Source organism: Macaca mulatta, chromosome 14 (genome assembly GCF_049350105.2).
Source record: "Macaca mulatta isolate MMU2019108-1 chromosome 14, T2T-MMU8v2.0, whole genome shotgun sequence".
Taxonomy (NCBI): Eukaryota; Metazoa; Chordata; class Mammalia; order Primates; family Cercopithecidae; genus Macaca; species Macaca mulatta.
In genome coordinates this window covers 56,070,371-56,173,969 of record NC_133419.1, presented here as the reverse complement: position 1 = coordinate 56,173,969, position 103,599 = coordinate 56,070,371, and the positions used below count along the sequence as shown (strand labels likewise).

General features: G+C 42.3%; 1 protein-coding gene and 1 non-coding gene across 4 annotated transcripts; both read left to right on the top strand.

The window, feature by feature from the left end:
• The first annotated feature begins 37,328 nt into the window (after positions 1–37,328).
• On the top strand, positions 37,329–103,274 carry IPO7 (importin 7). 3 transcript variants are annotated; one of them, XM_028833697.2, is made up of 25 exons: positions 37,329–37,524; positions 56,927–57,008; positions 62,965–63,118; positions 64,409–64,567; positions 68,402–68,558; positions 70,856–70,945; positions 75,152–75,246; positions 75,355–75,439; positions 77,673–77,807; positions 78,436–78,535; positions 79,870–79,946; positions 80,106–80,222; positions 83,461–83,550; positions 83,952–84,117; positions 85,008–85,168; positions 86,212–86,340; positions 89,256–89,322; positions 89,407–89,532; positions 90,612–90,709; positions 91,951–92,046; positions 93,178–93,398; positions 93,502–93,707; positions 96,253–96,459; positions 97,873–97,989; positions 101,117–103,274. In XM_028833697.2, exons 1-25 carry the CDS (start codon positions 37,441–37,443, stop codon positions 101,212–101,214), a joined length of 3,117 nt encoding a protein of 1,038 aa, XP_028689530.1. In that variant the 5' UTR covers positions 37,329–37,440; the 3' UTR covers positions 101,215–103,274. The 3 variants fall into 3 exon arrangements, with proteins under 3 accessions (XP_028689530.1, XP_077819589.1, XP_028689532.1); XM_077963463.1 differs by having other exon boundaries at positions 79,870–79,961; XM_028833699.2 differs by lacking the exon at positions 56,927–57,008.
• On the top strand, positions 83,694–83,875 carry LOC114672523 (small nucleolar RNA SNORA23). Its single transcript, XR_003722929.2, has one exon. It is a non-coding gene; the product is annotated as a small nucleolar RNA SNORA23 (small nucleolar RNA).
• Positions 103,275–103,599: the final 325 nt, after the last annotated feature.

The window sequence follows — 103,599 nt, the reverse complement described above, 5'->3', positions numbered from 1 at the left end:
TTGCTTGACCCGGGAGGTGGAGGTAGTAGTGAGCTGAGATTGCACCACTGCACTCCAGCGTGGGAGGCAGAGCTAGACTCTGTCTCAAAAATAAAATAAAATAATAAAATAAATAAAAAATAAAAGGCCAGAGTGGTGGCTCACACCTCTAATCCCAGCACTTTGGGAGGCTGAAGCAGGCTCCTCACCTGAGGTCGGGAGTTCAAGACTAGCCTGACTAACATGGAAAAACCCTATCTCTACTGAAAATACAAAAATTAGCCATGTGTGGTGGCACATGTCTGTAATCCCAGCTACTCGGGAGGCTGAAGCAGGAGAATCACTTGAACCTGGGAGGCAGAGGTTGTGGTGAGCTGAGATCAGGCCATTGCACTCCAGCCTGGGCAACAAGAGCAAAACTCTACCTCAAAAAAAGAGAAAAAAAGTTTGCTCGGCCTGGCGCGGTAGCTCACACCTGTAATCCCAGCACTTTTGGAGGCCGAGGTGGGCGGATCACCCAAGGACAGGAGTTTGAGACCAGCCTGTCCAACATGGTGAAACTCCATCTCTATTGAAAATACAAAAATTAGCAGGGCGTGGTGGCACGTGCCTGTAATCCCAGCTACACAGGAGGCTGAGGCAGGAGAATCACTTGAACCCAGGAGGTGGAGGTTGCAGTGAGCCAAGACTGCGCCACTGCACTCCAGCCTGGGCGACAGAGTGAGACTTCATCTCAAAAAAAGAAAAAAAAAATGTGCTCAAGGCCGTGTGCAGTGATTCATGTAATCCCAGCACTTTGGGAGGCTGAGGTGGGCGGATCACCTGAGGTGAGGAGATGGAGACCAGCCTGACCAACATCAGGAAACCCCATCTCTACTAAAACTACAAAATTAGCTGGACGTGGTGACAGGCACCTGTAATCCCAGCTACTCTGGAGGCTGAGGCAGGAGAATCACTTGAACCTAGGAGGCAGAGGTTGCAGTGAGCCAAGATCTCACCATGGCACTCCAGCCTGGGCAACAAGAGCAAAACTATCTCAAAAAAAAAAAAAAAAAAGTGCTGAAAAATGAAAAAAAAATTTATCCATTCAACCATCACTTAAGAATTGCAACACAGGGCCAGGCGTGGTGGCTCGTGCCTGTAATCCCAGGACTTTGGGAGGCTGAGGCAGGCGGATCATGAAGTCAAGAGTTTCAGACCAGCCTGGCCAACATGGTCAAACCCCATCTCTACTAAGAACACAAAAATTAGGCCAGGCAAGTGGCTCATGCCTCTAATCCCAGCACTTTGGGAGGCCGAGGCAGGCGGATCATGAGGTCAGGAGATGGAGACCATCCTGGCTAACATGGTGAAACCCCATCTCTACTGAAAATACAAAAAATTAGCTAGACATGGTGGCATGCGCCTGTAGTCCCAGCTACTCGGGAGGCTGAGGCAGAAGAATCGCTTGAACCCGAGAGGCGGAGGTTGCAGTGTGCCAAGATTGTGCCACTGTATTCCAGCCTGGTAACAGAGCGAGACTCCGTCTCAAAAAAAAAAAAAAAAAAAAAAATTAGCTGGGCGCATGCCTGTAATCCCAGTTACTCGGGAGGCTGAGGCAGGAGAATTGCTTAAACCTTGAACCCAGAAGGTGGAGGTTGCAGTGAGCCGAGATCACACCACTACACTCTAGCCTAGGCTACAAAGCAAGACTCCATCTCGGAAAAAAAAAAAAAAAGAGCAACACAGTGCAGTGAAAGCAACACAAGATTTGGAGCCTACCAGAGCACTACTCAAATCTTAAGTCCCCTATTTTCTGGCTATGTACACTGAATATGTTAATTAATATTTAGAGCCTCTGTTTCCTTTTTTTTACAACGAGGATAACTATCTATCTCTTAGGGGTATTAGGAGTAGATATAATATACATGGTGTCTGTAACTAAAAGGCTTTCAATAAATGGTAGTTAGCCTTGGCAACATGGCAAAAACCCCTCTCTACAAAAAATACAGAAATTATCTGGGCGTGCTGGCTTACGCCTGTAGTCCCCACTACTTGGGAGGCTGAGGTGTGAGGGTCATTTGAGCCCAGAGAGGTTGAGGCTACAGTGAGCCATCACACCACTGCACTCCAGCCTGGGTGAGAGAGCAAGACCCGCCTCAAAAACAAAACAAAACAAAACCAAAGTCAATGAATGGTAATTATTTTAATTATCAAACACTTTGATCTGCAAGGACTTTGGGCTAGTGTATTCAAGAGGGATTAAAAAACACAACAAAAACTTGAGTCCTATCTCTGGCAGTTAAAATACTAGATTAAAAGAGAAGACACAGATGTTAAATTGGGAGAGAAAAGCAGTGCAAGCAGTGATGTGACTGGCACAGGCCTTGGCAGCTGAGAATAAGAAAATAATTCCCTTTTAGCTATTCATAAAAGGTTTCACGGAATAAGTGAAATCTGGGCCCTAAAAGATGAACAGATTTTCTGTTTGTTTGAGATAGAGTCTAGCTCTGTTACCTAGGCTCTGGAGTGCAGTGGTGCGATCACAGCTCACTGCAAGTTTGACCTCCCAGGCTTAAGCCCACCTTAGCCTCCTGAGTAGATGGGACTACAGGTGTCTACCACCATGCCTGGCAATTTTTTTTTTTTTTTTTTTGAAGATATGGGGTTTCTCTATGTTGCCCAGGCTGGTCTCAAACTCTTGGTGTCAAGTAATCATCTCAGAATTTTTTTTTTTTTTTTTTTTTTGAGACAGTCTCACTCTGTCACCCAGGCAGGAGTGCAGTGACGTGATTTCAGCTCACTGCAACCTCCACTTCCTGAGTTCAAGTGATTCTCATGCCTCAGCCTCCTGAGTAGCTGGGATTATACACACACTCCACCACACCTGGCAAGGCCCAGGATTTTTGATAAGCAGAAAGTGGGAGAAAGAGCATCCCAGAAAAACAAGTGTTTTTAAAAAACAAAATGCACAGCTGTGTCTACAGGCATTACTGGGTATATCATTGTGGCCAGAGTAGAAAGAAAGGGAGAAAGAGGGAGGGAGGGAGGGAGGGAGGGAGGGAAGGAAGGAAGGAAGGAAGGAAGGAAGGAAGGAAGGAAGGAAGGAAGGAAGGAAGGAAGGAAGGAAGGAAGGAGAAAAAAAGGGAAGGGAAGGAGAAGGGAAAGAAAGAAAGAAAATCACTTGGGTCTTCTTTCAAACTGCACACTTTCATCAACTGCCCCTAAAATCCTGCCTCAGTGAGCCACTGTAACTGATGAGAGTGTGTTAGAACCCTCAGCTGTGTGTTCGAACACGAAAAATGGTTGGGAAACATCAGCCCAGAGGCAGGAAGACTGTTTTAGAGACTATTGTGTATGGTCAAAAGGACACCTGGGGCTGCGGGCAGTGGCTTATGCCTGTAATCCCAGCACTTTGGGAGGCTGAGGTGGGCGGATCACCTGAGGTCGGGAGTTCGAGACCAGCCTGACCAACATGGAGAAACCCTGTCTCCACTAAAAATACAAAATTATCTGGGCATGGTGGTACATGCCTATAATCCCAGCTACTCGGGAGGCTGAGGCAGGAGAATCACTTGAATCTGGGAGGCGGAGGTTGTGGTGAGCCAAGATCGTGCCATTGCACTCCAACCTGGGCATCAAGAGGGAAACTCTGTCTCAAAAACAAAAACGAAAACAAAAACAAAAAGGACACCTGGATCAGTAAAGCTATTTTTTAAAAAGGAGGGAGGGGGCACTTGTATTCATCCCTCACTTGGTCCCCTATAATCATTTCTTCCTAGCTGCATTCCCTGTCTCCAGTCCCTCTTTCAAATAACTTTATTTTATTTTTATTTTATTTTTTTTGAGACAGAGTCCTGCTCCATCGCCCAGGCTGGAGTGCAATGGTGCGATCTCGACTCACCACAACCTCTGCTTCCCGGGTTCAATCAATTCTCTTGCCTCAGCCTCCTGAGTAGCTGGGATTACTGGCATGAGCCACCACACCCGGCTAATTTTTATATTTTTAGTAGAGACGGGGTTTCACCATGGTGACCAGGCTGGTCTCGAAATCCTGACCTCAGGGGATCCACCTGCTTCAGCCTCCTAAAAGTGCTGGGATTACAGGCGTGAGCCACCGCTCCCGGCCATCATTTTCTATTTCATGTCTAGATTAATCTTCCTGTTCTGATCCTATTATCCCAACCCCAAAACCCTTAATGACAAACCACAATCTACAGAACAGACTAGAATTCTTTGGCTTTCCATAGAAGGCTCCTTTTGGATGAGGTAGCAATCACCTTTCAGATCTCATTTCTTACTATTTGTCATCAGGTATCTTCAGGTCCAGCCAAGCTGAACTACTCAAGAGTCCCTTGCTTTTCTGTCCATGGATCTTTCATGTTGCTCATTCTGCCTAGAATACCACTTCACAGTACTCTCCTCAGCTGTCTTAATCTTCTGGGTCCCTGAAGGCTCAATTCAGACACCTTTCCTTATTCCACCTTTCTCTCCCACCACTGCCTTTGATAATGTCTCTCCATTCTGAACTCCTATAGAACTTTACCTGTACCTTTTGTAAAAAGTAGAGGTTCCTCTTCAAAAACTTTCCTACCCATCTAATTAGGAATAGTTACTTCTCGTAGAAGCAAAATTTATTCAAAGACCTGTGCTAACACTCTTAAATATCTGCTAGCCATAATAAAGAAATCAATGTATTTTATGTTCTTAGCTCCCACAATTTAGCCTAAATATTTGCCCTGATATGCTTATACTGGTCCAAGCAAGCATTAAGTCATAGCCTTCCTTATTTAAAGGTGTTTTTACCTTTCTCAGCTTTCCACAAGTTACTTCCTCCTTCCTTTGTTCTCCTCTGCCTTTGTCTCTTTTAAAAAGTTCTAAGTCACTAGCCAATCAGGACAAATACAAAATGTGAGGTCCCGTTCCAGCCAATGGAAACTGGACACAGTAGTAAGGTGGATGTGTCAGGTTATAAATGACCCTGTCTCCTTTGTTTGGTGTACTCTCATGGCAAAATTGCTGGCAAGTGTACCCTTTCTGCAGAAAGTAAAAATGGCCTTGCTGAGGAAGTTAAATTTATGTTCAATTGCTATTCATTTATGACACCAAGGAACAAACATTTCAATTTCTTCATGCGTGGATCATTGGCTTTTTTTTTTTTTTAACTCTGTCATTGTTTATTTTGTTTAAATCAAAATTTAAAACAATGTAATGAATAAAATACCAACCACCCAGAATCACCAACTTTTAACACTGTTTCATATTTACTTCCATATATATGTGTGTGTGTGTGTATATATGTGTGTGTGTATATATATCTCTATAGTTTTTTTTTTTTTCTTCAGACGGAGTTTCACTCTTGTTGCCCAGGCTGGAGTGCAATGGCACGATCTCAGCTCTCTGCAACTTCCGCCTTCTGGGTTCAAGCGATTCTCCTGCCTCAGCCTCCCAAGTAGCTGTGATTAAAGGTGCCCGTCACCACGTCCAGCTAATTTTTGTATTTTTATTATTTTAGTTTTCATTTTTTGAGATGGAGTCTCACTCAGTCACCCAGGCTGGAGTACAGTGGCATGCTCTCGGCTCACTGCAACCTCCGGCTCCCAGGTTCAAGCAATTCTCCTGCCTCAGCCTCCTGAGTAGCTGGAATTACAGTTGCCTGCCACCACGCCTGGCTAACTTTTGTAGTTTTAGTGGAGACAGGGTTACTCCATGTTGGTCAGACTGGTCTCGAACTCTGACCTCAAGTATTTTCACTACTTTTAAAATTAGCATTTCAACAAGGAAATTAAATAATGCTAAAAAATGTGATTTTAAAAATCATTATATAAATGTACCATAATTTAAAAAACTTATTACATTGTTGCCAATTTTTAATTTCTAACTAAACAATCTTTTTTTCTGAGAGGGAGTCTCACTCTGTCACCCAGGCTGGAGGGCAATGGCGCAATCTTTGCTCACTGTAACCTCTGTCTCCCAGGTTCAAGCAATTCTCCTGCCTCAGCCTCCTGAGTAGCTCAGAGTACAAGCACATGCCACCACACTCAGCTAATTTTTGTATTTTTAGTACAGACGGGGTTTCACCATGTTTGTCAGGCTGGTCTCGAACTCCTGACCTCGTAATCTGCCCACCTCGGCCTCCCAAAGTGCTGGGATTACAGCCACGAGCCACCGCGCCTGGCCTAATTAAACAATCTTATATAACCTACTATGCACCCACATAAATTGAAAATAAATGAATTAAAAATAGATAAAAATGGGATATCTAGAATTAAAAAAATACTGCAGTGACTGGCATACATAAATCTTTACCCACATCTGCTATTATTGCCTTAGGATACCTACATAGAAATAAAATTACTGAAACAACAGGTTTGTACGCTTTTACTTTTATCTGTATTTAAAAATGCATGAAGTTAAAAAATATTTTGATAGCACCAAGAAATGTGTAGTGGAAAAAAGTAGTCTTCTGCCTCATTCCTCTTCATAGCCCAAAGGCAACCATTTTCCACTTTTTTCACTGTTATTTTGGGTATTTACCTCCATGCATCAAAATAATGTGCTTATGCTATTTCTTGACGTATCTGTTTTAAACGCAATCTATTGCTTTCCTGTTATGGTAGATGAGGTTGTAGCACTCTTACAAATACACCACATACCCACCACCATTTCTCCTTCCCCAGCCTCCCAAAGTAGTTAAATCATAATTTTGGTTCACATCAATAGTAAGCATTTACATTATGATTAATATGTGTAATTTTCTTTCTTTTTTTTTTTTTTTTTGAGACGGAGTCTCGCTGTCGCCCAGGCTGGAGTGCAGTGGCTGGATCTCAGCTCACTGTAAGCTCCGCCTCCCGGGTTTAGGCAATTCTCCTGCCTCAGCCTCCCGAGTAGCTGGGACTACAGGCGCCTGCCATCTCGCCCGGCTAGTTTTTTTTGTATTTTTTAGTAGAGACGGAGTTTCACCGTGTTAGCCAGGATGGTCTCGATCTCCTGACCTCGTGATCCGCCCGTCTCGGCCTCCCAAAGTGCTGGATTACAGGCTTGAGCCACCGCACCTGGCCAATATGTGTAATTTTCACAGATGAGTCAGGAAGTGTGCTGTGATTCATTTCTTGTAAAACTCTATTGAATAGGAAGACCCATTTTACTTCATCTGCACCAACACTGGGTAATAAAAATTTTTTTCTGATATTAAAAACATGTTGCCAGACATGGTGGCTCACATCTGTAATCCCAGCACTTTGGGAGGCTGAGGCAGGTGGATCACCGGAGGTCAGGAGTTCGAGACCAGCCAGGCCAACGTGGTGAAACCTCGTCTCTATTAAAAATACAAAAATTAGCCAGGCATGGTGGCAGCGCACACCTGTAATCCCAGCTACTCGGGAGGCTGAGGCAGGAGAATTGCTTGAACCCAAAAGGTGGAGGTTGCAGTGAGCCAAGGTCAGACCATTGCACTCCAACCTGGGCAATAAGAATGAAACTCCATCCCTCCCCCACCCACCAAAAAAAAAAAAACCAACCATGTTCACCATGGACAAATTTAATTCAGAAAAATAAAAAGAAATTAAAATCTACTGTAATCGCAGACACTATATGAACTGCAGCTCTTACCACTTCTGTGATCCCTGTCCTCTCTGCCTGTAAGTACCTATATCAATGCTACTTGGGCCATCTGTTATGTCCCTGAGGTGTCCTTAATCCTGAGGCCCCCTTGGAGCCTCAGCTCTCCCTGCTACTGCCACCTAGAATCTGTCACTGACAACTTGCAGACCTTCACTGCCCATCTCTCTCTGGCCAGTAGGTAAATGCCTTTCTTACATTCAGCTCTTTTTAAAACTGAGGATCCCACAGAGTGTGTGCTGGGTTCTTAATAATTCAATTCTTTCAGCATGCCACGCAGAAGAGGACCTGGGCTCCCGGTGATTCAGTGGTTTGCATTTTAGTACACAGCCTTCTCCTTCCCAGGACTGATAAGCGTGCCCCAAAGGGTTGAGCTGGGGCAGGTTTGAACCTAGAATCCTCACAAACACTGTCTTCTCTAGCACTCAGGCCCTATGGTCAATTCTACTCCTTATAAGGGTATCCTTGGTACAGAATTTTTCCTGTAAGGAATCCATTATTTCTTTCTGCAAACTGTATTTCATCAGGTGGTAATCATTTTAAAACCCAAATTTTATTTCCCACAATACTTCTGGATCCAAGAAGATTAAAGTATGGGGCTTGATGGTTCAAACCTTCTGTAACAGCAACAGAGCAGAGCACAATGATGCCTTCGAAAACCTACAGCAACAAGGACACTCTACTATATACAATATCTATCACAGTGCTGGTAAACGCCTCACAACCATCAAGCCATCTCCCTACCCCATATATTTCTTCCTCTGTGAAGCTTTTCTTCTTCCCCATCTATTCACTGAGTTGCTCTCTGTCCTGTTCACACTTCGATCAGAACACTTATTACACAGTATAATAATGACATAATTATATATTTATCTCCCCTCACTAGAGCTTTGGAGGGCAAGAATCCGAGTACCCCAATACAGGGTGCAGAGCAGGCCTAAAATATTTATGGGAAGGATGGGAACCAGACTATGCTGGAGTGCTTTAAATACCAGTGAAAGGACTTTCCAGTCAAACCAAAAGACAACAGAGTATTACATTTTCTTGCACAGAGGAATGGCTTGCAGAATACAGTGTGCCATAAAAATGCACCTGGTCATTGTGTGAGGTTGGATGGGAATGTAGCAAAACCAGTTAGGAAGTTGCTGAGGTGACCCTGACCATGGAGAGCAAGAACTACATCGAAAAGACATTTCAAAGAAAATACAGGCTGGGTTCGGTGGCTCTCGCCTGTAATCCCAGAACTTTGGGAGGCCAAAGCTGGCAGATCACGAGGTCAAGAGATTGAGACCATCCTAGCCAACATGGTGAAATCTCGTCTCTACTAAAAATACAAAAATCAGCTGGGCGTGGTGTCCTTCGTCTGTAGTCTCAGCTACTCAGGAGGCTGAGGCAAGAGTATGAACCCGGGAGGCGGAGGTTGCAGTGAGCCGAGATTGTGCCATTGAACTCCAGCCTGGGCGACAGAGTGAGACTCCGTCTCAAAAGAAAAAGAAAGAAAGAAAGAAAGAAAATACAAACAAAAGCTCAGACTTGCTGAGCTCCTGCTATGTGCTAGGCAATGCCAACAACAAAGTGGCATCAACAAGGTGGCATGGAATCAATCATCCTCATTTCTGTTAAGTGGGTGGGGGTAGGAGTAAGGGAGTGTCACACATCCGCAAACGGTAACGCTGAACTTCCAAGGTAGGTCCATCGGGCTCTCAGGACCCGCGGCTGTCCGAGGCCTCAGTTGCCTCAATTAGTCTGAGGCTAACTTCCTCCTTGCACCGCAGGCTAAGGAATACTTTCCTGTGCGGAGGCCTCAGCTCCTCAATGTACAGAAAAGGGCCTTGCAGGGCCTAAGCACTGGAGCTCAGGGACCCTTTATCAAGCTGCCAAACCTTGTCAGGGGCTTGGAAGGACACCTAAGGGCGGAAGCGAGCGTGCTGTGGCCCCTCTGGGGCAGTGGGAAGGCGGCAGGGCTTCGCGGGCGGAGGCCAGAGCTCCGCTGACGCCGGAGCGGAAGCGGCTGAGTCATGGTGGGGGCAGGAACACCGCCCATTTGGAGAAGGCTCGGGACGCCGGCGGCTCCAGCATTACTGAGCTGTGACTTGGCGTCCGCACCTTCACTGCAGTCGGGAACCACCAGTGACGGCGGTGACCGGAAAAGCTGAGTCAGCGCAGACAACGCGAGCGACGGCGGGGAGGGGCTGACGCTCCCGGGGCCGCGCGCCTGGGCTCCAAGGCCCAGCGAACCGCCACGACCCTGACGTTGCAATTCCCGCCAGCTCGGCTGGGGCTGCATGGGGCTGGGTCTCCCGGATCCCGTGAGGGGATTGGAGTCTGAGGCTGAAATTTGAAATCTTGAAGTGGCCCCAAGCCACAAATACTACAGACAGGTTTCAGTGGGAATTAGGACCTTGGGAAAGGAGACAGCAGTGCCCCCAAAGACTGGGTAGATTTTGAAGATTAAAGCCACTTGCCTAGGAACAAAAATGATTTGCCTGACTCAGTTCCAAAATGCAGCAAATAATAATTAACGCGAAACACACACGCACTTTTTTTTGTTTTAATGCAAGAGCAAAACTTTTAAAATTCCGAAAGAAAATAAATCTTGGTTTCCGAGATGAATTGCGTCAAAGGAACATATCTTGGGGCCCCAAGATCACTCAGCTAAAAGGAAAAGTCGAACTGGGAACTGCTTAGGGAAAACCTGTCTCCCATTCTATTCAGTTACCCCTCTGCTCACTAAAATAAATGCGTATCTGATTGCCTCCATTGGAGAGGCTAATCAGAAACTCAAGAGGCTGGGTGCGGTGGCTCACACCTGTGATCCCAGCACTTTGGGAAGCAGAGGCGGGCGGATCACTTGAGGTTAGGAGTTCCAAACCAGCCTGGCCGAAATGACGAAACCCTGTCTCTACTAAAAACACAAAAATTAGCCGGGCATGGTGGCAGGCGCCTGTAATTCCAGTTACTCGAGGGGCTGAGGCAGGAGAATTGCTTCAACGCGGGAGGCGGAGGTTGCAGTGAGCCGAGATCAGCCATTGCGCTCCAGCCTGAGCAAGAGAACCAGACTCCCTCTCAAAAAATAAAAATAAAAATAAATAATAAATAATAAAAATAATAAATAAATAAATAAATAAAAACAGGCTGGGCACGGTGGCTCACACCTGTAATCCTAAAACTTTGGGAGGCCGAGGTGGGTGGATCACCTGAAGTCAGGAGTTCCAGACCAGCCTGGCGAACATGGAGAAACCCCGTCTCTACTAAAAACATAAAAATTAGCCGGACCTGGTGGCGGGCACCTGTAATTCCAGCCGCTTGGGAGGCTGAGGCAGGAGAATCACTTGAACCTGGGGGCGGAGGCTGCAGTGAGCCGAAATCGGGCCACTTCACTCCAGCCTGGGTGAAAGAGGGAAACTCCGTATGAAGGAAAGGAAAGGAAGGGAAGGGAAAAGGGTAGGGAAAAGGGAACAGAAGGAGGGGCGTGCCACGGGCGTGGTGGCTCACGCCTGTAATCCCAGCACTTTGGGAGGCCGAGGCCGGCAGATCACGAGGTCAGGAGATCGAGACCATCCTGGCTAAAACGGTGAAACCACGTCTCTACTAAAAACACAAAAAGTTGGTTGGGCGTGGTCACGGGCGCCTGTAGTCCCAGCTACTCGGGAGGCTGAGGCAGGAGAGTGGCGTGAACCCAGGAGGCAGAGCTTGCAGTGAACCGAGATCAGCCACTGCACTCCAGCCTGGGCGACAGAGCGAGACTCCGCCTCAAGAAAATAAATAAATAAAGAAAAATAAAGAAAAAAAGAAAGAGAGAGAGGGAGAGAAAGGGAGGGAGGAAGGAAGGAAAGAAAGCAAGCTCAAAAGAATGCAACCATTTGTCTCCTATCTACCCATGACCTGGAAAGCCCCCATTTCCAGACCAAACCCATGTTGATCTTATATATGTTAATTGATGTCTCATGTCTCCCTAAAACGTGGAAAACCAAACTGTGCTCTGACCACCTGGGGCACATGTCCTCAGGATGTCCTCAGGAGGTCCTCAGGGCGCGCATCCTCAACCTTGGCAAAATAAACTTTTTAAATTAACTGAGACCTACCTCTGATTTTTGGGATTCACAAGTTTTAACAGGATGAGAGTTTTGCAGAGGGAACTTTACATAGGTCCCTGAAACTTGCTCAGAGGTACCGGGACTCAGTAGTTTATCTCTTTCGCTAGTTTCTCCCCCACTTCCACACTACTGAGGCCAGAACTCATTTTTGTATAATAGTGCTTAATTAGGCTGGACACAGTGGCTCACGCCTGTAATCCGAGCTACTCGGGAGGCTGAGGCAGGAGAATCGCTTGAACCCCCCTCAGGAGGTGGAGGTTGCAGTGAGCCGAGATTGCGCCATTACACTCCAGCCTGGGCAACAAGAGGGAAACTCCATCTCAAAAATAATAATAATGCTTAATTGATTTTGTTCAGGTTTCTTTTTTAGATGAAAAACAACTATATTATAGAATTTTCTTGGGGGGGGGGGAACACACTTAATTGCAGTTGCTAAACCAGAAGTCACAATTACTTTTGCTTCTTTTCCTACATTTTGTTCACAAGAAGAGGTTTTTGTTTTTGTTTTGTTTTGTTTTATTTTGAGATAGTGTCTCACTCTGTCGCCCAGGCTGAAGTGCAGTGGCACGGTGTGGGCTCACTGCAAGCTCTGCCTCCTGGGTTCAAGTGATTCTGTCGCCTCAGCCTCCCGAAAAGCTGGGATTACAGGCGCCTGCCACCATGCCCAACTAATTTATATATTTTTAGTAGAGACAGGACTTTGCCGTGTTGGCCAGGCTGGTCTCGAACGCCTGACCTCAAGTGATCAGCCCGCCTCAGCCTACCAAAGTGTTGGGATTACAGGCGTGAGCCACTGTGCCTGGCCTCAAAGTGTGAGTCTTTCTCAATCATATCAGTGATGAAATGGAGAATACAAAACAAAATAATGGATAATGGTGGAAATGAATGTAATGTCACAGATTATTTTTTGTTTTTTATTTTTCATTTTGAAATGGAGTCTAGCTGTTGCCCAGGCTAGAGTGCAGTGGCACGATCTTGGCTCACTACAACCTCCGCCTCCCAGGTTCAAGCGATTCCCCTGCCTCAGCCTCCCAAGTAGCTGAGATTACAGGCATCTGCCACCACACCCAGCTAATTTTTGTATTTTTAGTAGAGGTGGGGTTTCACTGTGTTGGTTAGGCTGGTCTCCAACTGCTGACCTTATGATACACCTGCCTCGGCCTCCCAAAATGCTGGGATTACAAACGTGAGCCACCGTGCTTGGCCTGTCACAAATTTTTTGTCTTGGGCAATGGAACTGAGGATGAGAGGGAGAAGAAAACAGTCAAGAAGCTATTCCTTTTCATCTGAAAGTTCTTATGCACTTCTTTGTAACCATGTGCATATGTTACTTTTCTCTTTTTTCTTTTTTTTTTTTTGAGACGGAGTCTCGCTGTGTCTCCCAGGCTGGAGTGCAGTGGCGTGAACTCGGCTCACTGCAAGCTCTGCCTCCCGGGTTCACGCCATTCTCCCGCCTCAGCCTCCCAAGTAGCTGAGACTACAGGCGCCCGCCACCACGCCCGGCTAGGTTTTTTGTATTTTTAGTAGAGACGGGGTTTCACCATGTTAGCCAGGATAGTCTCGATCTCCTGACCTCGTGATCCACCCGCCTCGGCCTCCCAAAGTGCTGGGATTACAGGCTTGAGCCACCGCGCCCGGCCACTTTTTTCTTTTTTGTTGTTTTGTTTTGGATTTGTGGTCTGAGTGCTCGCTTTTGAGTCACTGGGCTTGACAGTTCTTCAAACTGAAAACTACTCTAAGAGTCGCAGATCTGGTTCTGGTATAACACACACTAGAATTTTGCTATTTTATTGTTTTCTCTTAAGCACCATTTTCAACTGCTGCTATTCATTCATCCATTCAGCACATATTTGTTAAGGGGCTTTTATGTGCCAGGCACTATGCTAAGGTCCTAAAGATGTCCTTCAAACAGCCAGCCAAAAATTGGAACATGTTTTATGCCAGCTACATAGAGTGTGTTTTTGTTAAAGACTTCTATTATTGTGGGCCTTTGTTCTTGTTACTAGTCAATCTTGTGATGATGTAATAGAATGTAGCTTTCTTTGCAACAGAGCTGGACCCAGAACATTCCATTCTGGACTGCAGAGTCCTGCACATGTGAAATAGAGATAGGACTGACTTTGGACACTGTGATAAGTAATTCTCTTCCATTAATACTGCTTTTCTGGAGCTATGCCCTAAGATAATGTTATACCAAAGGGTCCCGTGGACACTTTGCTGCAGAAATTATTTGATTCAAATCAATTCAATATAAAATCATGTATTGAGTGCCTACTACTTATAAGCATGGGGTAGGAATGGGAGATAAGCCAAAGATGAAAATAACCCAGACCCTGAAGCTCATCATTTTTTGAGAGTCTTAAATCTTCCTAAAGACTGATCCAGATACTGCTCTTTTTAAAATCTTTAATGGGTCTCGTTGGCTTTCAGATTTTTTTCATTTCAAAAAAAAAAAAAAAACAAAACAAAACCCCACTGCGTTTTAACTGAGTACCAGACACTGTGCTAGGGGTTGGTTATACCATTTCAGAAAATTACATTATTGATGGCAATGGTGTTGATAGTATTTGAGTCACCTGCACAACATGCATGTGTCAATCAGAATTTGCAGCTGTAACATGCATGATTTTGCTATGTATAGTTGCTAGCAAATGACTACTGCTTTATTTATTTATTTATTTATTTACTTACTTACTTACTTACTTACTTACTTACTTACTTATTGAGACAGAGTCTTGCTCTGTAGCCCAGGCTGGAGTGCAGTGGCACAATCTCGGCTTACTGCAACCTCTGCCTCCTGGGCTGAAGCCATCCTCCCATATCAGCTTCCTGAGTTGCTGGGACTACAGGTGCATGCTACCACACCTGGAGAATTTTTGTATTTTTTGCAGAGATGGTGTTTCTCCATGTTCCCCAGGCTGGTTTTGAACTCTTGAGCTCGAGTGATCTGCTTGCCTTGACCTTCCAAAGTGCTGGGATTATAGGCATGAGCCACCGTGCAATTATGTATTGAAATATGTTATTATAAATAATCTTTTTATGTCTTCTTTGTATTACAGTTAGCGCACAACATTGATTTTCTTAAATATATATGTGTAGTTAGTTTGACTGTATTATCTATGGATCTCATTTAATAATAGTACAGAGGAGATTACAAAAAGAACTACTAGTCTACTCAAATACATTTGAATGACTGATCCTGGCAATTATTGCCATCAGTGTCAAACCCCAGGCTTATTCTTATTTGGTACACCTAAGATCAGGCCAAGTTGCTTTACTTTGTATTCCCAGTATTGGAGCAAGCATCTTCCACTCCCACAGCCCCATCTCAGGTCATCTTGTTCTATAACTATAGGACTCTGTCACCTTTGACACATCTAATTGACCTAAGGGAGTCTGTTCATTTTCTGTCCAATTGCCCACAAGAGTTGTTACAGACTGGCCCAGTGGGTCACACTTGTAATCCCAGCACTTTGGGAGGCTGAGGCAGGCGGATCAACTGAGGTCAGAAGTTCAAGACCAGCCTGGCCAACCTGATGAAACCCTGTCTCTACTAAAAATACAAAAAATTTAGCCGGGCGTGGTGGTGGGTGCCTGTAATCCCAGCCACTCAGGAGGCTAAAGCAAGGAGGAGAATCACTTGAACCCGGGAAGCAGAGGCTGCAGTGAGCCAAGATAGTGCCATTGCACTCCAGCCTGGGCAACAGAGCGAGACTCCATCTCTAAATAAATAAATAAATAAATAAGAAAAAAAAAAAGAAGTCCAAAGAGACCAAGATGGAAGTTATAGCTTTAAATTCAAGCTTTCTGTTTCCCAAGTGAGTACAGCAAATCCTACTTTTACCATTTGTTCCCAGACTCATGTATTCTAACCATTTTGAGTACATATCAGCATTAGTTCAGCATATAAATATATCATGGAGGACAGTACCTGAAACCCACAGGGGATGATCTCCAACCCGATGGCTATGGTGAACTTTTAATAGGCCACTCCAATTCTGTTAGCAATAGCTTTAGAACTATTGTGGACTGTGAAAAGACCAGTGGATTTTATGGCCATGCTCTCCGTTGTACTTTCTTTGCCATAAAAAGAGTCCCTGTTCTGAGCAACGTTGTATGGCATCTTATGATTTTTTTTTTTTTTTTTTAGACAAACTCTTTCTGTCACCTAGGCTACAGTGCAGTGGTAAAAACAGGGCTCACTGCAGCTTCAACCTCCTGGGCTCAAGCAATCCTCCTGAGTAGCTAGGACCACATGCTCATGCCACCACACTCAGCTAATTTTATTTTATTTATTTATTTATTTTGAAATGAAGTTTTGCACTTGTCGCCCAGGCTGTAGAGCAGTGGTACGATCTTGGCTCACTGCAATCTCTGCCTCCTGGGCTCAAGAGATTCTCCAGCCTCAGCCTCCGGAGTAGCTGGGATTACAGGCACTTACCACCATGCCCAGCTAATTTTTGTATTTTTAGTAGAGGCGGAGTTTTGCCATGTTGGCCAGGCTAATCTCAAACTTCTGACCTCAGGTGATCCACCCACCTTGGCCTCCCAAAGTCCTGGGACTACAGGCATGAGCCACCATGCCCGGCCAACTCAGCTAATTATTATTATTATTATATTTGAGACACAGTCTTGCTCTGTCACCCAAGCTGGAGTACAGTGGCACGATCTCGGCTCACTGCAACTTCTGCCTCCTGGATTCAAGAGATTCTCCTGCCTCAGCCTCCCGAGTACTTGGGATTACAAGTGCTTGCCACCATGCCCGGCTGATTGTTTTTGTATTTTTAGTAGAGATGGGGTTCCACCATGTTGACCAGGCTGGTCTCGATCTCCTGACCTCAAGTGATCCTCCCACCTTGGCCTCCCAAAGTGCTGGGATTACAGGCGTGAGCCACTGCACCTGGCCTAACTTCGCTAATTTTTAACATTTTTGTAGAGATGGGGTCTCACTACTTTGCTCAGGCTGGTAGATAAGAATTCTGTAAGCGCTAAGGTAGTTGTGCTGGCAGAGGCACTGTGGGTAGAAATAACTCTGTTTCTAGAACAGTTGTTAGTACTAGTTAGAATGAATTGCTGCCATCCTGGCTAACATGGTGAAACCCCATCTCTACTAAATATACAAAAAATTAGCCGGGCGAGGTGGCGGGCACCTGTAGTTCCAGCTACTTGGGAGACTGAGGCAGGAGAATGGCGTGAACCCGGGAGGCGGAGCTTGCAGTGAACTGAGATTGTGCCACTGCACTCCAGCCTGGGCAAAAGAGTGAGACTCCGTCTCAAAAAAAAAAAAAAAAAGAATACATTGCTGCCTACTCCAGGAAGGAAGAGATCTGATATAATCAATCTTCCACCACTGGGTGGCTAGTTCCCTCCAGAGGTAGAGTAATACTGAGAACTCAGCATCAATATCTTCTGTTGGCAGTTTGGCCATTCATCAGTGGCAAAGCCATATCAGCCTTTGGTTAGAAGGAACCCATAATATTGGGCCCATGCTATCACGGCCTCTCCATTAACAGACCCATTGTATAAGCACTGAGATGGCCAAGGAGAGAGTCTGGCTGACATCCACAGGAGAAGTTAACCTGTTCACCTGGATTCTGAGTGCCTCTGGTTGACATTATTATGAGACACAAAGGTCTACACATTTTATGCCTATTTCATCAAAAAAAACTTTTTGGGATTTAATTTAATCTTTTTTTTTTTTTTTAAATGGAGTCTCGCTCTGTCATCCAGGCTGGAGTGCAATGGTATGATCTTGGCTCCACCTCCTGGGAATTAATTTAATCTTTTTTTTTTTAATTTTAACTTTTTTTAGAGACGGGGTTTTGCTATGCTGCCGAAGCTGGTCTTGAACTCCTGGCCTCAAGTGATTTTCCTGCCTTGGCCTCTCCAAATGCTGGGATAACAGGCATGAGCCACCACGCTCAACCTGTGCCTATTTCTTTTAATCTATCCATTTACTCCATTTCCTTCTTACCCAGACCTCTCGTCCCCATCTTCTAATCTTTTCTTTCAGGGTCCTGACTCTTTTTTTTTTTTGGAACGGAGCCTCGCTCTGTTGCCCAGCCTGGAGTGCAGTGGCGTGATCTTGGCTCACCACAACCTCCACCTCCCGGGTTCAAGTGATTCTCCTGCCTCAGCCTCCCAAGTAGCTGGGACTACAGGCGCCTGCCACCATGCCTGGCTAATTTTTGTATTTTTACTAGAGATGGGGTTTCACTATGTTGGCCAGGCTGGTCTCCATCTCCTGACTTCGTGATCTGCCCGCCTCGGACTCTCAAAGTGCTGGGATTACAGGTGTGAACCACTGTACCTGGGCAATTTTTTAAATTTGTTTTTGTTTTGAGACAGAGTCTCACTCTGTTACCCAGGCTGGAGTGCAGTGGGGCGATCTCGGCTCACTGCAACCTCTGCCTCCTGGGTTCAAGCGATTCTACTGCCACAGGCCTCCTGAGTAGCTGGGACTACAGGCGTGAGCCACCACGCCCGGCTAGTTTTTGTATTTTTTTAGTAGAGATGGGTTTCACCAAGTTGGCCAGGCTGGTTTCGCCCTCCTGACCTCAAGTGATCCACTGCACCCGGCCCCAGGGCCCTGATTAACCAGACAAAACACTCAACACTGGAAGTGAAATCTCAACCCATTTATCCCTCCATACAGAGTGAATGAACAAATAAATATACCATTCTCAACTCTACTCACTGGGAGAATTTCCCGTTATTGCTATCTTTTAGGGGCACCCCTGAGTAGAGCTGTGGTGCAGCAAGGTCCTTTTTAGTACCAATGTATTATCTGACCCTCTGTGAACCACGCCTAAGTTTCCTGCACCCATTATAGGCACCCGTCCTTGGTCCTTACTTTCTACAGAGCAGTAGCCACATACTAATTGCTAGAAGCTGTGTTGATATGTTTCTTGCGTTCAAGCTTTAAAAAAGCCATCCCCAGCAGGCTATTAGGACCAGCTCCAGGTATGTTCTTGCCAAAAGATTGAATCTGAGTCATGAGCAAATGCCAGTATGTCAGTAATTGTCATCTATTCAGCGTTATGTTCCACTCCCCTGCTCCAACAACCTGAAGATGCACTCCTTTGGTTTCAGTTTGGACATATTATTCCTAATTCTGTAATTCTTTTGGTGTGTAACCTATTTTCTCTTTGAGCAGGACAGCTACTTCCCTCTCTGGGCTATGCTGAGACCTTGCTCGGTTTATCAGTATGAGCCTGGAGGCAGTGAAGGATGGCAGAGATAGATCTTAAAGACGAGAGTCATTTGTGAGGCATCTGCCTCAGGTTAGGTCTTCTTGCAAGGTGTCCAAGCCAGCTGAAGTGTCTCTCTTCCAGCTAAAGAACAGATTGCTTCTGATAGCCTGGAGAATTAGGAGAATGAATCCAGAATTCAAAATTCTCATGTTTATCTACGCAAATATCTTTATCTTAGGTATTAGTGTCCCACTTTCTATTAGGGCCTGACTTTGACTTAAGAATTTTGCTGAGGTTTTGAAGCAATGCTGCCCTTACTCTTAGAACCTAGGCCTGATTTTTAGTGCAGTCTACCCTATTATTATAAGTATCGAGGGTCTTCTGAAATGCTGTCATAGAGGCTCTGTTGCTTTCACAGCTTAGCTTGTCAACTGGTTTACCATAGCTTATCCTTTTTTCTTTTTTTGGAACATTCCAATGCTTCCAATGTTAATATACAAATCCACCGAGCACTGGTGGAAGGAGGTCTACTGAGGCCCTTCTTCCTAAGGGTCTGCTTTTCTTTTCTTTTTTTTTTTTGAGACAGAGTCTTACTCTGTTGCCCAAGCTGGAGTGCAGTGGTACAATCTCTGCTCACTGCAACCTCCACCTTCCGGGTTCAAGCGATTCTCCTGCCTCAGCCTTGTGAGTAACTAGGATTACAGGCATGCATCGCCACACCTGGCTGATTTTTGTATTTTTAGTAGAGACAGGGTTTCATCATGTTGGCCAGGCTGGGCTCAAACACCTGACCTCAAACAATCCACCTGCCTTGGTCTCCCACAGTGCTGGGATAACAGGCATGAGCCACCGCACCTGGTCCTAAGGGTTTGCTTTCTTTTTTTTCCTTTTTTTTTTTTCCACTGTGTTGTCCAAGCTGGAGTGCAGTGGCACGATCTCGGCTCACTGCAACCTCCACCTCCCAGGTTCAAGCAATTCTCCTGCCTCAGCCTCCCAAGTAGCTGGGATTACAGGAGTGCGCCACAATGCCCCGCTAATTTTTGCAATTTTAGTAGAGACAGGGCTGTGCCACGTTGCCCAGGTTGGTCTTGAACTCCTGACCTCAGAGGATCTGCCTGCCTTGGCCTCCCAAAGTGCTGGGATTACAGGCGTGAGCCACCATGCCCTGCCAAGTTGATTATTTGTATCAAGTATTTGAACTGCCCACTAAGACAAGAATCAACATTTTTAAGAGGAAGATAACAAAATCCAGACTCCTACAATGTATTATTCGTAACGTCCAGTATTACAGTTATTTATTTATTTATTTATTTATTTATTTATTTATTTATTTGAGACGGAGTTTCACTCTTGTTGCCCAGGCTGGAGTGCAATGGCGTGATCTCGGCTCACTGCAACCTCTGCCTCCCAGGTTCAAGCGATTCTCCTGCCTCAGCGTCCCAAGTAGCTGGGATGACAGGCATGCACCACCACACCCAGCTAATTTTGTGTTTTTAGTAGAGACAGGGTTTCTCCATGTTGATCAGGCTGGTCTCGAACTCCCAACCTCAGGTGATCTGCACACCTCGGCCTCCCAAAGTGCTGGGATTATAGGCATGAGCCATTGCGTCCTGCCCAGTATTACATTTCAATTTCCTAGACATACAAAGAATGAGGAAAATAAAATTCATAGTCAAGGTGGGGGGAAAAGTAGTCTATACAAATTAAACCCAAGATGGCCTAGATGTTAAACTTATCAGAAAAATAATTTAGGCCAGGAGCAGTGGCTCACGCCTGTAATCCCAGCGCTTTGGGAGGCCAAGGTGGGCAGATCACCGAGGTCAGGAATTAGGAGAATTAGGAGTTCGAGACCAGCCTGGCCAACATTGTGAAACCCTGTCTCTACTAAAAATACAAAAATTAGCCAGGTCTGATGGCACACACCTGTAGTCCCAGCTACTCAGGAGGCTAAGGCAGGAGAATCGCTTGAACCCGGGAGGCAGAGGTTGCAGTGAGCTGAGATGGTGCCATTGCACTCCAGCCTGGGTGACAGAGTAAGACTCTATCTCACACACACACACAAAGTCAAGCACGGTGCCTCACACCTGTAATTCCAGCAATTTGGGAGGCCCAGGTGGGCGGATCATGAGGGCAGGAGTTCGAGACCAGCCTGACCAACATGGTGAAACCTTGTCTCTACTAAAGATACAAAAAAAAAAAATTAGCTGGGCATGGTGGTGCGTGCCTGTATTCCCAGCTACTCGGGAGGCTGAGGCAGGAGAATCACTTGAACCTGCGAGGCAGAGGTTGCACAGTGAGCCGAGATCATACCATTGCACTCCAGCCTGTGTAACACAACGAGACTTCATCTCAAAAAAAAAAAAAAAAAAAAGAAAGAGTTTAAAGGAGGTATCATAAATAAGTTCAAAAATTATATTTAGGGAAAGAAAGAAAAGTATAATCTTAATGAGTTAACAGAAATAGAAACCATAAAAAATAACCAAATGGAAGTTCTAGAACTGAAAATTATAATAGCTGAAATAAAAAATTCACTGGATGGGATTTACAGCAGATTATATATGGCTTAATAGGCCAATAGAAAGTTTTCATTCTGAAGAACAGAATGTTGAGAAACCATAGAAAAATGAACAGACACTCCTTAAATTTATATGAATTTAAAAACAAGAAAAATGGCCTCAGGGACTTTTAGAGCAATATCAAATGACCTAATATATATGTAATCGGAGTCCCGGAAAGAAAAGAGGGTGCAATTGGATCAGAAAAAAACTATTTGAAGAAATAATGTAGCCGAGTGTGGTGGCTTACACTTGTAACCCCAACACTTTGGGAGGCTGAGGCAGGTGGATCACCTGAGGTCAGGAGTTCGAGACCAGCCTGGACAAAATGGTGAAACCCCATCTCTACCAAAAATACAAAAATTAGCCATGTGTGGTGGCAGTTGCCTGTAATCCCAGCTATTCAGGAGACTGAGGCAGGAGAATCGCTTGAACCCCGGAGGCAGAAGTTGCAGTGAACCGAGATCATGCCATTGCACCACTCCAGCCTGGGCAACAGAGCAAGACTCCATCTCCAAAAAAAAAAAAAAGCCAAAAGTTCTCCATATTTGATAAGAACAGACAACATTACAAGGACATAGGAGCCAGCTTGCAAAGCCTCTGACAGGCCAAATCTGAGGAAATCAAGGCAACAAAATATATTCTGATAAAAGAATAGATGTAAGAAGTTCAGGCCGGGCGCGGTGGCTCAAGCCTGTAATCCCAGCACTTTGGGAGGCCGAGGCGGGTGGATCACGAGGTCAGGAGATCGAGACTATCCTGGCTAACACGGTGAAACCCCGTCTCTACTAAAAATACAAAAAACTAGCGGGGCGTGGTGGCGGGCGCCTGTAGTCTCAGCTACTCGGGAGGCTGAGGCGGGAGAATGGCATGAACCCGGGAGGCGGAGCTTGCAGTGAGCCGAGATCACGCCACTGCACTCCAGCCTGGGAGACACAGCCAGACTCCGTCTCAAAAAAAAAAAAAGAAGTTCAACAAATTTCATAAATGGTAAAAAAATTAAAAGGCAAAAATAAAGACAGCCATACCTAGCCACATGATAGTCCAACAGTTGAAAACCAAAGATAAAGAAAATAAATCTTGAAAGCTGGCTGGGTACAGTGGCTCACGCTTGTAATCCCAGCACTTTGGGAGGCCAAGGTGGGCGGACCACCTGAGGTCAGGAGTTCGAGACTAGCCTGACCAACATGGTGAAACTCCGTTTCTACTAAAAATACAAAAAATTAGCCAGGCATGGTGGCGTGTGCCTGTAGTTCCAGCTACTTGGCAGTCTGAGGCATGAGAATTGCTTAAACCTGGAGGCAGAAGTCGCAGTGAGCCGAGAGATCGTGCTACTGCACTCCAGCCTGGGTGACAGAGTGAAACTCTGTCTCCCCCTATAAATAAATACATAAACACGTTTAGCTTTGAATCTTTGTTTTTTGGATTTTTTTTTTTTTTTTTTAAAGACAGAGTCTCGCTTTGTAGAAACAAGGTTTCATTTTTTTGCCCAGGCTGGTCTTGAACTCCTGGCCTCCAGTGATCCTCCCACTTCAGCTTCCCAAAGTGCTGAGATTAAAGCCATGAGCCACTGTACCAGCCCTCCATGATGTGAATATACTACTTTTGTCTTTTCCATTGACCTAGTGATAGGTATCTGGGTTGCTGCCTACTTCTCCCTGCAACAACACCACCAAAAAGTGATGAAGAATATACTCTGAAATATAAACCTAGAACTGGGAACACAGCTGATACATTGAGATATTTGTCCCCTTCAAATCTCAGGTTGCAATGTAATCCCCAGTGTTGGAGGCTGGACTTGGTGGGAGGCGTTTTGCTTCATGGGGACTGATCCCTCATGAACGACTTTATGCCATTCTCACTGTAGTGATTGATGTCTCGCCACATTAGTTCACAGGAGATCTGCTCGTTTAAAAAAGCCTGTGACTTCCTCTCCTCTCTTTTGTTCCCTATCTCACCATGTGATATGCCAGCTCCCCCTTCGCCTTCCATCATGATTGTAAGCTTCCTGAGGCCTCACCAGGAGCAGATGCTGGTACTATGCTTCTTGTTCAGCCTGCAGAACTATGAACTATGGTCTTGCTAAGTTGCCCAGGCTGGGTTTGAATTCTCGGCCTCAAACAATCCTCCTTCCTTGGTCTTCCAAAATACCAAGTTTATAGTTGTGAGCCACTGTGCCTGGCCACCTTAAATATTTCTTTACATCCTATTCAGGAATTCAAGCTTCCTCTTCTATGAATTGCCTATTAATATTTTCCCACTTTTTTCAGTCTTATTTGTATTGGCTTGTAGGAATTCTACGTGTATACCTAATAATGATGCTCTGTGGCTTTTAGATGTGGTAAATATCTTTACAGAGTCTGCTATTTGTCTTTTAACTTCATCTACAGTATTTGTTGTTAGATAATCGTGTTAAATCTAGGAAACTGTAGAGTCCAGATTCAACCCAAAGAGCCAGGTGGGGAAAGGGGGTGGCTCTTACTCCCCATATTGCTGGGGGTGCCTCACCCCCCTGCGTTCTGTGTCCATTATTACCATTGTCTTTTTTTCTGGTATCAGTGACAATTTCACAGGGTGTGGGTACATAGCCTGTGATGTGAAAACTAATAGCATCCTCTGCACCTCCGTATATTAGGAACCATAGCACACCATGGGTGTCCACTTTTTGTGAGATTTGGGGTAATGTCATTCTTGGTTTCCCTGAATATTGGGGGAAATATCACAGGGCGGGTGTCCACCCACTACTCTGCTGGGAGGCACATCCTACATTAGCTATTGGAAATTAGGAGCTATATCACAGATGGGATGTAGAGCCACTGTCATATCTCAAGTACTATCATGCTCTCCCCCACGAGTTGTGAGGAACATTATCACAGGGAGGGTGTATACCTTCTGCAGTATTGGGCGTAATATCATCATCTCTTCCTTTAGATGATAGGAACAATATCACAGAGCGGGTGTACACCCGGTGTATTTTGGAAGCAATGTCATTCACTCTTCTTCTCGATTTCACAATTCATATCACACTTGGGGTGTACACCCCTTGCTATATTGGGAGTAATATCACCTCTCCCTATGTGGTTATTAAGGACAAAATCACAGGGTAGTGTACACTTCCTCCGTTATTGGGAGTAATATCATCCACTCACCCTCTGGATATCAGGAACCACATCACAGAAGAGTCGTACACCCCCTTCGATATCGTCAGCGATATCATCATCCTCTTCGCACCTGGATATTAGGAACAATACCACAGGGGATTGGGGATGTACACCCACTGTGAGATCCAGAGTAATATCAGCCTCTTTCCCACTGGATATTAGGAACTATATCACAGGTGTGTGTGCACCTTCTGCGATATTGGGAGTAATATCAGCCTCTACCCCGCTGCCTATTAGGAACAATATACGGGAGGCAGGGGGGTTACACTCCCTGCGATATTAAGCATAATATTGTTCTCTTTTCTCTGTACATTAGGAACTATATCACAGGGGTCTGTACACCTTCTGCAATATTGGGATCAATGTTATCCTCTCCCTCCCCGAATATCAAAAAGAATATCACAGCAGCGTGTACACCCCCTGCGATATGGCCAGTAATGTCATCGTCTCTACCTTTGGATACTAGGAACAACATCACAGAGGGTGTGTACACGCCCTGCGATATTGGGCATAATGTTATCCTCTCTTCCCCTGGATATGAGGAACAATATCCCTGGTAGGGGGAGATGGAGTACCTTAAGAACAGTATCACTGGGTGGGGGTACACCCGCTGCGATATTGGGTGTAGTATCATCCTCCCTTCCCTAGGATACTCAGAACAATATCACAGGAGGGCTGTACAGCCCCTGCGATATTGGGAGTAATATCATCCTCTCCCCCTCTTGACATAAGGAACAATATCCCAGGATGGGTGTACATCCCTTGCAATATTGGGCATAATGTCATCATCTCCCAATGTGGATATTGGGAATAATGGCACAGGGGGGTGTACACCTTCTTTGATATTGGGAGTAGTATCGTCCTCTACCCTCGGGATTGTAGGCAAAATATCGAAGGGGTTTTATAACTCGTGCGATATGGGCAGTAATATCATCCTCTCCCCACCTAGCTATTAGGAACTATATCACTGGCGGCTGTACACTTCTCGTGATTTTGGGAGTAATATCATTCTCTCCCATCATGGGTATTAAGAACAATATTACAAGGGAGGTCCCCCGTCCCCCGATATTGAGAGTAATATTATGCTCTCCCCTTCGAGATATTAGGAACAATGTCACAAGAGGTGTGTACAACCCCTGCGATATTGGGGGTAATATCCTCTCCCCCTAAATGCAAGAAACAATATCACAGGAGGATGTACACCGCCTGCGATATTGGGAGTAACATCGTTTTCTCCCCCTCTGGATATTCTGAACAATATCACAGTGGGTGTGTACACACCCTGTGATGTTGCCACTGGTATCTTCCTCTCTCCCGCTGGCTATTAGGAACAATGTCACAGAAGGGGTGTACACCCCCTGCTATATTGAGACTAATATCATCCTCTCGCCCCCTGGATATTAGGAACAATATCACAGGGGTGGTGTACACCCCCTGCGACATTGGAAGAAATAGCATCCTCTCCACCTTTGGATGTTAGGGACAATATCACGGGGGAGGTCTGCACCCCCTGAGACTTTGGGAGTCTTATCATCCTCTCCCACCCAGGATATGAGGAACAAGATGACCGAAGGGATCATCCTTCAGTCATCTCCTTCAGTCATCCAAGATGACCGAAGGGTGAAAATATACACCCACTGCGATATTTTCAATCATGTCATCCTCTACCCCCTGGCTATTAGGAATAACATCATAGAGGGGTGTACCCTTTCTGTGATATTGCAAGTAATATCATCCTCTCCCCCCGGATATCAGGAACAATTATATTAATTGTTAGTATTAATAAATATAAGCACAATTAATAGTAACCATCGATATTAATAATTACAATAGAGTATAAGTTGATACTGATTAAAATATTGACAATTAATAATAATTCAAAGTAATATCACTATTAATAATAGAATAATCATATCAGTAATTCATGTTACTTAATTAAATCAATAATAAGTGACGGTGGTAATAAAATAATAATTAATATTAAGATTAATAACTAATATTATTGATAAATGACATGAATAGTAATAATTCAACCATGCATAATCATATATTTATAATATTTATTAAAAATTAATAGCATTATACTATTAATTATATTAACATTGATAATTATTAATAAAACTGATGTTTGACAATTAATAATATTATTACTCCTAATACCGCAGGGCGTGTACACCTACCTGTGATATTGTTCCTAATATCCAGGGACGGAGAGCATGATATTAGCTTTAATATAGCAGTAGGTGTACACTCACCCTATGACACTGATCCTAATATCCAGGGTCTAGAGTATGACATGACTCCCAACAGAGCAATGAATGTACAGCCACCCGGCGATATTGCTCCTAATATTCACGGAAAAAGCCTATGATATTACACCCAATATCGCAGGGAGTGTACACCTCTTCTGTGATATTGTTCCTAGTATCCGGAGGGGAAGGATGATAACAATTCCAGTATCGCAGGCTGTGTTCACCCACCCTGTGATACTGTTATTAATATCCTGGAAGGGAGAGGATAATATTAGTCCCCATAGAGCAGGAGGTGCACACCCACCCTGGGATATTGTTCCTAATATCCATGGAGGGGAGAGGCTGATATCACTCCCAATACACCAGGGGGTATACATCCACCCTGTGATATTGATCTTAATATTCAAAGGCCGAGAGGTTGATATTACTTGAAATACCGCAGAAAGTGTACACCCCTGTGTGATACTGTTCCTGATATCCAGAAGGGGAGAAGATTATATTACTCCCCATATCGCAGGAGGTGAACACCCACTCTGTGATAGCTTTCCTAATATGCAGGGGGAGAGAGGATAATATTATTCCCAATATTGCAGAAGGTGTACACCCCCCCACCCCCGTGATATTGTCCTTAATATTCCAAGCCGGAGAAGACGATATTACTCCCAATATCGCAGAAAGTGTACACACCCCAGTGACAGAATTCCCGTGATCCAGGAGGGAAGAAGATGATATTACTTTCAAGATCGCAGGGGGTGTACAAGACCCCAGTGATACTGTTCCTAATTTCCACGTGGGAAAGGATGATATTACTCCCAATATCGCAAGGGTCATAAACACTCCTTTGATATTTTTCCTAATATCCAGGGCTGGGGAGAGGGTGATATTCCTCCCTATATTGCAGAGGGTGTTCACCAGTCTTTGATACTGTTGGCAATCTCTATAGGGGGAGATGATATTATTCACAAAATCGTAAACACGCTGTGTGTCCACCGTGGATCCCAATATCCAGGGATGGATATTACTCCCCTTATCGCGGGGGGTGTTCACCCCGCATGTCATATAGTTTATTTTATCCAGGGAGGAGAGGATGATATTGCTACCAATATCGAAGAAGTGTACACGCCCCCTGTGATATGGTTCCTAATATCCACGTTGGGAGAGGATGATATTACTCTCAATATCACAGGAGCTGTACACACCGCCTGTGATGTTTTTCCTACAATCCAGAATAAGAGAGAACGATATTACTCCCAACAGTGCAGGGGTTGTACCCCTCCACCATGTGATATCGTTCTCAATAGCTAAAGGAAGAGAAGATAATATTATTCTTTGTAGTGCAGGGGGTGTACACCCACCTGTGATATTGTTCTGAATATCCAGGGAGGGAGAGCATGATATTACCCCCAGTCTCGCCGTGGATGTACACCCACTTTGTGATATTGCTCCTAATATCCAGGGGGTAGAGTATGACATTACTCCCAATTTAACAGTGGGTGTACATCCACCTGGGGATATTGTTCCTCATATTCAGGGAAGGCGAAAGTGATATTACTCCCCATACCGCAGAGAGTGTACAACCCTTCTATGATATTGTTCCTAATATCCGATGGGGGAGAGGATGTATTACGTTCAATATCGCAGGTTGTGTACACCCACCCTGTGATATTGTTCCTAGAATCCAGGAAGGGAGAGGACAGTATAACTTTCTGTATAGTAGAAGGTGTACACCCACGCTGGGATTTTGTTCCTAATATCAAGGAGGGGAGAGCGTAATATTACTCCCAATATGGCAGGGGATGTATATCCCCCCTGAGATATTGTTCTTGCCATTCAAAACAGGAGAGGATGACATTACTCCAGATATCGAAGAAAGTGTAAACCCCCGTGTGATATTGTTTCTAATATCCAGAAAGGGAGAAGAAGATATTAATCATCTATATAGCAGGAGGTGTACACTCACTCTGATATTTTTCCAAATATGCAGGGGGGAAAGAGGATAATAATATTCCCAATATTGCAAGGGTTGTACACCCCCGTGTGAGGTGGTCCTTAATAATATTGTAAGGCGGATGGGAGGATATTACTACATATATCGCAGAAGGTGTACACGTCCCAGGGATATTGTTGCCATGATCCTGGAGGGAAAAGGATGATATTACTCTAAATATCACAGAAGGTGTACACGCCCCCAGTGATACTGTTTCTAATTTCAACGTGGGAGAGGAGGACATGATACCCAATATCACAGGGAGTAGAAACACTCCTGTGATACTGTTCTTAATATTCAGGGAGGAAGAGGATGATATTACTGCCAATGCACACGGGTGTACACATTCTGTACACCTAGAGTGTACAACCATCTGTGAAATAGTTCATAATTTCCAGAGGGAGAGATATTATTACTCACAACATTGCAAACAGGCTGTGAGTCCACCGTAGATCGTAATAGCCAGCAGGGTAGAGGGGGTGGCTCATACTCCCCATATCGCGCGGGGTGCCTCACCTCCCTGCGATGTGGATCGTAATGGCCGGGGGGAGAGGGGGTGGCTCTTACTCCCCATACCGCGGGGGGTGCCTCGCATGTTGATTAATGGCAATCTCTTTCCTCCTGGATCCTAGATAAAATTTTGCAGTGTGTGTGTACACAGACTGCGAGATTGAAACTACTATCGTCGTCCCCACTTCCAGATATTAGGCACAGTATTACGAAATGGTGTACAGTCTTTGTGAGATTTCGGGTTATATCATACTGCGTTTCCCCGAATATTCGGAGAAATACCACAGGGCAGGTGCACCCGAACTACTATATTTGAAGGAACATCATACTCAACTTCTGGAAATTCGGAGCAATATCACAGAATGGGTGTAATGCCATTGTGATATTTGAAGTAATATCGTGCTCTCCCCCAGTAGTTGTTAGGAAGAGTATCACAGGGGGTTGTATACCTTCTGTGGTATTGGGAGTAATATCATCATCTCTTCCTTTAGATGATAGGAACAATATCACGGGGCGGGTGGTGTGCACCCAATGTAGTATTGGGAGTAATATCATTCTCTCTTCTTCTAGATTTTACGATTCATACCACAGGCGGGGTGTACAGCCCTTGTTATATTGGGAGTAATATCTTCTTTCAACCTGTAGATTAAGAATAATATCCCATGGGGGCTGTACATCTCTTCAATATTGGTAGTAATACTATCTTCTCCCTTCCTGGATATAAGAAACAATATCACAGGCGGGGTGTACACCCTTTGTAATATTCGGAGTAATATCACCTCTCCCCACATGGTTATCAGGGACAAAATCATAGGGTGGGTGTATAGTTCCTACGTTATTGGGAGTAATATCATCCACTCACCCCCTGGATATCACAGAAGATTGTCAGTAATATCATCCTCTTCCCCCGCTCCCCTGGATATTAGAAACAATACCAAGGGGTGGTGGGGTGTACACCCACTGTGACATTGAAAGTAATATCAGCCTCTTTCACACTGGATATCAGGAATTATATCACAGGTGTGTGTGCACCTTCTGAGATACTGGGAGTTAGATCATCCTCTCCCCCTGTCGGTACAAGGAACAATATCCCATGGTGGGTGTACATCTCCTGCGATATTGGGCGTAATATCATCGTCTTCCAATGTGGATATTGGGAATAATGTCACGGGGGGGGTGTGCACCTTCTTCAATAATAATGTCACAGCGGGGGTGTACGCCTTCTTCGATATCATCCTCTCCCCTCGGGATTGTAGGCAAAATATCGAAGGGGTTTTACAACTCGTGTGATATTGGGAGTAATATCATCCTCTCCCTCTGGATATCAGGAACAACAATATCAGTTATTAATATTAATAAATATAATAGTAATTAATAGTATCACCGATATTAACACTTATAATAATGATAGACAAAACTAATATTATTCATAAATATTAAAGATCACTATTAATAATTAATAGTAATATTATTATTAATAAAAATAATAATAGTAGGTAATGTTAATTAAATCAATAGTAAATAAATGATGATATTAAAATAATATTAAGATTAATAATTAATGTTATTGACAAATAACATCAATATTAATAATTTTAATCACACCTAATCATAGCATAGGGAAGGGATTCCCATAAACATCACTGTGGTCTCACTGGGTCAAGGAGAAAGAGTTTGAAGTTTAGGAGGCTGAGATGGATGTTTATAGCAGTATGATTTTTGAAAAGAGGAGTTACACAGAAAAAGAGCTCCAGAAATCCACATGGGGTCCCCCTCCACTTTTTCTGAATATTAAGATGGTTATATGCAGGGTGAAACCTCACAGCTTGGACAAATAATAACCAAGGAAGGGGTTAGCCAAAGAGTTCCTAGAGCTCTCACAGGACGAGGACACTAGATTAGAGAAAGCTTGTTGATTACTTGGGGGGCATCAGTAGAAATCCCAAAAAGGCCACACATTAGTTGTGCAGTAAAATAGCCCTATAGTAGATACTAACAGACTTGATCTTTTCTTTTATTTATTTATTTATGGTTGTATAGTTGTTTTTTTTTTTTTTTTTTTTTTTGAGACTGAGTTTCATTCTTGTTGCCCAGGCTAGAGTGATCTTGGTTCACTGCAACCTCTGCCTCCTGGGTTCAAGCAATTCTCCTGCCTCAACCTACCGAGTAGCTGGGATTACAGGAGTGTGTCATCATGCTCAGCTAATTTTGTATTTTTAGTAGAGTCAGTGTTTCTCCATGTTGGTCAGGCTGGTCTCGAACTTGTGACCTCAGGTGACCTGCCCTCCTCAGTCTCCCAAAGTGCTGGGATTACAGGCATGAGCCATCATGCCCGGCCCTCCTCTTTTTTTTTTTTGACTTTAAGTTCTAGGATACAGGTACAGAACGTGTTACATAGGTATACATGTGCCATGGTCGTTTGCTGCACCTATCAACTCATCATTAGGTTTTAAGCCCGCATTCGTTAGGTATTTGTCCTAATGCTCTTCCTCCCTTTGCCCCCCCAACCCCTGCAGACTTGATCTTAAAAACCTTTAACTGGCTGGGCACAGTGGCTCACGCCTGTAATCCCAGCACTTTGGGAGGCCGAGGCAGGTGGATCACGAGGTCAAGAGATGGAGACCATCCTGGCCAACATGGTGAAACCCCGTCTCTATAAAAATACAAAAAAATAGCTGGGTGTAGTGGCACACACCTGTAGTCCCAGCTACTCAGGAGGCTGAGGCAGGAGAATCACTTGAACCCAGGAGGCAGAGGTTGCAGTGAGTTGAGATCATGCCACTGCACTTCAGCCTGGTGACAGAACAGGATTCCGTCTCAAAAAAAAAAAAAAAAACTTTAAACAAGATTTGTAAGTATCAAACTGAACTCTATAATTTAATTGCTAACCAGGTCAAATCCCAACATTTGTTAAAGGAAAACAAGAAAACTCACTCACTCAACAACTTGAAATTCATATCAATATCCAGTAAAAAAGACACAACATGCAACACAAGTTACTAATATCAGGATGAAAATATCACTGCAGATAATGTAGACATCAGAATAGTGATAAATGAATATTATGAACCACTTTATGCCAATAAATCTGAAAATTCAGATGAAATGGACATATTCCTGGATAGACACAGACTGCCAAATTTGACTTCAGAAAAAGTGGGCCGGGAGTGGTGGTTCACACCTGTAATCCCAGCACTTTAGGAAGCCGAGGCGGGTGGATCACCTGAGGTCAGCGATTAGAGACCAGCCTGGTCAACACGTGGAATCCCCGTCTCTACTAAAAATACAAAAATTAGCCAGATGTGGTGGCGGGCGCCTGTAATCCCAGCTACTCCGGAGGCTAAGGCAGGAGAATCGCCTGAACCCAGGAGGCAGAGGTTGCAGAGAGCCGAGATTGTGTCATTGCGCTCCAGCTGGGCGACAAGAGTGAAACTCCATTTCCGCCCCCCCCCAAAAAAAAAAATTAGCAAATTGGCTAGGCACCGTGGCTCACATCTGTAATCCCAGAGTTTCGAAAGTCCAAGGTGGGAGGATTGCTTGATACCAAGAGTTTGGGACCAGCCTTGGCAACATGGTAAAATCCTGTCTTTACAAAAATTTTTTTAAAAAATTAGCTAGGCATGGTGTCATATACCTATAGTCCTAGCTACTTGGGAGGCTGAGGCAGAAGGAGCACTTGAGCCCAGGAGTTTGAGGCTGCAGTGGGCTATGATCATGCCATTGCACTCCAGCATGGGTGGCAGAGTGAGACTCTGTTAAAAAAAAAAATAGCAAATTGGGCCGGGCGCGGTGGCTCAAGCCTGTAATCCCAGCACTTTGGGAGGCCGAGACGGGCGGATCACGAGGTCAGGAGATCGAGACCATCGTGGCTAACACGGTGAAACCTCGTCTCTACTAAAAAATACAAAAAACTAGCCGGGCGAGGTGGCGGGCGCCTGTAGTCCCAGCTACTCGGGAGGCTGAGGCAGGAGAATGGCGTAAACCCGGGAGGCGGAGCTTGCAGTGAGCCGAGATCCGGCCACTGCACTCCAGCCTGGGTGACAGAGCGAGACTCCGTCTCAAAAAAAAAAAAAAAAAAAAAAAAAATAGCAAATTGAATTCTGTAATATGTAAAAATGACAATACACCATGACCAAATGAGGTTTATGCCAGGAAAGCAACATGTAAAAATCTATTACAGTTATGCAACATGTAATGATGGTTTAGTCGAGAATGGGAGAATGGATTGCATACAGGACAGTGAACATGAGATTATAATAGCATATTATATTACTGCACATTTTCTATGTTTAGATACATGAATACTACCATTGTGTTACAATTGCTCACAGTATTCAGTACAGTAATATGCTGTGGAGATTTGTAGCCTTGGCCATGCATGGTGGCTCACGCCTGTAATCCCAGCACTTGGGAGGCTGAGGCTGGCAGATCACTTGATGTCAGGGATTACGGGCACACACCACCACATCTGGCTAATTTTTGTATTTTTAGTAGAGACGGGGATTCAACATGTTGACCAGGTTGGTCTCTAACTGCCGACCACAGGCGCTCTTCTTTTTTTGAGCTGGATCTCACTCTGTTGCCAGGCTAGAGTGCAGTGGTGTGATCTCGGGTCACTGCAACCAACCTCCATCTCCCGGTTTCAAGCGATTCTCCTGCTTCAGCCTTCCAAGTAGCTGGGACTACAGGTGCACGCCACCATGTCTAGCTGAGTTTTGTATTTTTAGTAGAGATGGGGTTTCACCATGTTGGCCAGGGTGGTCTTGATCTCTCGACCTCGTGATCTGCCAGCCTCGGCCTCCCAAAGTGCTGAGATTACAGGCGTGAGGAGCCTCCGGGCCTGGCCGCATCTCTTCTTAATTTTTGTCTAATTTCATCCTACCTCAAAATCAACTCTGAGACTATGTTTTATGCTCTTCTGAATTCTCAGCCTTCACCTTCCTAAGGAGGCTTAGATACCTATGTTGACTGTAGTGCTGGGGATTGAGATTGTGGGACACCATAAGATTATGTAATTGTGTTTACAGTGGCTTAACAAATGACTTTTTTCACTAGTCTTATCATATTTATTTATTGAGCAGTCATTCATTTCGGTGTCTACCACAAAAAGATGGATGTGGTCCCTGACCTAGAGGAGTTCACATGGAAACTTCCAGTCACAGAAGTCACATTGTCTGTGTCACCAGCTTAACAAAATAAAACTAAAATCTACAAAGAGGTTGAGTGTGCTAATCACTCTACCAACTAGCTCCTGAATGGGCCCTGGGGCCAAGCTCCCTTTGTGGATACAGGAATGCTGGCTCCCCAGACAGGATCTTGTACCCAGTGTGCTCTGTTCTCTCTGAAGAATGAGACACAGGCCCCATGCCAGCTGTAGATCTGCAAGCCTCACTGGCTCCCTGTTCCCAGCACTATAGCTTAAAACCATATTTTTCACCACCACTTCTTTTCCCTTTCAGTTTTAGAGAGAGGAAATCAACATTTTTGGACTACCTTCTATGTGCCAGGTTCTTTCACACACATTGTGCTCTGCTAAAATCTTCACAATTCCATGATATACAAGTCAATTCTGGAATCTAGGCATATAATGGAATAGTTTTTGAATCACAAAGAATGAAGCTTCAATTCTGGCTCAGCCACCTAAAAGTCATTACTAGTATTAATTCCTTTCTTCATTTATTCACTAAAGAATTTTTAAAACTGCTCCTATACATTCTAACTCTGTGGTAGGAAGTGAGGATACAAAGGTGAATAGAACATAATCCTGTTTTCAAGGCCCTCACTTTGGGCAGTGGAGCAGGGAGAGGAAAATTCTTTTTATTTCTGAGATGGAGTTTCACTCTTGTTGCCCAGGCTGGAGTGCAATGGCACGATCTCAGCTCACTGTAACTTCTGCCTCCTGGGTTCAAACAATTCAGGGAGAGAAGAATTCTTAAACAGATTGTATTTGTAATACTATTATACTTTTTACAGGTTATTATTATGAAAACTTTCTGACTCTTCACAATTTAAGTAGCCTGAGCCTTGGGTTCTTCATTTGTAAATTTTTTTTTGAGACGGAGTCTTGCTCTGTTGCCCAGGCTGGAGTGCACTGGCGCAATCTCAGCTCACTGTAACGTCTGCCTCCCTGGTCCAAGTGATTCTCCTGCCTCAGCCTCCTGAGTATCTGGGATTACAGGTGAGCACCACCATGCCTGGCTAATTTTTGTATTTTTAGTAGAGATGGGGTTTTGCCATGTTAGCCAGGCTGGTCTCGAGCAAACTCTTGACCTCAGGTGATCCCACCCACCTCCCAAATTGCTGTGATTACCATTGTGAGCCACCACACCTGGCCTAAGTCAGGAATAATTCTGTCTTCTAGGCACAGTGGCTGGCATATAGAAGGTAGTAACATTGCAAAACCCACTGCTCCAGGGAAAGGCTTTCGTGTGCCTTTCCTTCTTTTTTTTTGTAAACTAAAAACAATAAGCGATCATTTAACGAATTGTATTTGAAGGCTTACAATTAATTTTAAGTATACCTGTTTATACAACTTTGTTACAATAATAACAGATATGAAAGGAAATTACTCCAAATCTCACCATCCTTTTAATAGAAAATAAATTATTTTCATTTGCCAACCTTGCTTTTCAGTCTTTGTCCATGTTACAAAGCCATATCCTTACACAAATACTTTTTTGTTATACTTTTTAATGGCTGTGAAATATTTAATTTACTGGATTCTTGCTATTTGCTTAACCAGTCCTATATTGTTCAACATTTCTCTTCAGAAGCAGAGTGATTTAGTGGAAACAATGGAAAGTTTGAAAACAAAGATCTTAGGTTTGAAATCTTAGTTGAACTTCTTACTACGTGACCTTGGGTAAGTTATTTAACCTTTCTGAAACAAACTTTTTCTTGGCTGTTATAAAAGAGGACTTTTTCTTTCTTTCTTTCTTTCTCCCCCCTCCCTCTTTTTTTTTAAAGAGATGGGGTCTCGCTAGGTAGCCCAGGCAGTAGTGTAGTGGCTATTTACAGGCACGATCTTAACAGGCTGCCACCTTGAACTCCTGGTCTCAAGCAATTCTCCTGCCTCAACAGGTGGATTACGCCCGGCTAGGAAGGTGAATTTTAATAGGGATTATACTTTTACTCTGCATTAAGAGGTGATTTATATAAAGTTCCAATTAAAATTTGGATGCTCAATAAAAAGCCACAATTTAAGTATTTGGTAATTACCAACATGTAATGTGATTAAAAACCTTTCAAATCTTCCGTGTTATTGCCTTAGGATAAAGTCTCGTAAGTGGAATTACTGGGTCAGAGTTTAAACATTTTTTGTTTTGTCTTGTTTTTTTGAGACGGAGTTTCGCTCTTGTTGCCCAAGCTGGAGTGCAATGGCACGATCTCGGCTCACTGCAATCTCCGCCTCCCGGATTCAAGCGATTCTCCTGCCTCAGCCTCTCGAGTAGCTGGGACTACAGGCGCGTGCCACCACGCCCAGCTAATTTTTTGTATTTTTAGTAGAAACGGGGTTTCACCGTGTGAGCCAGGATGCTCTCGATCTCCTGATCTCATGATCCGCCCGCCTCGGCCTCCCAAAGTGCTAGGATTACAGGCGTGAGCCACCGCGCCCGGCAGTTTAAACATTTTAATGGCAATCAGAAACACATCTCAAATTGCTTTTCAGAGTTTCCTTCATTTACGCAGCCATTAGCAATAGATTGCACCACACTATCTGATTCCATTTATGATCACTATGGATATAGTACGTGAAACCTTTTGTAACTGATTGTTTTACTTTTCTTTTTGTGGAATTTGAACATTTTTCGTTTTTGAATAGCAAGACTTGTCTGTAGGAACGACAGCTTAGGCAGTCACGTGGGCTGCGGACTGTGTTTGTGGACTACATCTCCCAAAGTGCTCCGCAGGCGCGCCCACAGGAAGTCGCCGGGGCATCTCCCGCCTCCACGCCGAGGCGAAGAGGTTCTATCCGGGGCCTTGGAGCTTCTCTTTCCTTTCGCGCCGGTTGCCGCTGCGGAGCGCGGCGGGTCCATGTGCGCAGTGAGTGGCGCTATCCCTGGCCCAGTAGCACCCGAACCCCGGGTTTGACCGAGTCCGCGCTGCGATGGACCCCAACACCATTATCGAGGCCCTGCGGGGCACCATGGACCCAGCCCTGCGTGAGGCCGCGGAGCGCCAGCTCAATGAAGTAAGGACGCCCGGCTAGCGGTGGCGGCGGGCAGGCGGGCAGACAGAGGTGGCAGGCCGAGTCCCCGGGGCCTGGCCGGAGGCGCGGACGACGTCGTTGAGGGCCCCAACAGGAGGGTGGGGCGGACATCTGACTGCGACTTCCACGCCGGGGCGCCTCGATGTGGTGTGGTGGTGGTGGCTGCAGCCAAGGCTGCCTTTGCTTCGGATCCTGAGCTGGGCCTCTGCCTGCGGTCTAGGCATGAGGAGCCGGCTGAGGCGAAGCGGGCGTGACGGGTTGGACACATGGCCGGCTAGGGTGGCCGGCCGCCCTCTAGCTCATTCCCAGCTCGTTCCTCACGCCCAGGAGGGGGCGAAACTTACTGGGAGGTTTTTCAGACGTTTCCGAGACCAGTCTCGCCGTCGCAGGGTTTGGAGGGTCTCCTGGGAATGCCGACCGGTCCTTTGGGGGCTGCGCCTGTCATCCTTGTCACTTGGCTGGGCTGATCAGTGGCCTGCCTCGGGCACAACTTCCTTCTCTCTGGCTGAGTTGCTAGGGAAGGCTTTCAAAGGCAAACCCGCGCCTCATTAGTAGGACAGGGGTAGTGCGGGACATTCAGTCTGATCCCTGCTCTTCCACTGTCATAATGCTTCAGTCGGAGGGCTGGCTTATGTAGTGGAAATAATCAGGTGAAGTGCACCCTTCTAGGTATAGCTGCACCATTGATTTCTTGAGTGACCTTGGGCCAGTCACTTAACCTCTTGATCCTGAGTTTTTCCCATTCATAAAATACGCCACAGAGTTGCTGTGACAGTCAGGTGCGATAATGTTAAGTCTGAGTGCCTTGGAATGTGCCGAGCTCCTTATCAGTTCAGATACTGCATTCTCTGAAGGTTTTTGTTTCCCCCATATTTTGGGGGGACTGCTCCTTGGAAAACAGCTTTATTGCATGAATATTTATTGTACTATCTCCAACGTCATTCTTTGTTTCTAAACTTTTGCAGTTTTATGTATTAATGATCAGTATTTTAGAGCCTCCTTAAAAGGGCTGCTGTAACTTTTTTGCCAGTTAGTAACTGTCTTTTAGCATACTGCTGAATCTGCCAACTTTGTTGAACTTTAGTGTACATTTTTTAACTGAAAAATCACACTTTAAAATAGAAATTCAACTATTTTATGCGTCTTTTAGCTGGTAAATAATTTAAAAACGTTGTTTATATTGACTTACCAGAAACAGCTGAAATGTTACTAATTGGACTTTTTCAGTGTAAAGGGCTGCACTAGAGATCCCTCCCTCATGGAACTTACAGTTCAAGCAGACTACCTACAGAGTTTACAGAAATTAAATGTAAAATTATTTCAGAATGTTAAATCTATTTTGTATGTAAGTGAGGTCATTATACCACACGAAGTGATGATTATGTGTTCAAATTTTTAGACTCGAAGTCACCTTGGGAGGAGCTTAATTTTTTTGGATATAAAATAGTGAGTTGAACCGTATTACTATTTTGAACCGTTATACAGCTATGGAAGGAGCAACGGATCACTTTTTGTTTTGATTTGCTTTGTGATCGACATGGGTTAAGGTGAACATTATTTTGCTTGTTAAATAATAATGCAGTTACAATTCTAGAAAAGCTGAAAGTTTAGTCACGGTCATTTCTATCATGACTTTGCTGTAATTGTGTATTATTTTGACTAATTATACTTGCGTGTAATTATTAATTTTAAAAGTGAGTACTTGAAAGAGTTGGTTTGCTTCTACAAAAATTGGGGAAATAATACTTCCTGAAAATCTGAAATTCATTTATTCCTCAGATAGACATTGCATGTCTAGTATATGCACTAACATCTTGTAATAGAGACCTAGGGTATTTGACAAGCTAGTTTTTGGAAAATAAACAAATGATCAAAATAGCATTCAAAGCCTTTTTTACTTAACCATTAAACTACTGTTCTGGAATACTGTCAAACAGTGAACACCGCTAATCTGTCAAAGAAAATTTATTACATGGCCTTTACTTTTGTAATCCTTAGCTATTTACATTTCATACATTTCTTTCAATTATAACACTTAGATTTTTAAATATTCTTCCTAAGGTAAATTTTCTATTAGTATATTTACTTTCATTCCATTTTAATACACTGCTTCTCCCTCTCCCTTCTTCCATTTAAATATTTTTTGCTTTGACTTTCTTGTGGCAGAACATTGATTTGGGAGACAGATCTCAGATAAGTCTTGAATATAGTAAGAATGAGGAAGTAACATTTCTGAAAGGCTCTTGCTTTGGAGAAGATAGAAGAAGGAATTATTCTATGATGTCTCTCATTCCACTGAAGCTGTGTTTTGGTTCATTTAGAACCAAAGAAAAAGATCATTGACATTTGAATGAATCTCTTCACTAAGTGAAATAATCACTGACTCAATGTAAAATTTGTAAATGTTATTAAAGTGTTTATAGTGTAGATAGTGTCAAAATAAAATAGGGCTTCTGCCTCAGAGTCTTTGCACTTAACTCCTTGGAACTCCTTTCATAGTTATCCCCCTAACTTGTTCTCTCATTTCCTTCCATCCCTGTTCAAATATTTCCTTATCACTGAGGAATTCCGTGACCATCATACTCCCTATCTCCTTTCACTTGTTTTCCTCTATAGCACTGATTTGTCATACACATTTGGCTTATTTTTAAAATTAATTTTATTTGGCCGGGCGTGGCGTTTCACGCCTGTAATCCCAGCCTTTTGGGAGGCCGAGGCGGACTGATCACTTGAGGTTGGGAGTTCGAGACCAGCCTGACCAACATGGAGAAACCCCGTCTCTACTGAAAATACAAAATTAGCCGGGTGCGATGGCACATGCTTGTAATCCTAGCTACTCGGGAGGCTGAGGCAGGAGAATTGCTTGAACCTGGGAGGCGGAGGTTGCGGTGAGCTGAGATTGCACCATTGCACTCCAGCCTGGGCAAGAGTGAGACTCCATCTCAAAAAAATTAATTAATTAATTAAATTTTAAAAATTGGCCAGGCACAGTGACTCATGCCTGTAATCCCAGCACTTTGGGAGACCGCGGCGGGCCGGGCGGATCACCTGAGGTCGGGAATTTGAGACCAGCCTGACCAACATGGAGAAACTCCGTCTCTACTAAAAATACAAAATTAGCTATGCGTGGTGGCACACACCGGTAATCCCAGCTACTAGGGAGGCTGAGGCAGGAGAATCGCTTGAACCTAGGAGGCAGAGGTTGCGGTGAGCCGAGATCATGCCATTGCACTCCAGCCTGGGCAACGAGAGCGAAACTCCATCTGAAAAAATAAAAATAAAAATAAATAAAATTTTTTTTTTATGAGACAGAGCCTTACTCTGTCACCCAGACTGGAGTGCAATGGCGCGATCTCAACTCACTGCAAGCTCTGCCTCCCGGGTTCATGCCATTCTCCTGCCTCAGCCTCCTGAATAGCCGGGACTACAGGTGCCTGCCACCACGTCTGGCTAATTGTTTGTATTTTTAATAAAGACGGGGTTTCACTGTGTTAGCCAGGATGGTCTTGATCTCCTGACCTTGTGATCCACCCGTCTCAGCCTCCCAAAGTGCTGGGATTACAGGCGTGAGCCACCGTGCTTGGCCTTTTTTTTTTTTTTTTTTTTTTGAGATGGAGTCTTGTTCTTGTTACCCAGGCTGGAGTGCAGTGGCGCAATCTCAGCCCAACGCGACTTCTGCCTCCTGGGTTCAAGCGATTCTCCTGCCTCAGGCTCCTGAGTAGCTGGGATTAGGTGCCTGCCGCCACACCTAGCTAATGTTATATTTTTTGTAGAGACGGGTTTCACCATGTTGGCTAGGCTGATCTCGAACTCTTGACCTCATGATCTGCCCGCCTTGGCCTCCCAAAGTGCTGGGATCACAGGCATGAGCCACCATGCCCAGCCTATTTATTTATATTTATTTTTTGAGACAGGATCTTGCTCTGTCACCCAGGCTGCAGTGCAGTAGCACCATCATGGCTCACGGCAGCCTCTCCCTCCCGGGCTCAAGCGACACTCCCACTTCAGCCTCTCAAGTAGCTGAGACTATAGGGATGTGCCACTATGCCCAACTATTTTTGTATTTTTTGTAGAGACAAGGTTTCACTGTGTTGCCCAAGCTTGTTTTTAATTTTTTCAGAGCCAAGGCCTTGCTATATTGCCCAGGCTGGAGTGCAGTGGGCTCTGCTGCACTACATAGTACACTACAGCTTAGAACTCTTCGCCTCAAGCAGCCTCCTCCTTTCTGAGCCTCCCATGTGGTGGGACTGCAGACACGTGCTACACACCTGGCCTAATTTTACTTTTGTTCTCTCCACTATAATTTTAAGTTTCATGAGGTCATGAATTATTATTTTTTGTTATTGTTATTCCTTAATTTACCAGTAATAGGCTTTATGACTTACTGTTATAATATTAGTAAATAGCAATATGGGCTTTAGCTCTTTTATTTATTTTTAAAAATTTACTATTATTTTTGTGGCAGGGTCTCACTCTGTTGCCTAGGCTAGAGTGCAGTGGCACGATCTTGGCTCACTGCAGCCTCCAATCCCAGGTTCAAGCGATTTTCAGGCCTCAGCCCCTTGAGTAGCTGAAACTTAAGGTGCGTACCACCATACCTGGCTAATTTTAGTAGAGACGGGGTTTCGCCACATTGTCCAGGCCAGTCTCAAACTCCTGACCTCAAGTGATCCATCCACCTTGACCTCCCAAAGTGCTGAGATTACAGGCATGAGCCACTGCACCAGCCGGCATTTTTAAATATAATGCCAGGAAGATACTTACGAAATACTCATTCCGAAGGATAATTCCCAGTCTGGTTCATGTAACAGCAAATGTCTGTGTGCTAGGCACTGAGCTAAGTAGTTGGATGCAGAGAAATTCATGATCACTTTCTTACTAGAGCTCCATAATCACTATGTCACTGGCCCTTACAATACATGTGGTCAGTACTATAATAAAACTATATGTAAATTTTGGATAAGGAAACTATTGGATCTGATTTTGGCTAAGGTGGATATGATCTTGGCATCAATAGTCTCTCCCCTGTTGTATTTGCAGCCAAGAAAAATGCTGTAAGTAGAATTAGAGGGTTTACCCAGAAGACATTTAAACTCTTAGTTCCTAAGCTCAATATTTTATATAATGGTTTTATATATATATATACACCTTTTTTTCTTTCAGTGGAGTTTTGCTCTTTTTGCCCAGGCTGGCGTGCATTGGCGCCATCCGGCTCACTGCAACCTCTGCTCCCGGGTTCAAGCAATTCTCCTGCCTCGGCCTCCTGAGTAGCTGGGATTAAAGGCATGTACCACCACACCCGGGCTAATTTTTGTGTTTTTAGCAGAGATGGGATTTCACCATGTTGGCCAGGCTGGTCTTGAACTCCTCACTGCAGGTGATTTACCCGCCTCGGCCTCCCAAAGTGCTGGAATTACAGGCGTGAGTCACTGTGCCTGGCCTAATTTTGTATTTTTAGTAAAGATGGGGTTTCACCATGTTGGCCCAGTTGGTCTCGAACTCCTGACCTCAGATGATCCGTCTGTCTTGGCCTCCCAAAGTGCTGGGATTACAGGCCTGAGCCACCGTGCTCAGCCTAATGGTTTTATGTATATAGGCAGCAGTGCTACTTTCTCACATGCTTTATATGAAAAAGTGAACTTGCTTTTGATAAGTTTCTTGATATTTTGGGTTTTTTTTTTTTTTTTTTTAAACTCACACTACCCTGGCTCACTTTTGGGATTGTCACAGACAGTTAACTATTACTGCTGTATGTGATATACCTTACTTATAAATGGTTCATTTGATTTCATTTTATTAAAAGTATTTAATTAATGAAAATCTTAGGTCTGGAAAAGTGTAAAATAATGGCGTATTTGTAGGATAATCTGGAATGTTTAGAAATAAAGCAATAAAAGAAGACCAGAGTAGCCTGTAGTTTAGATAACATTCCTTCACCAGGAATATTTTAAAGTTACTGTTCTGAATTTGGGAGAAGGAAAGTCCCTGGATACTTTGGCTCTTAGATAGCAAGTTATTCAGTGACGTAGCTTGTTAAAGATCTGAAAGAGGCTGGGCGCAGTGGCTCACGCCTGTAATCCCAACACTTTGGAAGGTAAAAGCAGGGAGAAGATCACTCGAGTTCAGGAGTTTAAGACCAGCCTGGGCAACATAGGGAGACCCTGTCACTACGAAAAAATTCTTGTAGTGACATGAGCCATGGCACCCGGCTGCTAAACAATTTCTAATAAAAAAGTTTTTTTTTTTTTCAAGTTCCTAGTTGGGGACCAGGTGCGGTGGCTCACGCCTGTAATCCAGCACTTTGGGAGGCCGAAGTAGGCGGATCATGAAGTCAGGAGTTCGAGACAAGCCTGGTCAACATAGTGAAACCCCGTCTCTAAAAATACGAAAAATTAGCCGGGCGTGGTGGTGGGTGCCTGTAATCCCAGCTACTTGGGAGACTAAGGCAGGAGAATCGCTTGAACCCGGGAGGCGGAGGTGCAGTGAGCCAAGATCCTGTCGTTGCATTCCAGCCCAGGCAATAGTGCGAGACTCTGTCTCAAAAAATGAAAAATAAAATTAAAGTTCCGGCTGGGTGTGTTGGCTCACACCTGTATCCCAGCACTTTGGGAGGCTGAGGCGGGTGGATCACGAGGTCAGGATCAAGACCATCGTGGCGAACATGGTGAAACCCCATTTCTACTAAAAATACCGAAAATTAGCTGGGCATGGTGGTGGGCGCCTGTAGTTCTGGCTACTCAGGAGGCTGAGGCAGGAGAATAGCATGAACCTGGGAGGCAGAGCTTGCAGTGAGCAGAGATCACACCACTGCACTCCAGCCTGGCAACACAGTGGGACTCCATCTTAAAGAAAAAAAAAATAACATAAAACTTCCTAGTTGGAAAGCATAAAAATGATATTGTAAAATAATATTATAATAATTATTATTATTATTATTTTTGTGACGGGATTTCACACTGTTACCCAGGCTGGAGTGCAGTAGTATGAACATGGCTCACAGCGGCCTTTACTCTCCTGGGATCAAGCTATCCTCCTGCCTCAGCCTCCCAGCTAGCTGGGACTACAGGTGCACACCACCATGCCTGGCTAAGTTTTTGATTTTTTGTAGAGATGAGGTCTCTCTTTGTTGCCCAGCCTTGTCTCCCAAAATGCTAGAATTACAGGTGTGAGCCACTGCACCTGACATATTACTGTTTTGTAACAAAGGCAGGGGGACACAGTGAAGAGCCTTAGCCCTGTCCTGAGTCTACGACTATAATGACTTAACCTCACTGTGCCTCATATTTCATGTAGCCAAAGTAGATGTCATATTTGCCTTTGTCAAATTCTTTTTTTTTTTTTTCTGGGACAGAGTTTCGCTCTTGTTGCCCAGGCTGGAGTGCAGTGGTGCAGTCTCAGCTCACCACAACCTCCGCCTCCCGGATTCAGGTGATTCTCCTGCCTCAGCCTCTTGAGTAGCTGGGATTACAGATATGCACCACCACGTCTGGCTAATTTTGTATTTTTAGCAGACGGGGTTTCTCCATGTTGGTAGGCTGGTCTCGAACTCCCAACCTCAGGTGATCTGCCCACCTTGGCCTCCCAAATTGCTGGGATTACAGGTGTGAGCCACTGTGCCCAGCTTGTCAAATGCTTTAGTAACAACAAAGGTTAGAAGTTCCTTGGTTCTTGAAATTACCTGGTTGTATTTTATGTAAAAATCTGATATCACAGCATTCTTCTACCTCCTATGTTCCTTAAAAATGGTCTGAAGTATAGTAGCTAATTGAAAGTCTCTTTGGTTATATTTCAGTGGAGAGAAATAATACAAAATTACAGTTTTGGCCCGGTGTGGTGGCTCAGGCCTGTAATCCCAGCACTTTGGGAGGCCAGGGTGGGTGGATCTCAGGATCACCTGAGATCGGGGGTTGCCTGGCCAACATGGCAAAACCCTGTCTACTAAAAATACAAAAATTAGCTGGGCGTGGTGTTGCATGCCTATAATCCCAGCTACTCAGGAGGCTGAGGCACGAGAACCGCTTGAACCTGGGAGGCAGTGGCTGAAGTGAGCCGAGATTGCTCTACTGCACTCCAGCCTGGGCGACAGAGCAAGACTCTTGTCTCCAAAAAAAAAAAAAAAAAGTTACAGGTTTGAAGAGTAAGTTTTAAAAGATACTGACATTAGTGATTACATTGGAAAATGTGGGTCCAGAGGGAAAACTGATTTTGAAGACATGCATTACATACAGGGTGTCTAGTTTGAGGAGCTGGTAAACATCAAGTAGAAAAAGTCTAGCAGGCCATTGGAATGTGGAGCTGAAGTTTAAGAGAGAAAGCAGCAATGGAAAAGTGATATTCTTCTGCAGGCAAGTAATTACAGTAGTATGATCCAAAGGTATGAGATGGACTAGAGGGCTAAACTTTCAACCATGCCTATTTTGAGTTCTTTGAGAAACATCTGAAAAAGCAAACTGGGATTTTGTCATAAAAGTAAGAGAGAAGCCAAGAAAGATAATTTTAAGAAGGTTATTGTGGTTAGTGGTTAGTTTCCTTTTTCTCTTTTTTTTTTCTTGAGATGGAGTCTCACTGTTTCCCAAACTGGAGTGCAGTGACACCGTGTCAGCTCACTGCAACCTCCATCTCCTGGGTTCAAGGAGTTCTTCTGCCTTGTCTCCAGAGTAGCTGGGATAACAGGCAACCAACACCGCGTCCGGCTAATTTTTTTATATTTTTGGTAGAGATGGGGTTTCATCACGTTGGCCAGGCTGGTCTCAAACTCCTGACCTCAGGTGATCTGCCCTCCTCGGCCTCCCAAAGTGCTGGGATTACAGGCGCGAGCCACCACAACAGGCCTCATTTCCTTTTTTTTACATAGATTGAATAAATTATCTACCAATGAGCATGAATTACTTTTGAAAATGAGTAAAAAAAAATTAGAAAAAAGAAAGGGATGTTGATACTCCTAAATGAGAGAGGTTAAACAAACTGAAGACTTTCTGAGAAAATGCCTTCAACTATCGGTAACCTTTGAAAAGCAATATCTAATTTTTTTCTTTTTTTTTTTCTTTTTTTTTTGAGACAATCTCTGTCTCCCAGCTGTAGTGCAGTGGCGCGATCTCGGCTCACTGCAACCTCTGCCTCCCAGGTTCAAGCGATTCTCCTGCCTCAGCCTCCCAAGTAACTGGGACTACAAGCATACGCCACCATGCCCAGCTAATTTTGTGTTTTTAGAGACGGGTTCCGCCATGTTGGCCAGGATGGTCTCCATCTCTTGACCTTGTGATCCGCCTGCCTTGGCCTCCCAAAGTGCTGGGATTACAGGCGTGAGCCACCACACCCGGCCCTGCCAATTCATTTTTATCTTTCACTGTTCAAAGTCTTTTCTCCGATTTCTGAGTTTACGTCCCTTAGGTTTTAACTTGAAATTTTACTTATTAGTCCAATTGGAATTAAACTCCCAACATAACTTCATACTGATCTTTTTTCTCCATAATGTCTGGCGCATTGTCAGTACTAGTAAGAAGAATGGAGTTGGGTTTGTTGAAGAATTTTGATGAGATGAATTAAAGGTGACTATTGAAATTATCTGAGTTGATGACAGATAATGAGAAGGTTCAAAGATGTGTAGGAAGGTGGTTTTGTGTTATGGTTAGGAGCTTTTAAAAGTAGAGTATTAGGAGGTTTAGCCCTAATTAATGATGTATAATGACTCATTTGGTGCTTTAGTTCTATGTTAGAATCCAGGAGCTTGAGAAGGGGACTACTGGGCATATAATTAGGGGCAGCATCCAGAAGTTACATTTATATTTTGACTCATATAAAAGATCTATTGTAGCATCTTCTGAGGCCTGTATTGATGTTTGCCAAATTGTTGACAATAATATCATAATTACCCAAATTTTAGAGGGTTTTTGTGATAAAGATTGATGCTAGTGATATTTTTAATTTAGCTTATTTTTATTTTTTGAGATGGAGTTTCACTCTTTCGCCCAGGCTAGGGTGCAGTGGTGCGATCTTGACTCACTGCAACCTTCGCCTCCCAGGTTCAAGCCATTCTCCAGCCTCAGCCTCCCGAGTAGCTGGGATTACAGGTGCCCCCCCACCACGCCCAGCTAATTATGTTTGGTGGAGATGGGGTTTCACCATGTTGGCCAGGCTGGTCTCGAACTCCTGACTTTGTTGTCTGTCCGCCTCGGCCTCCCAAAGTGCAGGGATTACAGGTATGAGCCACCACATCTGGCCCTCATTTGTTATCTTCTTTGGGAGAATACAAGTATTCCTGTCTTAGGAATTTCAGGTGGATAGAAATGTGTATGGGGCAGCTAGATAGATGTTCCTGGTTGAGATTGCTTGTGCCATATATCCCCGCTAGCAGAAATATCCTTTCTTTCTTATTCTTACTCTAGCTTACTTGTATGAAAGTTATAAAGTTACTTTTTTTTTTTTAAACAAAAATGTTTTTCCTTGTGTTTTGTACAAAAATGGGGGTGGGAGGTAGTGTGGTGGTGCTGGTGGTAACGGCATCCACGGGGCTAGAAGTGGGCGGTGATACGGTCTCTCTCCAGCAAGTCGTCCAGGATTATGTTGGGCGTGGTGCCAATCTTCTTCGCGAGCTCGCTGTGCTCAATGGTGCTCAGGTACAGGTAGCGGTTGAGCAGCTCTCCATCCAGCATGTTGCGCATGGCATTCTGGAGGGTGTTTTTTTGTTTGTTTGTTTGGTTGGTTTTTTTTTTTTTGAGACGGAGTCTCACTCTCTTCCCCAGGCTGAAGTGCAATGGCGCAATCTTGGTTCACTGCAACCTCTGCCTTCCAGGTTCTAGTGATTCTCCTGCCTCAGCCTCCCAAATAGCTAGGATTACAGGCAGCCACCACCACGTCTGGCTAATTTTTGTATTTTTTTTTTTAAATAAAGATGGGGTTTTACGATGTTGGTCAGGCTGGTCTTGAATTCCTGACCTCAGGTGATCCACCCGTCTCAGCCTCCCAAAGTACTGGGATTACAGGTGTGAGACCCCACGCCTGGCTGAAAGTTATGCTTTTTTTAATCAATTGCACTTTTAAAATTTATACTTAACATGTTTTCGAAGGTAATTAATAAGGTTAATAAAGTGATGAGTGTTGGGCCAGGTGTGGTGGCTCATCCCTATAATCCCAGAACTTTGGGAGGCTGAGCTGGGCGGACCACTTGAGGTCAGGAGTTGGAGACCAGCCTGGCCAACATGGCGAAAATCCATCTCTACTAAAAATACAAAAATTAGTTGGGCGTAGCAGCACATGTCCCTGTAATCCCAACTACTCAGGAAACTGAGGCAGGAGAGTCATTTCAACCTGGGAGGCGGAGGTTGCTGTGAGCCGAGATTGTGCCACTGCACTCCAGCCTGGGAGACAAAGCAAGACTCCATCTCAAAAAAAATAAAATGATAAGTGCTTATTTTCGTAGTTCAGTGTTGTCAATTTAATTATTCACACATTTAAAGTATGCAATACGGTGGCTTTTAGTATGTTCACAGTTGTACAGCCATCACCGAGTCTTTAAAACATTTCCATGACCCGACAAAGAAAATTCATTATCTTACCAGTCACTCCCCGTTCCATCTCTGACCCCCATCCTAGCCCTAGGCAACAATCCTATTTTCTGTCTATATAGATTTGTGTATTCCAGACATTTCATGTATTTGAATCATATAATATGTAGTCTTTTGTGACTGGCTTCTTTCATGTAGCATTATGTTTTCAAAGTTCATGCATTGTTGTAGCATGTATCAGTACTTCATTTTTTTAAATTGCCAAATAGCATTCTATTGTACGTATCAATAAGACATTTTACTTTCATTTGTTGATGGGCATACAGGTTGTTTCCACTTTTAGAGTATTATGAGTAATGCTGCTGTGAAAGTTGGGGTAAAAATAGTCTTGGTTTTGTTTTTTTAAATTAAATCTGGGTAACCAGCACCCAGACCAAGACACATACAACATTTTCATTGGCCTAGAAAGTTTCCTTGATACTCTTCCTATTCAATACTGTTCCTCCTCCAAGTTATTATTTTTCTGACTTCTATTACTATAGATTAGATTTGCCTGCCTTAATGCACATAATGTAGCTGTACATCTGTCCAGCCAACAAAAACAGTGGTGGTTTTTGTTGTTGTTTAGAGTTGAGGTCTTGCTTTGTTGCCCAGGGTGGAGTGGAGTGTTGTGATCATATCTTACTGTAGCCTCGAACTACAAATGCATGCTTCCACTCCCAGCTATTATAATTTTTAGGCTGGGCGTGGTGGATCATGAGGTCAGAAGTTCAAGACCAGCCTGGCCAAGATGGTGAAACCCTGTCTCTAAAAATACAAAAAAAAAATTAGCCGGGCATGGTGGCGGGTGCCTGTAATCCCAGCTACTCGGGAGGCTGATCCAGGAGAATCACTTGAACTCGGAGGGTAGAAGTTGCAGGGAGCCAAGATTGAGCCACTGCACTCCAACCTGGGCGACAGAGTGAGACTCCGTCTCAAAAAAAAAATTTTTTTTTTTTTTTGAAAATTTTCTATAGAGGTAGTGTCTTGCTGTGTTGCTCAGGCTGGTCTTGAACTCATGACGTTGGGTGATCCTCCTCCATCAGCCTCCCAAAGCACTGGGATTACAGGTGTGAGCCACTGTGCTGGGCAGTTTTTGTTGTTCCAACATAGCTCCCAAACATAAACCAACAGCTTAATCTGGGGTTCTAATCATATAAAGTAGCCTGTTTCAAATTAAGGAAAAACTTCAATGTTGGGAGCTAAAGAGAGGTTGTATACACAAAACCATATATGTGTGCTTTATGGACAATTTAAGGAACTAAAGGGTAACTTGGCTATATATTGACTTACACCTTCCTGATGTTAGAGCATACTCTGAGGAAGGTGAGATTCTACTGAATATGGACATATAAAGGATATATCCATATCAAGACATATTTGTTATGTCTTGATATTTGCTAAGATATTTTCTGTGTTGTGTTTGTTTGTTTTTTGAGACAGAGTCTTGCTCTGTCACCCAGGCTGGAGTGCAGTGGTGCGATCTCGCCTCACTGCAACCTCCACCTCCTGGGTTCAAGCAATTCTCCTGCCTCAGCCTCCCAAGTAGCTGGGACTACAAGTGTGTGCCACCACACCCGGCTAATTTTTATATTTTTAGTAGAGACGGAGCTTCACCATGTTGGTCGGGCTGGTCTTGAACTCCTGACCGCATGAGCCACCGTGCACCTGTGTTGTTTTATACACTTCTTATAGCCATCCTGTGAAGTAGATTTTATTATTCTTATTTTGTTATTGAGACTTAGATTTACTGCATCAACTTGTTGAAGGCTTAGCATTCTAGGAAGTGGCATCACCTCGATTTATAACCAAGACTATCTGATTGCAGCAGTTCATTCCAGGAATTCATGATTTGATGCAGGAGATAAGATATATACTGTAATGTAAATGGTCTGAAAAGTGCCCTAGTAGTGTGGATAGTAATGTCCTTCGGGCTCATCCGTCTGTCCCTTAAATGTAAAAACCTTTCTCACTCTATACTGCCCCTAGGCAATCACATCTTCCAAGGCATTTATTTCTTGGCTCTTCCAATTCATTCAGTGAATTTTTTGAATAGCTTAAATGCCAAGTGTCATATGAAGAACTGGGGATATAAACAGTATAGTCCTTACTTAGTGGGGCTTAGAGTCTAATAGGAGAAACAGGCATAAGAACCATCTACAAATATAGTACACAAACATGTAATAAGCGTTATGAAGGAAAATAATGGTTATGAGAGCAATAGGGATCCCTGCTTTAGCTTGAGTGATCAGGCAGAAAAGGCTTCTCTAAGGAAATAATGTTTAAGCAGTGACCCAAACAGTGTGAAACTGTGAACCAGTTAACTGGTGGAGCGTGCAAGAGAAGGATACACAGCATGCACAAAGACTCTGAAATGAAGTAATGTGTTTCTTTTTGCTTTTATTATTTTTTAATTGATACATGATAATTGTATAATAAATATCTATGGGGTACAGTGGTATTTCAGTACATGTATACAACAATGTAATGATCAAATCAGGGTAATTAGCATATTCATCTCAAATGTGTATCATTTCTTTGGGCTAGGAATATTGGAAATCTGCTCTTCTAGCTATTTGAAAATATACAATAAATTGTTGTCTGGTTACCCTACAGTGCTATAGAACACTAGAACCTACTAGTTCTATCTAGTTGTGATTTTGTATCTGTTAAATATGTTTCTTTCTTGGTGAAAGAACCGAAAGGCTGGTAGGTGGGGCAGTGAGGAGAGCATGTTGAGAAAGTTTTTAAAAATGAGGCTGAAGGCCAGGCACGGTGGCTCAAGCCTGTAATCCCAGCACTTTGGGAGGCCGAGACGGGCGGATCACGAGGTCAGGAGATCGAGACCATCCTGGCTAACACGGTGAAACCCCGTCTCTACTAAAAATACAAAAAAACTAGCCGGGCGAGGTGGCAGGCGCCTGTAGTCCCAGCTACTCGGGAGGCTGAGGCAGGAGAATGCTGTGAACCTGGGAGGCGGAGCTTGCAGTGAGCTGAGATCCGGCCACTGCACTCCAGCCTGGGCGACAGAGCGAGACTCCGTCTCAAAAAAAAAAAAAAAATGAGGCTGAAGAAAATGGCAGGGACAAGATGTCTTCATGTAGGACCTTGGAAGGTGCAGTAGAAAGCAAGCTTGTTAAAAGGTTTGTTTAAAGGGGATTGATTTATAATTTTAAAAGATCTTTGGCTGCTAAATGGAGAATGATTGGGGGCACAAATAGTTAAGAGGGATGATAGTCACTTGGACTAGGTTGGTGTTCATGGGAATGAAGAAAATGGATACATTTTAAAGAAGGATTTTGGATATAGAATTGACAGGACTTGATATATTAAATTGGGTTGATGAAGAGGAAAGTGGTGAGGATTACTGTGAGGATAGTGATGAGAGGTTGGAAGAAGTGGTACAGGGAAGTAGAGTAATAATTTTGAGGGGAAAATTATGCTTTGTAAAGGTAGTGATTGGATGAGATCATCTGGGAAGAAGAAAGATGGCCTATGACCAAGTCCTGGTGAATTCTAGCATTTATAGATTAAACAGAATGAGAAATCAGTAAAGGAGCCTGAGAAAGAGACCAAAAAAAATGGTACACTGAATGGCATAGGTGGAAGGGTGTTTAAGTAAAGTGATAGTGTTGGTAGTCTTCACATCTAGGGTAGTGAAAAGGGTCAATACCTCCCTTTCATCCACCTAACTCCTTCTGTTCAGGTCTTCTGCATTAGGCGATCCTCCTTTTGATTCTTCCATACTGCTACTTCTTCCATTACACACTTTTCCTTTGGTAACTATGAGGGATTGGTTCCAGGACCCCCACGGATACCAAAATTCATGGATGCTGAAGTCCCTTATATGGTGTAGTATTTGCTTATAACCTGTGCACATCCCCCTGAACACTTTAAATCATTTCTAGATTGCTTTTAATACCCAATGCAATGTAAATGCTATGTAAATAGTTGCTGTACTTGTATTATTAAGTTTGTATTATTTTTATTGTATTGTTATTTAAAAATTTTTCCCCCAAATATTTTTCATCTGGTTGAATGGTTGAATGGTTCATCTGGTTGAATGGTTGGTTGAATTCATGGATTTGGAACCCACAGGTATGGGGCCGCCGACTGTATTTTATTGCAATTATATCCGATTGTACTTTATTGCAATTATCTGTTTGATTATCTTGTATTTCTTGACAACACTGTAAGTTGCTATGAGGTCATAGAGCCTGGTTGTCATATTCAACCCTGTAGTCTCAGCTCCTGGCATAATGTCTTATACCACAAACACCTAAATAAGTAATTTTTGGAGTGATTGAAAGAATAAAGTCTAGATTCTAATGTGAAACCATTTTTTATATTCAAAGGAAATTTTTTTTTTTTTTTTTAAGACAGAGTCTCGCTCTTTTGACTAGGCTGGAGTGAAGTGGCGCTATCTCGGCTTACCGCAACCTCCGCCCCCTGGGTTCAAGCCATTCTTGTGCCTCAGCTTCCTGAGTAGCTGGGATTACAGGTGCCTGCCACCAAGCCTGGCTAATTTTTGTATTTTTAATAGAGATGCGGTTTTGCCATGTTGGTCAGGCTGGTCTCGAACTCCTGACCTCAGGTGATCTACCTGCCTTGGCCTCCCAAAGTGTTAGAATTACAGGCATGAGCCACCATGCCCGGCTTTTTTTTTTTTTTTTTTTTTCCGAGACACAGTCTCACTCTGTCGCCCAGGCTGGAGTACAATAGCGGGATCTCAGCTCACTGCAACCTCTGCATCCCGGGTTCAGGTGATTCTCCTGCCTCAGCCTCCTGAGTAGCTGGGATTACAGGCATGCGCCACCACACTCGGCTAATTTTTGTATTTTTATTAGAGACAGTGTTCCACCATGCTGGCCAGGCTAGGCTTGAACGCAAGTGATCCACCCACCGTGGCTTCCCAAAGTGCTGGGATTACAGGCATGATCCTCCGCACCCGGCCTGATTTTTGTATTTTTAGTAGAGATGGTGTTTCACCTTGTTGGCTAGGCTGGTCTTGAACTCCTGGCCTCAAGTGATCCAGCCACCTCAGCCTTCCAAAGTGCTGGGATTTCAGACGTGAGCCACTGCACCCAGTCTTTGTGTGGTTTTTTTGTTTGTTTTTTTTTTCCTTTTTTTCTTGAGACAGAGCCTCTGTCACCCAGGCTGGATAGAGTACAGTGGCCTTATCTTGGCTCGATGCAACCTCTGCCTCTGGGGTTCAAGCCATTCTCATACTTCAACCTCCCATGTAGCTGGGGTTACAGGCATGCACCTGGCTAATTTTTATATTTTTGGTAGAGATGGGGTTTCACCATTTTGGTCAGGCTGGTCTCGAACTTCTGGACTCAAGTGATCTGCCCACCTCAGCCTCCCAAAGTGCTGGGATTACAGGCATGAGCCACTGCACCCAGCTGGAAAATTCTCTATAAGAATGTGTTTGCAGAATGGGGTAAAGTCTGTAAGAAGATACTAAAATAGCTGGGAATGGGTGGCTCATTCATGCTTGTAATCCCAGCACTTTGGGAGGCCGAGGCGGGTGGATCACCTGCAGTCAGAAGTTTGAGACTAGCCTGGCCAACATGGCGAAACCCCGTCTCTACTAAAAAAAAAAATTAGCTGGGCGTGCTGTAATCCCAGCTACTCTGGAGGCTGAGGCAGGAGAATCGCTTGAACCTGGTAGGCGGAGGTTGCAGTGAGCCGAGATTGCACCATTGCACTCCAGCCTGGGTGATAAGAGTGAAATTCCGTCTCAAAAAACAAACATACAAAAGAATATACTAAAATACAGACCAGAATATTGTTCATGTGAACATTGAGCTAAAAGATGACATTGTAAATGGTGGTTATATTGGGACAAAGGAGAATGAAACTGAGAAAATATACAAGAAGAGATTTAACTTGAATGTTCATTTTAAAAAGATTGTTTTGCCCACCATTTCAAGATAAAATGTTCAGTTCTTTAAATGAGAAGCAGGCTAGGTGTGGTGGCTCACGCCTGTGATCCCAGCACTTTAGAAGACTAAGGCAGGAGCTCTTGAGCCTAGCCCAGCAGTTTAGGACCAGCCTGGGCAACATAGCGAGACCTGATCTCTAACAACAACAAAGCAAACAAAAAATTAAAAAAAAAAAAAAAGTCAGAAGCAAATATGACAAATTTAGGAATATGTAACCTTTTTGTACTGTTAATGAAAGTGATCCAGGTCTATAATGTAAAATGTGGAAAATTTAAAAAATTTAAAATGTGCGAAATTCTATTGCATATTCATATGAATGTATTTATTACATTATGATTATATAGTCTGTATTCTTTTATTGTATGTTCAAAGCTATTGATTTTTAACTTTATTTTGAAATGTAACATGTATACACAAAGGTGGTCATAAAGGTACAGTCAGTTTTCACAAACTGAGCACACTTGTATAAAACAGCAGTCATATCAAGAAATAACACTATCACCACCTTGGAAACTACCCCCAAACTATTCATGGCAATCCGCCCGCCTCGGCCTCCCAGAGCCACCATGCCTGGACCAAACTGTTCATTTTTATTGATTTCGTATGTGTCTGGCCATTTAATGAAATGTTTCTATGGAGAAATTACTTGAAAGAGGAAACAGGTATCACAGAGGATATTTTTATTGAGCTGCTGTCACCAGTGTAGGTTAAGAATGCTAGTTGGAGGGCCTGGCATGGTGGCTCATGCCTATAATCCCAACACTTTGGGAGGCCAAGGCGGCAGATCACACAGTCAGGAGTTCAAGACCAGCCTGGCCAATATGGTGAAACCCTGTCTCTATTAAAAATACAAAAATTAGCCAAGCATAGTGGTGCATACCTGTAGCCCCATCCACTTGGGAGGCTGAGGCAGAAGAATCGCTTGAACCCAGGAGGCGGAGGTTGCAGTAAGCTGAGATCATGCTACTGCACTCCAGCCATGGCAACAGAGCGAGACTCTGTCTCAAAAAAAAAAAAAAAAAAAAAAGAATGCTCGCTGGGGGTCAGACGCAGTGACTCACACCTGTAACCCCAGTACTTTCGGAGGTCGAGGAGGGCGGATCACGAGGTCAGGAGTTCGAGACCAGCCTGGCCAATATGGTGAAACTCCAACTCTACTAAAAATATAAAAAATTAGGGCCGGGCACAGTGGCTCACACCTGTAATCCCTGCACTTTGGGAGGCCAAGGCAGGCAGATCACAAGGTCAGGAGTTCGAGACCAGCCTGGCCAATACAGTGAAACCCCATCTCTACTAAAAAAATACAAAAAATTAGCTGGGTATGGTGGCACTAGTCCCAGCTACTCAGGAGGCTGAGGCAGGAGAATCGCTTGAACCCAGGAGGTGGAGGTTGCAGCGAGCTGAGATTGCGCCACTCCACTTGGGCCTTGGGGGTGGCAGAGTGAGACTCTGTCTCATAAAACAAAACAAAAAAAATTAGCCAGGTGTGGTCATGCACACCTGTAGTCTCAGCTACTCTGGAGGCTAAGACAGGAGAATTGCTTGAACCTGGGAGGCAAAGGTTGCAGTGAGCCGAGATTGCGTCACTGCACTCCAACCTGGGCGACAGAGTCAGACTCCGTCTCGAAAATTAAAGAAAAAAGAATGCTAGTTGGGATAAATGGGAAGTGCAGTGGTATACAGGCAAATGCAGACATCCAAAAAGTTTTAGGATTTAAGTCATTACATTCCTTAAAGTTCAGTATAAGGGAGTGATGAGAAATAAGGCTGGAACCGGTTATGAAGAGCCTTTTGTGTGAGCCAAGCAATGGAAAAGTATTGAAGCCTCTTTGATCTGTTATTTTAAAGTACACTTATTTGCAGAAATTTAAAATGGACTTTTTTTCTTTGTAGGCACACAAGTCTCTGAATTTTGTCTCAACACTGCTCCAGATTACTATGTCGGAACAGCTGGATTTACCTGTGAGACAGGCAGGCAAGTTTCCTAAATTATTTTGAGTGTATGTAATCTATTGTTTAAAAGGTTCATAATCAAACAGCAGAAGTATCTTGGGATGGCCCTTTGGCAATTTTTCCCCCCAGGTAATTTACCTTCAGTGTTTGCAGCTAACATCAGGTACCTTGATATTTGGTGGCAGAGTTTAAAGGAATAATTTTATATTTAGTTGAATTAAAAAAGAAGCTTCAAATAGAAATTGATGGGGTTTATTAAAAGGTTCTGTGTATTTTTAGAGTCCTTCCCTGATGAGTGATTCAAACAAGACTCAAACTTGTTTGTTTATATAGTCATCTCTTAACACCTTTTTGCATTTTAACAGTTTTAAAAAAAAGCATTATACTATTTTTAGTTTCTGTTCAACATATTGAGCCACTTCCCTTAGTATCAAATAGTCTGAAAATGTGGCATACTTTTCCGAATATTATGTTAATTTGTAAAAAATAATGGAGTTTACATTTTTAATTTTTTTTTTTTTTTTTTGAGATAGTCTCACTCTGTCGTCCAGGCTGGAGTCAGCAGTGCAAATTCGGCTCACTGCAACTTCTGCCTCCCAGGTTCAAGCCATTCTTCTGCCTTAGCCTCCGGAGTAGCTGGGATTACAGGCGTGAGCCACCACGCCCAGCCTTTTCATTTCTTCTTAATTTATTTGTAGATGTAATAATTTTGTTATGGGAAATATAAAGTACCAATAATTTCATCATTCTAGAAAAACATATTACATTTTTGTGTTATTTCTTGCTGTTCTTTTCCCCTGTACCTATTTTGTTAAAAATTTTGTTGGGGCCGGGTGCGGTGGCGCAGTCTGTAATCCCACCACTTTGGGAGGCCGAGGCAGGCGGATCACGAGGTCAGGAGATAGTGACCATCCTGGCTGACACGCTGAAACCCCGTCTCCACTAAAAATACAAAAAATTAGCGGGCACCTGTAGTCCCAGCTACTTGGGAGGCTGAGGGAGGAGAATGGCATGAACCCGGGAGGCGGAGCTTGCAGTGAGCCGAGATCGCGCCATTGCACTCCAGCTTGGGCTACAGAGTGAGACTCCGCCTCAAAAAAAAAAAAAGTTTTCCTTGTTTCACTTAATGTTGTATACTAAGCATTTCCCTTGTCTTTATGTGGTTCCGGTCTTCAGATTCTTTTTTTTTAGACGGAGTCTCGCTCTGTCGCCTAGGCTGGAGTGCAGTGGCGAGGTCTCCGCCCACTGCAAGCTCCGCCTCCCGGGTTCACACCATTCTCCTGCCTTAGCCTCCCAAGTAGCTGGGACTACAGGTGACCGCCACCACGCCCGGCTAATTTTTTGTATTTTTTAGTAGAGACGGGGTTTCACCGTGTTTGCCAGGATGGTCTTGATTTCCTGACCTCATGATCCGCCCGCCTCTGCCTCCCAAAGTGCTGGGATTACAGGTGTGAGCCACGGCTCCCGGCCTTCAGATTCATATTTTAATGGCTAAATAATTAGCCATAATATGCCATGTGCAGTAAACTGTTTCAATTTTTAGAAATAGAATTTAGTCTCAGGTCTGTTTTGTTAACAGTATATTTTCATTTTCAGTGCCTAAAATGTTGCCTAGTACAGTGTAGGTACTCAGGAAATAAATGAATTTAAATTTTTTATCACTGTAAATTAATTAATTAAATATCCTGGACTCTGCTAGGCAGATAGGATTTTTTTTTTTTTTTTTTTTTTTTAAGACAAACTGGCTATAATGCCCAGGCTAGAATTTAGTAGCTCCATCTTGACTCACTGCAATCTCTGCCTCTCAGGCTCAAGCCATCCTCCCACCTCAGCCTCCTGAGTAGCTGGGACTATAGGCAGCACCACCATGCCCCACTAACTGTATTTTTTGTAGAGATGGGGTCCTGCCCTATTGTCCAGGCTGGTCTCAAACTTGTGAGCTCAAGCAATCTGCCTGCCTGGGCCTTCCAAAGTGCTAGTTTTATGGGCATGAGCCACCATGCCTGGCCATGCTTTTTTAAAAGCAAACAATTTTATGTAAATGACTGAACTCCCGGGTCAGCAGTAAATCTTTTTGAAAATATTTCTAAATTTAATAGAAAAGGGTAATAATTTTTATTGTCTCCTTTCCTTCCTTCCTTCCTTCCTTCCTCCCTCCCTCCCTTCCCTTCCCTTCTTTTCCTCCTTCCCTTCCTCCTTCTTTTCCTCCTTCCCTTCCTCCTTCCCTTCCTCCTTCCCTTCCCTTCCTCCTTCCCTTCTCTTCCTCCTTCCCCTCCCTTCCTCCTTCCCTTCCCTTCTTTTCCTCCTTCCCTTCCTCCTTCCCTTCCTCCTTCCCTTCCTCCTTCCCTTCCTCCTTCCCTTCCTCCTTCCCTTCCTCCTTCCCTTCCCTTCCTCCTTCCCTTCTCTTCCTCCTTCCCCTCCCTTCCTCCTTCCCTTCCCTTCCCTTCCTCCTTCCCTTCCCTCCTTCCCTTCCTCCCTTTCCTTTCTTCCTCAGGGTCTTGATCCTTGCCCAGGCTGGGGTGCAGTGACTCAGTTATAGCTCACTGAATCTCCAAACTCCTGGGCTCAAGTAATCTTTCTGCTTTAGCCTCCCAAACATCTGGGGCTACAGGCATGTGTCACTACACCCATCTTAATTATTTTATTTTTTAGAGATGGAGTCTCAGTATGTTGCTGAGGCTGGTCTTTTTTTTTTTTTGGGGGGGGAGAGATGGGGTCTCACTGTCTTGCCCAGGCTGGTTTCGGCTTCCAAAGTATTGAGATTTACAGGCCTTAGTTGCCACGCCTAGCCTCTAGGCTGGTCTTGAATTCCTGGCCTCAAGTGATCCTCTTGCCTGAGCCTCCCAAAGTGCTGGGATCAAAGACATGAGCCACTGTGCCTGGTCTTGTTTCTTTTTTATATATATTCAAGTCTCATTTATCTTTTACTAGTAAAGTTTACATTTTCCCATTTTTAGATAAGAATCTGCCTTTAAATCCAAAATTTTACTATACAGTTAAGTGTTTGGCCTTTAGGAGTGATATTAATAAATTCTAGAGACTTGGTTATGTGTACTAGAAAAATAAATTACACTGGGAAATTGTTTTAGTGTGTACACAATTGGAAGCAGTTAAACTATGGAATTGGTCAAAAAATTTAAAATATCACTAATTTAAAAATTATATACTTGGGGCCGGCCACGGTGGCTCACACCTATAATCCCAGCACTTTGGAAGGCCAAGGAAGGTGGATCATTTGAAGTAAGGAGTTCAAGACCAGCCTGGTCAACATGGTGAAACCCTGTCTCTACTAAAAATATAAAAAAATTAGCCGGGTGGTAGTGGCATGCACCTGTAATCCCAGCTACTCGGGAGGCAGAGGCAGAAGAATCGCTTAAACCTGGGAGATGGAGGTTGTGCTGAGCCGAGATTATGCCATTGTACTCCAGTCTGGGCAACAGACTTGAGACCTTCTCTCAAAAAAGAAAAAAAAATTATGTTCTTGGAATGAGATTCTGTAGTGCATGGCATATGGTGGTTTCATCTGCTAGATTTCGAATGATTAGTTCATTCTGTCTTTGCTAGAGTATCTATTCTGGCTAGAGTAGACTGAATCATGAGATCCTTTTTTTTTTTTTTTTTTTGAGACGGAGTCTCGCTCTGTCCCCCAAGCTGGAGTGCAGTGGCGCGATCTTGGCTCACTGCAAGCTCCGCCTCCTGGGTTCACGCCATTCTCCTGCCTCAGCCTCCCGAGTAGCTGGGACTACAGGCGCCCGCCCCTGCGCCCGGCTAATTTTTTTGTATTTTTAGTAGAGACGGGGTTTCACCGTGGTCTCGATCTCCTGACCTTGTGATCCGCCTGCCTCGGCCTCCCAAAGTGCTGGGATTACAGGCGTGAGCCACCGTGCCCGGCCATGAGATCCTTACAGTGCAGTACCAAGTTCTGTTTTGATGGGGCAAAAAATGTTTATCATTCCAAATCACATAAGCATATATATCCCATTCTTAGAATGGAAATATTAAGAGATTGCGTCCAGAGACATTGGGACTGTTGTGTGGTCTTAATGTTGGTCTCTGTTCTGTTTTGGAGAAAAAGAACCAAAATTCTGTAGTAGTAATAACCTGGATTTTGTTGGTCCTATTTGACTCTTTATCGTAGGTGTAGTTTATCTTAAAACGTTGGCTCACGCCTATAAATCCCAGCACTTTGGGAGGCCAAAGCGGGCGGATCACAAGGTCAGGAGATCGACACCATCCTGGCCAAAAGGTGAAAACCCGTCTCTACTAAAAATACAAAAATTACCTGGGCATGGTGGTGCATGCCTGTTATCCCAGCTACTCGGGAGGCTGAGGCAAGGAGAATCGCTTGAACCAGGGAGTCAGAGGTTGCAGTGAACCAAGATCGCACTACTGCACTCCCGCCTGGCGACAGAGCGAGACTCCATCTCATAAAAATACCTTGTTGAGGCCGGGCGCAGTGGCTCAAGCCTGTAATCCCAGCACTTTGGGAGGCCGAGATGGGCGGATCACGAGGTCAGGAGATCGAGACCATCCTGGCTGACACGGTGAAACCCCGTCTCTACTAAAAAATACAAAAAACTAGCCGGGCGAGGTGGCGGGCGCCTGTAGTCCCAGCTACTCGGGAGGCTGAGGCAGGGGAATGGCATAAACCCGGGAGGCGGAGCTTGCAGTGAGCTGAGATCCGGCCACTGCACTCCAGCCTGGGCGACAGAGCGAGACTCTGTCTCAAAAAAAAAAAAAAAATACCTTGTTGAGGGGTATTTTAATATATAGTCTTAATCTATTTGAAATACTATAAGATCGAATATTTAATTCCTAAATTAAAGCAAACTAGAATATAAAAATCCCAGTTCTGTCGGTTATCCTTGTTCAAATAAGTACAGGACTCGAGGCCGGGCGCAGTGGCTCACGCCTGTAATCCCAGCACTTTGGGAGGCCGAGGCAGGCGGATCACGAGGTCAGGAGATTGAGACCATCCTGACTAACATGGTGAAACCCCGGCTCTACTAAAAAAATACAAAAAATTAGCCGGGTGTGGTGGTGGGCGCCTGTAGTCCCAGCTACTCCAGAGGCTGAGGCAGGAGAATGGCGTGAACCAGAGAGGTGGAGCTTGCAGTGAGCCCAGATGGTGCCACTGCACTCTAGCCTGGGCAGCAGAGCGAGACTCTTGTCGCAAAAAAAAAAAAAAAAAGTACAGGACTCGAGATAAGAATTGCTAATTAGAGACGATCCAGTGTTTTGCAGAATTTAAGAATTAATTTTGGACAGTTTCCCTTTACAGTACATCTTACACATTTGTGATTCTGTTGTCCCTCTCTCTCTGAAAGTGCTGGGTAAAAAGCATTGCTAGCAACCTAGATTTTGCCACTTCATCAGTTTGTTAACTTGTCAAATAGCAATGTGCGAAGGTAGCAGTATGATAACTGACGGAAAAATAGTAATCTGTAATTTCTGAACACAGTAAATTCTCCCATAACATAATTTGAATTTGAAGTGGTATGGGATTGAAATACTTAAATTTATAGATTAAGAACCTTTGTATGCTATGATTTTTCTGTGATAAGAATTGTTTTTTTTATTACCTTTGTGTGATGAGTTGTAGAAGCTATGTTGGGGTGTGTATGATGGTTTTGTCTTGAGAGGCTTCATTTAGAAAACTGATTTGATTTAATTTAACTCTCATATAGAAAACAGGGTAAAAAGTGTTGTGACGTTAAAAAAAACCAGTTTTCTCTGGGGTTATTTGCAGAGTTTTCTTACGCTATGTGATTAGTAATAACCTTGTGCATGATTGCTGTAACTGAGTGTTCAATTTGTGCATTATCAACTTTAAAAATAATTTAATGTAGTATTTTGTTAATGAAAGCATAGCTTTACAAACAGTGGTCTGAAAGAAATACTTGAGGTATGAACATTTAAGGAATTTTCACAGTACTTTCACAGTAAACATTCTTTTGTCAAACTGATCTGTATTTTAGGTGTTATCTATTTGAAAAATATGATAACACAGTATTGGCCTGATCGAGAAACAGCACCAGGGGATATATCCCCTTATACTATTCCAGAAGAAGATCGCCATTGTATTCGAGAAAATATTGTAGAAGCCATTATCCATTCTCCTGAGCTCATCAGGTATGTGTTTTTAAAATTTACCCATTTCTGCAGGGATGTAACTTTCAGGGTTTTTTGTTTTTTGTTTGTTTTTGTTTTTTTGAAACGGACTCCCTCTCTGTGGCCAGGCTGGAGTGCAGTGGTGCGATCCTTGCTCACTGTAACCTCTGCCTCCTGTGTTCAAGCGATTTTCCTGCCTCTCAGCTCCCCGAGTAGCTGGGATTACAGGCACACAGCACCACGCCCAGCTAATTTTTGTATTTTTAGTAGAGACGGGGTTTCACCATGTTGCCAAGGATGGTATCGATCTCCTGACCTCATGATCCAACTGCCTTGGCCTCACAAAGTGCTGGCATTACAGGAGTGAGCCACCGCACCCGGCCTGTGTTTTGTTTTTCTGGGGGGCTTTTGAGGTCTTTTCAGAACATATAACCCTGTTTTTTTTTTTGTAGCAGAAAACTTACGCAACAAATGCTATTACAGGAGAATGCCTTAGCTTTTTTTTTTTTTGAGATTGAATCTTGCTCTGTCGCCCAGGCTGGAGTGAGGTAGCGAAATCTCGGCTCACTGCAACCTCTGTCTCCCGGGATTAAGCAATCCTCCTGCCTCAGTCTCCCGAGTAGCTGGAATTACAGGCGTGCACCAGCATCCCTGGCTAATTTTTGTATTTTTAGTAGACACAAGGTTTTACCATGTTGGCCACGCTGGTCTGGAACTCCTGACTTCAAATGATCCACCTGCCTAGGCCTCCCAAAGTGCTGGGATTAGAGATGTGAGCCACCACGCCTGGCCTGTAATTTATTTTCTTACTATGGTTTGATTTCACATTGATGAAACCAAAAACCTCATATAAAACTTGTGGGCCAGGCAGAGTGACCTCAGCCCCCTGAGTAACTGGGATTACAGGTGTGCACGACCAGGCCCAGCTAGTTTTTGTGTTTTTGGTAGAGATGGGGTTTCACCATGTTGGCCAGGATGGTCTTGATCCCTTGACCTTGTAATCTGCCGCCTGGGCCTCCCAAAGTGCTGGGATTACAGGCGTGAGCCAGCGCACTCAGCCTAATTGATGTTCTTAAATGAAACTTGTTTATTGATGATAGGAATGAAAAATAAAACACCTGTATTTGTAACATTTGTTGGGTTTCGTTTTGCTCAGTGACTTATTCTGAATCAAATATATTCTGTGTACATCTAACATCACATGGGTTATTTTAAAATCAGATTTTGGCTAAACTCTATTTTCCTTTCTGTGAGTTAGCAAAATCTTACCTAGTTAGGATTTTTTCCTTACTGTTTATTTTTGGCTTTCAGGGTACAGCTTACTACATGCATTCATCACATCATCAAACATGATTATCCAAGCCGCTGGACTGCCATTGTGGACAAAATTGGCTTTTATCTTCAGTCCGATAACAGTGCTTGTTGGCTAGGAATTCTTCTTTGCCTTTATCAGCTTGTGAAAAATTATGAGTAAGTGTTTCTTTCAATTCCTGTAGAGCTTTGAGAAGTAGGAAAAGTTGGGAAAATTTAAGCCAGTTTGAACATGTAAAATTATAGATAATAAAATTAGTGAGTTATATGGTAATTTCAATTTATTCTTTTCTTTTTGAAGTAGCATTCTAACTCTGCAGTTTCTTTATTCTATTAAGAAACTCCTTGTGCCCTTTTTTCTTAATCGTTGTCTCTTTACCTATTCAAAAACTAAGTTATCTCTAAAGCTGGGCTCCTCAATACGTGCTGATAAAAGTCCTTCCGATAAGTTTTCTAAAATGTGAAGGTGATCAGAATACATTGAGGATTAAAGCTCTTTATTACTTGTGGCTTTTTTTCTTTGAGTTTTTATCTCAGTTTAGGAACCTCCCTCTGATTCTTTGAGAATTCATTGGAATTTCATGTGATCTTCTTTAATCAGTGTGTTTTGGGGGATTCACACTCACCTATTTCATTGTTGGCATATTTAAGCAGATTATAGTTCATATATGTCATTAGTATTAGGAAAAAAAGATTTTAGGCCAAGTGATTATTTTAGATCTTGTTTTAGGGATCAGGAAAAAAAGATCTAACCTGGAAAGTTGAAGTATAGCACTGAGAGTGGTAGGCCACATGTTGAAGGAGTTTTTTAAGTCTGTAGTTGATAGGCACTTGAAAAGGTTTGATGGGATATTATGAGGAAGGCATAAGGAAGAGTTTTATACCATGATGGTGACTTTATTGCCAGTCCTAACAGCTACAAAGATGCCATTGTGAGCCCTCTAATTCTGGGACTTATAGTTAGCCTCTGATACTCTCTTTGGGTCCCATCTCAAAGTGGCTGATGAACTGCTGCTTTTGTTCTCTGAGCAGGAGAGAAACAATACCATTTACAGCATTGGTACTGGTGTTTTCTTGTGTTCCCACCAGATACCCATCTTCCTGCTAAGGAATGTTCCAGCTGTTACAGTTCTGTTAGAGTTTAGTCTGAGTGACTAAAATTGGAGAAAATAAAAGCAATAAGCTGTCAATATCATTGAGGAGGTTCAAGTCCGTCCTGTCCCATAATCTTAGCAGGAGGGAATATGACAGGGATTTTTAAATGGGAGATACAGGAGGCTGCTACATCATTGGAATTCAGTTCATTTTCAGCCAGTGTTTCGTTGTGAAGCACAAGGTGTTCACAAGGGATCTGTGTGGACTGAAGCAGTTCTAAGAAAATTTATGGAAAAATTGGAATTTGTGGTAGTCCTCAGGAGCATAGATCTCAGGAAATGCTTGTCAGTTGAAGGAACACAAAGAACATGAAGAGGAAGGCGTGTCACACCATATGGAGTGGTATGAACAAAGAAAGAGACGGAAATGTGAGAACCTGTCTTTAGTGGGTAGTGAGGAGACTGCTTAATGGTATTGATAATTCCCAGTGAGAGGTTGGGAATAATTTTGGACTGGTAAATTGGGACCATGTTAAAGAGGGTTTTGAGTGCCAGAATGGGAAATTTGGATGTGATCTTTTAGATACTAAGAACCACTGAAAATTTTTTTTTAACAGAATAGTTATAAGACTAGTATTTAAGGATTTTCTGTGAGTATGGTTCTCCAGTTTGACACATCACAGCCTTGTGGTAGTAGAATTTTATTAGTGTCATATTTTCATACTTTCAGGAATGTTCAGGTCTTACAGGGTAGTAATAAGTTTGGTACCGTAATTTTTTACTCATTAGCTTAGATTGACAACTAGTACCACTCAACTCCCAGTCCACTATTCAGGGTATTGAGGGAGGTAGGAGAGAATATCTGATGCATACAAGTATTTAAAGTCTCTTAGGGTGGGTGATGGACCTGTGATGGATAAATAGAGAGAGCTGCATCATATTAGTTAGTGTTTAAAGGGAATTTTGTGTATACTTGTAGTTTGTATAATCAGATTGGAGAGTACAAATGGCTTTCTTTCGTGAATTGTTATTTTATCAACTCGAAGGTATAGATAAACTTTTAAAATATATGCTAGGTATAATTTCTTAGCACATTAAAGTAATATTTGAAATAATTTGTCAGTAGATTGTGTTAATAGCTTTAACAGTCATTGTTAATGTGAACATTCCTTTTTGTATTTTTTATTCCTGGTGATTTACTTTGTTACTCATTTCAACTGGTAGGAAAAAAAATCTAGCTTTTAAAAAGAGTCTCCCATTATCATTTTAAAATGTACTCACTCAATTCTTTATATTTTCTCTCTTAAGGAAGAGGGGTACCAATAAATACAACTGGGATGTGCTATGGAAAACCAAGTTAAAGCTGTTTTGATAGTATCTATTCCAGAAAGATAAGCTGTGGCTCTTAGAATAATGATTTCTATAATCAGTAATCTGTATTTTACAAATTTAGTCTGCCTATTGACTCCTTAATAATGGAAGCTGGGGCTGGGAGCAGTGGCTCATCCTGTAATCCCAACACTTTGGGAAGCTGAGGCAGGCAAATCACTTGAGCCCGGGAGTTGGAGACCGGTTTGGGCAACATAGTGGAACCCGTTTCTATCCCTTTCTCTGCAGAAAAAAAAAAGAAAGTAATCAGCCGGGTGTGGTGGCACATGCCTGTAGTCCCAGCTGCTCAAGAGGCTAAGGTGGGAGGATAGCTTGAACCTGGAAGGTTGAGGCTTCAGTGAGCCAGGATCACCACTGCACTCCAGCCTGGGTGACAGTGAGGCATTTTCTCCAAAAATAAAAAATAAAAAAAAGAGGATACTGGAATTGCTTTTGTATAGTTATAAATTTGATTGTTTGGTTTTTTGTTTTTTGTTTTTTGTTTTTTGAGATGGAGTCTCTTTCTGTTGCCCAGACTGGAGTGCAGTGGCTCCCTGAAAGCTCCGCCTCCTGGGTTCGTGCCATTCTCCTGCCTCAGCCTCCCGAGTAGCTGGGACTACAGGTGCCCACCACCACGCCCGGCCAATTTTTTGTGTTTTAGTAGAGATGAGTTTTCACCGTGTTGGCCAGGATGGTCCTGGTCTCCTGACCTCATGATCTGCCCGCCTCGGCCTCCCAAAATGCTAGGATTAGAGGCGTGAGCCACCGTGCCCAACCCTCAACAGGCTTTTTAACAATATATATATTTTTTGAGATCAAGTCTCTCTGTCACCCAGGCTGTAGTGCAGTGGCACGATCTTGGCTCATAATTGATAGCCCGTTGGTCACATTTTGTTGCCTTTTGGGTTAATGGAAGAACTTCTGGTTTATGATGCTTTTAGAAATAAAGTATTTTCTGCTTTATGTATACCACTTCTGCCTTAATGCTGTTGGTGTGTAAATTACTTACGGATGGTAATATATAATCAGTTTTATTTATCAGCTGCTACTATTTACACAAATATAATCGAATACTTCCTAACCAATTTAGAAAATGAAAAATATCTAGAACAAAACCGTAAAAATAAAGCATTTGAATAAAACCTTGAGTAAAGATTATCTAGTATTTTCTGAACATTTATTATGAGGTCAATAACCTATTCCAGTTGCCTAGGTTCATGCCTAACTATGTAATACTGAGAAAGATAGTTAACGTCTGTGCCTCAGTTTCCTCAACTATAAAAGTGAGGATACTCATGTGCGCCTTGAAGATTATTGACCTCATAATACATATTCAGAAAATACTGGATAATCTTTACTTAAGGTTTTATTCAAGATGCTTTCTTTTTACGGTTTTGTTCTAGGTATTTTTCTTTTTCTAAATTGGTTAGGAAGTATTTGATAATATTTGTGGAAATAAATGCATAGTTTAAATATATATAAAATTGTGGAAATAAATTCTTACAGAATTAGTTTGTATTCCTACTCAAAGGTATAAAAAACCAGAGGAGCGGAGTCCATTGGTAGCAGCAATGCAGCATTTTCTGCCAGTTCTAAAGGATCGTTTTATCCAGCTTCTTTCTGACCAGTCTGATCAGTCTGTCCTCATCCAGAAACAAATATTCAAGATCTTCTATGCTCTTGTTCAGGTAATATCTATGAAGCAGTTTTTATATATAAAAAGTTAATCTGTCATTTACCACATTAAGAATTAACAAAGAATTTCAGCATCTGAATAATAGTTAATTTGAAAATCTACATTAAGTGGACGGTTTTCTAGCAAAACATAAATTGCCAAAATTATAAGTCTAAACAAACATACTTCCTCCCCAAATACATAAACAACCCTAATGAATCTTTTTTTTTTTTTTTTGAGACTGTCTCGCTCTGTCGCCCAGGCTGGAGTGCAGTGGCGTGATCTCGGCTCACTGCAACCTCCTCCTCCCAGATTCAAGCAATACTCCTGCCTCAGCCTCCTGAGTAGCTGGGATTACAGGCATGTGCCACCATGCCTGGCCAATTTTTGTATTTTTAGTGGAGACAGGGTTTCACCATGTTGGTCAGGCTGGTCTCGAACTCCTGACCTCATGATCGCCTGCCTTGGCCTCCCAGGGTGCTGGGATTACAGGCATGAGCCACCGTGCCAGGCCCCTGATAAATCTTAATTTGCAAATGGGCAATGTCTAATTCTCTTAAACCATCCACTGCAACCAAATTAGTCAGTTTAGAAACTGTCTTTCACCTTAAGAATCAATGAATCTGGGCCAGGCGCGGTGGCTCACATCTGTAATCCCAGCACTTTGGGAGGCCGAGGTGGGCGGATCACCTGAGGAGGGGAGTTCGAGACCAGCCTGACCCAACATGGAGAAACCCCGTCTCTACTAAAACACAAAAAAATTAGCCGGGTGTGGTGGTGCATGCCTGTAATCTCGGCTACTTGGGAAGCTGAGGCAGGAGAAAAGCTTGAACGTGCGAGGTGGAGGTTGCGGTGAGCCAAGATCATGCCACTGCACTCCAGCATGGGCAACAAGAACAAAAACCCGTCTCAAAAAAAAAAAAAGTTAATGAATCTGAAAACCAGTTACTTGATTACAGTTGAAGTCTAACACATACTTAACATGCAAAATATACATAGATTGTCTCAATACAAAACCTATTCCTAAACTTGTCACAAAAATACTAAATCAGTGGGCTTTACTGGTATACAGTAATGGCTTTTATTATTTCTGTATGTTGTTCTAAATTTTTCTAGGATAAAAGATACCCACTAAAGAAATGGTTGGGTCAGTATTTGCAGTGAAATGTAATTACTTGTAAAACAGATTTTTAAAAACCAGGAAAATTCTGGTTCTTTTTGTTGTACCGTGTACCATAGCAGGGTTTATCTCAAGTCATACCATTACATTAAAAACTCTCATTTAAATAGATCAGAGCCAGGCACAGTGGCTTGCACCTATAAGCCTGTAATCCCAGTTATTCTGGAGGCTGAGGTGGGAGGATTGCTTGAAGCCAGGAGTTCAAGGCTGCACTCCATCCTCACAGAGCGAGACCTGGTCTCTTAAAAAAAAGGAAGAAAGATCTATGACTTCACCTCCACTAAGATTGTACTTGCCTAACTCTATTCTTTGGTTGGATTTTGTATGTCTTTGCTAGATCTTTAAAGACATTCAGTTATCTGCCACTATGAATCTAAGGGCACCTTAATGCTGTTCTGTTGGACTCTTACATGATTCTTTTGTTAAGTAATTTGAATAAACACTAGTCTTTTCAATATTTTTTCTAACTCTGAGGATCATAACTTTCGGATTAAATAATAGGTCTTTTTGAAAACTATCATAGGGCATAGGGAATAGGACAAAGTAGTTTCTCAACTCATTCTTTGAGACTAGCATACCCTGTTGTAAAAATATAGCCCCATCTCACTTGTGAAAATAGATGTCCTAAAATCCCAAATTGGTTATCTGTTTTATTGGCCTACTGAGAGATAGGATTTATCCCAGGCATACAAGAATGGATCGACAGTAAGAAATTAATTTTTAAATTAACCCTTACATCACATTAAAATAGAGACCTGTAACTATCTTTATGGATGTCAGATAAAGCATTTCATAAAATTAAATAACTATGTCTGCTTTGAAAAAAATAAACAACTGTTAGAATCCTAAAATAGAATCTTTCTTAACTTGATGAAAGTTGTTCATTAAAAGTCTACAATAAATATCACACCTTATGGTGAAAATAAGATATCCCAGTAAAATGGGAATATGGCAAGGATGCCCACTCACTGTTTACCATTATAGATAACAAGCAAAGGAATTTGCCTATGTACTAAAAGTAGGAAATGTGGATTGAATGAAATACTTTTGGTAGGCATTGTGAAGAGTAAAAAGAAGTGGGATTTTCTTTAGCAAGGATTTTGAAATATTAATTCTTGACTTTTATTTAGTATACACTACCACTGGAACTGATAAACCAACAGAACCTGACAGAATGGATAGAAATTTTAAAGACTGTTGTGAACAGGGATGTACCTAATGTAAGTTTCTATATGTTCTCTTATATTACTAAATGTGAATATTTAATGGTCTTTTGAAGACTCTAACTGGTGTTTCCTGTAACATTCTTTATGAACTTTTATAATATGTGATGTGTTTTTCTCTAGATTAGAGGTACCTTTTCATTTGTTTACATATGCATTATATATGTACATTTACTCAGTGTAAAGAGTTGTAAAAGGTGTTTTTAAAAACATATTATTGGTTAAGTGCTTCTGTTATCCTTTTGTTTCATCCTAAATCTTCTGTTTCTTCTGAATTCTTAAATTAAGAGCTCATAGCTGGCTCTTAGCCTAGTTAATTTGTCAGATGCCCACGTACAGAGGAAGAACTTGCTTTACAAATTGGCCAAACTTTGTAGTTATGTTATTTTCTCATAATAACTTTATTGAGAAATAACTCACATACCATAAAATTTATTCTTTTAAAGTACAACTTGGTAGTTTTTAGTACATTCAGAGTTGTCCAGTTGTGTTATTTTTATAATCAAAATTTTTAAAATTACTACAATTTTTCTTTATAGTCTAGTTTTCTTTTTTTTTTTATTTTTTTCCGAGATGAAGTTTCACTCTTGTTGCCCAGGCTGGAGTGCAGTGGTGCAATCTCGGCTCACTGCAACCTCTGCCTACTGGGTTCAGGCGATTCTCATGCTTCAGCTTCCCAAGTAGCTGGGACTACAGATGTGTGCCACCAAGTCGGGCTAATTTTTGTATTTTTAGAGAGATGGAGTTTCACCATGTTGGCCAGGCTGGTCTCAAACTTCTGACCTCAGGTGATCTGCCCACCTTAGCCTACCAAAGTGCTGTGATTACAGGCATAAGCCACCATGCCCAGCCTATAGTCTAGTTTTCTAGAGATATAGGGGAATTTACAGATTACTGAATACCCTGTTTTGTTGTGTTTTGTTTTGTTTTTTTGAGACAGAGTCTTACTCTGTCACCCAGGCTGGAGTGTGGTGGTGTGATCTCAACTCACTGCAACCTCTGCCTCCCAGGTTCAAGCAATTCCCTGCCTTAGCCTCCCAAGTAGCTGGGATTACAGGTGCCCGTCACCATGCCTGGCTAATTTTTTTATTTTTCGTGGAGACAGGGTTTCACCATCTTGGCCAGGCTGGTGTTGAACTCCTGACGTTGTGATCCACCTGCCTCAGCCTCCCAAAGTGCTGGGCTTACAGGCGTGAGCCACCGCTCCCAGCCTACCTAGTGTGTTTTATGTACTGTTATTAATATATACTCATTTAACCCTCAAAATTCCTTCTGACTTTTATTTTAAACTTAGACATGGGAGGGTTATGTAATTTATCCAATATAATGTTGTTAATCGCATAAGTGAGACCAAAGTCCTATTTTGTAGTTTAATTTTTTTTTTCTTTTTTTTTTTTTTGAGACGGAGTCTCGCTCTGTCGCCCAGGCTGGAGTGCAGTGGCCGGATCTCAGCTCACTGCAAGCTCTGCCTCCCGGGTTCACGCCATTCTCTTACCTCAGCCTCCCATGTAGCTGGGACTACAGGTGCCCGCCACCACGCCCGGCTAATTTTTTGTATTTTTAGTAGAGACAGGGTTTCACCGTGTTAGCCAGGATGGTCTCGATCTCCTGACCTCGTGATCCACCTGCCTTGGCCTCCCAAAGTGCTGGGATTACAGGCGTGAGCCACCGCGCCCGGCTAATTTTTTTTTTAAGATTTGTTTCAAAAAGATTTACGAACAATGCATAAGAAACAACATTTCTACACACTCCATAGGAAACTAGTTTGGTGTATATTTTTCTGTGCACATTTAATAGATATATAACTTTTAAAGGTCTCATATACACATTGTGTGCCTTTTTGTGGTATAATTTATAATCTGTGCACCGATTATAAATAAACAATTCAGTGAGTTAACACAATTATATGTACCCATCTAACCATCACCTCAGAATGTTTGCTCATGGCTGGTTCTAGTCATCTCTGCCATCATCTCATTTCCTGCACAATAGATTTCATCTGTTTTAGAACTTATCAAGTAATCTTTTGTTCCTGGCTTCTTTCACTTAATATATTTATAATATTCTTTCATGTTGTGTAGTGGTATTTATTATATTTTATTGCTAAGTGGTATCCCATTGTATAGATATATCACAATTTATGTATGTTGATGGCCATCTGGGTAGTTTTACTTTTTCAGTATTAAAGGTAAAGCTATGAACATTCTTTTTTTTTTTTTTTTTTTTTTTTTTTTGAGACGGAGTCTTGCTCTGTCGCCCAGGCTGGGGTGCAGTGGCCGGATCTCAGCTCACTGCAAGCTCCACCTCCCAGGTTTACGCCATTCTCCTGCCTCAGCCTCCGGAGTAGCTGGGACTACAGGCGCCCGCCACCTCGCCCGGCTAGTTTTTTGTATTTTTTAGTAGAGATGGGGTTTCACTGTGTTAGCCAGGATGGTCTCGATCTCCTGACCTCGTGATCCACCCATCTCGGCCTCCCAAAGTGCTGGGATTACAGGCTTGAGCCACCGCACCTGGCCGCTATGAACATTCTTACGTGTCTTTTTGTGGTCACATGTTTTTCACACTCTTGCATAAATATCAAAGAAAGGAATTGGGTCATAGGGTAGGTGTATGTTTTACTTTGTAAGTAGCTTCCAAAGTGGCTGTAGCATTGCTCTCACTAGCAATGTATGAGAGTGTTCACTTGCTCTGTATGTTCACTTCCTTATCCTACTTGAAAAATATGCTATGGATAGGCTGGGCGCAGTGGCTCATGCCTGTAATCACAGCACTTTAGGAGGCTGAGGCAGGCGGATCATGAGATTAGGAGATCGAGACCATCCTGGCCAACATGGTGAAACCCCGTCTCTACTAAAAATACAAAAATTAGCTGGGCGTGGTGGGGCGCACCTGTCATCCCAGCTACTGGGGAGGCTGAGGCAGGATAATCACTTGAACCAGGGAGGCGGAGTTTGCAGTGAGCCGAGATTGTGCCACTGCACTCTAGCCTGGCGACAGAGCAAGACTCTGTCTCAAAAAATATATATATATATATGTTATGGATGTCTTAGGTTAATATATAATGATCCAGTTCCTTCTTTCAGTGATTGTGTAATAATCTTTTTTTTTTTTTGAGACGGAGTCTTGCTCTGCCGCCCGGACTGGAGTGCAGTGGCCGGATCTCAGCTCACTGCAAGCTCCGCCTCCCGAGTTTACGCATTCTCCCGCCTCAGCCTCCTGAGTAGCTGGGACTACAGGCACCCACCACCTCGCCCGGCTAGTTTTTTGTATTTTTTAGTAGAGACAGGGTTTCACCATGTTAGCCAGGATGGTCTCGATCTCCTGACCTCGTGATCCGCCCGTCTCAGCTTCCCAAAGTGCTGGGATTACAGGCTTGAGCCACCGCGCCCGGCCGATTGTGTAATAATCTTTTATGGATCTTCCATAATTAAACATTCCCTTATTAATGAATGTTCAGGTTCTTGGCAATTTTTTTTCATTACAAATAGTATTAGAATTAGTATTCTTGTACACAAATCCTTGCACATTTATACTTATATACCTGAAACTAGATTTCCGAAATGGAGTTTCTCGTGCCCTTTCCATTATGAAATAGTATACTGATTTTGATTAAGCTACAATTGTCGTGGCCTTGACTGTACTATTTAGATCTTGACTAAAATGTTTGGTTTTAAGCTTGTAGAAGAATTTTAAAAAGCATGTCTTTTATAGCCAACTAGTGAAGCAGTGAGGATGCCTCTTGGATTTAAATAGGGTTAATACTTTTCCAAGTCTAACCTACTATGAAAGGCCAACATCAGGCCAGGCGTGGTGGCTCACGCCTGTAATCCCAGCACTTTGGGAGGCTGAGGCGGGCAGATCACGAGGTCAGAAGATCGAGACCATCCTGGCTAACACGGTGAAGTCCCATCTCTACTAAAAATACAAAAAATTAGTTGGGCGTGGTGGGGGGATGCGTGTAGTCCCAGCTACTTGGGAGGCTGAGGCGGGAGAATGGCTTGAACCCGGGAGACAGAGCTTGCAGTGAGCTGAAATGGCACCACTGCACTCCAGCCTGGGTGACAGAGCAAGACTCTGTCTCACAAAGAAAAAAAAAAAGGCCAACATTAGAGAAGCATTCACATTTTTGTCAATCTGTTCTCATCTCATGCTGTTCCTCCTATATTGTGTTATCTCTATCATTAAATAAGTGTCTCTTTAAAGGAAACACTTCAAGTTGAAGAAGATGATCGACCTGAGTTACCATGGTGGAAATGCAAGAAGTGGGCCTTACATATTTTAGCAAGACTTTTTGAAAGGTAATCTCATCCATATATGGTGATTTAAATTAATTTATTAAGGTTTTGCTTTAAAGTGCTGGCATAAAGCATTATAAAGAAACAATGGGCATTTTGATGTTCTTTTAGATATGGAAGCCCTGGCAATGTTTCCAAGGAGTATAATGAATTTGCTGAAGTATTTCTGAAGGCATTTGCTGTTGGTGTCCAGCAAGTAAGTCTGTTTTTAGTTTTTCTAAGTGAAAACATGGTATCTTTAAGTTAATTTATATATTGCTTATTTCTAGTTTCTTTGACTTCTAAAGAGTGCATGTTTGGACCCTGTACCAGGTCTCAAACATTTTTGGTCTCAGGATCTCTTTATGTTCAAATTACTTATGATACCATTGAGTTCTCATTTATGTGAGTTAGACCTAGTGATATTTATCATTTAGAAATTAAAATAAGAGTAAGCAGTTCATTTAAAAAATAATAACAGGCCTGTTACATGTTAATGGAAATAATTTTTTTTTTCTTTTTCTCTTGTTGCCCAGGTTGGAGTGCAGTGGCACAATCTTGGCTCACTGCCACCTCTGCCTCCCGGGTTCAAGCGATTCTCCTGCCTCATCAGCCTCCCGAGTAGCTGGGATTATAGGCATGCACCCCCACACTCGGCTAATTTTGAATTTTTAGTGGACATGGGTTTTCTCCATATTGGTCAGGCTGGTTTTGAACTCCTGACCTCAGGTGAACACCTGCCTCGGCCTCCCAAACTGCTGGGATTACAGGCGTGAGCCACCGCGCCTGGCCCATAATTCTAATTTTTGCTTGAAACCTCAAATTTTAACACCAGTAACATATTGTCAGCAATTTTCCTTGAAATGATGTACTCATTTTATTCGTTTTTGAGAAAAATCTGCCGTATTCATAGTCTCAATAATTATTGTCTATCAGTTGTTCTTTCAAGCATAATGTAGTGTTTCGTGGAATAAGAGACTATTTCAGCTTGCAACTCAATCTCCCAAATGTTGTAACCATTGTACTTTGGTATGTAGTAGAATGGCTGTATGTATACTTCTCATTGAGTAATCATAATTTTTCTTGTCATTACATATATTCTTGTCTGGGTGCAGTAGCTCACACCTGTAATCCCAGCACTTTGGGTGGCCAAGGCGGGCAGATGATGAGGTCAGGAGTTCAAGACCAGGCTGGCCAACATGGTGAAACACTGTCTCTACTAAAAATACAAAAATTAGCTGGGTGTGGTGGTGTGTGCCTGTAATCCCAGCTACTGGGGAGGCTGAGGCAGGAGAATGGCTTGAACCCAGGAGGCAGAGGTTGCAGTGGGCTGAGATCACGCCACTGCACTCCAGCCTGGGAGACACAGAAAAACTCTGTCTTAAAAAAAAAAAAAAAAAAAAAAACTTAGGAAAAACTTGTTCTATAAGAATATGGCTGTAAAGAATACAGTGACTTGGCCGGGAGTGGTGGCTCACGCCTGTTATCTTAGCACTTTGGGAGGCTGTGGAAGGCAGATTACCTGAGGTCAGGAGTTCGAGACCAGCCTGACCAACATGGAGAAATCCTGTCTCTACTAAAAATACAAAATTAGCCGAGCATGATGGCTAATTACATGCCTATAATCAGGAGGCTGAGGCAGGAGAATCACTTGAACCTGGGAGGCAGAGGTTGCGGTGGGCCGAGATCGTGCCATTGCATTCCAGCCTGGGCAACAAGAGCAAAACTCCATCTCAAATAAATAAGTAAATAAAAATACAGTGATTTTAATATCATACTCTCTTGATTCAAATAAGGCAACAGAACATTTAACACCATGGTTTTGTACCATTGATGCAAATACTGATTTACTCAAAACACAGTTTTTTAAAAAAAGAAAAAGATAACATTATTGTGAAAGTAGCTTTAAACTAGTAGATCCTCTGAAATAGTCTTGGGGACCACTAGAGGTTGTGGACCACATTTTGCATTATCGATGATCTGAAACATGAAGTAGAGTGAGAACTATTGACAGATGCTAAATAGGCAGTTGACTGCTTCGGGTAAGGTTTTCCCAGAAGATGGCTTTAACAAGATAGGGTTTTCTCCCAATACTGTGATTTTTCAGTAGGTAGCATATGGGTTAGGTGTGGTGGCTTACACCTGTAATCCCAGCACTTTGGGAGGCTGAGATGGGAGAATCGCTTGAGACCAGGAGTTAGAGACCAGCCGGGACACCGTAGTGAGACACTGTCTCTAACAAAAACAACAAAAACACCAGAAAAACGAAGATAGCATATAATTTTCTCTTTTCTTAATCAGAAATGAGTTAAATTATTTTTCAAAGTATACAGTTGTTTTTCTTGATGAAGAGCTGGACATTAAGATATGTGTTAACTGTTTTTACTGGCTTGTAAGTGGTTGAAATTTCTATTTGAACATTGATTTTTGATCGAAAATTTTTTCCCAAGGTTTTATTGAAGGTGTTGTATCAGTACAAGGAGAAGCAATATATGGCTCCTCGAGTTTTACAACAGACATTAAATTATATTAACCAAGGAGTTTCTCATGCTCTCACCTGGAAGAATCTGAAGCCTCATATACAAGTAATTTTATCTGAAATGTTTTTATAGCAAATATAATATAAATAACATCAATTGTCATAAAGGTTGAAAAATTGCATGTTTGTTGAGTTATGTTACTTAGTCTACTTCTGGTGATTGTTTTGAGAGTATAGCAGAAAAAGGAGAGAAAACACTCTGACGTAAAGTTATGAGAGTTATTTTGTGAATATCCAACTTACCTTTTAAAATCCAAAACTCTTTTCTTCAAACTTGTAATTTAAGTTCTTACTATTGGACTATGATTATATTTTATCATATAATTTGGAGTAGCCAAGGATATTTATTTCACCAGATTCATTTCTAGGATAAGTGACTTACCTGCTATTTCTATGAATAATTGATGTGCTTTATTTAGAGCTATAGAATTTTATAGACTAAATTATATATATTTAGAATACTTAATTGCAACCTATGTACATGTATATCTTATAATTATTACAGAGAGGGGAAGTTTGATAGTTGATCTTAGAACACATTAAATGCATTACTAACGTTTGATATTAAGCTTTAAAATACATATAGTGTTACTTTGGTTTTAATACTTAAAGGAAATTTGAAGGTTTAAATTTGAAAGTTGATGGCTATTGTTTTCTTAACTTTTAAATTGCAGGGCATTATCCAAGATGTTATTTTTCCATTGATGTGCTACACAGATGCTGATGAGGAACTTTGGCAAGAAGACCCTTATGAATATATACGCATGAAGTTTGGTGAGGAATTTTCACATTTTTAGAAACAAAAAATGTCAGTAATTAAGATTACAGTGATTGTGTGTAGCCAACCTGGGGGTATTATGTATCTTCTTTGGTGTTTTTTTTTTTTTTTTTTTGAGACGGAGTCTCGCTCTGTCGCCCAGGCTGGAGTGCAGTGGCGCGATCTCGGCTCACTGCAAGCTCCGCCTCCCGGGTTCACGCCATTCTCCTGCCTCAGCCTCCCGAGTAGCTGGGACTACAGGCGCCCACAACCGCGCCCGGCTAATTTTTTTTTGTATTTTTAGTAGAGACGGGGTTTCACCGTGGTCTCGATCTCCTGACCTTGTGATCCGCCCGCCTCGGCCTCCCAAAGTGCTGGGATTACAGGCGTGAGCCACCGCGCCCGGCCTTCTTTGGTGTTTTAATGTAATTGATCCCTTGTGTAGTCCTTTTTGGGGCTATTTATTAATTATGATATTTGATAATGATAATCTTATTTTTAGCAGACACAAATTCAGTACTGTTAAGTTTTTATTACTGAATGCCAAAACTGTTAAATATTTAAGATTACACCTCAACACTAAATGTCTCAACTATACTTTTGGATCTTATGTTAGCTATCATATGAGTGGGAAATGATAGAACACATCTTGGAAGTTGGAGTCACATGAAGTCCTTGTACAGAATTAAAGAATTGTAATTTGGCTAATAATGTTGAGTATTGGTCCTTCTTACCAAGTCATCTGTGCTTTTCACAGCTTGTACTTTTGTGACCCTGTTGTGAAAATTCTAACATCAGTAGTGTTTCATATGTATGATTTAAACTGCTAAGTTCTGAGTTAACAAAAACAAAAACTATTAGGAGGAATTAATGGATTAACATTTAATATGCATAGGCCAGGTGCGTTGACTAAGGCCTGTAAATCCCAACATGTTGGGAGGCCTAGGTGGGAAGATCGTTTGAGGTCAGGAGTTTGAGACCAGCCTGGCCAATATAGTGAAACCCCATCTCTACTAAAAACACAAAAATTAGCCAGGCATGGTGGCAGGCACCTGTAAACCAGCTACTTGGGAGGCTGAGGCAGGAGAATTGCTTGAACCTGGGAGTTGGAGGTTGCAATGAGCCGAGATCACCCTACTGCACTCCAGCCTGAGTGACAGAACGAGACTCCATCTCAAAACAGACAAGCAAATAAAAACATTTAATTTGTACAGAAAAGACATTGAATTCTGCTTTTGCAAAATTATAAGGGGATCTGGGATCATTTTCATATGTAAAGATTAAGCAATTTTTTTAATGCTTTGGCGAAGAAATTAATATTTATTGTCTTAATTTTAAACTTGTTCTCTAGATGTATTTGAAGATTTCATTTCTCCTACCACTGCTGCCCAGACACTTTTGTTTACAGCCTGTAGTAAGAGGAAAGAGGTAGGCTTATTTAATGTTTAGATAACTTTTGCTGTATTATTTAACATTTATTCAACTATACACTCAGTTTTACATGTTAGTCATGTGAGTCATTTTGTTAGTATGTTTTTTAAGGACTGTTGGGCTATTCAATAACAGTACTTTTCTCTTTTAATCTAGGTACTGCAAAAGACTATGGGATTTTGTTACCAGATTCTTACAGAACCAAATGCTGACCCTCGAAAAAAAGATGGAGCCCTGCATATGATTGGCTCTTTAGCTGAAATACTTCTGAAGGTATTCTTTAGTGTGTTTGTATGTGCATGACTATGCAAGTAGTTTTTAAAAATAAACAGCCAGCCAGGCACAGTGGCTCACTTCTGTAATCCCAGCACTTTGGGATGCTGAGGCAGGCAGATTGCCTGAGCCCAGGAGACCAGTCTGGGCAACATAGTGCGACCCCATCTCTATAAAAATAAAAAATAGGCCAGGTGTGGTTGCTCACGCCTGTAATCCCAGCTATTTGGGAGGCCAAGGAGGGGGGATCACCTGAGGTCAGGAGTTGGAGACCAGCCTGGCCAACATGGTGAAACCCCGTCTTTACTAAAAATACAAAAATCAGCCGGGCATGGTGGTGGGCACCTGTAATCCCAGCTACTTGGGAGACTGAGGCAGGAAAATCACTTGAACTCAGGAGGCGGAGGCTGCAGTGAACCGAGATCATGCCACTGCACTCTACGCTCCAGTCCAGGTGACAGAGACTCCGTCTCAAAAAATAAAAATAAAAAATAGCAGCCTTATAGAGTGTACAGCTCAATGGTTTATTCACAGTTGTATAACTATCACCCCCAGAAGGAACTCTGTATACATTAGCAGTCACTCCACATTTCACCCCAAATCTCCCAGCCCTAGGCTACCTATAGTCCACGTTTTTTCTATGGATTTGTTTATTCTGGGTATTTTATATAAATGGAATCATAGAATATGTAGCCCTTTTTGGGTGACTTAATTTGGTGTAATGTTTTCAAGGATTATCCGTGTTGTAGCATGTTTCAGTACTTTTTCCTTTTTGTTGCCAAATTATATTTCATTATATTAATATACCTCATTTTATTTACTCATTCATTAATTGTTTCTACTTTCTGGCTACTACAAATGTTGCTGTTAACATTCATGTTTAAGTTTTTTTTTTTTTTGTTTTTTTTTTTTTGAGACAGAGTCTTGCTCTGTCGCCCAGGCTGGAGCGCAGTGGCCGGATCTCGGCTCACTGCAAGCTCCGCCTCCCGGGTTTACGCCATTCTCCTGCCTCAGCCTCCCGAGTAGCTGGGACTACAGGCGCCCGCCACCTCGCCCGGCTAGTTTTTTGTATTTTTTAGTAGAGACGGGGTTTCACTGTGTTAGCCAGGATGGTCTCGATCTCCTGACCTCGTGATCCGCCCGTCTCGGCCTCCCAAAGTGCTGGGATTACAGGCTTGAGCCACCGCGCCCGGCCCATGTTTAAGTTTTTATGTGGACATAATGTTTTCATTTTTCATGGGTATGTACCTAGGAGTATGAATTGCTGGTCATAATCTGAGACACCGCAGGACCATTTTCCAACATACCTATACCATTTTATATTTCTACCAGCAGTATATTTTGATTATAGCCATCCTAGTGAATGTGAAGTAGTATCTCTTTGTGGCTTTGAAACTTTTCATGTGCTTATTGTCCATTTGTATATTTTCTTTAGAGAATATCTATTCAAATTGCTTGCTCCAAAAACATTGCTTGCCTTTGTTTTTGTTTGTTTGGTTTTTTTTTTGAGATGGAGTCTTGCTCTGTCACCTAGGCTGGAGTGCAGTGGTGAGATCTCGGCTCGCAGCCACCAGTTTCTCGGGTTCAAGTGCTTCTCCTGCCTTAGCCTCCCAAGAAGCTGAGCTTTCCAGCCCCACCTCCCTATATGCTGGAGTGCAGTGGCACAGTCTCGACTCACTGCAACCATGAGGATACTTATGCCTCAGGTGCCCACCACCAGCCAAATTTTTGTATTTTTAGTAGAGATGGAGTTTTGCCATGTTGGCCAGGCTGGTCTTGGAACTCCTGGCTTCAGGTGATCTGCCCGCCTCAGCCTCCCAAGGTGCCAGGATTACAGGCGTGAGCCACCATGCCTGACCCTTGCCCATTTTTAATCGGGTTGTCTTTTATAATTGAGTTGTTAGAAATCTTTGCATTCTAAAGCCAGGCACTAAATATTCATAGAAAATTTAGTCATTGTATCTTTTATCTTTTCGTTTTTTGGAAATGGAGCCTCACTCTGTCATACAGGCTGGAGTGCAGTGGCGTGATCTCTGCTCACTACAATCTTCACCTCCTGAGTTCAAGCGAGATTCTCCTGCCTCAGCCTCCCAAGTAGCTGGGACTGCAGACATCTGCCACCACACCAGCTAATTTTTGTATTTTCAGTAGAGACGGGGTTTCACCATGTTGGCCAGGTGGTCTCGAACTCCTGACCTCAGGTGATCCACCCGTCTCGGCTTCTCAAAATGCTGGGATTACAGGCGTGAGCCACTGCACCTGGCCGTCTTTCATCTTTTCTATACGTGTTCACCCATCCTTCTCTTTGTTTATAAAGTATATATTAAAGACATTCTAATCATTTGTGGTATAGAAGGCTGAGAATTAAGTGAGTTCTCTTGGCACGTTCAAGTTTATTCTTACCTTTCACTTAGCTTCACTTAGGGGTAATACCTTACATAGGTAGAGGCACAGTTATCAAAAACATGAAGTTGATTTTGAGTTGATACTATCAACTAATCTATGGACCTTTTTAAAATTTCACAAGATTTCCCACTGTGTCCGTTTTTCTGTTCCATGACCCAGGCCAGGGTCTCACATTGCATTAAGTTGTCATGTTTGATTATGTAAGTGTCGATATATAAGTGTCTTACATTTTTAATGTTGATTTAATGTGCAGTTTAAGGAACTCTTGTAAAAAGCTTCTTTGCACTTAGAAAATACTCACCTTGAATATTGAGAGTGCCTTTTTAGAGAATCACTTGAACCCGGGAGGTGGAGGTTGCAGTGAGCCAAAATTGTGCCACTGGACTCCAGCCTGGGCGACAGAGTGAGACTCCGTCTCAAAAAAAAAAAAAAGTCTGCCTTTTTAGATAGCCAGTTTATTAGTTTGAAAGCAGGATTTTTCTCAGGTTATGTTATTTTCAACCAGAAACTTTATCAGAGAAGTTTTTTAATTATAAAAGTTTCATAGTAACAAATAAAATTAACCAAACTTACAACACTCAAACACTGTTGCTGGTAAGATTTGGCATAATGGCTTTCTAATCAAGGAATATAAAAACATGTAAAAATGTGTTTAGTGGTTTTTGGTGGTGAAGTTCTGGAATAAGAAAATTGGTTGTGGATTCTGGGGTTCAAAGAATGAGCATAAATATATGTAATATTAATAGTCATTTTTAACAGTGTTATATCTGTTTGGAAATTGAGATGATTATATTTGGAACTGTATCAAAATAACTGTTGTTTGTATTTACAGAAAAAGATCTATAAAGATCAGATGGAATACATGTTGCAGAATCATGTATTCCCTCTCTTCAGCAGTGAACTAGGCTACATGAGAGCAAGGGTATGTTTTAAAGCTGCATTATTTGTATACTTTTGTCTTGTAATGAATGATTCTGTGGACTTTTATATTGAAACTTTGAAATGTTCACTTTGAAGGCTGTATTTTATTTTAGGTTTCTGTTTAATGTAAATCTTTACATGGCTGCCGTAATGTGTGCATAGGTTTCATCTGTGTCTGGTAGCAGTGTCTGTCTGTGTTTTGCATTCAGATCTTGCTATCCACACAAACGTCATGCAGCCAAAGAGTAACTTGGGATCATAGTACTGGTCTAGTGTTGTCTCTGGACACATCTACCACTGGCCAGCCTCCAAATTCCCACACACAGAACTCAGGGAATAGAGATTAGCTTGGGGGAATTTAAGGTAAGGTATCTACACTAACTCACTGTGTTTTTACAAAAGGCTTGCTGGGTACTTCACTATTTTTGTGAAGTGAAGTTCAAAAGTGATCAGAACCTTCAAACGGCCTTAGAGCTAACAAGAAGATGTCTGATTGATGATAGAGAAATGCCTGTGAAAGTGGAAGCTGCCATTGCTCTTCAAGTATTGATCAGCAATCAAGAAAAAGGTAAAGGATTTGTGTATGTCAAGAAAAGTTAATGTTGGCCAGGTGCGGTGGGTCACACCTGTAATCTTAGCACTTTGGTAGGCTTAGGTGGGAAGAGCGCTTGAAGCCAGGTGTTCAAGACCAGCCTGGGTAACATCTCTACAAAAAAATATAAAAAAAATTAACTGAACATAGTGGCATGTACCTGTAGTGCCAGCTACTTGGGAATCTGAGGCAGCAGGATCACTCAAGCCCAGCAGTTTGAGGCTGCAGTGTGCTGTGATTGCCACTGTCCTCCAGCCTGGGCAACAGAGCAAAACCCTGCCTCTTATAAAAATATATATATATACACACACACACACACACACACACAAAATATATATATAGTTACATATAATATATAGGTATATATGTTTTACATATCGTTACTATATGTATATAACTATATATGTAGTAATTGTAAAAAGCCATAATCCTAGAAACTTGGCATACTTGCTTTTTATGAGAAAGTACTTTTTAAAAAAACTCATTGATATTTGTTATACCAGGTTTTAAGAAGTTTTAGGTGTTTTTTAGTTTGTTTGAGACCGAGTCTCGCTCTGTCACCCAGGCTGGAGTGCAGTGGCCGGATCTCAGCTCACTGCAAGCTCCGCCTCCTGGGTTTATGCCATTCTCCTGCCTCAGCCTCCCAAGTAGCTGGGACTACAGGCGCCCGCCACCTCGCCCGGCTAGTTTTTTGTATTTTTTAGTAGAGACGGGGTTTCACCGTGTTAGCCAGGATGGTCTTGATCTCCTGACCTCCTGATCCGCCCGTCTCGACCTCCCAAAGTGCTGGGATTACAGGCTTGAGCCACCGCGCCCGGCCTAAGTTTTAGGTGTTTTATGCAAGTTTTTTATTCTTTCTCTTACAGCTAAAGAATATATCACGCCATTCATCAGACCTGTAATGCAGGCTCTTCTTCATATTATAAGAGAAACAGAAAATGATGACCTTACCAATGTAATTCAGAAAATGATCTGTGAATATAGTGAAGAAGTTACTCCTATTGCAGTAGAAATGACACAACATTTGGTATGTTGTTTGAACCTATCATTTTTGCAAGCATTTTAATGTAGCTCTCAGTATGTTCCAGGTTATGTCACAAGTGACTTGCCTTACCTTATAGCAGCCAACATTCTTGGCACTTGGGATTGGTTTCGTGGAAGATAATTTTTCCACAGATGGTCTGGGGGAGATGGCTTTGGGATGAAACTGTTCCACCTCTTATCATCAGGCAGGCAATGGTTTCTCATAAGGAGTGTGCAACCTAGATCCTTGAATGCACATTTCACAGTAGGGTTTGCACTCCTATGAGAATTTCCGGGAGTAATGCTCAGTCACCCACCACTTATCTACTGGTCCTAACAGGCCATGGACTGGTACCACTCCACAGCCTGGAGATTGGGGACCCTTGCTTTATAGCAGATACTTCACCGACATTACTCTGTAGCACATAAAGCCCTTGAGAGACACTTAAGTTATTTAATTCTAACACAATTGTGTTTCAGAATTATTCCTGTTTTACAGAGAAAATGTGAGGTATAAAATGGTTAATTGCCTAAGCTAGGCAGGGTGGTGTTAGGATTTATAGATGGGCCTTCACAGTATTTGTTCTTAACTACTACCTCAGGCTGCAGCATGACTATCTGTGTAGTGGCCTGGAATGCTCAAAATAATCGATTGAATTTTACAGAAGATAAATCAGTGACCCCCTTGATGATTAAATATGCTTTTATTTGGACATTGTCAAGTTGTAACCAGTAATATTAATGACAACTATTCATAATATTAAGTACCTTTTATACCTTGCCTCATTTAGTCCTCATACGGTGTCTATGAAATCCCCAAAGTGGCATGCAGAAAAGGTCAAGAGAAGTCAAGTAGCTTGTTTAAGGTCAACCAATGAGTAGACTATTTGATTATAGAGCTTAAGCTCTTTATGATCATTAATCAATTTGGAGACATTGATTTGTTGTGGTTTCCCAATGAGAACGTTCTAATAATTAAAAGTCTTAGACAAAAACATGTTTATAATGCCTCAGTGACAAACTTGAGTTATATTCTCTTGAATCTAGGCAATGACATTTAACCAAGTAATCCAGACGGGGCCAGATGAAGAAGGTAGTGATGACAAAGCAGTTACTGCTATGGGAATTCTGAATACAATTGATACACTTCTTAGTGTAGTTGAAGATCATAAAGAGGTAAGAAGATGATCCAGTGTTGCAGTTTTTCAAGCCATTTTATGCTTTTTAGAGGGCTCTGATATCTCTCTGGCATCTCATGTTCCGTGTTTTTGCCATTTTCCCTTTTAAAGATAAGATTGGTACATTATATTTTAAGTTCTAAAGTATTAGTAGAAGGAATAGGAAGCAAGTATTTGTTTTGCCATCTTAGGGCTCAGGATTTTGGCTCCTCATGGTTTCTCAGATCCGGAAATATGGTGGTTCCCAGGAAAAAAAATATTTTTCTTAGTTTTCTTTTTCTTTGAAAAATTTTGGTGACATACGCATAGCATAAAATTTACAATCCTAACCATTTTTAAGTATATTCATGTTGTTATGCAACCATTACTACCATCTTCCTAGTTTTCTTCTTTTCCAGTTGTCTTTTGGAAAAGTAAGAATTGTAATAATGGATTTTTTTTTTTTTTTTTTTGGAGACAGAGTCTTGCTCTGTTGCCCAGGCTGGATTGCAATGGTCGCTGCACCTGGCCCTGAAATTGTTTTTCTTAACATAAAGGAAATATTTTAAGTGTTAAAAATGTAATAAAATAAAGTTTAGGTGATTAAGAAGTTTTGGTTATAGTTTTCTTCTTATTTACTCTTTTCTGTATGTTTTAAATAATTCCATTTTTTAAAAAATCCATTATTGGGCGGCCGGGCGCAGTGGCTCATGCCTGTAATCCCAGCACTTTGAGAGGCCGAGGTGGGCAGATCACCTGAGGTCAGGAGTTTGAGACCAGCCTAGCCAACATGGTGAAACCCCTGTCTCTACTAAAAATACAAAAAATTAGCTGGGCTTGGTGGCAGGCACCTGTAATCCCAACTACTTGGCAGGCTGAGGCAGGAGAATCACTTGAACCTGAGAGGCAGAGGCTGCAGCGAGCCAAGATCACGCCACTGCACTCCAGCCTGGGCAACAGAGCGAGACACTACGTCAGAAAAGAAACAAAGGAAGAGAAAGGGAAAGGAAGGAGAAAAGAGAAGAGAAAAACAATTTCAGATTGATGCAGTTGAAAGCCCTCAGGGGACCACTTCCTAACCCCTTTTCCCTGCTTCCTTTCTTCCTATAGAAGTAACAGTCATGAATTTGGTGTTTATAATTGCAGTGCAGATGCTTGTAATGTAATATATCTTTTATCCATAAATAACATGTTTTCAGATTATCTGCACGTTGCCTTTTACAGCATGAGGTTTTTCACTAAGCTTGTTTTTTTGAGACGGAGTCTCCCTTTGTTGCCTAGGTAGGAGTACAGTGGCACCATCTTGGCTCATTGCAATCTCTGCCTCCCAGGTTCAAGTGATTCTCCTGCCTCAGCCTCCTGAGTAACTGGGACTACAGGCATGCACCACCACGCCCAGCTAATTTTTCTATTTTTAGTAGAGACAGGGTTTTACCATTTTGGCAGGCAGGTCTGGAACTCGCGGCCTCAAGTGATCCACCTCTCTTGGCCTCCCAAAGTGCAGAGATTACAGGCATGAGCCACCACACCAGCCACGTAAACTGTTTTTGTATTCTGCATTATAATTGGATATAAGCAGAAGCCATGACCAATCCTATATGTGTTTTATGTTTTAATAGATGAATTGTTAATTCTATTTAAGGAGTTGTAAATGTATTAAGTTCTGTGTATCTGAAATGGATGTCTTGCTTTTATATCTGATTAGTGGGTATTATTTTACCCTTCCTCCCCTTAACATTCTTATGGCCCTCGGGGATTTGGGGTCTAATTTAGGACTATATTGACAATTATAGAGGAATTTGTATTTTCTGTCAGTCTTGAGTTGGGAGCTGAGTTGAGATTCCATGGTTCACTATATCTAATACACTTTGAAAAACTAAGGTGACTTAAGGATTATTGAGATTCATAGCAATAATGCCTGCCTTCAGATAATTTCTCTGTAAGTCATTGACAGTGACTTTTCATACCTTGAGCTTGATTAATCTCTATGTGCACATAACAGATGTGCTATCTTCAGAATGGTGGTAACTCCTTCCTTTTTTTTTTTTTTTTTTTTTTTTTGAGATGAAGTTTTGCTCTTGTTTCCCAGGCTGGAGTGCAATGGCCCTCGACTCACTACAACCTCTGCCTCCCGGGTTCAAGAGATTCTCCTACCTAAGCCTCCCAAGTAGCTGGGATTATAGGCACCCACCACCATGCCTGGCTAATTTTTTGTATTTTTAGTAGAGATGGGGTTTCACCATGCTGGCCAGGCTGGTCACAAACTCCTGACCTCAGGTGATTCACCTCCCTTGGCTTCCCAAACTGCTGGGATTACAGGCTTAAGCCACCGCACCTGGCCAACTCTTTTATTTTCATAGTTGTTTGCATTTTTCGAGAATGTTGTTTTTTCCTTTTTAGGTAAATTTAAGCTGGCCATTCCTTGTGTTTTTCTCAATGTAATGGTATTTCATTCCATTTTTATCTTAGATCACAATTTCATAATGTGTAAGTCATTTTAAAACAAAGACTTGGGCCAGGCGCGGTGGCTCAAGCCTGTAATCCCAGCACTTTGGGAGGCCAAGACGGGCGGATCACGAGGTCAGGAGATCGAGACCATCCTGGCTAACACAGTGAAACCCCGTCTCTACTAAAAATACAAAAACTTAGCCGGGCGAGGTGGCAGGCGCCTGTAGTCCCAGCTACTCGGGAGGCTGAGGCAGGAGAATGGTGTAAACCTGGGAGGCGGAGCTTGCAGTGAGCTGAGATCCGGCCACTGCACTCCAGCCTGGGTGACAGAGCGAGACTCCGTCTCAAAAAAAAAAAAAAACAAAGACTTAATTTTTTCACAATATTGACTTTACATTTAAGTGTACTGAATTATAGTATACGTTATCTTACTAAGCCATTTAGTGGGCTGTAACTGCATATGATTTTTTTTTTCTTCTCTTTTAGATAACCCAACAGCTTGAGGGAATCTGCTTGCAGGTCATTGGTACTGTTTTACAACAGCATGTCTTAGGTATTATACCTCTGATTGTGCTAAGAATTTAGTGCTGTTTCACATGAGCAAGCATTTGCCTAATGACTTAGTATTCTCTTTTAGAATTCTATGAGGAGATCTTCTCTTTAGCACACAGTTTGACATGTCAACAAGTGTCTCCACAGATGTGGCAGCTACTACCCCTTGTATTTGAAGTCTTTCAGCAAGATGGCTTTGATTACTTTACAGGTGAGTCAAATCAGCATGGAAATACTGAGGGGTTTCTCTGCTTTGATTTATTTGTAGCTTATCATTTGAACGTACACTTTTTTTTTTTTTTTTGAGACGGTGTTTCGCTCTTGTTGCCAAGGCTGGAGTGCAATGGCGCAATCTCGGCTCACTGCAACCTATGCCTCCTGGGTTCAAGTGATTCTCCTGCCTCAGCCTCCAAGTAGCTGGGATTACAGGCATGTACCACCATGCCCGGCTAATTTTGTATTTTTAGTAGAGACGGAGTTTCTCCATATTGGTCAGGCTGATCTCAAACTCCCGACCTGAGGTGATCCTCCTGCCTCAGCCTCCCGAAGTGCTGGGATTAAAGGCTTGAGCCACTGTGCCTAGCCTGAACGTACACTTTTGAGTGTTCAGACTGCTTCACTGTTCGGAAGAGTTATCAATAGAAGTTAATGCTCAGTGGTGACGCATGGTATTGATTTCTGCTATACAAGTTAGTTATTATAGGTTTATTCTTTGTTAATACACATACATATCCACATACCCCCTCATAATCTTCTCCATATAAATGTAAAAATGTGTCTATAATTTTTATGTTTAACTAAGTACAAAGAAAATCACTTTCTTAATAGGATCATTTCTGCATTTAAGTATAAATGAATATATTTTAATTAAAACTGAATGTTAAGCCCAGGCTTAGTGGATCACGCCTGTAATCCCAGCACTTTGGGAAGGCAGGAAAGCACTTCATTCCAGAAGTTCTTAACCAGCCTGGGCTATTAGACCCTGTCTCTAAAAACGCTTTTAAATTAATCAGGCGAGATGGAGTGTGCCTGTAGTCCTAGCTACCTGGGAGGCTAAGGTGGGAGGATCACCTGAGTCCAGGGTTTGGGGTTACAGTGAGTTTTAATCACACCACTGCACTCTATCCTGGGCAACAGAGTGAGAGTGTCCACCCCTCCCCCCAAAAAAAGGTGAATGTTAGAGACAAAATGATCTCATAGATTTGCCTTTTTCTAAGGAAATTTTTCAAAAACAAAGATAAAGCATTTGTGTTACTAAAGATGTATAACTGATGTTTTTCATTAATACAGATATGATGCCCCTCCTTCATAATTATGTAACAGTTGATACAGACACACTTCTGTCTGACACCAAGTATCTTGAAATGATATACAGTATGTGCAAAAAGGTAAGTCATTTTTATATATCAGATTTCATGAGGCTTCTGCTATAAAATGTATGAAATTGTGAGGACTCATGTGATACCACATTGTAGTAATAAACATGTAAACATAGATCTGACAGAATTAAGGGCTTTAAAAGTTAAAAGTCATTGGTCCCTAGATGCCACAGCTTTGATAAATATATGTCTTTTGTGTGCCCTCTGACACTTGGAATTTGTTTTTGAATTTTAGAGTGCCCGGAGTTTAACTAACATAGTCTTATGGAATCAAAAGAAGGAAAGAGTCAAGAATTTGAGAGATTTTTGAAAGGATTAGGAATGGATAGAGATGTTTTATAAAGGAAAAGGTTAGCAGCTGTAGGTTTACAACAAGCAATAGGGAATGAATGTCCCCCTTCAGTCTGGTTGGGGAAACAAATAAACTGCAGTCCATCAGCATCAAAGTCAGTGTAATTGGTAGTATTTTAATTTCTAGCAATGTCTGTTGTAGGTCGTTAGAAAATGATTTGCTCCATGAAGTTTCTAGATTTCTTTCACTCATCTCTTTCCCTTCTGAACACGAAGTCACACATAATCATCTAGTTATGTTAGTCATTGTTTACTGCCAATTATATTATTAATATTAATATTCTGGGAATAGAGATATACCTATACTATCTACATTTCTATTCCTGAACACTTATTCATAATATTTATAGTCATCTAGTTTTCACTAGCTTTTAAGTCCATGTTTGTTTCTTATCTGGAGTTCGTAGGGCCACATTTGCCCTCAAAAGGCTGCCTCTTCCTCCCTCCATTCCTTCCTCCCCTACTGTTTTTTTTTTTTGTTATTGTTATTGTTGTTTTCTTTTTCAAAGAGAAAAGAGTTTCCTAGAAACTACTCCTAGAAAGTAATTCTTTACAGGAGAAAGGTTAGGTGTTTTAGCTACCACCTGTGTATGAGAAGTTAGTGGTTGTCAACTTGCTGTAATCAGGAATGGCACTATAGGATAGGTACTTTGATCACAAAAACAAAGGGCCAGAGGGCTAGACTATGAAAGATAGGAGGCAGACAGCTCCAGATCCTCACAGCTATCCAGATCCTTTAGACTTTCATCTGTGCAATGAACGTTGCAGTTATTCGTATTAATTAGGATACTTCAGGTAATACTCAGAGCCTGTACACAGGGTAGGAAATTGTTTCCTTGATTTAGATATCTGATTTAAAGGATAAAGCCTTACTGCAGTTTATATTCTGTGTTGATCAGGTTCTTACAGGAGTTGCAGGAGAAGATGCAGAGTGTCATGCAGCAAAATTGTTAGAGGTCATCATTCTGCAGTGCAAAGGGCGTGGCATTGACCAGGTCAGTGAGGCTAATAATGATTTGTAGTTCAGAGGGGTAATCTTTTCCTTTCACTTTCTTCATTTTTTGGCGTTTGTTGCATATTCTGTATGTTTTTGTTTATTGAGACATCTAGACAATATTTTTAGTTTAAAATTTAATATATAACAATGATCATATGTTTAATACATAGGAATTGGACTAAGTTTTATGGCTACTTTGTTATCATGAAAGATAAATTTTGGCTTAAGATTTTTTGGATAGCTTTAGTAATTAAATTTCCATGGTCAGTTTTTTTTTTTTTTTTTTTTTTTTTTGAGACCTCGCTGTGTCGCCCAGGCTGGAGTGCAGTGGTGCAATCTCAGCTCACTGCAACCTCTGCCTCCGGGTTCAAGCAGGTCTCTGCCTCAGCCTTCAGAGTAGCTGGGATTACAGGCGCCTGCCACCATGCCTGGCTAATTTTATATTTTTAGTAGAGATGGGGTTTTGCCATTTTGACCAGGCTAGTCTCAAACTCCTGACCTCAAGTGTTCTGCCTGCCCCAGACTCCCAAAGTGCTGGGATTACAGGCGTGAGCCACATCACGTGGCCCATGGTCAGTTTTAATAGGAACATTGTGAAGGCATGATTGATATTGTCGTGAGCTTTTTAAAATTTATTTATTTATTTTATATATATTTTTTGAGATGGATTCTCTCTCTGTCGCCCAGGCTGGAGTGCAGTGGCATGATCTTGGCTCACTGCAAGCTCCACTCCCCAGGTTCACGCATTCTCCTTCCTCAGCCTCCCAAGTAGCCGGGACTACAGTCGCCCACCACTGCGCCCAACTAATTTTTTGTATTTTCAGTAGAGATGGGGTTTCACCATATTAGCCAGGATGGTCTCCATCTCCTGACTTTGTGATCCGCCCGCCTTAGCCTCCCAAAGTAGTGGGATTACAGGCGCTCGGCCCGTCGTGAGCTTTTAATAGCTCCATGAAGACTACTAGGCTTTCTCTAAAATTAGATTTCTCAGTACAGTGCCTCAGCAATAAATATTGGTCATGTAATGCTACAATAGGGTTAATTGAGGCAACAAAGAAGTTAATATTTTTAGAATAGTTTGCATGCTATTAATTATAGTCTTAGAATATCTTTCTATCTTTTTTTGTAGTGCATTCCCTTATTCGTGGAAGCAGCCTTAGAAAGACTGACAAGAGAGGTTAAGACAAGTGAACTTCGAACTATGTGTCTGCAAGTTGCAATTGCAGCTTTGTATTATAATCCACACCTACTACTCAATACCTTAGAAAATCTTCGTTTCCCTAATAATGTTGAACCAGTTACAAATCATTTTATTACACAGTGGCTTAATGATGTTGACTGTTTCTTGGGGTAAGTGACACATATTGCAATTTTACTACATTTGCTTTGCGAGGAACTCTGCTTATTTAAGAAAAGAAAACAGAATTTTTTCTTTCTTTTTTTTTTTTTTAAGGCTTCATGACAGAAAGATGTGTGTTCTCGGACTCTGTGCTCTTATTGATATGGAACAGATACCTCAGGTTTTAAATCAGGTTTCTGGACAGATTTTGCCAGCTTTTATCCTTTTATTTAATGGATTGAAAAGAGCATATGCCTGCCATGCAGAACACGAGAATGACAGTGATGATGATGATGAAGCTGAAGATGATGATGAAACCGGTAAGGGATTTTCAGTGGAAGAAGACGAAACGTATCTACTCAGAAATATAACCGGACTGGGCCAGGCGCAGTGGCTCATGCCTGTAATCCCAGCATTTTGGGAGGCCGAGGCAGGTGGATTACAAGGTCAGGAGTTCGAGACCAGCCTGGCCAGTATGGTGAAACCCTGCCTCTACTAAAAATACAAAAATTAGCTGGGTGTAGTGGTGGGCACTTGTAGTCCCAGCTATTTGGGATTCTGAGGCAGGAGAATCACTTGAACCCATGAGGCAGAGGTTGCAGTGAACCAAGATTGCATGCATCACTGCACTCCAGCCTGGGCAACAGAGCGAGACTCTGTCTCAGATTTAAAAAAAAAAAAAAAAGAAAAAAAAAAGAAACATCACTAGCCCTTCTCCCAAGTATGTATGTGGGATCATACCCAAATGCTTTCATTCACAGAAAAGACTTCCTATCTTCTAACTAGAGTGATGTAATCAGGAACTTCAGCTGTATCACCAACATGTAGAGCAGTTCAAATCATTAATAGTATGCAATCAACAAAGATTTGTTAATTTTATACATTCTCAGCACTGTAGATACAAAGATGAATGAGATGTCATGTGGTTCTTCAAAAGTTTTCTACCCGACTGTGGGAAAGTATTACAAAGCCACATAATTCTGTATATAATAATAGAGTTCTCACAAAAGTGCTGAGTCCACTTAAGAGCGAGAGATTATAGCTCCCTTTTTTATAAAGTGACATGAGCCTTTTTTGTAAGTTTTTGTAAGGTGGCATGAGTCTGTAGTCCCAGCTACTTGGGATTCTGAGGTATCAGATTTGCTTGAGCCCAGGAGTTTGATTCCAGCCTGGGCAACATAGTGAAACCCCATTTCTTTTTGTTTTGTTTTGTTTTGTTTTTGAGACAGAGTTTTTTTTTTTTTTTTTTTTTTTTGAGACAGAGTCTCGCTCTGTCGCCCAGGCTGGAGTGCAGTGGCCGCATCTCAGCTCACTGCAAGCTCCGCCTCCCGGGTCTACGCCATTCTCCTGCCTCAGCCTCCCGAGTAGCTGGGACTACAGGCGCCCGCCACTTCACCCGGCTAGTTTTTTGTATTTTTTTAGTAGAGACGGGGTTTCACCGTATTAGCCAGGCTGGTCTCGATCTCCTGACCTTGTGATCCGCCCGTCTCGGCCTCCCAAAGTGCTGGGATTACAGGCTTGAGCCACCGCGCCCGGCCTTTGAGACAGAGTTTTGCTCCTGTTGCCCAGGCTGGAGTGCAATGGCACGATCTTGGCTCACTGCAACCTCTGCCTCCTGGGTTCAAGCGATTCTCCTGCCTCAGCCCCCCAAATACCTGGGATTATAGGTGCGTGCCGCCATGCCAGTCTTATTTTTGTATTTTTAGTAGAGACGGGATTTCACTATGTTGCCCAGGCTGGTCTCGAACTCCTGGCCTCAGATGATTCACCCTCCTGGGCCTCCCAAAGTGCTGGGATTATAGGCGTGAGCCACTGCACCCTGCCGTGAAACCCCATTTCTTTTTTTTTTTTTTTTTGAGATGGAGTCTCGCTCTGTCGCCCAGGCTGGAGTGCAGTGGGCGGATCTCAGCTCACTGCAAGCTCCGCCTCCAGGGTTTATGCCATTCTCCTGCCTCAGCCTCCCGAGTAGCTGGGACTACAGGCGCCCGCCACCTGGCCCGGCTAGTTTTTTGTATTTTTAGTAGAGACGGGGTTTCACCGTGTTAGCCAGGATGGTCTCGATCTCCTGACCTCGTGATCTGCCCGTCTCGGCCTCCCAAAGTGCTGGGATTACAGGCTTGAGCCACCGCGCCCGGCCGAAACCCCATTTCTTAAAAAAAGTTGTGGGGATTACATGAGGGAATCCTTGACACTTAACATAGGGCTTAGCAGATGGCACTGAATTAACAGTATTAACAAAGGTACACACATCATTATATTTGCTATTACAATATTTATGGGGTTTTCATTTTATTTTTAAGCTACTAAGGATTTATGGTCTTAATGTTGACTAAATTTATTGGAGACATCCATCCTATCGTATATTAATTCTAAAACCTAAGCATACCTATTTTACGAGTATGTTTTAAGAGAGAGATTATCACTCTATGTTAATTAAATGTTGATAAATACATTTTATCTATAAGATGGTACACTATCAGTGTATAAATTGATAAAATATTAAGATAAATTATTGTAAGGGTTTCAACATAAGCTATTGCCATTTTTGTCTTTTATCATTTACTAAGCCTTTTAAAAACATCTTATAAAAGGTTTGGTGGGTGTAACGGTAGTGTGTTCATAATATGCAGTCCTTTTTCAGATGTCTAGTATCAAGAATACATTAAATCAAGGTTGGTTTTCTTGGACTCCTATGGGAATTTTCATTTCTGTTCATTGTTGAACATGTATTTAAACCCCAATTCCTGGAGCTTTCTCTTGTCAGTTGTGACTTGTAATTTACTGACAGTGATTGAGATGATTGTCAATTTGCTGAGTAACAAAAGATCTCATTGTTATGAAAGTACTTATATTATGACTTGGCAGAGGAACTGGGGAGTGATGAAGATGATATTGATGAAGATGGGCAAGAATATTTGGAGATTCTGGCTAAGCAGGCTGGTGAGGATGGAGATGATGAAGATTGGGAAGAAGATGATGCTGAAGAGACTGCTCTGGAAGGCTATTCCACAATCATTGATGATGAAGATAACCCTGTTGATGAGTATCAGATATTTAAAGCTATCTTTCAAAGTTAGTCAACTTATTACATGTGGATCCATTTCACTGAACAAATCTGTTGTAGTTTCTGCCCTTTAAAGGAAGAGTTTGGAGGATGTCAAACCCAGACTAGAAAAGGCTTGTAAGGCAAAGTAACCAAAATTATTTCTAAGGTTGCCATAGTTTCTGAGTATTCTTTATTCATCCTGTTATTTTACATTTAGATTGTAATTTTGAAAGATTATAGGAAAATAATGTAGTTCAAAAAAGTATACAGTGACAGTGCCTCTTTGCTACTTCTGATTCCCAGTCTCCCAGCTTTCCTCAGAAGCAACCACTCTTACATGTATACCTTTTTGTTGTATGTTATTATTTGTGTGTATCTTTTTTCCCTGCCCAAACCTATACTTACCTGTTAGAGTATATTAACATTTATGGCATCTGATCTTATAATTCTTTTTTTCCTATATTCTATGATATGTTAACTAATATAATCTATTATTACTAAATTAACACCTTGGGCATGATCAAATTTTTAGCTTTAAACAACATACTTAACCTTGAGGTTTTTGAATTGTATATGCCTAGGATTCTGGAGCCATATACACTGTTAAATATTCCAGGAAAAGTCCACTATTCCTGTAATGTGTCAGTGTATGTGGCTTCAGAATACTAGGTTCTAGTTGCTTTTTATCATCATTTACTTGGATTTCAACAAGGCATAGCATCTATGTTTTACCATCCACGTTAAGAAATTAAATTTCCCCTGTATTTGAAACATCCTTTCCTCTCAGAGTTAATTGCTGTTATAAATCATTTCCTATGCATCGGGAACTGATGAATATATTCTTTGATATAATACATTATCTGATAACCAAGGATTTGAGTCTTCTAAGCCCATGACAAGGCAGTTTTGATGCAAGGTTGCAGAAGCACAAAGTGCTGGTTTCTGAGCCACATGGCAATAAGAACTGATTGAGGTGCCTAACTTGTGTCTGTGTCTTGTACTTGGTAGACAAACACCACATATTATTCGCTAAAGGATGGTTCCTAACACAGGGCCCATGTACCAGAGTAGCCTTGATGATTTTCAAGTTGTTTTAGCTCTGAATCTTTTAAGATGGTTGGGTTAGCTTTATTCCTGAAGTCTCCCTAGTTTGTTACTTAACTATATAAGAACTAGTTAGGCTCTGAATCCTTATTTGCTAGAGAGATGGATCGTAAGAATGATTAGAGTTTTTGGAGGCATAAAGATAAGCTGTAATTAATTTTTATTCCTATATCTATTGTTTCACAAATACAGTAATTTTAAAAATTATTGGGAGAATATAAAATAGATCAGAATTTCAGTATTGGCTCGGGATGGAGTAGGAGGAGTAGAATAGAACAGAGCTACCAAACCTCTCTTATTCATGTTGTTTTTCCCTTGTTTTTGTTTTTTGATAGCTATTCAAAATCGTAATCCTGTGTGGTATCAGGCACTGACTCACGGTCTTAATGAAGAACAAAGAAAACAGTTACAGGACATAGCAACTCTGGCTGATCAAAGAAGAGCAGCCCATGGTATGTTAATTAACCGTAACTTCTCTTTAATTAGTGACTTTTATAGCTTTAAAATTTTACAGGTTTTAAATTTTATATCATTTAAGATATAAAAGGTATAGTTGTTGCAGGTGATAGGAATTTAATCTAAGGGATTTAATATAGGATAACTGATAACTTAATTTTGGCTTTGGCTACAGTTTGCCTTTTTTTTTTTTTTTTTTTTTTAAGATGGCACTTTGCTCTGTCGCCCAGGCTGGAGTGCAGTGTCAGCTCACTGCAACCTCCGCCTCCTGGGTTCATGCCATTCTCCTGCCTCAGCCTCCCAAGTAGCTGGGACTACAGGCACCCGCCACTACACCCAGCTAATTTTTTGTATTTTTAGTAGAGACGGGGTTTTGCTGTGTTAGCTATATGATACTGATCCCCTGACCTTGTGATCCGCCTGCCTTGGCCTCCCAAAGTGCTGAGATTACAGGTGTGAGCCACCACGCCCAGCCCCAGTTTGCTTATTTTTAAGTATAGTTGGGCCAGGCGTGGTGGCTCATGCCTGTAATTCCAGCACTTTGGGAGGCCACGGTGGGTGGACTGCCTGAGCTCAGGAGTTTGAGACCAGGCTGGGCAACATGACAAAACTGTCTCTACTAAAATACAAAAAATTCGCCGGGCATGGTGGCACATGCCTATATTCCCAGCTACTCAGGAGGCTGAGGCAGGAGAATTGCTTGAACCTAGGAGGCAGAGGTTGCAGTGAGTTGAGATTGCACCACTGTACTCCATTCTGGGCAACAGAGCGAGACTCCATCTCCAAAAAAACAAAAACAAAACTAGAGAACGCAGCCAGACGTGGTGGCGCATGCTTGTAATCCCAGCTACTTGGGAGGCTGGGGCAGGCAAGTCCTTGAATCCAGGAGGCAGAGATTGCAGTGAGCTGAGATCACACCATTGGACTCCAGCCTGGGTGACAAGAGCAAAACTCAGTCTCAAAAAAAAAAAAAAAAGTACTTTCAGTATGCAATAACTTTAGCTCATGGTGATGGTTAGATAATAGAAAATTCTGTTAAAAATGTAAACACCTAAGCCGAGCGCAGTGGCTGAAACCTGTAATCCCAGCACTTTGGGAGGCTGAGGTGGGTGGATCACCTGAGGTTGAGAGTTCAAGACTAGCCTGGCCAATGTGGAGAAACCCTGTCTCTACTGAAAATACAAAATTAGCCAGGCATGGTGGCACATGCCTGTAATCCCAGCTACTTGGGAGGCTGCGGCAGGAGGATCACTTGAACCCGGGAGGTGGAGGTTGCGGTGAGCCGAGATCACGCCATTGCACTCCAGCCTGGGCAACAAGAGGGAAACTCCATCTCAAAAAAAAAAAAAAAAAAAGTTGGCCGGGCGCGGTGGCTCAAGCCTGTAATCCCAGCACTTTGGGAGGCCGAGACGGGCGGATCACGAGGTCAGGAGATTGAGACCATCCTGGCTAACAAGGTGAAACCCTGTCTCTACTAAAAAAAATACAAAAAACTAGCCGGGCATGGTGGCAGGTGTCTGTAGTCCCAGCTACTCGGGAGGCTGAGGCAGGAGAATGGCGTAAACCCGGGAGGCGGAGCTTGCAGTGAGCTGAGATCCGGCCACTGCACTCCACCCTGGGTGGCAGAGCGAGACTCCCTCTCAAAAAAAAAAAAAAGTAAATACTTGGCCAGGCATGGTGGCTCATGCCTGTAATACCAGCACTTTGGGAGGCCAAGGGAGGAGGGTCGCTTGAGTTTGGACGTTGAAGTTCAGCCTGGGCAACATAGTGAGTCATCATCATCTCTACAAAAAATAAACAAAATTAGCCAGGCATGGTGGTGCATGCCTGTAGTCCCAGCTACTTGGGAGGCTGAGGCTGGAGGATCACTTGAACCTGGGAGGTGTAGGTTACAGTGAGCCATTATTGTGCCACTGTACTCTAGCCTAGGTGCCAGAGTGAGACCCCGTCTGCAAAAACGTAAAAACTTAGGAAGTTAAATAGATCCCAGACATGTCTTTTCATCTTCAGATGTTTCTGTGTGGTGTGAAATTTTTAAAAGTACATTTTAGGCCAGGCGCAGTGGCTCATGCCTATAATCCCAGCACTTTGGGAGGCTGAGGCTGGCGGATCACTTGAGGTCAGGAGTTCGAGACCAGCCTGGTCAACATATAGTGAAACCCCATCTCTACTAAAAAACACAAAAATTAGCTGAACGTGGTGGCATGCACCTGTAGTCCCAGCTACTTGGGAAGCTGAGGCAGGAGAATCGCTCGAACCTGGGAGGCAGAGATTGCAGTGAGCCAACTTCGTGCCACTGCACTCCAGCCTGGGAGACAGAGCGAGACTCTGTCTCTAAAAAAATAAAAACAAAAATAAGAGTACATTTTAGGTTATACACCACTGTTAATGCACAACAATTATCTATAGACGTTATTTTTTTATAAATTAAAAAAATTATTTTGTTAATTTTTTTTTTTGAGACAGAGTTCACTCTGTCACCCAGGCTGGAGTGCAGTTGTGCAATCTCAGCTCACTGCCACCTCCATCTCCCGATTTCAAGTGATTCTCGTGCCTCAGCTTTCTGAGTAGCTGAGATTACAGGTGCACACCACCACACCCAACTAATTTTTGTATTTTTAGTAGAGACGAGGTTTTACTATGTTGGCAAGGCTGGTCTCGAAAACTCCTGACTCCTGAGGTGGATGGATCACTCACTTGAGGTTAGGAGTTCTAGATCAACCTGGCCAACATGGTGAAACCCTGCCTCTACTAAAAATACAAAAAATTACCTGGGCGTGATGGCTTGCACCTGGGAGGTAGAGGTTAAAGTGAACCAAGATTGTGCCACTGCACTCCAGCCTGGGCAACAGAGCCAGACTTCGCCTCAAAAAAAAAAAAAAAAAAGATTTTTTTCTTAACAATGGGAAATGAAAATTGGCTAAGAAGTCTACAGCATACAATAAAAGAGATTTTATTTTCTACATAATGCATGCTCCCTTGCCCCTATACATTGGAGAAAACATGAACTTTGGAACTTCCTGGCCACTTACGATGGTTAAGCTACTGGCTTGTTTAATGTTTTGTCAGTTTCTCCCCAAGTTAGTAGATGATTGAATGCCCTATTAAAATTTTGTTTTCTAGAATCCAAAATGATTGAGAAGCATGGAGGATACAAATTCAGTGCTCCAGTTGTGCCAAGTTCTTTCAATTTTGGAGGCCCAGCACCAGGGATGAATTGAGTTATCTCTTTCTTTCCTGCTGTGTGATTGTAGTGAAGAGCTTGTGTTCCTCCTAGTAGTGGTTCCAGAACTGGTTCATGTTATCTATTCTAAACTAACGATCAATAGATGGACAAAAGAAACAACAACCCCAGGAGATGGGACCTGATCATGCAACCTGGCACTGGAAAAGAAATCAGCAGGATTTTGGGGGTGGGGGGGTTGGGAGGTACCTTAGGGGGTGTATTTTTTGAAGAAAGTAAGATCCTGACTCTGAAGCTTCAAAGTGACACTGTGGAAATCTGAAACAAGAGGGGATGTCATGAAGGCAGCTTTTCTTTTTCTGAGGAAAAAATAGGCATGGGCTACAGGACTATTTAAAATGTCTCATTTACAGTATAAAACTCAAAGGTAGATGTAATTTTTACACCTATGAGTATTTGTCCAATTTCTGTCTCTTCCTCACCATTGGGTATCTATTCTTTATATGTAAATAAGATAAGGTCATCTGATAGCCTTATTCAGTCTTCAGCATTTTCATTCATCATTGTTCCTATGTAGATTATTGGACATTTATTGTAGCACTACATAACTGATTATAAAAATCTGTAAATGAATTAGCACTTTCATATTGAAACAAGCCTGCTAGCCTATGTATAAAATAGCAAAATGTTTGCTGTTTATAAAAAGATGTAATGGGGTGGGGGGTAGGGGTAATTTCAAGTTATTAATTTAAAAATGAACTAGCAATTTTGTACCTGGTGACTTTGTGGTGCACTCACCTCTGATAGTGACTTGAATTCGGTATGTAAAAAGGGTTAATGGTATTTCATTGCTGCTAAAAATGACAACTCCCTCTGTGTCCTGTTTTTCTTAAAGCTGTCAGTGTACAAGTGGGTATTTGAATACCAGACCTTACTGTAAAAAATAAGAAAGGTGGTATCTAGAGCATGTAAATTGGATATAAAGTTCTTCTCTTAAAGAGTTGATCTAAGAGTATGGCTAAACATCTATATATGCAATCTATTAAAATAACTTAATTCGGCTATTATGTCTTGATTTGATTGCAGTTTTTTCCTAATTATAACAAATTTTTCCTCATTGGCCTGTTTTTAATCCTGTGCCTAGAAAGAGTACAAAATGCGCACTTGAAAAAATTGATATTTAACACTTACCCACTCCCCCTTCCCCAACTCTTCTACCCCTCTTGTTGATTGTGGTATCTGATCTTGACTAGATAGGCTGAAGGCACATGGTTCCCTCCAAAAACCACTATTGATACCACTGCAAAAACAAGCCAGCAAAAAGATAGTGTAGAGAGGTTGGCTTGCTTCCCTCTCTTCCTAACTGCATGTTGAAAAATAAGCCGTTATTGATCTTAAACATCTGTCAGATGAGTCATACATTGGGTTATTTTTTATATACATGTATACACAGAATATTTCAAATTGAAAGCAACATCTTAATGGATTCAAAACTATTACAAGCTGTTGTCTAAAACAGATGATAAAAAAATTTATAACTGTAAAAACAAATGCACATATTGATATTTAAAATGCATAATTAAGAAAACCCATTGGTGTTGTGTTTTTCTTGTATACCAATAATTAAGCCATTACTGTTGGCACTGTTTGGTTTTCTATTTTAACACTGAAGGAGTGAAAGTATTTCCTATATTTATGAATTTACTACTAAAATCTTGGCAAAAAAAGAAAAAAATTGTCTAAAATGTGTGGGTGAAAACTGTTAATCAAGTGTGTTTCTACTCCCCCACCGCCGCCCCCTGAAAGTTGGACACCAACTGTATACCCTAGGTTGCTTAAAGGGATTTCACTATTATATAAAGTCAATAAAAATGAAGTAGTTGTATATATGCAACATTGTGTACAGAGGGGAAATAATGAATAGTATTAAAGAAACATTCTCGTCTTCCTTTACCTTTAATCCCCTAATACCTAGTCTACTTTTTAAATTTTCAGACTTCACTGCTTTTTGAATTCATAATTCTAATTTTCACATTATTGTTAATGGAAAATCATATCTAATAAAGGTTTTAGTTATTCCCATGCACAGTATGAAAATTCTCGTTTGCTGAGGTTTTGTTTCCAGAAAATGTATTTGAGAACATGTTTTATTGTCTCCTGTGTCATATAATCCAAACTAATCTCCATTTACAGACTTCAACTTGAAATTGGACCTTATTAAGCTATTTAAATAGTGTTCAAATGATAGTTTCTAATGCATCAAATATATACCTCAGTTTTCATGATTTCCTTTAACATTATAGTTTGGTATAGATCAAGAATCTCAACATGTATCAGTTTCTAGATGAGGCTGCAGAATATTTGGAAAATTTTTTGAATGTATTTACAATATTATCTTGTAATTAGCTGCATAGGGACTTGT

Excerpts from the sequence above, each read along its gene's own strand:
- IPO7 (XM_077963463.1), top strand. The coding sequence starts at position 37,441 with ATGGACCCCAACACCATTATCGAGGCCCTGCGGGGCACCATGGACCCA. Across the intron at positions 64,568-68,401 it reads CAGCTTGTGAAAAATTATGA|GTATAAAAAACCAGAGGAGC; the intron begins GTAAGTGTTTCT and ends TCCTACTCAAAG. Across the intron at positions 79,962-80,105 it reads AAGAGGTAGGCTTATTTAAT|GTACTGCAAAAGACTATGGG; the intron begins GTTTAGATAACT and ends CTTTTAATCTAG.